The sequence below is a fragment of the Esox lucius genome, chromosome 14 (genome assembly GCF_011004845.1).
Source record: "Esox lucius isolate fEsoLuc1 chromosome 14, fEsoLuc1.pri, whole genome shotgun sequence".
Lineage (NCBI taxonomy): Eukaryota > Metazoa > Chordata > Actinopteri > Esociformes > Esocidae > Esox > Esox lucius.
In genome coordinates this window covers 26,431,112-26,575,290 of record NC_047582.1, presented here as the reverse complement: position 1 = coordinate 26,575,290, position 144,179 = coordinate 26,431,112, and the positions used below count along the sequence as shown (strand labels likewise).

Sequence of the window (144,179 nt, the reverse complement as noted above, 5' to 3'; positions counted from 1 at the left end):
TATGAGCACATTGGAATGCGTATTTGTGTACATGTGTGTTTGTGTGAGTGTGCGTGTGTGTGTGTGCAGAGCAGGGGTCATGTATTCCTATGCATGCGCCTGTGTATTTATGTGTGAGCGTTTGTGTCACATCATTCTCTCTCTCAGGCCTTGAACACTGACCCAGTGTCCTGGCTGTGAATCGGCCGTTTCTCCAGGCCGTGACAGCTGGAGGGGGGCAGGGTGAAGCAAGAGGCCCAGGGCGATGTCAGTCTGCTGGGCAGACAGATGGGCTGGACCCTGGTTTTCCTGGGCCTACTCCCTCCAACACTGGAGCCCTGTGAGGTGTCACATTGCCACTGAATCGCTCGACTCACACCAACTCCTAGATTTGCATCAAAGGCTAGCCTTCTCCTCTTTCATCCGCCCTGTCATCCCTTCTGCTCTGGATTCTCCCTCCCTCTCACCCTCTGAGGTGGATCTGTTTATCTTTCACACATTTACACCTCTTGTTGTTTATTTTTTTTCTCTTTCTCTCTTCTCTCTGTTAGAATGTCAGCAGGTTATAAACTCAGCTTCAGCAGAGCGAAGAGCTTGCAGTAAATATCTTGACACATTTTCCAGCATTGCCACACGTCTGAGGCAGCTTGTAATTTATCACCACCCACGCTCAGAAAATAAAAAAGTATCCAACAAGAAATGCATTTCTTATCTTAATAAGAATCAGTGTGAGTTGCTATGCCGACTTAATTTTAAATAGAAATTGATTCAGCAAGAATGGCCTGAATCGAACAATGTCTGTCACAGTCTTTGTAACTAATGTTCACAATCTCTCTGTCAGTTCGCTACACTATGCTTAGTCTGCAGCACAATCACACCAGGCAATCAATCTCATGGCCCTGTTGCTAAAGTACATGTTCAGTGTTACAGTACAAGCTCTGTGACACAGTGCATGTTTAGTGTTACAGTACATGCTCATCGTTACAGTACATGTGCAGTGTTACAGTACATGCTCATCGTTACAGTACATGTGCAGTGTTACAGTGCATATTCAGTGTTACAGTACATACTAGGTGTTAAGAGTACATGCTAATCCTTACAGTACATGCTCATCCTTGCAGTACATGCTCAGTGTTACAGTACATGCACAGTGTTACAGTACAAGCTCTGTGATGCAGTACATGTTTAGTGTTTCAGTACATGTTTGGTGTTACAGTACATGTTCATTGTTACAGTACATGTTCAGTGTTACAGTACATGCTCATCGTTACAGTACATGCTCAGTGTTACAGTATATGCTCAGTGTTACAGTACATGTGCAGTGTTACAGTACATGCTTGGTGTTAGAGTACATGCTCATCCTTGCAGTAAATGCTCAGTGTTACAGTACATGCTTAGTGTTACAGTACAGGTATAATGTTACAGTACTCGCTCAGTGTTACAGTACATGCTTGTTGTTACAGTACATGTGCTGTGTTACAGTACATATTCAGAGTTAGAGTACGTGTTCATTGTTACAGTACATGTTCAGTGTTTCAGTACATGTTGAGTGTTCCAGTTTGGGGCACTAGATAGTTTGGGGCAACTGCCCTGTCACATGGACACATGTACCAGTTACATTCACATTAAAGCATGTGTTTTTACCTGTGATGCAGCACAGGTTAACTTTGGAATGCCCCAACATCTTCAGAAAGTAGTGTTAAAGTTTCTTAATGAGTCAGAGTTCTGTGGAGCTATGGGGTACAGGCAACATCTTAACATTTCCTGTCAGGAATATTAACAGTCTGTGTGTGGGGTTTTTTTTATGGAAGGAAATTAGGTTAAGGGAGGTAAATAAGAATTCTGGACATGGCTGAACATGATGGCAGTCAGTATGAAGTCAAAGAATACATTATGTGAATTCCTTACCTTAGCTAACTGAGTGTAGTGAAAGCTGGAGCTTTCAAATCTGTATATAAGTAGCTCTGGATAAGAATGTTTGCCGAATGACTTGTTCATGTAATTATGTAGGGCTATATTATAATCTAGCAGTGTTTAAAGTAAAGAAGGCCAGAGCTACTGCAATACCTATGGAAATGATCGGGCTAATACTAGCAAGCTGGGAATGCAGTACAAAGAACGCTAGGACTAAAGGCTATAATTTCTCCCGGTACTCTAGTTGCTACATTAGCTTTCCCATAAAATCAGGACGACTCTTCAAAGAGTTCCTTGTTTAATTTTACGGCACATTCTCCTTCATAAAACACACTAACACCCTTGCCTTCTTTTCACTAACATTAGCTTTTTCTTATTAGCACTGACTTTGCTGATAGCTTGGATAAATGCACCAACTGTTAGTCACTCTGGCTACCAGTATCTGCTACGGAAATGTAAATGCAAATATTGCTATTCACTGTCAATTATAGGGCTGACCCCATATAGATGACAGGCGATTGTTTGGTTGATGGACTGTTGGTCAAATTGAGGTTTTTATATTTGAGCTGTCAAAATCATAAATTTACTTCTGAGACACCTGTCTGATTTAAACAGCAGCGAAGGCCAACGAGTGCTTTCCTCTAAATTGATAGAATGCCGTGGAATGCAGAAATATAATTCCTTCTAAAATCACAACTGGAATAGAATTGCTTGAAAACCTTCACAATTAGCTTAAATAGCTTAAAGGGATAACTGTCTATCGACAAAGTATGACAGGAATCAATTAATTGAAACCAGGAAGTGCTATAAGCATGATTTGCTTATCACGTCTAAAATGTTAAACAAAGTCAAGAAATCCTAACAAAGGCCCTTATATTTGATCAGTAAGGATTAAAAATTTGAATATTGTAACCATGACTTGAAACAGATTTGTTTAATGAACAGCAAACCACATAACAGGTCTCGTTATGCCAGGTGAAGGTCTAATGTTGAATGTTTATGAGGTATGGCCTTTTAACAAATACACCCTGTTTCCAGAAAAGTTGGGACGTTGCGTAAAATACAAATGAAAACAGAATGCAATGATGTGCAAATCATTTAATCCCTATATTTACTTGTATGTAGTACAAAGATAACATATTAAATGTTGAACCAGAGAAATGTCTTTGTTTTAGGAAAAATATATGCCCATTTTGAATTTGATGCCAGAAACGTTCATAAAAGTTGGGACAGGGCCATGTTTATCATTGTGTTGCATTTTCTCTTCTTTTAATTACAAGTTTGGGAACTAAGGAAACTGAGGAGACATGCAGGCCAGTTTAACACCCAGAAACTTTTACTACGGAACCATGCTGTTGTAATACAAGCAGAATGTGGTTTGGCATTGTCTTACTGAAATAAGCAAGGCCTTCACTGAAAAAGACGTTGTATGGATGGCAGCATATGTGGCTCCAAAACCTGTATGTAATTTTCAGCATTACTGGTGCTTTCACACATACAGTGGGGAGAACAAGTATTTCATACACTGCTGATTTTGCAGGTTTTCCTACTTACAAAGCATGTAGAGGTCTGTAATTTTTATCATAGGTACACTTTAACTGTGAGAGACAGAATCTAAATCTTGCAGCGCACAAAAACCCAGAAAATCACATTGTATAATTTTTAAATAATTAATTTGCATTTAATTGCATGACATAAGTATTTGATCACCTACCAACCAGTAAGAATTCCAGCTCTCACAGACCTGTTAGTATTTCTTTAGAAGCCCTCCTGTTCTCCACTCATTACCTGTATTAACTGCACCTGTATAAAAGACACCTGTCCACACACTCAATCAGACTCCAACCTCTCCACAATGGCCAAGACCAGGGGGCTGTGTAAGGACATCAGGGATAAAATTGTAGACCTGCACAAGGCTGGGATGGGCTACAGGACAATAGGCAAGCAGCTTGGTGAGAAGGCAACAACTGTTGGTGCAATTATTAGAAAATGGAAGAAGTTCAAGATGATGGTCAGTCTCCCTCGCTCTGGGGTTCCATGCAAGATCTCACCTCGTGGGGCATCAATGATCATGAGGAAGGTGAGGGATCAGCCCAGAACTACATGGCAGGACCTGGTCAATGACCTGAAAAGAGCTAGGACCACAGTCTCAAAGAAAGCCATTTGTAACACACTACCATCCAGAGGAGGAATGGGAGAAGATCATGTGGTCTGATGAGACAAAAATAGAGCCGTGAAGCATGGAGGTGGAAACATCATTCTTTGGAGATGCTTTTTTGCAAAGGGGACAGGACGACTGCACTGTATTGAGGGGAGGATGGATGGGGCTAACAACATCCTTCCCTCAGTAAGAGCATTGAAGATGGGTTGTGGCTGGGTCTTCCAGCATGACAACGACCCGAAACACACAGCCAGGGCAACTAAGGAGTGGCTCCGTAAGAAGCATCTTAAGGTCCTGGAGTGGCCTAGCTAGTCTCTCCAGACCTGAACCCAATAGAAAATCTTTGGAGGGAGCTGAAAGTCAGTATTGCCCAGCGACACGCTTTGTAAGTGGGAAAACCTGCAAAATTGTAAGTGAATCAAATACTTGTTCTCCCCACTGTATGCACTAATGCAATGTGCACTTATGCACCACCATACCATCACTAATGTTGTCTTTTGAACTGTGCATTGATAACAAGCTAGATGGTCTCTTTTCTTTTTAGCCCGGAGGACGCGGAGTCCATGATTCCCAAAAATTATTTCAAATATTGATTTGTCAGACCACAGGACAGTTTTCCACTCATTTAAGATAGACACAATCTTAAATTGTTGCACTATTTGCCCATGCAATCTTTCACATAGTGGTGACCCCCTCCCGATCTTTACTTCTGAAAGACTCATCCTATCTTGGATGTTCTTTTTATACCTAGTCATTTTACTGACCTGTTGCCAATTAATCTAATTAGTTGTGAGATGTTCCACCAGGTTCTTTTTTTGTATTACCCCACTTTTCCAGTCTTTGGTTTCCCCTTCCCAGCTTTTTTTAAACGTGTTGCTCGCATCAAATTGAAAGTGGGTATATACTTTTCAAGGAAAAATCTAAATTTTCTGTTTATCTGATACGTTGTCTTTTTACTAATTTCTATTGAATGTAGGATTTAAAGGATTTGCCCATCTTTGCACTTAACTTGCACAAATGTATACATTTAATTAACACGCATCAACCCTCACAAACAATGGAATATTGACAATGCTTTCACATAATGTACACTATATAAATATTAATTAATATATGTTTTAAATGTAGCAGATACTCAGTCTTTGCATTTGAGTACCCAATGCTAATCATTCCCAGGTACGATTTTTAAACGTGAGAACATGTTTAAGTGCATTTCGTCTTAAGTGTGTTTGTGTGTGTGTGTTTGTGTATGTGTGTGTGTAAGAAGGAAATAGAGAACAATTGTGAAGTGTTGTGCTTTACTTCCTCATTCCTGGGTGGTCATGTTTTTCATCTGTCTATACGATGGAAATTGTAAGTGATTTCCATACCATTTCCTAATCCTGTTAACAGACGGACTGACTGACAATAAGAGAGACACACAAAGACTCTAGTCTTTTGTTGTCTCTCTTCGTATGTCTCTCTATGTCTGTCTCTCTGCCTCTGTCTCTCTGCCTCTGTCTCTCTGCCTCTGTCTCTCTGCCTCTGTCGTTGTGCCTCTGGCTTTCTGCTTCTGTCTGTATTTCTGTCCCTCAATCATTGTTCTGGGGCCATATGTTTCCTCATTTCAAACATTCCTCAGTATAAGTCAGTATCCTTTGTGAATAAAGTACAAATGTAATTTCAAGGCGATGATGGAATGTTGATGGCCTACTAACGCGAAATGCAACTGGCAAGTCCAGCAACACAGACTGTGGGAATGTTGCACAGGTGAGTTTCTTTCACTATCTGTAGCTTGGAAATTCAAAAACATTTCAGAGGAAACGCCATAAATAGCCTGAGCCTGAGATGCAAGCTGACAAGTTGTTTTGTAAAATATGTCCTAAGAAATTAACAAATGAGCAAAAGTTTGTTAATCACAATCCACATACAGTGGAAATCGAGACAACAATCTTTGGTGTTGCAAGCACAACATTTTTACAGACTGAGCAACATGAGACCATGTTAAAGTTACATGCATAAAACACAATTTGATTTATATTCTTAATTTAATTTTCATCCTATTAGGCTGCGAAGTTCTGTACCTACAATTCATTTCATAATATTTCAACAGCATGAAATTAGCAGGCTAAGTTGTTTATCACATTCAGTCCTCTCACAGCTACTTACTGGTATAAATAACTTCTTCATGCTGTGATTGATACTGTTTTGTCATAATAGAAGAAGACAAAAACCTTTTTATTTTGTGAAATGATTATAAGTGATTTTTTTCCATGTAGCAACTGTAGAGGTCCACCACCATACTGTCCCCCAAATATCCATACTGACCAGACACTAGCTGGGTATCTCCAGTCTGTGACATGAACTAGTCCTTCTTTGACCAAACCAAATTCTTGGATGATCTTTCAACACAAAAAATAAGTAGAAAATGTGATATTTTTTATGGAAGGAATACACCACTGTAAGTAGCTTTCTATTTTAGCACGCAATCTAATATTTAGGGCAGGTTCATAGTGGTAGATGTTTTACAGTGGTTTTACATTGTAGATTTTTTCCTGGTCCCAGGTCACTTCCTAAGTAATTGGAACAAAAACCCTTTTGGAGGGAAAGTGCACCATCTTTTTTGCTAAGTTGAACTTTCTGGTTAGAATGAAGTTGACACTGTCATTACCACTCAGTCTATAAATATCACAGATATAGATAAGCATACTTCCCCTATGTTCATACTTCAAAATATCTTCTGACAAGTTGTTAAAGGTGTTCCTCCAAATCTCCCTGTTTAGAATTGCCTGTAGAAACGTGTGTACAATGCTGTTTCAAACTTGCCTGCTTCTGCATACCTTCAAGAAGCAATGCTAACCATTGCAAAAAAAACTCTCTCATAGCTATTAAGCATTACCTGTACTGTTACAGAAGCAACATCAGCTCTCGAATGGAGATGTATCTGAAATTGTAATTATAAACTATTTAGAAGAACATTGCTACGCCAGTTTTTTCCTCAGGAATCTGACCATCATATTTTTGTTGTTGTCTGTTAGTAACCTACATGAGACTTTTCTCTTTAAACTCCAATTTTCTTAGTGTTTGATACATTTCGGAAAATACACTGTACAGTAACGTAAATAGGCCCTTGGAGTTTCCTTAACACATGATTGGGTAACAATTTATTTGAATAGTCAATCTGTAGATGCAGACTATCTACAGAGTATCAATAACATTTCAATTAACTATCTACTAACACTAACCCTTAATCTTAAACCTTGCCCTATAACAAACATTAACCCTTTTTCTAAACCTTACACTAGCACGTAACCCTAGTCTTAGCAAGCATTTACTTTGTTTTTAATAGTTAGCAGTATGAAAATCTGTGGCGCATCTACAGATTGTAATTTTAGATCTACAGATTGTAATCCTAATAAAGTGTAACCCATGATTATTATTGGGTGAAGAGAATGGGAAATCTGCAATTGATGGCTAGCTAGTGGTTTGTGTGAATGTTTTGGGCTGGTTCTGATATGATATGGTGGTAACACTGTGTTTCTGCTGCCCTGGCACACAGATGAAACTCCTGACTGAAGAAGCAGTGTGGTCCAATGTCACTAAAAACAGCTGCTTCTCCCTTCCTGCTGCTGTCTGTGTCTTTCTGCCTCTCTCTGTTGCACATAGCCTCTAACCTGACAGAATACTGCTGCTGTCTGTCTTTCTGCCTCTCTCTGCTGCACATAGCCTCTAACCAGACAGTATACTGCTGCTGTCTGTCTTTCTGCCTCTCTCTGCTGCACATAGCCTCTAACCAGACAGAATACTGACACTGTCTGTGTCTTTCTGCCTCTCTCTGCAGCACATAGCCTCTAACCAGACAGAATACTGCTGCTGTCTGTCTTTCTGCCTCTCTCTGCTGCACATAGCCTCTAACCAGACAGTATACTGCTGCTGTCTGTCTTTCTGCCTCTCTCTGCTGCACATAGCCTCTAACCAGACAGAATACTGACACTGTCTGTGTCTTTCTGCCTCTCTCTGCAGCACATAGCCTCTAACCAGACAGAATACTGCTGCTGTCTGTGTCTTTCTGCCTCTCTCTGCTGCACATAGCCTCTAACCAGACAGAATACTGCTGCTGTCTGTCTTTCTGCCTCTCTCTGCTGCACATAGTCTCTAACCAGACAGAATAATGCTGCTGTCTGTGTCTTTCTGCCTCTCTCTGCTGCACATAGCCTCTAACCAGACAGAATACTGACACTGTCTGTGTCTTTCTGCCTCTCTCTGCAGCACATAGCCTCTAACCAGACAGAATATTGATACTGTAGGTTAAATCAAGTGTTAATCAATTTTAATATCACTGTGGTAGTCTTGTTGATATTCAAACTAAGTAGCTAGCTACACACTAGGAGGGTGAACAACTTTAAAATGACTTGTAGGAAGATTAGTTTCAGAAGAAAAAGAGGAACTACCCTGGGAAATATAAAAACAATTGTACGACCAGGTCGAAAAGCCACTTGGCTACTAAGAGGGAAATAGCCAGGTGCGTTGAGCACAGACCCCTGCATGTGTCAATCCAACCACCTGTGAACTGGCGATGCAAACTATTGCCCTGAGGGTCATAAAGAAAAGTTTCTGATTTCCATCCAATGCCTAACATGCAAATGTGAAAGCAAAGCTTGGAGGTGGCACACTTTTGCTTAAATGAAAGAGGAATCCTAGACGTGTCCTTGATGTGACGTGGATCCAGATAGAGACATTACCGGTGAGGGTTCGGACACATAATGCAGAGGAAACACAAACACACTTGCACACACATATGCAAACCAAATGCTCTTGATGCCACATATATTATAAAAGCATGTTCACACACAGGTATTATGTCACTTAGAGAACAGCTGACTGCAATCCATTTTACATAATGCCCGTTCACTACACTTGGCAATCGATTAATCATCATCATCATCAGGACTCTTGTTGCTTGATAAGATAGTTGGTCTTTCCTTCTGTTCATAAATCTGTTTGACATTCAGCTTTCCAGACAAGTGATTTAGTATTTCACTTAGCAATTACTGTGAAACAGTCATATGAATGCATTATTACTGTAGCTGCTTGATTTGGCAGAAAATCACATTATGTATTTTCCATTTATAATGTATTATACTGTGTTGTCATGTTGGGCAGTTTAGTAAACAGCCAAGAGGACACATTTCTGTAAAAAATAAAGTAAAATAGCTGTTATGTGAAATGCTGTTTTGGTCCTGTGGCGATCACATTGAAACAGCATGAAACAAACCAGTGGGCAATGTCATTTTCCTGAGATTAAAATCAATTTTTATTGGATTGTCTTCAAGTTTTTTCTCATAAAATTATTGCATTGATTTGTAATCTGTTTTTATTCAGTTCATAACTGGTGCTCACATGCATTTCTAGCACTTTGCCAGTGGGCTGAACATGAATACATTTCAGCATAATTTTCACTTGATTTCCCCCTCAGACTACTGGTCTATTCTACCTGCTGCTTCAGTCTACCAGCCACAGATGCTGTGGGGTAGGTGGTGGTCTAAGGGGTTGTGGTTAGTTAGGTGGTGATCTAAGGGGTTGTGGTTAGTTAGGTGGTGATCTAAGGGGTTGTGGTTAGTTAGGTGGTGGTCTAAGGGGTTGTGGTTAGTTGGGTGGTGATCTAAGGGGTTGTGGTTAGTTAGGTGGTGGTCTAAGGGGTTGTGGTTAGTTAGGTGGTGGTCTAAGGGGTTGTGGTTAGTTAGGTGGTGGTCTAAGGGGTTGTGGTTAGTTGGGTGGTGATCTAAGGGGTTGTGGTTAATTAGGTTTTGTAAGTAGTGTACAGGTTTAGGGTAAAGATGAACAAGGCTATAAAAGATTTAATTCTTGGTCATCAACATAATATTATACAAAAAAATTATAAACTAATTGTTCAAAGAAAACAGTTTATCTTAAGGAATATATGTTTTTCTCACTATTAGCATAACAAGAAGTTAATCTGAATCATTAGGAACTCTTAAGCAGTCATCCATAACTTCTTGTTTTTCTGGGTATAAATATGAGGTGAAACATATGTCAAACTCTGTTAATCATCTATTAACATCAGGAATGTCCATGAACGCGCAAATTAAATAAGACAAAAGTTGTTGACATTCATGAATTAGTAAATGGCTCAGAAAAATAATAGCTCCATCAAAATGTACACGCATGTGTTTCCCCCATGCACAGTGACAAGGGTGATTCGAGAGGAAACTATTTTCCATGGATCACAGTTGAAGATTTGCAGAACTACAGAAGTTGGTTGAATCTTTGGGTCACTAAGTCTACAAAACTGCAATGAGACATAATTTTTTATGTCAACAAGCTATTTAAATGTTTTGCAAGAAGAAAGCGTCTTTTATATAGACAAACGTCAGTGCCTGGAGTTTGAGAAACTTCATTGGAACTTTGATTGGAGCTGGGTTCTTGCTCAGATAAAAATAGAGCTTTCAGTCTACAAACACCAAAGTTTAGTTTGGCTTAAATATAGGGATGATCCACGCTGAATTATTGTGGTGGATATGTGATGTTGTGGAGTTGTTTTGCTTGCAAAGATACTGGGAAGGATACAAGGCATGATGGAGTGATCAAGTAGCAGGGGATTTTAGACCAACATCTTGCTACATATACCAGCTAAAACTAAGTTTGTGTTGGATCTTCCACCAGGACAACGGTCGAAAACATACCTTCAAATCTACACAACGAACATGTGTGAACTGGACAGGACAATTAACATATTCATTCTGCATGGATAAATAGTCTCAGATTCCATCTTGTCTATTGTTCTAGAAGAGTAAGTATTGGCAAGGAGATGAGGTACAAAATATTTGATTCAGGGGTGCCTGTATTGAAGTCCCCTGATTTATGGGGTTAAAAAAAGGTATTTCCTGATTAAGAAAACTTTTTTAACAAGTTGTATTTAGTATTTTAGAGTTTAAGATCAAGCAAATACCTTTGTTGCACATCTTTACCAAGGGTGTAAATAGCTGGAGGGCCCTGTAGCTTCCTGGGGTTCTGTTCGGGGGTAATCACACATCTTAAGCTTCCTCATACTAAACAACCCCCTCATTGTACTTAATGGCATGTTGATTGGTGGGGGCTGGTGGGTTACAGTCCGCAAGGGAAGAGGTTCCCCCAAGTTCAAGTGATTGGGGTTCAAAGGAGCAGATTTATTTATTTAACAGCTGAGCTGCCATGTCCGGTAGAACACACAAGCACACACACACACACAAACAAAGACACTTATTTCATTCATTTCGACTTCTGACAAAGCTCTTCAGACCTTAAGACAGACCACAGCAATTACCCTGTAAAATCCCTGGTAATACCTGGTATGGAGTTTCCCGGAAACACTGACCAATCTGGTGGCTTCTAACGGGTAAGACAGGACCTTCCTATGAAGAGGCTATTGTTTGTGCAAAAGACCCATCTTCCACAGTGTCTTCAACCCTGCATCTATGTTGCATTACCTGTAAATGTGTACATCAACTCTTCATCTCTATTATCACCATTCACATCTCATTATGTAATAGGCTCATTGTATTTATGTTTACCGCCTGAGCTTTAGTTCACAAGAACAAGAGACCTCACACAATTAATTCTATGACTGTCCATTTGTCAGAAAAAAACCTTTACAACTCATTACATTGGTGCAATTTGACATGCATTGCCACCCAAAGACAACCCAGCAAACAGCCATGCTCAAGTCTTTCGTAGCAGCATGAGGTGGAACCAACGTCGTCCGCAAACCAAACTCAGTACAAATGAACCCATCTTAAGGAACGGCTCTGGAGGATCTGCTTCAAAGACTCATTCACCCTCTATAGTAAAGAGGGTGAATGAGGGGAGGATGGCCAGAAGATGGCAAGGGGACTCTGTAGGACAAAGTGTATCATCCAAACATTGCTAAACTCTAAAATGTGTTAGGTGAGACTTCAAAATGTGCAATGACATCAGCAAGATTTGAGACATGCTGTCAACCTCGCTAACTTAACCAATATTACCGCCCCCCCCCATTATAACATTTTACAACACAGTACAAAGCCATATAAAAAACAAAATGTCTTCTTGAAATGTTTGCGTATGTAATGTTTTAGGGTCGCCTAGTGGTCAAGAGCATTGGTCTTGTGAATGAAAATTCTCTGTGCCAGTAAAATTAGATTATTCCCAGTTTATTGCCATAGATTACAATTTTTTATTTACATACCAACCGGGAAATAAGGCAAAAAAATTCAGTATGTAGAATGCATCATTTTCTAACCAGTTTTGCATGTTATTTTATATTTCTTCTTTCCCATTTGCTTCAGCAATGTAAACAAATGCAAAATTCCCATAACAGTGAAACCCTTCCAACTGAAAAGTCCACATTGAAACAGTAGGAAGAAAAAGAGGAGTGGTTGAAGGGGAGAATGGGGGAGGAAAGGGGGTTTGCAGGAGAGGGAGGGGATAATCTGTGGAGGGGGTGACTGTGGAGAGTGTGAGGGCAGAAGGATGGGAGGGAGTGAGAGGTGAAGGAGCAGGGGGGGCTGGGGTGTTCATTACCCCCCTCCTCTGGACAGGTGGCCCTTACAATAAGACCTGCTGAGTGAAGTACTTGTGCCAGATTAATAGTTTTGATAAAGCTGTATCGAGAGAGAGGAGAGAAGGAGAGAGAGAGAGTCAGAGAACACAGTGAGAGGGGAATGAGAAAGGGAATGACGGATGGACAGGAAAATAAAGTGAAAAACAGACGGAGAGAGGTGGACAGTGATAGAGGGATAAATAAAGTGCAGAGGAAGACGAGGAGTTGATGGGGGACCTGACTGGCTCTCAGCCAGTGAGATGTCATCAACCTCTAGATTAGTGCTGATACATCATCCTGCTCCATTAAAATATTACACACATTGATTGGTGCTGACGGGAGGAAGAACTTGACCTGCAACTGGGAGGGGATGATGTGGCCAAAAGGCAGACATGGGTTCAACTATTGTTTGAAGTCTTCGAGGGGTTTATATTAACCTATCCGGAGTGCCTGAAGAGTGCAACGTGCAGCTTCTCTATTGATTCCGCTCTGACAGGCATGCTCAATCAAGCAGAAAAAGCGTTTCACTTGGTTTTAATTAACCCTTATATTGTTAACATACATAGTTCCACAACATTGTCCCTTAGAAAAAACTACTGACAAAAGTAATCATGTAAAAATATCAGTCATTATTCTAATAGGTATCTAATAGATTGCCAAAAACCGATTAATCCATTGATCCCATGAGATAATGACCAGAAGCCTGGCTTTCTTTCATTGCCTCATCCTACAGCCAGCATTAGCATCGCTGCTAGTGAAACTACTGAAGTGGGGGTCCAGTTATTAACCTGGGCAAGAACAGGTGTTCCATCTGTGTCGGGGCTCTGTCTTTCATTTCCACCTTCACACTCTGACCAGATGTATAACTGAATACTTTGTGTCTAGACAAACCTGGATTCATTTGTGTATTCAGAAGAGGAAACCGGCGGTGAAGGACTGATCAGGAAGGTTCATTCGTCTGTACAAAGGATTCCTAAATGTAGTATAACGGAAGCCGGACACGACGGTCCTGGAACTGAATCATATTAAGCCCAAAAAAACCTGGCATATATAAACAAAAGGACACAGAACTGTGCTTCCCCTGTGGACGCTAGAGCAAACACTGAATCAACGCCATAAATCCCTAGTCACACCTACAGGCTAAATACCCCACTAAAATCCAAAATTGCAGCAGGTGTGTAGAGTGCCCAGTCCCTTTGGAACTGGAGTCCTTCTGAAGGAAGGTGGCCCTGGACCGGAGGTGGTTAGTAGGAGGGAGATGCCAAACGCAGGATTCAAGGAGAGGTGGGGGGCGGATCCCGCAGTGACGTGACGAGCTGTGTCATTGCAGTCAGAAGTTAACCCTGGTGGTTAATACCTGGCAGTTACATTGGCTTAGATCCGCAGAGAGTGGATGGGTAGGATGGCAGACAGGGTTGTCTTTTCGAGCTCTCAGTCAGGCACCTGCAGGCCCAGTCAGTGTTGTTGGCCGGAGAATGTGCTCTCCTCAAAGTATTTGTGTCCAGGCAAATACTTCCTGATTAAGTGAACCGTTTGATAAGAGGCAGAATGGTGTGGAGAGATCGGAGGCATCGGAGGCTACATACTCATCTTCAAATCTCCCAAACTGGCAAGGATGTTGCTGCATTGAAGAAGGCCAATCATCAGAAAAATGCCTCTTCAGAAGATCTGCCTTTCAGATTATAATCTTTGAATACCACCTCTAGTGGTATTGATTCAAACAGGTCCTGTTCATCAAATGACTGCAGACACCGGGTGTCACAGTCCTCCATTGGCTGAGAAGACAGTGTTTCACTTCCTGACCTCCTATTACAGTATTCAGATAACTGACTATTTAAATGAGAGTTAGAACAGCACTGTTGCATCCATGTTGGTTCCTGGTGGGAACTTTAATGCCATCTGAATGCAAGGCCTTTGTGGTAACTTTGTGCTCATGGGTGAACGCTTAACCTCTGTGGGCAGAGTTTCTTCACAACAGGAATTGATTCCTCTGATGTACCCAACCTAAGCTGCAGGGTCTTAATCCGAGATGCCACCACTCTGATTGAATACTATGGTTTATTTACATTTACACGGATATCAGATAATATCCGATGTTTTCATACATCTCTCTGGAGTCATATTTCTTATATACTTTTTTTTTATTAATTGGCATTGTCTAACACAGGTCACATATAAGGTCAAGTATCCCAATGAGAATTTCTGTAAATGCTCTACAGATCTACAGATATCTACTGACAATCAGGAACATTTTAACTAAATCTGTCTACTGAACCTAACCCTAACCATAACTTTTTTCAAAACCAAAACCTAACCTTAGCAAGCAGTCACTTATTAACAGATTTTTTTGCTGAAAGTGTGTTGTTAATATTACTATTTAGAGGACATTTACATATGGATATTAGGACTTTCAAAACAAAGTGTTTTTGGCTGAATTCAAAGGACTTAAATTACATATTGATTTAGAAACACTAGACAGTGGTTAGGATTTCATAAGAACAGCTTTTTGAAGTCATGTAAAATATAAATAAACTACATTTAGGTTACGAAACTATGTACCTGGGTCAACATGAGCTTGGTGGGTAGTTTCAGGGTTAAATAGTATTTGATCCATTATTTGCATTCCATGTTAAAGTTGCCCTGGCAGACCTGAGCTCCAATTTCTAGAGGCTGAGTTCTTTGTTCCATATCTGTGGCTTCACCCTAGACTTGTGACTGTAGTTCTGTAAACCTTTCGGAAAACAACAAACACAAAACAAATCCTTTTTGATGACGCGCTTAGTAATGTGCATCATGACTTTCGTGTGTTAGCCCTACATGAATTACAGAGACCTGAAAGAAAATGTTATAACCATAAAACCAAACCTTGATTGTAATTAGTTTGCTTTAAGTACAGATTTTAGTGGCTACTCTCCATGTGGGAACAATGGTCTATGGTTTGTTCAATGTTTCCAAAGACTTTGGGCTTGATCCTTTTCACTGTAAGTATGCAGTATAGGAAATACATTTTAAGGCAATGTATGCAATATACACACTCTCCTTGGCCGAGTTTTTCAAAAGGTGTTATCTAGATTTCAGCTAACGGATAGGATAAAATGCATATGAACTGAATGAATTGAACAGGAGGCCCCATTCAAGTCAATGATAAGTCCATTTTATTCAGTTTATTTCAATGCGTGTAATGTATCCGATGGGCAATAGATACAAGATTACAGCTGAGCCTGGCCCATAATCTACTGTGTGTGAATATACCATTAGGTCTAGCTCCACAGTTACATACAATACTTTGTACAATCCATTATATAACCGAATCTTAAAGAGTTCATCTTCTATTCACAGAAGACAAAGAAATGAAAGGGAGAAGGTAAGTGGCACGGAGTCACGAGCCAGCAAATTCAGATGAGACATTTACGTCCTCCCTACTAATAAATTCAGAGGACGATACCCCCCGCATCACCCCACCTCACCCCGCCTCACCCTTCATCCTTGTTTGATCTTCAAAGCTCTCTCTCCTAGAACAGTGAATAATTACAGGCAGTGAGGCACACGCACGCACATGCACACCCATGAGGCAGTAAGGCAGGCAGCAAGTCAGGCAGCGAGGCAGGCAGCGAGGCAGGCACAGGGGTACTTGAATGTACAGCAACGTGAGATTACGGTGATGGACAGATTCCAATTAAGCAAATCAATTTCATCGTAGCGCTGGAGTCCCTCCCTCCATCCCCGAGAGCATGTCTCGTTCAAATAGAATGTAATCCACATACAGTTTCTCACAAAAGTGAGTACACACCTCACATTTTTGCTAATATTTGATTATATCTTTTCATGTGACAGCACTGAAGAAATGACACTTTGCTTCAATAGTGAGTGTACAGTAACGTAGTGAGTGTACAGCTTGTATAACAGTGTAAATTTGCTGTGCCCTCAAAATAACACAACACACTGCCATTAATGTCTAAACCGCTGGCCACAAAAGTGAGTACACCCCTAAGTGAAAATGTCCAAATTGGGCCCAAAGTGTCAATATTTTTTGTGGCCATCATTATTCTCCAGCACTGCCTTAACCCTCTTGGGCATGGAGTTCACCAGAGTTTCATGGGTTGCCATCACAGAGCTGGTGGATGTTAGAGACCTTGCGCTCCCCCACCTTCTGTTTGAGGATGAAGCAAGGCAGTGGTCGTCTTGGAGGTGTGTTTGGGGTCATTATCATGTTGGAATACTGCCCTGCAGCCCAGTGTCTGAAGGGAGGGGATCATACTCTGCTTCAGTATGTCACAATACATGTTGGCATTCATGGTTCCCTCAATGAACTGTAGCTACCCAGTGCCAGCAGCACTCATGCAGCCCCAGACCATGACACTCCCACAACCATGCTTGACTGTAGGCAAGAAACACTTGTCTTTGTACTCCTCACCTGGTTGCCGCCACACACACTTGACACCATCTGAACCAAATAAGTTTATCTTTGTATCATCAGACCACAGGACATGGTTCCAGTAATCTATGTCCTAAGTCTGGTTGTCTTCAGCAAACTGTTGGCAGGCTTTCATGTGCATCATCTTCAAAAGAGGCTTCCTACTGGGACAATAGCCATGCAGACCAATTTGATGCAGTGTGCGGCGTATGGTCTGAGCACTGAAAGGCTGACCCCCCACCCCTTCAACCTCTGCAGCAATGCTGGCAGCACTCATACATCTATTTCCCAAAGATAACCTCTGGATATGACGCTGAGCACGTGCACTCAACTTCTTTGGTCGACCTGTTCTGAGTGGAACCTGTCCTGTTAAACAGCAATATTTTCTTGGCCACCGTGCTGCAGCTCAGTTTCAGGGTCTTGGCAATCTAATTATAGCCTAGGCCAACTTTATGTAGAGCAACAACACTTTTGTGAGATACTGTAACTCAATCAATCAATCAAAATTTATTTATAAAGCGCTTTTTACAGCAGCAGTTGTCACAAAGTGCTTTACAGAGACACCCGGCCTTAAACCCCAAGGAGCAAACAACAGTAGTGTTGAATTTCAGTGGCTAGGAAAAACTCCCTAAGAAGGTCGAATTTTAGGAAGAAACCTAGAGAGGACCCAGGCTCAGAGGGGTGACCAGTCCTCTTCTGGCTGTGCCGGGTGAGATATTAAGAGTCCAATTGGAATAATAAATACATTTCTCTTGGCTAAATCCAGAGTATATTTGATTTTAGACTAGGTCAGAAGTATGACCAGGTGGACAAGGACAGGAACAGCAACGGTCCCCCCAAACCAGGTAATCCGCAGGTGTGGACCAGGACCTCATCTCCTTCTAAAATTTAAAATTGGAGGAAACTGAGAAAAGTTAGTAGTACATCCCTCATGTCCCCCAGCACAATAATATAGCAGCGTAACACCTTGGAAACTGAGACGGGACTGGGGCATATACTACCAAACACACACATACACACACAAAACCCCATACACACACAGAAACATCACATGACAACACAGACAGACAAACACCACGGGCGACGTTGCCTGAGGAGACAGGTAGCGCAGGGTCACTGAGGATGTCATGTACTGCGGGGCTATTCAACACCACTCCCGGAGGTCTGAATCGGTCCCTTATTGGAGGGAGAAGTTAAAAGCCACACAGGCTTTAGCCCCTCAGGACCGTAGATGAATAGCCTTGCTGCACCGTTTATGTAGATAGTTTGCTTTTTAGAGTCACTTCTTCATGGCCTAGTTAATGCCTGTGTGTTGACCTTTGACTGTCCTCGTTCACATTCCTTACCTCCATTCTGCTGTTTCAGCATCGGACCCACAATGCAAATTCAGTTTGTGTAGTCCGCGTACCAAAGTGTGTGCAAGTGAAAGAGAGAGACAAAGAGGTGGCAAGTGCGAGACAGATAGAGTGTAAATGGATGGATATAACAAAAGATGAAGAGAGTTATAAGAGAGACAGATAGAGTGTAAATGGACGGACACAACAAAAGATGAAGAGAGTTATTAGAGAGACAGCGCAAAGGGAAGATAGATAACGAGAAGGCTAGAAGGGACAGATAGAGCAAACGAGAGCAAAAGAGAGGGGGACGAAGAAAGAGAATGAGAGAGCACAGTAGAGACAAACTAATTACCCTCCATTGAACAAACAGTAAACAAGGCTATATTGTGCACTTAGCATGTTTTTGCTTTATGAGGTGAACAGAGAAGCTAGCAGGCCTGACCCCTTGACCTTGTCGCAGTCACTGTCCCATTCTGGTTGAGTAACTCTGCACGAAGACTATTGGTTGATGGGTAATGGTGAGTGGGCAGGAGAGCAAACCGAACTGTGGCTAACTCCAGCTAATGTATTTTCTCAATCCCTCTCAAAACATGCATTATTTATGATTCCAAATGGAAAGTGACCAAGTGAAACGAAAAGGTGTGACAATGAACAAATATACAGTGGAATTTTCTGATTCTGACTTGTCTGAAGATAATCTTCACTCCAACAAACGCAATTTCTGAAGCATTGAACTACAAATTGCACTCATAAAGTTAGGCTTGACTGGCAGCTGATGGGCGTGTGATGTTTTGTTTTGATAAGACTCTTAAATTCAAGATCAAAGCAAACTCCAAGCAGAGGGTCTCTAGGGTCTGTCTCTCTCTTTCTGTCGCACACACACACACACACACACACACACCCCTAGAATTTGACTTTTAGCAGGTCTATATACTCAGTCACAGATAATGGCAGTGCATGCCTTCAGGACATTATGGTTTATGCAGTAGTGTATGTGAATGAATGGATGCAAATGCCTAGGTGTGTGTTTGTGTGTATGTGTGTGTGTTTGTGTGTGTCAGGCTCCAACCCAGTTCCTCAGGGACTCCATTAGAAATGACAGGCTAAGCTCAGCTACAAACCAAGACACAACGAACCTGTAACAGAGAAACACACACGGTTACACACGGTTACACATGATTACACACGGTTACACAGACAACTATCAGATCACCTCGTCAATGCTCTCCCGGTCTGGTTGTTGATTAGGATCATCAGTTTAGGTTCTTTCAATGTTCTCCAGCCATCTCTCAGTTTTTCTACATATACCTCTCTATTCCTACATGCCAGCATTCGAAAGCCACCAAGGCTTCTGATCAAGGTGAAAACGACCTGTAACCTGATACTGTATGTTGTCTTTATGGCACTCATTCAAAACTGTCACTGAAGTCAATTACCAGCTAAACCCTGGGTGAACACAGCAGATGTTACCTTTCAGAAAGAGAGGAAGCGGGTCCATGTGTGTGTACGTGTGTAAATGGGTGTATGACTTTTTTGTTTGTGCGTGCAATGTTCAAGAGTCTGTTGTGTGTGTGTGTGTGTGTGCGTAAGTCCGCCTAGCAGATGTCTTTGCCACAGACTGAATTACGTATCCTGTGGGAGTCCTTCATGTTTATTTCATCACAGCCAATATGGTGTAATGTCACCTCCCCCGTTTCTAAGGACAGTGTGAGTAGCATTCACCTGGCCGAGTGTGTGTGTGTGTGTGCGTGTCTGTTTGTGGGTGTGTGTTTGATAATTAGTGGCTATACACTAGTTACCTAACGACAGTGGATATAAAAAGTCTACACATACCTGTTAAAATGCCAGGTTCTTGTGATGTAAAAGAATTAGACAAAGAAAAATCATGTCAGAACTTTGTCCACTTTTAATGTGACCTATAATGTGAACATTTCAATTGAAAAACAAACTGAAATCTTTGAGGGGGGAAAATGAAAAATAAAAACCTTACAATAACCTGGTTGCATAAGTGTGCACACCCTCTTATAACTGGGGATGTGGCTATGTGCAGAATTAACCAATCACATTCAAACTCATATTAAATAGAAGTCATTACACAACTGTCATTATTTAAAGTCTCTGATTAATCACAAATAAAGTTCAGCTGTTCTTGTAGGATTTCCTGACATTTTCTTAGTTGCATCTCAGAGCAAAAGCCATGGTCCGCAGAGAGCTTCCAAAGCATCAGAGGGATCTCATTGTTGAAAGATATCAGTCAGGATATCAATCAGTCCAAAGCATTAGATATACCATGGAACACAGTGAAGACAGTCATCATCAAGTGAAGAAAATATGGCACAAAAGAGACATTACCGAGAACTGGACATCCCTCCAAAATTGATGAAATGACGAGATGAAAACTGGTCAGGGAGGCTTCCAAGAGGCCTACAGCAACATTAAAGGAACCACAGGAATTTCTGGCAAGTACTGGCTGTGTGCTACATGTGACAACAATCTCCCGTATTCTTCATATGAATGGGCTATAGGGTAGGGTGGTAAGATGGATGCATTTTCTTGCAAAGAAAAACATCCAAGCCTGGCTGAAGTTTGCAAAAACAAACATCAAGTCCCTCAAAGCACATGGAAAAATGTGTTATGGTCTGATGAAACCAAGGTTGAACTTTTTGGCCATAATTCCAAATGGTATGTTTGGCACAAAAACAACACTGCACTTTACCCAAAGAACACCATAACCACAGTGAAGCATGGTGATGGCAGCATCATGCTTTGGGGCTGTTTTTCTTCAGCTGGAACCGGGGCTTTAGTCATGGTGGAGGGAATTATGAACAGTTCCAAATACCAGGCAATTTTGGCACAAAACCTTCAGGCGTCTGTTAGAAAGCTGAAGATGAAGAGCAAGTTCACCTTTCAGCACGACAATGACCCAAAGCTCACATCCAAATCCACAAAAGCATGGCTTCACCAGAAGAAGATTAATATTTTGGAATGGCTCAGCCAGAGCCAAGTCCTGAATCCAATTCAACATCTGAGGGGTGATCTGAAGAGGGCTGTGCACAGGAGATGTCCTCGCAATCTGACAGATTTTTGCAAAGAAGAGAGGGCAAATATTGTCATGTCAAGATGTGCCATGCTAATAGACTCCTACCCAAAAAGACTGAGTGCTATAATAAAATCAGAAGGTGCTTCAACAAAGTTTTAGTTTAAGGGAGTGTACACTTATGCAACCAGGTTATTGTGAGCTTTTTTTTTTTTAAGATTTCAGTTTGTTTTTCATTTGAATTGATCACATTATAGATCACATTAAAGGTGGAAAAAGTTCTGACACGATTAAACTTTGTCTCATTCTTTTACATCACAAGAACCTGGCATTTTAACAGGGGTGTGTAGACTTTTTATATCCACTCTATATGTACAGGTTTGTCATTGGCTGTTACAGAAATGTCTTGGTGCTTCAGCGTTAATGCTTATTACATGTGCTTATAAACCTGTCAAAATCATTGCAAATGCATTGGGTGTCAAAGTGAACAGTTACATATGTAATGTGTGTGAGATGTTATTATTGGCCCCTGTCACTGTGCGGACCAGTCCTGACCCCAGGTGATTTTCTTAAGCCTTTGATGGATTGTGAAATAAAGGCCTTTTATGATCCAAGCTGTGATGCAGGTGGCCTGGATACACAGCACTCAAAACAAAGCAGAGAAGTGAAAGCGGCGCGCCACACATTAGTCAAGCATGACACCGAGTCATACGAGAATGAATCACCTCAGTGTTTATGTAGAAATGGAACAGAGCCGTTAAACCCCACCAGGCCGTCCTGAGCGTCTCTCATAAAAGATCAGAGTGTGACTGAGTTGCTAATTACTTCCCCCTTCTAGCAGTGCAGGATCAACACACCGTCTGCAGAGACGCCACGGTATCTCACTACCTGAAAACAGAGGATCTGGAAACCCAGGTTTCTGGAAAACAATGGAATTTATTGAAAGTTCCCAGACGTTTGCAACCCTGGTTAGGATGTTGTGTTATGGTCCCACGTAGGTCCCCAGGATGTCTCCTGTTTGCTGGGATTAGAGCATTAGTGCAGATCCTTGGCAAAGAGCCGAGTAGAGTATAGAAGAAGTAACTGAATGGTTGCTGGTTTGAATACCAGATCGAATAATATAAAAAAAACATTGTGCCCTTAAGCAAAGCACTTAACAGTATTGCTCATGTAAGTCACTCTGGATAAAATATTTTTTTAATTACTGAACATGGAAATGCGTATATTGCCCATTCAATCCCATTCTGACAATGACTGACTGAATTAATTTCATTCTATCGTGTTTTTATACGTGCAGCTGGCTACGCCATGTGAACAAAGCAGAGACATAAACATTCTTTAAAATGATCCTCATCTGCCTTGGTCTTCTCAGATGAATGCAGAGTTCAGCATTTTGTCCGGATGAGTCTGACTCTCTTTGCCCCCAAAATCCACATGACACAATCAGGTCAAACGAAGCCTCTACCGCAGAACAGCAGGGCATAGAGCCAACATGACCCACAATGCATCATGAGAAAGAGAAGTGGATTCTGGGTGTAATTAACATGTTTCTGATTAAAGGCTGGACTCTAGCAGATACACAACTGTGTGTGTATATAAACTGAAAATCCCAGTTAAAGCACGTGTAAATGTTCAAACAATAAAAAGGTTACATTTTTTAATGAAAGGGAGAGCGAAAGATAGACAGAGAGAGAGAGAGAGAGAGAGAGAGAGAGAGACTGACCTTAAGTGAATATCTAGAGTCTGTGTCTGTCATTATGTTCACTGAGCAATGCAGGTGGGTGAAAGAACCAGGCCATGGTGAACACACTAGACCGTGCCGGGTTAGAGCTGCAGAGGCGGGTAGATCTACCAGCCGGTGTTCAGTAAGAGTGGAAAAGACCAAGTCATTTAAGGCAAAGAAAAGCCCTGCGTCATCGCCAATTAATACCAGCCTACACACCCAAATCACCTCTTCATTAACTCATTCTGTGTGACAGGGGTTCTAAGTCATGTGATGCCATTACACGCTGTCTCAAGGCGAATGGGCGTCACTGCATGATCTCCCCTTCTAAATGCATATATTGAGTGTTTGCCCGACACCTCTCACACCAGAGAGATGGGATCCTCTCACACCACATTAGACAATTGAATTAAACAGTTCGGCACGTCCCCGCCTCTGAGAAGCCCAAAGTGTCTGACGGATCCAAAACTCAGATAACAAGAGTTTATCTCTCGGAAAATCCTAATCCTTAAACTGCAAGTTTCTTCTGAATCCCATCTGAGGCAAAACAATATCTGAAGTCATTACCAGAGACGTGTCCGTCGTCCACCATCTGATAAATCTAACGTGCCTGCTACAGATTAAGTATTTTTCCCCATTTCACAACATTTTATAAAGACCCCCCCGCCCTCCTCAAGCCATGCCTCCCTCCTTTCCTCAGGAAAAAGCGATTCTCTCAGGTCTGTGAGGTGAGAGTGGGCTGACTCAGTAGATGAGTTATAAAGACATACTGGTTTATAGTTCCTCCTACAGTAGTTCTCCTAAGCTCTGTGCTGACTTTTTGGGCATAGATTTTGTGCCTTGCCGTCCACAGGGAGGGAGATAAGAGCTGAATGCATTACTATGGAGAGGGGAGATGCTCACTGTATTAGGTTCATAAATCACAGTGGCTCCCATGGCAGCTGGGAGGACGCCATGCTAGTGTTTGAGCGCGTACACACACAAAAAGGCATGTAGACACTAAGGCACGTACAATAAAGTTGTGACAATAAGCTGAGGTCCCAGAGCTAATATCCACAGAGTGGGGGGGGGGGGGTGGGCGGTGGACAGAGCTTGACTTGGGCCAGAGCACTCTGGAATGGTGTTCCGGTACTTCTCATTTTAGGCAAAGAGTGTTCCGGTTCCTTTTATAGGCAAAAGAGCCGTCTGGGACAGTCTACTTTAATGGAACAAGCCTTATGAACCCATACATTTTGATAAAAATCTAATATGCAATTTGTCTGTTCCTGCACTTATTATATCCAGAGTCAAGCGCAGGGGTTTAAATGTGCAGCCGATTTATTTGTAATTACCTGTGATTGGGGAAAACACAGCATGAAGTGCTGTTTTCTTTAAACAAATCATTTACCTTTCTGCCACGATTGGATTCGAGTTTCTATCCCTCCCCTCTCATCACCCCAGACAGACGCGCAATAACAGCAGTCAATACCACTCAATCACTGGTCTCAGGGTACAACTGTGGCCTTCGGTCTCTACCCCAAACATTATCTGTCAATCATAACCAGACAATGTTGTTCTGGCTGTCAATCTAGTTACAGTTATATTGATTTTTCTATGGGGTGCATATCTGTTTACTTGTCAATGTCTAGTAGCATACAATAGCCTTGGTATAACCTGAGAATAAAGTTTAGCATTTCTCAAATATCCATTGAATTTAAATCAGCTAGCCTATTCCAGTCTGGCATTATGTTTTCAAGTGTAAATGACAGATCATTGTAACCTAATATTATCTGTACAGTTTATTATGACTGGGCAGATGTTATTGCATAGGCTAGCCTATGAGTTCAGAGAGAAAGGTTTTGCTGGTCCCTGAAGTAAAATTTAGCAATGTAGCGTGAGCCTTGAGCAATTGTTCCAACTAGTTACACTTTCCTTCCTTTCTTAATAGGTGGCTCTGTGTTCCACTAACGAAATTAGGGTACTACAGTTTTCCATTTGGCGTGTCTGCATTGCAAGGACCTCTGATTTTATCACCTAGAATCATGTTTTTGGGTTAATTATTAGCAGTCGTTGCCGGGTGCAGGTGAACATCTGAGCCACGCATCATCAACTTACGCATTCAGGCAAACATGCACACACACGCATGTGTGTGTCCACATACAGGCAGGTAAGAATTTGGACACACAGACACACATGCGTACACACACAAAGTGGCTTGTCCAGGGAGTAGCCTGGGGTGGCTAAAGCTGCTCTTGACATTTTGAATTGTGATACGTCTGTAGTCAAGTTGTTCAACTCTTTCTGAGGTCTGATACGTCTGTAGTCAAGTTGTTCAACTCTTTCTGTGGTCTGATACGTCTGTAGTCAAGTTGTTCAACTCTTTCTGTGGTCGGATACGTCTGTAGTCAAGTTGTTCAACTCTTTCTGTGGTCTGATACGTCTGTAGTCAAGTTGTTCAACTCTTTCTGTGGTCGGATACGTCTGTAGTCAAGTTGTTCAACTCTTTCTGTGGTCTGATACGTCTGTAGTCAAGTTGTTCAACTCTTTGTGTGGTCTGATACGTCTGTAGTCAAGTTGTTCAACTCTTTGTGTGGTCTGATACGTCTTTAGTCAAGTTGTTCAACTGTTATGAGATCTGACATGTTTTTAGTCATGTTGTTCAACTCTGTCTGAGGTCTGATATGTCTTTAGTCATGTTGTTCAACTCTTTTTGATAGATCTGATGGGTTGTTAAACAATTGGACTTTCTCAGCCAGATGGGACAAGTGGTGCATTGTTCAAGTGAGACCTCATCTGATGTCAGTATCACACTTTCACCAATTAGCGGTCAGGACAGAGAAACTGATTCCAGAACCTTTAGACAGATCTGGTCTAGTTCTGGAAAAATAAATTCCAGAACATGAAGACAACACATCTGAGCAGTTTGGTCCTCTAATTTAACTAGTGAGCAAGCCAGCTAGCAAGTTAGCAAGCTAGCTAAAGGTCAAGTTGCGGGCATGGGACCAACATTAACAATTGCAATGACTAATTTAGCTAGACTATCCTGAGATATAGCAAGCAAAACCACCAGTGACATTAATAAAGAAATACCCAACTATACTGAAACATTTTAAACATAATTACTTAAGGAGCCTAGAAAACAGTACAGAAAAGATTGTCAAAACATTAAACTTAATACTTTGCACTGGAACATCTGAACGAGCTGCTTAATCATAAAGATTTTCTCAGTACTTTACACAAATACTGTTTTCAACTTTTCAGCTTTAACACAAAATAATGAGTAAATATAGCAAAAGATGACATTGACGTTTTAGGTTTTCATGGTCAGATGCAGAGCATACACGACACAACTAAACTATATGTTCCTCATTAACTATTATATAAAGTCCAACTATTGATGTTTTCATAAATGGTCAGGCACATACAAGCCCTCAGTTGGTTCTCAAACAGAAACTGAGCATTTAGCACCTCTCTCAGCCAAGTGCTGATTACTAATGATCATGTTCACACACAGCAGCTCTCTGCAGGGACAACACGTGTAGATTAAATATGTCCCCCAGACCAGCAGGGGGCAGATGTTACTCCCAAAGAGGATCTGTGGCAAAACAAACGAGAAGGGATCTGATGAGAACACAAGCACTCACTGTTCACCACCAACACAAGACAATAACATTGTAAAGGATGTCAACTTACAGACGATAAATGTATTTTCAGTTCTAGGCCTTGTGTTGACTCAAGAGAAAAGGAAGAGTCAGACATGAGAGATTCGTAGAAGACACAGAATTTGGGTTATGCCATGGAGAGTGCTGTGACATGCTCCAAGTGCATACCCAAACATCTGCTTTGAGCTGGTATCACATGAAGTGTGAACTCTTTCCTGAGCAGTTCCATGGGTTGAAAGTGTTCACTCCAAAGTGGTCACTCCAAAGTGGTCACTCCAAAGTGGTCACTCCACTCATCCAGAGGATGAGTACAACCATCTGGGATTCCATGTTGGCGGGCGAATCACTCATGATAACCATGCCCTTCCTGGCAACAGGTATGCTAATAGCAACATTTTCAAAAGACAACGCAAACTTGTTTTTATCAGCTATGTGGAATCTGAATATTAACAATTACAATGTGAATGTGCGTTTCATTGGAAGTGGATGTGCCTATATAATGAGAACAACAGAAACCTCTCTGTTTAGATTATCTCTATGTAGGTTGTGCTCTGATAACCCCAGGAATGTTCACATTGACCATTTGGCATGGGGGTTACTGTCTTGGAAACCTGATCTTTGCTAGGTAGACACACCCTTCAGTGTTTATATCAGCTTGTAACCAACATTACAGTGAGAAGAGATTGAGTGAGATGAGATTGAGGTTGTGTAAGGAAGACCAGGTCCATAACCTCATGAACAAGACTTTCTAATTCTGCAATAAATAATTGAATTACTCTCTCCCTTGACAAACGGGTATGCGATAATTATTACAACCACTATACGAAACGGCTGATTTCTAATAGTTATAACAATATGTATTCAATCAATAAATAACATTTATTTATAAAGCCCTTTTTACATTAGCAGTTGTCACACAGTGCTTCTACAAAAACCCCAGCCTGAAACCCCAAGGAGCAAGCAACAATATTCATGGCAGGGAAGCCACATATCCTGTCTTTCCATGTGGAGTTGTCTACAATTCGAGGAAATGTCCCAGACATCTGTAGAGCAATCTACCAAGTTTTCAAAGACAAATAAGGTAATAGCCACGTTTGCATGTGCACATGGTGATCTGAACATATGCCAAGCATAATGAAATTGATATGTGGTCTCTTGACTGTTATGTGATTTGATTTCTCTTTTTGTCAGTGGCCAGACACAGTAGAAGACTGGAAGGAAGTAGCCTGTGGATTCCAAGAGCAATGGGATTTTCTTTTGATAGAAAACATAAATATTCGCCTCCCACCCCATTGGAAATAAACATTCTATAAGTGATGGCTCTGGTGGACATCAATTACAGGTTTCTGTATGTTGATATTGAATGCAATGGTTGCGTTTGGAATGGTGGGGTGTTTGATGGATGTTCTTTACAATATTTACAAATGGTGCAACACATTAAGTAAATGTTTTATAGTTAGAAAGAATAACTAAATCCACAACTCTGTAATAAAAATCTAAAGAATAAAGTATCTAAATAGTAATAAAGTATGTAGAGTGCAAATTGAAAGTGGAAAAGGAGTAAATTAAATTAACTTGCATTAAGAAAAACAACACATTTAAAACTTCTGAACAAAATATAACATAAATGTGCATTAAGGTGGAAATTGTCTGGGCACGATTTTTGGTGATCTCATAGATTACCACGGAGACCAGGGCAGACGCCCTGCAGACGAATCTTCTAGCTGTGTGCCAATCTCTTGATCATCTTCTTCCTCATAGTGTCAGCGATGCGTCTGCTCTGTCTTTTGCACTGAAAGCTGCTTGGCTTTCCTTCATTTGTGGGTGAGTGGCTTCAACACAAGCTGCCCTGGCCGCTGCTGCCGCTGCTAGTTCCTGGCATTGTCTATGGGCAAGGGGGTCAGACACATGCCCTGCTGACTACCGCTGGGACCCTAAAAATGTGAGTGAGGAAGTGCTATGCTCTGCTGATTGGTGCTGAGGAATCTGTTGTCCTAGCAGCTGTCCATATTGTCTTCATGTCCCAGTTCTACCAGTACTACATGAAGGCACCGCCTTCCTGTCCATGGTGTGATGTGTCCTCAGTGTCTTCTACCTGGGCTGAGGGTCACAAAGCAATAGAGGAAATATTGAACCAGTGTTTTGGGAGCAAATATGAGTTAATGTAGTTAGCTAGCTAGATTACTTCAGCTTGTGAACGTTAACATCAATAGTGTAAAGTTTACCTGCCGACATTATACAACATTACCCAGTCAAATGTTAGCTATGTGCAGAAATGGGTATTACAATGTCATGTTAATTTTAGTGTACTTAAACATGTCTGCATAGGAAGTTAAATTAGTAAAAGTTAACTGGTATAAATGAACTAACCTGAAAAGCCTAGACGTCTTACAATCCACTACCAAAAAGCCTCTTTTGTGACACAGTTGGAATATTGGCTATGTGATACATCATAGAGAGCCTGACTCTATTCCAAGTAAGAAACAAAGGTACCCTTTCTCTTACTTTCTTTGACCTTTACTACCAAGGTCTCTTCTTCCATTTTCTGACCACCTCAGAATTGAATGGTTGCTATTGCTTACTGATTCAGCGAGACGAAACGCTATACACAAGGCAATAGATGTGTGTGGTCAACACAGCATGAGACGAGTTAGCGATCGGAGGTAAGATGAACGCAGAGAGATTGCAAGCTCTACAATGGCCACAGTGTGCAATGGCCGAAACAGTTTCAACAGGCCCTTAACTCAGGGGTGGTCTACACCCTGACAGGGTGGCTGCAGTAGTGATGAACATGTATGTATCAAAACATTCATCTGCACAGCAGGGTTGGTCAAGTTCCATCAGTTCTGGGTGTTTGCATCACAAAGATTACCCTGAAGTTTCCATTTCCTCTCACATTTAGGAATGGACCTGAGTTGCTCTTATACAAAGCAAATGCAACACTATCCATCTTTTGTAAGATAATTGTACTTCTTGCTAACCGAGATTAGAAATAGAACCATGTCCAGTGTCCTTCCCCCCTCTGCTCTCCTCCCAATTCCCTCTCTCTCGCCTGACATTAACAAATGCAAAAGGACCATACGTCCAGTAAGATTTATAGAGAAGTTCATTTGTGGCCTCTGGGAGACTGGGAGGAAGATGATGAGGCGGAGAATACTTAACACAGGTCACCACAGGGTCCATCCTTACTGAAAGCAGTGAAAACATGGCTGAGTTAAAGCAATGGGGACAAGTAGTAAATTAACATGCATTTTAAAATAACTGGATTATAGATCCCCGCCAGATGGAGTGAATGCTATAGACCAGGGGTATTCCACTCACCCTACAATGTCTCGAACCTGCTGGTTGTCTGTTCTATCTCATTAATTGCACCCACCTGTTGTTCCAGGTCTAAACCAGTCCCTGATTAGAGGGTTGGAATAAAAAAACAGAGTGGAACTTGTCCAGAGTTTGAGGGATATAGATGATATATTCATGACATATTCTCCAGTAAACCTTACTGCACTAAAAAGGGATTGTAATTTCAAGCTGTGAAAGCTAGCAATGAGACCTGTTTTGTCCTAATGAGTTTTGGCATTCTGATAGCACACCTCGCACACAAAAAAGTAAATATATTAGGAGTATGCAGTAGGTTGATAAAAATATACACTGTTGCATGTTTTTCAGATATTTCAAACAAACTTCCTAGATAATCAAAAAAATGTATTTAATAAAACGAAAAGGTTTTAAATATCTAAACATTTTATTAATCCATTACTGCTCTGGCTTATATAATCTAATTGATTTACACATTTGTGCATGGCAAAACAGATACATTTAATATACATATATATGTAATTAGAGAGAGATGTGATTAAAGTTGACTGAAACGCATGTGGCAGGTATGGGGTCAGGTCAGGTACGCGCTACGGCTGGCCCAGTATTTAGTTACCTTTAGATGGCTCTTCTCAATCTTTTGAATCTCGAAAGCCTTTTAATGAAACTCTTCATGAGAAGATGAAAATAAAGCTTGTGGAGATAAGAAACCTGTGGAGTTTCCAGATGAAATCCAACTTGACCATGTTGTTCCTGGGTCTCCCGTTTCAGAATTGATACATTATTCGTTTCTAGCTTCCAGATCCTGTCATGTCTGGCAATACACAACATTTCAAAAACCCCAGGTTATACACTGTATCAGGCTGATGTACAGTGGGGAGAACAAGTATTTGATAAACTGCAGATTTTGCAGGTTTTCGTACTTACAAAGCATGTAGAGGTCTGTAATTGTTGTCATAGGTACTCTTCAACTGTAACACACTAACCTAGCCAGTCTCCAGACCTGAACCCAAAATAAAATCTTTGGAGGGAGCTGAAAGTCTGTATTGCCCAGCAACAGCCCCGAAACCTGAAGGATCTGGAGAAGGTCTGTATGGAGGAGTGGGCCAAAATCCGTGCTGCAATGTGTGCAAACCTGGTCAAGAGCTACAGGAAACATATGATCTCTGTAATTGCAAATAAAGGTTTCTGTACCAAATATTAAGTTCTCCTTTTCTTATGTATCAAATACTTATGTCATGCAATAAAATGCAAATTAATTACTTAAAAATCATACAATGTGATTTTCTGGATTTTTGTTTTAGATTCCATCACTCACAGTTGAAGAGTACCTATGATAAAAATGACAGACTTCTACATGCTTTGTAAGTGGGAAAACCTGCAAAATCATATACTTGTGTTCCTCCACTGTATGGATCCAAAGAGTCTAACTCTCTGTCTTAGTCTTTACTGAAAACACACAGGGAACTATTCAGTGTATGATGTCACCTATTAATGTGGATGCGCATGAAAAAAAAAAAAAAACGCAAAATTTAAGCTAATTTGAATGTTCACTAACGGCAGATTTGTATGGATTTCTACATCCGTAACCGTGTGGAGTGACATGTCCACGATTATGCGTTGTTTCGTGAGGCACTGTGACTCATGGTAATGCAAAGACAGCAGCCTGCGTGCTGACTGAACAGACAGAGAGTTCATTCGGCTTCAACCATAACTATACATAGACTAAGGAAATTAATTCACTATTATGTTGATTGTTTGTAGTGTCGTTTTATGTGCAATACATTGAATGCCTGAAGTTTTTTTTATGTCTAAATATTCGTTGGGACAAACTGTACCTCACTGAATACTATACATACCTAGCCAACTGTTCAACTCACACAATGATCATGAACTCTGCTGAACATGCTGATTTGGTTTCTTGAGAACAGTAGGGATGCTACAGTAACGGTTCTTCATTCTGTCATTGTTAAATTAATAAATCATATCATCGTAAGTGGTCTGGCAGAAGTGGATTAGGCCATTTGTCTAGAAACAACACAACTGAATTCAGACAGCTTAGTTTTGTAGACCCAACAGTTTGCTCTAGACTACAGACCTCCACTTCCTGTCCCTAAGTCCCTTCCCAGTCATGAGGCAATTGTCAGCAGAAGTTGTGACTCTCCTGTCTCGTGAGGTACGGTGAGTGTTACTTACATAGTGACCTCAGTGCTTCAGTGATGCAGTCAGACATTGTTTTGGCTCTGTCTTCTCTTGCTGCCTGTCTCCCTCCCACCAACCACACTGTTTTGGAGTGGAGTCTTATACGACTCAGTCCTTTGGTGGATGACCTCACCACTTCATCAATGTGGATTAAGTCAAGTGTCTCCACCCTGGCTTTGTTCCAGGAGGAGGGAGGTCCTGCCCAGTCGGCTCTCTCCTTAAGAAAACACTTAACACTGTGTCCCAAATGGCAGCCTTTTGCCTTTGTGTTGCATTACTTTTGACCTGGGTTCTATTGGCGGGATTCCATTTCGTTGTATCTAAATGTGTAGGTTTCCATGTAGCACACATCGATGAACATCTGGGGAGAGTCACAGCTCAAGTCAAGCTGGGGTTTACTAACAAGGGGAGAGACAGTGGGAGAGAGTGTGTACTTGCTTCTCTACCCCTTCAGGACAAAAGAATCCATCAACATTTCCAGACGTGAAAACATGAAACATTAATTAATTAATTAAAAAAACACATAAATAATTAAATGCATTTAGAAAAATGCAACTGAAGGGTTGTGGGTTTGATGTAAGGTTTGGGTTCAAGAAAAGTCACGAAAAGTGTGTGTGTGTGTGTGTGTATGCCTGTCTACAAACATGGCTGTATGTTGTTTTGGCCTGAACCGACACTCCAATAGCATCTGTGTCATTCTGGGGTTGATTCTGTCTGTGATCTCTATCATCTGCTCCACCCCGACGTTAACTGGTGATCTCACCAACCAGACTGCTCATTGTTCACTCAATCCCTGTCTCAGACCCAGCTTTCAACCTCACAGTCTTACCCTGACCTCCCGGTTCCAATCTCTCAGCCTTACACTCTCCTGTGAGCTCCAGGGACCATGACCTTGGACAAAGGAGTTAGGGGGAAGCGGACAAAAGGCAAGATTCAAGAAAAGAGAAGTAAAAGCTGAACAAGAGAGGAAGAGAAACACAGAGAGAACGAGTATCTGAGTAAAACATCTGACCTGATTCTGCTCTGTTTTGTTTTTTTATCAAGTTTCATGTGAAAGAGAGACAGAAAAGACTAATCAAAAATCAAAAAAACAGACCTGGAAATAGAACTGGATTGCAATGCAGATAAACACTAATTCACTGCCTCTGAACTTTCCACTATTCATCTGCTATGATTTAGCTTTTATTTCTGCTGGCAGACATTCCAGAGAGTATATATTTGTCTATCAGGTGGTTGGAAGGAACTATACCTCCATACAGTAAAGCAGCCTCACAACAAAACACGTTATGTTAAGTATCCAGCGTCCTATCTGTTGGCGTAGGGAAGCTGGGTGTTTGCCAGTGTAGCTGTATTTGAACAGTGGATGAGATAGAGTGTCATTCGGTTTGTGTTATCAGCAAACACACACACACACACACACACACACACACACACACACACACAGCTGTGAGGCAGTGTCTGATAAGGTGGAGAGTGTTATGGGAAGTTGTGTGTGACAACCTTCGTAGGCCAGTTTGATAAAGCAGTTTTGAAGAAAGTCGGTTAACACACACACACACACACACATAACAACCATCTCTACCCAGCAGCAGTGAAAAAAACTGCACCACACACACGAACCAATGAAATTGAACGCTTGTACATACACACAAACACACTCACTCACACACCCAAATGCAAACCCAACACATTCCCACTATATCTACAACAGGCTTGCTGGATCCATTTAGTTCTTTATTTAAGTTTTACACACTTGCCATGCGGTCGATTTCTAATGAATTTCTCCCTGTGATGAATGGTGGTTATAAAGGTTTGTGTGAGAGAGTGTGATAGTGTGCTCTGCAAGGCCTAATCAAGCAATATGTGGTGTGTTGTGTGTGTGGTGTGTGTGTGTGTCTGTGCGTGTGTGTGTGTGTCTATGTGCACACTTAATCAAGGCTAGGCTATGTATAATGTATGTTGTACAGGACATGGTCAAAGGCCCTACGCTGCATCATTTTTATGGCATGATCTTTCTTATCCAGGCTCAGGGTGCGGGAGTGGTCCGCCATTGGTTGAATCAACTCCATGACAGACCAGCTTATTGGTTGTAGGGTATATTATACTTTAGTCTCTCCATTTCATTCATTCACCATCACTCCAGTTGTTCATTTCCATTTAATTTCTCCCCCCTTTCTAATGAATGTATTTTTTCTACTAACCCAACCCCTCCTCTTTTATTGTTTTAGTGCTACACAATACAATTTCCCCAGGCCATTTATTCAGATGTTTCATATTCCCACCAGATATAGGAAGAATGGGACTCGTTTTGTCATAACATTAAAAAACAAACAAAAGCTCAACCTTTCTCTCTTTGTCACTCTCTCCAGGTCTTCTCTCTCTTCAGCCATCCTTTTTGTCAATTAAACCCCACCTATTTATATCAAAGACTCTTTGCAGGTTTTTCCTGACATTGTGTTTAGGTTAATTAATTCAGGGTGGGATTAGTTAACATACGTTTTATGTTTAGTTTTTTTTCTCTCTCATGTTATCGCTCTCTTCCCATTCACAATCTTTAGGGTTGCCATGACACCCAGCGATAAGACATAACACTTCCAGTAGCAGTATGCCATTAGCCGAGAGGCTGATTTTAGCAGCTCTAGGCAAGTTCCCTCAACAGTCATGTGAAGTCTAAGGTGTTGATTAAATCCTGACTAGGTTTAATGATTAGACCTAAAATGTGCATTTATGTTTATACACCCTTATTTTACTGGGTAGGTGTGATTGGGAACACATTGTCATTTAGCTGCAACCTGAGAGCCTCCACCTGTGTGATGTATGACATTGAATATTAGCAATAATAGTTAGAATGGCAAGTCAGGGTGAAATACTTTTCATTCTTGACACCTGCCAGTGTCCTGAGCGGTGAATAAAAGGAGGTGCAACACAAGCCGGTGGTGCCTTCAGTTTTTCCTGGACCTTGTGCATTTCTGGAGATGGCACAGCCCTGTTGTTGTACTAACTGTCCCAAGAAGGGCTAAACCCCGTGCTGTCTCTCTGTGATGTGAACCCGGGCAATCTCTCCATGTCAATTGTGTTGTGGAAAACGAATGAATCGGTTGGCCACGTTGTACTGAGGAAGCATTGTCAGTATGCAGGTATTGTAGTACTGTAGTTGGTGTTCTCTAGAGGTACAGGGATACAACAAGCAACCCTAAGATTCTTGGAAACTTCAATAACTTCCTAGGTTTGCTTAAAATCCTGCTGAGAGAATTTCCAGAATACTGGGAATCTGCAAGAAATCCTTAATCCTCCAACTGGGACTTCTGGAAATTCAGGAAATGTATTTAAAGTCTCAGAATTTTTCTCCCATGGCCCTAAGACATTTCCCCAACGTAAATACAAACTGAATCTGTGACCATATTGACGTGAATATGAAACACAGACATTTGTTTTGCCAGATACAGGGAAATATTTTAAACAAACTAACTTAATAGATGACAACATGGAAATGGATTTTCAGCACTGGAAGCTATGGTTTTCTGAAATGGCCCCATACCCAAACTGAATCAACTACTATGGCTCAAGGAGTATTTGACTCTCTCTGGAATATTATTATGTGGATTAGATTGAGTCTATAAGGCAATGTTCAACACTCAATTCAAAAGCGTGGACTTAGTCTGGTGCTGTGGCTGCTTTTATGGACATACTGAGAGAGGAAAAGAAAGAGATACTGAGTGGAGTCTGACTAACCAGGGGCTGAGACGGACACGGCTGATCCAATTATGTCAACCCACACTGCCACGTCTCTGCGGTGTCACTATTAAACCAGCGGCCAATCACATTGAGCGATATTGCACTGTTGCTAAGGGAAGATTCATGAGACCGTAGGTACTGATCAGGGCCTGGCCATCAGAGTGTGAGTACCATAGTAATAGCATTGAAAAGCTATCATGCATATCAAAATGTGATTCAGTTCACTTGGGAGAAGACTTGTCATATAATTATGGGAATTTATGTGTTTTAATAATTAGATTTTTGCTGTTTGTGTTTCGGTAATGAGTCTTCTGGTGTATGTTTTTTTGGTAAAGAGTCTTTTAGTCCAGGGTCTCATGTTTGTATATGATGGGTGTGTGTGTGTGTCTGTGTCTGTGTGCTCGTGCGATGGGTGTGTGTGCATGTGTAATAAAGTGCAGTGGCATTTTTCTATTTAATGGTCTACTCTCTCTCTCTGCCTCTAAGGGCTTTATAATCTTCATTTTCTCAAGGCTTCTGTGATATGAACAAACATACACACGCACACATACACACACCATCCAACTGACAACGGAGGACAGAAGAGATGGCACAAACTAAACCTGGAGCTAGGGAGCATGAGCTGTGGGTAGGGCTGTGATAACGCCTCCATTTTTATCCCAGCATCTATCTTGTCTACAAAGACTGTACATTCCAGGCACTCTGTCTCCTAGACACAACATCATTAAAGCATGAAAGACACTATAACTTACTATTTTGGGAATGTGCAGTACCCTCCCAAAAGTCTTTGTTTCAGTACATATACAGTAAAAATGCACTGCAAGTAATTTACTATAAAAACGACAGGACATCTTTCTGAGTGCAGTCTAAGAGTGTAATATTGTATTTCTAGAATCTGGTAGGTATTGTTCTGAATACTGGTGGTGTGCAGTGCTGCTCCCAGGAGACCCTCCTCATGCTACTCTCTGCCTCGGCCTTGACTTCATGCACCAAACCGATATTTATTGTTGCGGGGGAATGTGCGAGGGGGTGGGTTTCTGGGGGTAGATTCTGTTCGCATGCAAACATGGGTTCTTGTCTTATGTCAGTATGTATGGAAAATGTATGTATGTTACACTCCAACCTCACCCGTTTATTCACCCCCCCTGAATAAGGAAATCATTGTTATTTTGTAGAATACATTTGTAGAATAAAAATAAAATAAATGAATCCTTCAAAAAAGCCACTTCGGCTCTTCACCATTTTCAGCTACTAATGTGACATTCTGATTCATGTTGTTTGACATCGAAAGTTTAAAATAGTGTTTTGAATCCTTGTCTACCCTGTTTGTCTTATGTACTTGTTAAAAGACAGTGCTAGTTAGCAACTGAACAAGATGTTGATGACAACTTCCTTCAAATGGCATGCAGGCACAATAATAATAGTATCAACAAGTCCTCTGGTCTCTGAAGAAGTAAAGGGCCTCATTCCAAACTGTACCTGTAGGTATTAACAGTCCCATGGGCTACTTTGTTAGTGTCTTATATTGTGCGAGACACCACAGTCATTATCGCAGGTTTTAGGGATAAACATTGAGGAGGACTAAACCAGAACTAGAAGACAATGGTGAGGAGGATTAAATCAGAAGTAAAAGTCAATGGTGAGGAGGACTAAATCAGAACTAAAAGACAATGGTGAGGAGGACTAAATCAGAACTAAAAGACAACAGTGAGGAGGACTAAATCAGAACTAAAAGATAACAGTTAGGAGGACTAAATCAGAACTAAAAGACAATGGTGAGGAGGACAAAATCAGAACTAAAAGACAATGGTGAGGAGGACTAAATCCCAACTGATAGACTAAATAATAAGGAGGACTAAATAATAACTGAATGATAATGTCGAGAGGGACATGGTGAGGACCATACAGTAACTGAAGAACAATTGCAAGGAGTATTATGTCATGTGAAAAACAGCTGCAGTCTTCTTGGTTCAAATGTTAGGATAACACTTTCCCTAATCAGGTGTCTGACATTTCTGAGAATGTTTTCAGACTGTCTAAGCCATTGCAGACAGGTGGAATTGGCTGCTCTTTCTCCCTCCCGGGTGGTAGTGTGTGTGTGTGCCCGTGTGTGCTTGTGAACAATATAAAGAGCAGAAACTATATATATATATATATATATATATATATATATATATATATATATATATATTTCAGTCAGAAGACCATCAAAGTCTAATAAATGACCTTTAGCATTTCAGTCAGGAGACCATCACAGTCTGTCTATTATTCACCTGTAGTATTTCAACCCTGTCTGAGTCTGCCTCCCAACTTTAGAATTCTATCACAATCTGCCCTCCCTTTTCAACCTGTTCTTTTGTTCTTTTTTCATCTTCCCTTTAGTCTTTGTTTAATGCACTTTTTTCATCACTCTTTCTTTTTCCCGTTTTCTTTTGATATCTGTCTCTGTCTGTTGTGCCTGCTGCTAGCAAGTCATGTCGTTTGGAGAAGAATTTGACCCCATTCTTAAGCTTGCTCTGATATGTTCACTTCTAATAGCAATGAGGCATCAGTAAGCTTTTCTTCCTGAAGCCACTGTCTAACTTTTTGTTGAATTAGGGGGTTTTGGAAAAAAGGACTGATCACTGATCGTAAACTTAAAATCTAAGAGAAATCTAACATTTACAATTGTTCTCGATTGCTAAGATAGCCTTAATGGAACTAGATACCAGCTGATCACCATTATAACATAATAAGAAGTATTCTTTTAGGCAAAACCTTCAATTATTTCTTGTTGTTTTCACACAGAATGTCAGTACTAAGCACAGTGAACACAAATCTGTATTTAAAAATACCCTGCAAAATTCTGCTGAGTAAATCATGTCAAACAAAATTAAAACTTTGGGTCCAACTAATAAAAACTATTCCCTTCTATGTTAATCTTTTCTTCATGTTTACAAAACCATCAGTCCCTATTCATGCATAAAACAGGTCACATATGAGTTGTAATGTGGGGAAAAACATATGAGTTGTAATGTTAGACCATGTTGTCCTTCATGTCCTTTCCATTAACGGCTGGGCAACGGGTTCAATCCAATGTCAGATCAACTGTGGTTTCAAAAGTTAGAATATTCCAGAATGAAAACAGGTCATTTAGAATGCTATACCATACTGTATGGAGTATCATAAGTGTAAAAATGCCTTTTAGAAATTGCTTTGCTTTTGCAGTGATTTGTTAGATTGGTGTATTCGATTTTTATTGTCTGTAAATATAGCATTCGTAAAGGACACAATGGGAAAGGGAAGATACTTTTGTTTCTGGATATTCCTGCTTTTCAGTGACAATCTGGATTGGTCAACTTTATAAAACATTATGACAGGGGAAATAAATTGGTGTCCATAATGTTATAATATGGTTACTTGCTTGTGATTATACATACTGTAATTATAGTATCAACAAATGGCACGTACATTTAAATAGGGTACATAGTTGTGATCGTTTTTTTAAGGCCATTGGGTAATGATGAATTGAATAACATTTTCACCAAATGACGCGTAATGGGTTTTGATGCAAGTACTTGTCTGTCATGGGTTTTATATTTTCAGTGTTTAATTGCAAAGGAAATGTGTTTCAGTTTGGACCTGTTTTGGAAATGTTAATTCTGCACGAATAATAGAGCTCAATTAATTGTGGAAAACTGTAATTGATGTACAATTATTTACATTATATTGCTCAAAACATTAGTTAACTGGGCTGTAAATACATGCCAAATGTTCTTATTCATCTATCACACCAATTTGAATGGGACACAAAAGTTTTTTTACCTACATTAAATTCACCAATTGCTGAAAAAAAAATGCCTACATGTCTGAGAATACCAATCTCCACTATTAAAGCAAAAACTATGAAGTTTGAATCACATGGAGTTATAATGAATCTGCTTGGAAAATATAATTTTTACATCAAAGTAAGGGGTACGGTTTGAGAGGTAAATTTTTTTCCATGGATCACACTTTGAGAATTATTAAAATTCATTGAATCTTGGGGAATGCCAACAAGGTGTTTGGACATCTTTCCAGAAGAAAGCCTATATTGTCAGTCAGACATAAATGCCAGTGCCTAAATTGTGGTAAATATATTGGGACATTGATATGAACCAGGTTTTATGGTCAAATGAGACAAAAATAGACATTTAGGCTACAAACCCCAGGGGTAGATGGGATGTAAAAAGAGGGATGGTGTGAAGTATAGTGGTAGATATGAAATACTTTGTTGCTGTTTTGCTTTCAAAGTTCCTGGGGACATGGCATCATGGACTCTCAAGTATGGAGTCATGTATCAGGAGATTTTAGACCAAGATGCCTGCCATGCTAAAACACTGTTAGATCATTCAGCTTGATCTTTTCCAGAGGCCACAAAAAAATGACCACAGAATTAAGGTTTGTAATGGCACTACCATCCCCCGACCTGAACCAGTTTGAAGTATAATAATTGTGGGGGGGAGCAATAACTGTCATGTTTTTTTGAGAATCTTTTGAGTGTAAGAGTAAGCTGGCAATGATATTCCTTCAAATCCCTTTTGCTCTTCTTTACCAAGGGTGCCAATAATTGGATGGCACTGTATGCTGAAAGTAACAAAGTTCCATTATCTCTTCTGTCCCTGGGAAATCTTACACTTTTATGAGAAATAAAATCTGTATATTTTTTTTTACAACATCTATACATCATACATTTAAAAAAATGTTTTTTATATCGATCCCATACAATTTGCTTTTCAATCACTAGGTGGACATGGTGCTTGTGACAAACCGGGCTTCTCATAAAAACCCAGTGAAAATGGCCCTCTCTGCTCTAACAAACTGTTTCTCAGAGTTTCTAATTTCTGTGAGAAGGAAACCGAAAGCAGACTTGGGCAAGCTGGGGGTTGGGGGCGGGTGAAAGGTTACTGAGTCTGGTCTGGCCCGGCTGAAGCGGATCAGGGGATGAACACCAGTCAGTCATCGATGTGATCCTGATGTCCTCTGCTCGCCCTGACGTACAAAATCTCTAGGGTGCACTCTCGCCCAATTCCCTGCATAGCTCACTGGTTTTTCCACATATGGCTGCGGTGGTGCTGGGATTGGGGTGCCGTTTCAGACCCCGAGATCATCTGATACCCCTGGCTTAGCCGACCTTTAGGTCTGGCTCAGGTCTGGGATCTGAGGATCAACACCCTTGACAGAGTCGGACCCGGGGAAGAGGAGGAGGAGGAGGGAGGAAGAGGAGTAAGGTCAATCTCTCATATGAAAGAATCATGCCTTGATAGGAGCTTAGGCTACTATAACAGCAAGCTGTTAAAGCATGAGAAAGACCACCCCGGTGTACAGACACAACACGTCTAGCCTAGACACACACACACACACACACACGCCCACTTGCAGGAACACACAAACACAACACAACGTATGGCCGTCATTTGCGTTAAACACTGCGTTCTACTAAGGTGCGTGAATAGAGAGGCGCGCTGAGATATTTAGTCGCCCTTCGAGGACAGCGGACATCGATTGGATGTTACAGCAATACACGGTGCTCACCGTGTTGCCACTCCTGAAAGTGGTTTGTCTGACGATGTCATTCGATGTCCTTCCCTGGCCGTCAGTCACATCATGGTTTTCCATCACACAGAAGGCGCTGCGTCTGAGTGTCGCGGCATTACTGACAGCTTATCCTAAATTATTCAACAGATCGTTCCTGTTTTATTTAGGATGGTCTGTGCTGAACTGATCAGATTGGTGAGTTTTCACTTAAGGTCCAGAAGGCACTTCAAACATTTATATATTGAGGCTCAAAGTCTGTACATGACTTTAAGTCTGCAAACACCTCCATCAAACACACTTTTTATGTACTGTCCCAATTTAGCCTGTTTAACATAAAAATGCTAATGAAATGCAAATTCACTTAATATTAAATGCATTGTTAACGTTTCCCAAATATCGTTTTTAATTATATGTATTTGCCTATTGGGAAATTCTGCTGACTCGATTAAATGGTAGGAAGCAGCACATTGGCTTCTATATGTTTCCTGGCTTGTCCTGACATTGACCTAAATCAGTCGTCCACAGACATCAATCCACCAGTCTCTCCTTTTTCCCGTCGCCCCTCGCATTCTCTCTCTCCCCCTCGCATTCACTCTCTCCCCCTCACAATCTCCCTCTCCCCCTCTCTCTCTTCTCTCACATTTTCTCTCCCTCTGTCTTTATATCTCTCCCAACCAACCGTCTCAAACTATCTTTTACCTTTCCTCTCTCTTTCTGGGACCTTTTCGGTCCGTCTCTCTCTCCTTCCCTCGTTCTCATTGGTCGTATTAACGATGCTGACACACAGACGCCAGGGATCATCTATCAGATCCACACCCATAGAATGAGAGAAAGGAAGTGAGAGATGGCTGTTCAAATATTAACGCTCTGCTCACTACAACCTGTGTGCTCAGAGACACAGCCCACACCCGTGTTAATGAATTATTTAACAACTACAGACGTGAACCGGACCACACATCCCTGGGCACCGGAGGATCTCGCTCACCAACCACACACCGGAAGACCAAACAAGTCAGCAAACATGTACAGCCCATTTCCAACATGCTTTATTCAGATTTCATGAGTTTTGTCAAAACTCATCAGAACCGAAAAACGTTCTAATAATCTTCACTGACCACTGTGCTCATCCTGTCCAGTCCTGGATAGTTTCTAAATGTTACCCAATGGCACTCCGTTCCTGCCCCAGGTCTGATTTATTCCCTGTTCAGAAAGAGAGGGTGAAAACCATAAGTGTTCAGGTGCTGCTGGATTTGTCTAGTGCTGCTGGATTTGTCTAGTGCTGCTGGATGTGTCTAGTGCTGCTGGATGTGTCTAGTGTTGCTGGATGTGTCTAGTGCTGCTGGATGTGTCTAGTGCTGCTGGATCAGAGCTGTCTACCACCGGTCTTCAGTGTTCAGGAACCACTAAGCTGTATTGTGTTGTCGAGCCATGAAGTCTGGATGGGACTTCCTATCCTCATCTATCTGAGGTTGGTAACTGGAGGGTTAAGACTGGGGTTCTATTCAGCTTAACTACAGATGGCTGTTTGAGAAGAGCTAGGACTTCTTCCTACAGTAAACTCCAAATGAACCTCTCGGCCCTCCATTTGCCCCAAAAATTAGAGAGCGAAAATGAGCATGTAGCGGCTGTTTAGACCCTCTGGTGAGGGTCTATTTAGACCCCTCCCTTAGAGCAAGTCTGCACCAATACATGCTCCCCTAGCAAGTAGCGAGTGAAGTGGAATCCAATAAGGTACTGTGTTGCTTTTGAGCTTGTGCAACACTCAAAAGAATGGATAGGCATGCCTAATGATGTGACGTGCATTTCTTCACAATTGACTTCGAGACATGACACATTTACAAAACAAAGTGGTTGAACAAAAATATCTTATGAAACGTTAAGGAATTGCAATCATTTTCATACACAGTCCCCTTATTTCAAGAGCTCAAATGTAATTGGACAAATAACACGATTATAAATGTTATATATTTTTTTTGACTTTGTCTGCTTTAAGTCTGGAATGCATGGACATCACCAAGCGCTGGGTTTCTTCCTTAGTGATGCTTTGCCAGGCCTTTACTGCAGCTGTCTTCAACTGTAGTTTGTTTGTGGGTCTTTCTGCCTTAAGTTTTGTCTTCAGCAAGTGAAATGCATACTCAATCAGTTTGAGATCAGGTGACAGACTCGGCCATTTCAGAATATTACACTTCTTTGCAATAACTCCTGGGTTGCTTTTACAGTATGTTTTGGCTCATGGTCTATCTATAAAGTGAATCGCCATCCAATCAACTTTGCTGAATTTGGCTGATTCTCAGCAGACAGTATATCCCTATACACTTCAGAATTAATCTGTCTGCTTTTGTCTTCTGTCACATCATCTATGAAGCCATGCATGCCCATGCCATCACACTGCCTCCACCCTATTTTACAGATGATGTGGTATGCTTCAGATCATGGGCCGTTCCAGCTCCATCTCCAAGTCTTCTCCATACTTTTTTCTTCACATCATTTTGGAACAGGTTGATTTAAGTTTCACGTGTCCAAACAATATTGTTACAGAACTGGGCTGGCTTTTTTAGATGTTTTGGCAAAGTCTAAACTGGCCTTTATATTCTTGAAGCTTTTCAATGGTTTACACCTTGTGGTGAAACCTCTCTATTTGCTGTCCTGAAGTGTTCTCTTTAAGGTAGACTTGGATAATGATATGCCTACCCCTGGGGAGTGTTCTTCACTTGATTGGATGTTGTGAAGGGGTTTTTCTTTACCATGGAAACAATCCCTCAATCATCATCTTCTGTAGACGTCCAGGCCTTTTTGTGTTGCAGAGCTCACCAGTGTGTTCTATTGTACCAAAAGTAGCAAACTGTTGATTTGGCCACTCTTAGTGCTCCTCCTATCTCTGTGGTGGATTTCTTTGCAGCCTAAGGAGGCCTTGTTTCACTTGCATTGAGAGCTCCTTTGACTGCATGTTGTGGGTTCACAGCAACCGCTTCCAAATGTGAAATCCACACCTGGAATCAACTTCAGACCTTTAATCTGCTTAATTGGTGAAGAAATAACAAAGGAATAGCCCACACCTGTCCATGAATGATGAATTGTCCATGAATTAATTCAATTCAATTGTCCATTTACTTTTGGTCCCTTAAAAAAGAGGGGGCTACATATTAACAAGCTGTAATTCCTAAACCGTTCCTCCAATTTGGATGTGAATACCCTCAAATCAAAGCCGAGAGACTGCACTTCAAGCCCATATTCATTATTTCCCTGTAACTTATATTTTGGTAAACAGACAAAATAACAAAACTTGTGTCAGTGTCAATTTCTTTCCGGACCAAACTGTATGTCCCAAAATAAAATGTTAAAATGTCCTATTTTTATTTCGTCTTCAGCGTTATGAGGGATTTGTAAAATTGAATTTAAATTGTCTTCTGTTATATAGCAACGGGCCCCTAGCAACCCAGAGTTTGGTCAGCAACACGTGACCATGGGCTGTGGCGGGGGGGCTAATTAGCAGATGACAGTGTGTCTCAGCGTGGGCCGCACATGAAGAAGACAGGCTCCACTGAAGAACAGCAGCCATGCAGGGGTCAAGGGAAGGCATTTCTGTTTACTCTTTATTAAAGGATACACCTGCTGTAATACTGCAAACAGAAAGCAATGAATAGTAATTGTTGTCATTAATTAACCATTAAAAAAATATTAAATAAACACACCCCGGTTGTGTTATTTGATTTATTTTTCTCCAACCATACACCCATCCCATTTTTAACCCCAAAACACCACAACACACTGTTTTTAGGTTTGCAACCCAGATTTAATGTCCAATCCTCTGATGTCCACAGAGCAGATTGTTTTTCATTTTGTTATTTCCTGCAGCAATACGTCTAGAGTATCTGTCCATTCTACCATGATGTGCCACCAGGGATTGAAACTGTATCATATCTGCCCCCAACAAATATTCCCCAAAACAGCACCACTTTCCCCAGTGATGTTTCATATTCATGGCTCGTGGTCCTTCATGACTCTCAAAAATGCATTTTGTGAGTCCAACCACCAGTGAGATTAGCTGTGATTATGGCAGAGCTCTCATACAGCGTCTCTCTGTTCGGGCTGGTCAATAGGGATTACGGAGCAGACCCGAGCCAGGCCAGGTTTGTTTGGGTTCATGGCTTTAGGAGACAGCCCCATTGAGGCCACAGGCCCTGTTTCCCAAACATGTGGCAGTAGTTATTCCAGAGAGAGGATGTGTGTGAGTGGGGGGAGTGGCTGGGTTACGGAGGAGAGGATGTGGGAGGAGCCATTATAGCATTTCAACCATTTCCTCGCATTTGAATGGAAGAAAAGGGGTCAACAGGAGTCACAGTAGTAGCAGGACAAGGTCTGTCTGCATTCCTGAGATGGCATGTTGTGGTTGGGATGACTCAGTCAGAACTGGATGACTGTTTAGTCTCTCATTCGCTGACAACATATCCTCCTTTCTGAATGTCTGCCCTCTAGCTGACCCAAAACCCTCCCCTTTTTCCTGTTTTATTTTGTTCAGCTTTGGTTGATATCATTAAATCTGGGAATATGTGTTGGTTATTTTGGTTTCTGGGACTAGAGTTAGTTATTTCTAGGGAGAAGGGCAATGCTCTGTGGACTTAACAATCAGCATCAATCTTGCCTCTGTATTACATCCTCCTGGTAAGTTTGGGGATTTGAATAGCGTGAGTCACTGTCGGCTCAGTTCACTGTGTCCAATTATTCCCCCTCTGGAGTTCTGAGTTACACTGTCAATTTTAAGGAGTAAACAATGCTTTACTAATCTTTGAGTGCCAAAGGAGCAGACCTGAGAGAGGGAGGACAGGAGTAATATTTCATCTTTTACTGCACACACACACACACACACACAGAATCACAGACACATAAACAAATCTTAACTGTTATTACAACTTGTCGTTTACCAGATATTTTCCCGGGATATTAAAGCTGTTCCACTTAACTGAGCTGTGGTGGAGAAGAAAAGCAGTCTGAAACTGTGGAAAGCTCATTATAGGAAGAAACACATCCACTCCTCCTAGAACAAACCAAAACTAGTCTCCTGCATCACAATGGGGAGCCATTATCATTTTAGTGTGGAAACAGCACACAGGGGAAGAAACTCCATTAACATCTTAAACTCCATTTCGGGGTTGTTGGTCCACTTGGAACACGACTGCTTTATCAATCAGGATAAAATGATGACCTCTGGTCTTTTCTAACCCCTCTCTGGCTCCACAAGCACTATCCAGAGGGTCATTTGCATTCTAGATGTGACTGGTAGAATATCTATCCCTAGGAGAAGGAAGCAGTAGCCTTGAGGCCTTTCAAACAAGGCAGGTGTTAGTGTGTGCATGTATGTGTGTGTTCCACTCCAGGATCTCCCCTGACAGGCTAATATATAGAATACATACAGTTATGAAATTCCATTAGCAATCCTGCCTACTTTCTCAGGGTTGATGCATGTGTGACCTGCTGCCCCAGGGCATTTTGGAAAAGCCATCCTGACACTGTGATGACCTCTGACCTCTAGCTGAGCATGGCTCCGGAGTTAAACCATAAAGCGAATATTAGAGGAAACCTAATTGTTCAGTTGCCTCAAGTGATTTATGTGCTAAACTAAAAAGTCACTAGACACTGGCTAAAGATTTGCAAATTGAATTAATATTTATAGACCACGTGGTTCGAAGTGTACATTCTGATTGGTTGAAAGGCATGGTAGATGACACCAAAGGTATGACATTCCATAACTTTTTACTGTTATAATTGCACTGGTAACTGGGTTACAATAACAAGAATGGGCCTCAGTGGGTTGTGGTGTATTTCCAGTATACAGTACCATTCCATGATGCATCATGCTTAAGAGCAACTCTAACTGGTCTAAAAAACTGGGTGGTTTGAATTCTGAATGCTGATTGCCATGGTAGGTGAGACCGTATATCACATGTATAACATCACTTCATACTCATGTAACTGCGTTGGTAACCGGTTTATAACAGTAATAAGGCACCTCAGGGGTTGTGATATATGGCCAGTATACCATGGCTAAGCTCTGTGTCCAGGCACTCTGCGATTCCTTGTGCCAAATAAAGCTCTTAGCCATGCTATATTGGCCATATATACCACACTTAATGTAAATTGTAATGATAGTATATAGACCCATTACCGTTCTCCACATTTTTATGTGTTCAAGACATATTAACGGTTAAATAATTAAATAAACAAAATTGCCATCAATCTACACACAATATCACATAATCACAAAGCAAGAATAAATTTTTAGGAAGTTTTGTCAATTTATTGAAAATGAATGATGGAAATATCATACATAACTATTCAGACCCTTTATGTACTTGGTAGAAGCATATTTGGCAGCGATCTCAGCTTAGAGACTTCTTCGGTAGGGCTATACTAGCTTTGCATACCTGAATTTCCTCCTGTCACACTCTATCAGTTTGGATGTGGAGCGTCAGTGAACCGCTATCTTCAGGTCTCCACACATATATTCAATGGTCCAGGATCTGGCTGGGTCACTCAGGGACATTCACAGATTTGTCCTGAAGTCACTCCAATGTTGTCTGGGCTTCATGACGTTGTCGTGCTGAAAGATAAATCTTTGCTACTGTTTGAAGTCCTGTGTGCTCTGGATCATATTTTCTTCAACGACCTCCCTGAATTTTGTTCAGCTCATCCTTCCCTCAATCCTGACCAGTCTTCCAGTCCATCCTGCTGAGAAGCATCCCCACAGCATGAAAGTCCCATCACCATATTTCTCTGCAGAGATGGTATTAGCCAGGTGGTATTAGTCTTTTTTTTTTACCAGATGTTGCACTAGGCATTCAGACGAAATAGTTTGTGTTTGGCCTAATTAGACCATATCATTTTTTCCCACATGCTCTCAGTCCTTTAACTTCAGGCAGCATACAAAATGCCTTTTAATCAGGAGTTGCTTCCTTATAGGCACTCTACCATAAATGCTTGAGGGATGAAGTGCTGCAGAGATCATTGTCCTTTGGCAGGTTCTCCAATCTCTGCAGAGAAACTCGTAAGCTCTGTTAGAGAGGCCCTTGGGTTTCATGCCCAGTTAGTTAGCTGGACAGCCAGCTCTTAGAAGAGTCTACGTGGTTTCAAACTATTTTATAACCTTCCCCAAATCTATGACTTGACACAATTGTACCTCAGTGGTTTACACAGAGTTCCTGGCTTGCTTAGTGCTCTGACAAGCACTGTGAAGTGGGAACTGTTGCGTGTGTGTGTGTGTGTGTGTGTCTTTTTAAATAATGTTCAATCAATTGAATTAGCTAATCAACAAAAAAGATGATCAAAAGATGATCAAGATGATCAAAGGACACATATTGCGTGTGAGCTGAATTTAGAATGTCATTGCAAGGGGTCTGAATATTTATTTACAGTTTCTATTTACAGTAAGTTGAACCAAATTTTTTAGAACAAATTGTCATCATTGGGTATTATGTGTAGATTGATGGAAAACATTTTTAAGCCAATTATTAATGAAGTCACAACAAATGGAGAAAGTGAAAGGGTCTAAATACTTTCTATAATTATTTCTTACAAAAACACACACATAACTACACCCTCGGGAATCCAAACATATTACCTGCCTAAGGCAAGGGGAATATTGTGAATATTGAACGACTGACCTCGGAGATGCAGAGCTCTCTCCAACACGATTGGGTGGATATCAACCCCGAGCCATCCCTGATTGGACAGATGCCAAAACCAGCTAAAGTGGATTCATCGAGACTGGAGTACAGCCAAAATGATGACTCAGTCAGGAGGGCACTGGAGGTGATGTGAGTCACACTAATGAGAGGGGAGTAGAGGAGGGGGGGGGGGGGGGACTATGTAAGGACAAACAAAGTTCTGCTATACTAATCACCGAGAACAAAACTACTTTTCAGTGCTTGGTTCATACAGGTACCGTAAAGGAGTGTGACAGATAGACAGAGCAATTCATCTCCAGTATCCACAATACATTACTAATTACAATAGAACTCAGAAGGGAGATTTATTTCATGCTACACTGAAGATGCTCCTGCTCAGTAGATGAGTGAGTCAGACTGAGCTCGGTGTGGTGGGTAGGAGCGGCCGTGGGTTGTATCTATCCGTGGGAGGGACTGCTGTTTAGATGGGAAAATGTTCTGGAAGATCAGTCATGAGGGATGAAGGGAGAAAGGAGGAGGAAAAGAGAGTTGTACGAATTTTCCTCAGGTCTGATAAATGGAGGATGCTCTGGGGCCCACAGAACAGAAGAGTCAGGGAGAGTTGAAAGTTGAAAACTGGGTCACGGACTCGGAGGATGTTAATGTCAAGAGAACCAAGGTTGGAGATAATGATGTAGGGAGGGAGGAAAGTGAGATCTGTTGATTGTTCAGTTTCTCAAATGTACAGTAATACAAAACTACAGTACAGTGCCCCTTGAAAGATAAGGAATTTAGAAGGTAAAATATTGCCCAGTACAGCAGTGCTGTAGAGTATTCAGTATTCTGTGGATAAGCGGGGCAGTGTCTCAGTGTTTCCGCAGAGTGAGCGAGGAGATGGTTCTTTTCACATTCAACACATCTCACAAGCGTCACTGGACCAACAGGGAAAGGAAATATATATGATTAACTTTGAAGGGTCTTTGAATACAAATTCTCTCCCTCTCCTTGTCATTGCATTTCTCTCAATATTTCTCTCTCATACACACTTTCTAGAGGAATATTCTTTCGTTTTTCCAATCTCCTGGGGGTTGGGAGGTGACAACTTTTAACTGATCTACAGAAAATGGTATCTGATACTCTCAGGCTTCTGGCAGGGTCATTCCATGGTGTCAAGTCATCCCGTGAAAACGAGACACGGAGACACGGTCTGGTCTATATTCTCACCTGATCCCTTATCTAGCGGTAAAACCTGAAAGAGAATAAAGGCCTAGCCAATCGGAGGTGATTCTGAAGGGGTGATTTGGCTCTGGTGTAAATGAGGTACGTCACATGAAGTGGGTCTGTTATAGGGGAATGGACGATGGAAGCACTATAGGAGTTCTGAAGTAATTTAAAGGTTATGGGAGTTTTTGTTTAGTGGTACGGTGCTGACTGTTGCGCCATTTGTGTGTGTTGTGCATTGTAAACCTGGCCTGTCTCCCCCTGAGGTGTGCTGTAGTCGTTCACAGCTACCGTGCTTTGCCAACTGGACTATTTCTCATCTTTAAATATTAAACAAAATCACAAAAAGTAATTGAATTGGGAAACACAACGGAGAGGAAATGAGAAGGAGCTAGAGGGAATTTAAGGCTGTAGAGACAGAGGGAATAAAGGGACATTCTTTGGAGAACATTACACCCATTAAGCTCTAGTTTATCATGATAAACTCTCTATAACCACCCCCCCCCAGACTCCCTCCCTTTTTTACTCTTTTCCTCTCCCTGTCTCTGTGTATCTCTCTCCCTTGCTCCCCCTATCCCTCACTCGCTCCCTTAATCCCTCTCCCTCCCTCCCTCCATTGCTTCCCTCATTATTCTCCCTTACCCTCCTAATTTCTCCCTGTCTCCCTCCTTGTTTCCATCCCTTGTCCATTACTGTCTTTCTCAAAACCTCTCTCTCTAACCCCCACCATCACCACCCCTCCGATTGTTCACATCAGCAATCAACACTGTGAGTCGCACTTGTTGTCCCATTCTGACAAGTTAACATTCACGGCGCGGCCTTTGGCCGGACGCTGTACCCTGCATGAATTACACTGACACCCTTCTTTCACTCCAATTCAAGCCTCAGAGATCTGTCTAAATCCCCCACGTAACCAAACGCCACCCTATTCCCTGGCCGTGGGCCCTGGGTTTGACCGGGGTGTCATGTGGGACACAAGCTGTGAGAAACCCACAGTCATCAGTGAGTGGAGGTGAACCAGCAACACCAGCAGGCCAGGGAACTGGGCTCTGGAGGACGGAGCAACGGCTCGCGATGAGGTGACCGGCCCCAGATTACAGGGAAGACGGCATCACGGTGTGTTTGTGCTGTCATGTGTCCATGCATGAATATGTGAATGCTGATGTTTAGTTGGCTATAGGTTTTCTCTTGTTATTATTGTTATTCCCATTGTTATCCAACGCAGCAGGGAGCCTAACTGTTTAGAGCTCTGGGCCACTAAACGAAGGGTTGTGGGTTCTAGTCCCTTAGCCAATGAGCTACACACTTGCAAAAAGACATGTTGCTGTGCTCATGAGCAAAGGACTGAGAGTTTCTGCTAAATGTAATTTTTTTTTATTGTAATTGTCTTCAAAGATTTGATTTGAAGATACTTTCTATGTGCAATTTGCATTCCTCCGTATCCCTCCAGTAGGTTCACCTTTACCCATTCCTGCTTCTCTCTAAGGCCGATTCCCTCCCATACTACCCCTCTAAGGCCCCTGCCCTCCTGCCTCACACAGACTCAGTCTAAACGCTATGGGGGAGGAAGCAGCACAAAGAAGAGTTCTGTAATAGTCTTTGTGACTTAGTGGAAGGGCAAAGTCATTTTCCACCATCATCTATCACTGGTAGAGTGAGAGAGGTTTGGGGAAGAGATAGCGAGCACTCACACTCAGACCTACAGTACAATCACATCACATCACCCAACCTACTGTACACACACATCACCCAACCTACTGTACACACACATCACCCAACCTACTGTACACACACATCACCCAACCTACTGTACACACACATCACCAGGCCTACTGTACACACACATCACCCAACCTACTGTACAGACACATCACCCAACCTACTGTACACACACATCACCCAACCTACTGTACACACACATCACCAGGCCTACTGTACACACACATCACCAGGCCTACTGTACACACACTCACATCACCAGACCTAATGTACACACACTCACATCACCAGACCTAATGTGTACACACTCACAAAATCAGACCTACTGTACACACACTCACATCACCAGACTTCCTGTACACACACATCACCAGACCTACTGTACACACACATCATTATACCTACTGTACACACACATCACCAGACCTACTGTACACACACATCATTATACCTACTGTACACACACATCACCAGACCTGCTGTACACACACTCACATCACCAGACCTGCTGTACACACTCACATCACCAGATATACTGTACACACACTTACATCACCAGACCTACTATACACACACATTATTAGACCTACTGTACGCACACTCACATCACCAAACCTACTGTACACACACTCACAACACCAGACCTGCTGTACACACACTTAAAACTTCATACAACCGAAACACAGACTGCTGTTAGCACAGCACCCATAGCCTGCTGTCTGTCTCCCTATTGACGTCCAGGATAAATTCCCTTGCTAATCTCCAATTAAAATGGTGATAATAGCTGTTAGCATAACCCTGTGACTGCCTGGGACTACACACCCCCCAGCCTGAATACACCCCTCTATCCCTCTCCACTCAAACTGTCACAGGGGGCTCATGCAAGCACGCTCAAAAGTGTGTGTGCATGAACAGACACATACACACACACACACACTCACACACTCACACACACACTCACAGTCAAACTGTCCGGACTCTTTCCCAGAGGATTGACCTAGATCAAGCCCCACTTCACAAACTAATTAGTGTTTAACACAGAGAGGGATTAGTGCAGATTAGGATGACAGGGTTTGAGGGGTAACAGGCCCGGGCCAATTAGAATCACTGTCTCCCGAACGGCTCCCTATCTATATAGGCCCTGGTGAAAAGTAGGGGACTACAAAGGGAATATAGTAGGGTGGCATTTGGGATGCAGAAAATACAGAGATACGACTGGGGATGATCCAGCCTCCTGCACCACTCTGAAACACTTCCACTGTGTTACAGAACCGTCACAGCGCTGATCATCAGACCCTACTTCTACTCATCTCCATGGTCAACATGTAAACATCAGATAAACCTAACCCTTCTACTCATCTCCATGGTCAACATGTAAACATCAGATAAACCTAACCCTTCTACTCATCTCTGTGGTCAACATGTGAACATCAGATAAACCTAACCCTTCTACTCATCTCCATGGTCAACATGTAAACATCAGATAAACCTAACCCTTCTACTCATCTCCATGGTCAACATGTAAACATCAGATAAACCTAACCCTTCTACTCATCTCCATGGTCAACATGTAAACATCAGATAAACCTAACCCTTCTACTCATCTCCATGGTCAACATGTGAACATCAGATAAACCTAACCCTTCTACTCATCTCTGTGGTCAACATGTGAACATCAGATAAACCTAACCCTTCTACTCATCTCCATGGTCAACATGTGAACATGAGATAAACCTAACCCTTCTACTCATCTCCATGGTCAACATGTGAACATGAGATAAACCTAACCCTTCTACTCATCTCCATAGTCAACATGTGAACATCAGATAAACCTAACCCTTCTACTCATCTCCATGGTCAACATGTGAGCGTCAGATCCCAGGAGGAGTATCCAGATTGCAGCTTTGATGTGCTCCCTGAAACCACCAGAGTGTTTGTGTGACGGATGGGCTTCTTATCGGTTGTTAGTTCCTTTCATCTGAGTAGCTGCTTTGTGAAGGTTTGATGTGTTTGGAGCATGTGTGGGTTTGGGTGTGTGTTTGTGCGTTATGGGGTAAAATATCTGATTGTGATTGAACACATGCCTTTGTGGGTTTCTGGAGAATTACGGTTGTGTGTGTGTGTGTGGGTGGGTGTGTGTATGTGTGTGTGTGTGTGTGGTATCAGTTTGGCGGACAAAAGAACGAGTAGAGCTGTCATGTGCACAGAATATGCCTAAGGAAGAAATAAAACATGAATCTATTCTATCCCTGTTTACAGCACAACATCATACCATCAATGCACAGTATCACAGCATAGTAACACAGCTCTGTGTCACAGCTCTGTGTCACAGCTCTGTGTCACAGCACAGTATCACATATGAGTATCACAGCACAATATCACATTTCAATATCACAGCACAGTATCACAGCTCAGTATTACAGCTCTGTATCACAGCACAGTATCACATTTGAGTATCACAGCCCAATATCACATTTCAATATCACAGCACAATATCACAGCCCAGTATCACAGCTCAGTATCACAGCCCAGTTACTCAGTTGAGTATCACAGCTCAGTATTTCAGCACAGGCTGAATCTCTCCATCCACATATGCCAGATTACATCCCAGCCACTTTCAGGGTGAAGTGTCCTCATATGACAGATCTTATAGGCTTGAAAGAGCATTAGATGGATCTCAAAAGGTTCTAATGTGTGTGTGTGTGTGTGTGTGTCTGCGTTCATGTGTGTAGCAGAAGCTCTCTATGCGTTGTGACGTCTGTCTCTCTTAAACAACAGTTATCAATCTGGGGATAAAAACTGTTAAAACTCTGCCCAGCTGTTGGACAGAAATCCTGCTTAACCGTTCTAATTACAAACGCAACTCACCTCCCAGACTCACCCACACATGCACCCAGACCCGCAACACACACACACACACACACACACAACATGCCCTGTCCCGTGTCAGGTCCGACCCCCACTGTCACTCCATCTGCCAGCGAGATGTTTAATTAGGGACAACGTTTTTAATTGATGAAAGAGAAAGAACTCCAGGAAACTTCAAACCTCCATCAGACTCCAAACCACAGCCTGCCTCTGAAGATAGCCCTCCTCCCTGCTTCGTGAGACACTGGCTAACGGTAGCTGAACAATAGCTACCCTGTCAGAAACCCACTCATTAGTCAAGCTTTTATAGTGAGACAGCCCCGGTAAACAACGTTTGTTTTATGTTCTTTATTTTCTTGACTGTTTTCCTCTGTGATTATTTCAGTGTGCAGATTGAGGTCTTTGCTCTGGGCTGTTGTTTGACAACCTGACAGGCTGGCAGGAGCACTGACCTTCTAACTGACAGGAATCTTAATTGGGGGGGTGTGGAGGTCGCAGTCCCTGCTGCTGAGGGGGGAACTAAAGCGCTGTCTAAGAAGGAAGGGATATTGACAGTTTTGATCTGTCTACATCATGTTTTATGTTGTCTGATCTTGTATTGTTTGTGGGGAGAAAACCTGACATAGTAGGTGGGGAAAAATGTAAACTCTTGAGTGGCACTCCCACATCCTAGGTTAAAGATGCTGTATCACTGAAAAAAAAGATTTGTTTCCTGTTCCTGACAACCCCTCTCAGGGGGGTGGACAGTCAACATTGAAACATTGTCACTCTTCATTCAAATTGTATAACCATCCTGAATGGCTTTTTCTTCTTTACTTGAAAAAGTCTGCTCCCAAACACAAGGCATACGACCTAAATGGTACCCTCTGGGCCAAAGGGCTCTGGTTCAAATGTGTACACTTTGTGGCAAATAGGATACCGTTTGAAAGCCATTCAGCTCTGGTCAACGAAGTGGCAGATTGAAATGGGTAAATATTGACTTCCTCTCTGCTGGTTTCTCATTCTAATCTAATCACCTCCTCAGTGTGTTTGAAAAGGCAAGCTGACAGGGAATCACTGGAGTCGGATAAGTGTTGAGCCAGGCTCATGGTAAAAGTACCAAAACATATCAACTTATTCCTTACACACAACTTTTGAATAGGGCTTTGGTCAAAAGTAGTGCTAAAACAGACTCTGATGTATGAATGTGCACCTACAGTGCCAAAGGAACTGAGACTGTAAAGTCAAAATGTTGCTGTACACTCAAGGCCTAGGAAAACACAAATAATAGATGAAGATGAGGCAAAAGTACTGACTGTCACCTTTTGTTTCTATTATTTTTTAATGCTGCCAAAGTCTTCTGCGAACAGTAGATTGTGATACTTTCACCCCAGCATTCTGGAGGTGGTTGGTGATTTCATTGACTCTAATTCTAGGGTTGCTTTTCCCAACTATGGCCATTCAACTGCTGTGGTTTTCCATGGCCAACCCGGTCGTTGCCGGCTAATGAAGACATCAGTGTTTCCTTTCTTTTTTTGGGACATCCCAAACTGTTGATTTGGCTATGCCCAACTTTTAGTGCTACATTTCTAATTGAGTTTGTCCTTTCTTTTAGCATCCAAATTGCTTGCTTTTATTTTCCTAGACAGCTCCCTAGTCTTCAAGGATTCTGACATGAAACACAGACTTCAAAAGCAAAAGCAAGGTATTGAACGGAGACTACACATTCACGGCCCATTTATGTGTGAGCAATCAATGCAACGGGAAACACTTTAGGAACACCTTTTCAAATAGAATCGCCCCAGCCATGTGCCCCAATACTTCTGCTCGCACTCAGTGGGGGAACGGAACACTGACAGTGTTGTACTTCCAAGTTGGTGAAACATGTATGTGTTGAAATCGACATTCATTTGTCCTATATTCGTCTTTTAATGGCATGTTCATGTGCCTTGAGTGTACAGGAAAAATAGCAATTTTGACTGTTCTGTCCCAATACATATGGTATGCCCCATACACATTATATTATGGACTGGCAATTATGTATCCCGGTTCATGAATATATGTTATGTATGGAGAGTATTTTGCTGTTAGAGACGTTTAACTCCCAAATGTGGGTGGAAAACTTCACAGCTGCAACACCTCAAAAGGGGGGTATCAAAACACTGTAGGGATTGAAGGTAACACGCAAACATTTAGATTTAACATTATTAGTATTAGTATTGAAAATGCTTGGCCACTAATCTCGCCAAAAGTCTTGCTTATGTCAGTGAAACTCTCAGTGTGAACAGGCCCTAATTGAGCAGACCCCTCCTCCTCGCTTCTACACTCTCCTCATAACCACCTCAACCTTAACCACACCCTGGCCAAAAAACCTGTAAGACAGCAGAACATTTTAGGGCAAAACGACACCAAAGCGAGGGGCCTGATTAAAAGACCAAACAGGCCCATTTGAAAGCAGGGAGGGGGGGGGGGTAAACCATGTTATGAGGCTCCCTGCTACGCTGTTAGTCAGACTAGCACCACGCCGTTATTACAACTGGGGCCCAAATGGTAACCTATCCCCTTCAGGCCCTGGTTTATTGCTCTACACTAGGGAATAGGGTGCTAAGGGACGCAGCTTACTTTATGAAGTAGTTCCTCTACAGGGTGTTTCATCTCTATCAATGAGATAAGCCTCTGAGCGCTGAGGTAAGCTAAGTGGCACTAAAGGCAATACTTAAGACATTGATAATTACACTCTAACAACCATAAACACATTCTATCTTACATGAAAGAGCCTGATAAAAAAAAAAAAAAAAACCTTATCGTATATTTAACAGGCCGATAAGGTGCAGCGTTTGGGATTAACCAACACAAAGTAAGAGGTAGGGAAGGCTTTTTAAATCCGCTGCTGTCGGAGGAATGTGAGCAGGCGGTGAGAGCTTTTCAAGGCTAGGCGGCTACACAAGGGTATGGAGCCTCAGTGTCAGAGATTCTCAGAGAGAGGGAGAGGGAGAGAGAAGGGGAGGGAGATGGAGAGGGAGATGGAGAGAGAGGGGGAGAGGGAGATGGAGAGAGAGGGAGATGGAGAGAGAGAGGGAGAGGGAGATGGAGAGAGAGAGGGAGAGGGAGATGGAGAGAGAAAGGGAGAGGGAGATGGAGAGAGAGAGGGAGAGGGAGAGAGAGTTTTCTTATCAGTATGGGTTGGGGAGTTTCATGCCTTCCAAGGGATAAAGCCTTGTAAAACCATTAGCCTCAGGGCATGGAGCTGAAAGATTTGCTTCACAGAGCAGTAGGTAGGTAGGTGTCAAAGTTATTGGACAAAACAGAGCTTATTGAGCTCCTCCATATAATGCCCTCATAAAAAATTTACAACTGCCTGCTTCTGATGACCATGCTATGAACAGCTATTTTCACAGGCAGTTTGAAAGATGAAAAGTATAAACCTTATCTGGACTATTTTTACTCCCGACTATTTAAAAGTGTCATCAGAAATAAAGTTGTTTGTTTGATTTAGCATTTTGTAATATACCACCGACTTAAACTAGAATTGAGACGACTTTATAACTTATTCTACGAAAACCCATATTAGCTGATACTGTAAAAACAAGGGAAAAAAACTAGGCACGCCAAGTTCGACTGGGCCATGAGTAAAAGGGATTGTGGTGAACAAGGGAGGGGGTCTGATAAGCAGCCAATCACAGCTTTGATGTGAGAAGTGGCCAAAACGTTGTTCCTGTGCTTTGGTATCAGGTAAGTATATTCACTTGTTATATTACAACAACTGAACTTAAAAACAGACAGAAGAGTAACAGAAACAAAAAGACTAAAAAGACGAATAGTCTTTTTTGTAATCAACTGTAAGGACATTGTTAGTGGGAAAAATGTATACCAATTGTTCGTTACTCAACATAACACATTTTTGTTGTTCGTTTTTCACTAGTTAATGTATTTCTTGACAGAGTTCTATCAAGCGCATTAGTTGGGAGAGAGCAATATGTTTCATTGCCCTCACTCTAACCTGCTCTTCCTGAGGGAGAGAGCAGCGTTTCAAGACACACAGCCCAACACTTCAAGCGATTTATGATGTTAGACTTGTCGGTTGCAGTTTGTCCATTGCAACATGAACATAAACTGCACTCAGTCCAGCAAAAAAGCTGGCAGTGAACCCACATTGTGTGTAGAGACTGCTGCTCTGACCACTAAGCCACACAGGAGCGTAGAGTTGGGTAACATCTTCATTATCTATATACAACTCTAAGAACTTTGGTGGTGGGAAAAATATCTATAGCCTACTACTCACACATTAGTCAATCAACATTTTTGTTGTTAGTTATTTTCATTGTTGACTTATTTTTTCAATGGGATTTGTTGGGACAGAGAAATATGTTTTGTTGCCCTCACTCGAAACTGCTCTTCCTGAGTGAGAGAGCAGTGTTTCAAGACAAAGAGTCCAACACTTCAAGAAGACTTATGATGTTAGACATCTCAGTTGCAGTTCGTCCATCGCAACATAACCATAAACTGTTATACTATTGGCTTACTATATGTAGCCAGTGAAGCTTGTAACCAGGGTAGTTTTAGTTCATTCTCAACAAATCCTAATTTGTTTTGTCCCTGGCGGGACTCAATACCCAGTCTACTGTGTGGCTATACTGCATCTCTAACCACTGCCCTATTTAACAATACCAACACGTCAGGTACTCAGCTCTTCTTGGCCAGCTCCGCTTACGCGGTCTGGCAAAAAACCATCAAATGAATCAATTGGTTAATCAGGTTTGTCCGTGAAAGTTGGATGGACATTAGCCAATAAATTGAGCTAATGTGTTTGTGTTTGTTTACTTAAAGTTGCCTCACAATGAGTTGAATGTAAACAAATCCAACCTGTGGGTGTCGAGACTTGTTGCTGCCGTCACTGAGATGGCTGGTCAGGGTCAAGTTATAAGATTTCCCATTCAGTCTTCCCTGGCTTGATGATCCTTCTCAACGTAGGTTTCAGTGGGTGGTCAAACATTCCAGTTGCTGGATATTCGCACTCTAGCTGTATTCTAAGCCAGCCCTGAAGTTGACTCAATGTACTATGGGAAGGTAACCAGCTTCAGCAGGATCGTACGTTTGATCAACAAAATGGCAACAAGCTGTGAATTGTTTGCCCAACTAAATTGCAGGAAGGATGACTTGATGTACCCATGTTTAGCAACCAGCTGCAATATGGAGTTTGTTAAACATCCGATCAACAAAGGCTTGGCAAATTCCACAATGGCGGCTGGTTGCTGTGCAATTGCATGCATGTTATTCTGTTTCTTTACGGCCTAGACTAACTACACCCAGGAGAATAGTATGATCCTAGAGTACGTCTCATCCTGTGTATACATCCTCCAGAATCCGTTGCCATCCTGTGTCATAATATGAGCTTGTGTGGAGGCTCCGTCGCCTCGCCCCTCTCCTTTACCGCTCACATCCGAGAGACGTACTGAACATCACACTTGTTTGTCACGTCCAGTCTGCATCTTCAAACCCACTGAAAGCCATCGGGCTGAGCCCGGTGAGACAGACAGGGCCGGATTAGGGAGCATCCAGGGGATTTGTCCCACAGATAAGGTGTGTCAGTTCTGACACTGATAAGCCAAACGGAGCGGAGCCGCCAACTGATACAGCAGGACCGGTTTCCCCTGTCCTTCTCCCCATACCCATTCTGATTCCCAAATGGTACCCTACTCCCGTCAGGGACAATCTGAAAGGTAATGCTCCACATAGAGACATTTGGCACCCCATCTTTTAACACGAATAACAACAACAACAAGAGCTTGTTGAACCAAAGTGTTTGAGGTTCAACCTTTTTTAAATGTCTTCTGGAAGTCTTTGTTGGACGGATTCTGGAAGAGGACAAAAGATAGAGGAGGGCAGAGCAGGCAATGAAGGTCAGTCTTTTGTTTGTTGCTCCCCAGTGAACGATTAATTACAGCGCTTAACTAACTACCGTCCTAGTTCTGAAGGAAAATCACTTCAGATGATGTTCAAGTTCTAAATTGAGCATTGATTGCATTTGGAAGGCGACCTAATCAACCCGCAATCTCTCCCAAGACAGAACATAGAGAGAGAACAGGACAAAGCTTGGATTATCAAATGAGGAAAAAGGGAGATAAAGGAGAGCAAGGGAGAGAGAATAACTATTTCAATGCGATCTGGGTCCCCTCAAAACAAATTAAACCCATTTTAATTTCCCTGTTCACCCAGTCCTGCTGCAGATGGGACAGAAGCTGATGTGTTGGACATGAAAAGAAACACTGAACAGTCTCTGCTCTCTAACTCAATGAAAACATTTGTGATACAAACATAGCACCTATGTTTTTATTCTTCTCGTTTCATGCCCCTTTCTTATGTAGCAACTGACACTCTTTCTCACTGGAATTCCAGGAGGTGGGATAGGTTTAGCACAGTCCATAAATGAATGTAGCTAGCCAGCTTAACCACCATGCCCTTTCATGAATGGATTAAAAATGACAGTCAACCAGTAGGGAAAGGCTCTTAGCGTTGGCTTAATTGTTCTAGCTAGCTACTCATTAACATTCACTGTCTTGCAAATGTGTGTATGTGTGTGTGTCCTGGGCTGTTTGCAGCACAAATGTATGGAAAAACAGATGTTTCAAAAACAGATGTTCAGCTTTGTTGTTGAAAAATGCATTCACTTTCATTAGGATTATTGTGAATGGGACTTTTTCTTCTCTGTGTCGTTTGAATAGTCTTGTGTGGTCCAGACTCAGTGGCATTCCTCTGAAGCCCATCCCCTCTCTGCTGCAGTAGGTCCAGCATCTGTTAATGCCACCAACCAAAGTTCTTTGCTTCCATCATGCGTTATCTCCCGTGTGTGTCTTAGTGCCAGGTGATAGAGATAAGCAGAGTCAGAGGTCATCGAAGGGGCTCGGCAGAGAGAGTCAGAAGTCGCTCGTCACCACACATCCACTTTGGACCTGGTTTGAAATGACACCATATTCCCCATAGATTGTGTCAGTACCCGACAGGCCAGATGTGGAGGGGGGGACATCACGTTGGCAGGATGGCTGGCCATACATCAGCTCCCATTTAACATTGCATACATTAACATCATTATTACTTCAAATACAAACACATATTATTACAATGTTGTTTGAGTTATTGCTAGGACAGTAGCCAAGATCATTTTGGGTTGTCATCTTTAAAACATTAACATAGGTTTTAGCGCAAGGTAGCCAACGGTTTACTCTATAATGCCGTTGATTGGAGATCAGTCAAAACATTAAAGTAACCATAACATTCATATGAGTCAAAATAATTAGCCGGAAGTCCTTTTGAATTAGTTAGTTTCATTTCAACATCTTATTAGCTTGGCACAGGTTATTGGAGTTGGCTTGGTGGAGCTTGCCCATATGGAAATGTAATATATGGCATGTAACTTATAAGTCTTAAATGAGCATATATGTTGTATATATTTGGTTTGATCAACACATGTACATGTATATACATATATGTTAAAATTTACAAGAATTGGCTGTTTTTATATGTCAGATTGAAATGTGTAATTAACATATATGTATATATGTATTTTAAAATGTATTTTAATATTTTAAAAAATGTTAAGTCTTTTAATGTGTATGGCCATATGTTTTATTAATGTATGGATGACAATATTAGTGACTGTTTTCCTTTAACAACATACAACGTGTTCTTGACCTGCCTGACAGATCTGCAAACATGCAGAAAACTTTTCAACATAAACATGGCACAACTATTTGAGGAGAATGGAACGGTTGCCCGTCCAACGCTTTCTACTCTGACATTTACAGATTTCTTTGTGACTCTGTCCCCTGATCTGAAGCTTCCTGGTGTCTATGCAGATCTGTCCCACTGTTGGTGATGTCACAGGGGAGTAAGAGCAGGCACAATTCAAAGGACATCACTCTCTCTCTTTTCTCTTTTTAACTGTAGGTGTAGTTGTGTGTGTGTGTACACGTGTGTGTGTGTGTGTGTTTGTGTTTGTGTTTGTGCATTCGTGGCTGCTAGTGTATGTGTGTGTGTCTGTATGTGAGCTGTGAAAGCTGGATCACAAAGCTGCTAGACGTGTTGCCAGGCAACGGTGAAATGCGGGGACATTGTTTTTATGGTCTGCTGGCAGGTTTTGCATGCTGTTAGAGTGTAGGTGGGTGCTTGGGTAGGCAAGGATCCTGGCCCTGTTATGACTAACATACAGTATTTGTCAATCAGAATACATTTTATTGCTTTCTTTCTGCCTCTCGGTCTCACTCCCCATCCCTCCATTCATCCATCCATCCATTCATCTATCCCTCCTTCCATTCATCCATCCATTCATCCATCCATTCATCCATCTATCCATTCATCCATCCTATCATCCATCCATTCATCTATCTCTCATTCATTCATCCATCCCTCCATCTATCCAACCATCCATTCATCCATTCATCAATCCATCCATTAATCCATCCATTCATCTATTCATCCATCCATTCATCTATCCATCCATTCATCCATCCATCCATCCATCCATTGGAAGCACAATGCGGGGGTATGATATGAATTTGAAGAGTCTTCCTAGTAATCACTGGAGGTCAAGTCATCATTGGTATGCCATGTTTAGGGAACAGGAACCATTTCCAGCCAGACAGGATATTCAACTTCCTGTCTTGATTAATAAGGGACTGTTAACTCACATAGGGGCACTAAAGGGGCCTCAAGGTCCCTTACACACAGACCCATAGTTCACCTCCAGTGCTTGTCAGTGTATCCTAGTTATACAGCAGTGCCACAGGGGGACAATAAACATACAGACTAAGTCCTCTTCGCCCTTGCTCAACAATCGCCTGCCACAGCTTGTGCTCTGTCCTGTGACGAGATGAGTGGAGGAACATTCATTTAATCTTAAAGCCGCAAAATGCCTGGGCATTCGAAAATGTCAAACCGACATTAGGTTTGACATTAACTATCTCTAAATATCTAAATATCTCATAGTTTCTTTGCCAGACTTGTCAAGAAAGGCTTTCGTGTTTTTCTACGATAAGGGTCCGGACAGGGGCCAGTTGGTGTTCTTTAACCTGCCATCACCAGTCCAGCGTTGTTTCAGTCAAGAGATGTCAGAAACAGTGAGCAGAGCAGTGAATATAGATACTGTGAACTGTACAATCTTAGAAGGCTCAGTTCCAAATGGCAACTGTGCCTTAAATAAGGAATAGATTATGAACACCCTCTTAGAGAGCAGCTTTGTGCTCTGTGCTGCACCGTCTCAACACTAATGGCCTGTTAAACTTGTTAGAGAAATGAGGGAACATTAAAAAAGGGAGTCCACAGTTGGCACGCAGTTCTGCGCTGTAGTCGAATGTGAAATAAGTGAGTTCAGGGTGTAGGAAGTGAGAGGAGAGAGAATGAATGGAAGCAGTCGGGGGGGGGGGGCGTTAGGGGGGGTCGCGGAAGAAGGCTCAAACATACCAAGAAAGAGGGCCTTTTTTAAGTTTCATGTTTTTTTTCTCTCTTCCTCAGCCCCCACAGTTTTCAGCAGATAAAGGTCACCGTTGCCAAGGTGACTCTGCAGAAAAAGCTTTGTTCCTTCACGAGCTGCAGGGAGAGAGAGCAGTGCGAGGGAGAGCAGAGCGCGAGAGAGAGCAGAGAGCGAGAGAGAGGAGACGGAAAGCCAGAGGCATAGATAAGATGATTTCAGTCTCTCCAGCAAGAGAACAATTGTCTGTGTGGATGGATAAAACAGTAGGCTCTAATACTGCAGGACAATTAAAGTGAACTACATTCCTTGCAAAGCTGCCTAAATATGTGAAACATGCAGTAATGAGCTGGCAAGGTCTTCAGAATCCAATACTTCGGTGCTGCTGCTTTTTTCTCATTCCAACCACTACTACCCAAGAGCTAGGTCAAAATAATAGCTGGAGGTTTATCGGAGACATTTGCCATTGTAATGATAGATAGCCTGTAACATAACTTTGTATGTGTTTAGTCAGTTAGATGCTGTTTTCAGCAGAAACCGCAGCGTACAAATGCATTTTAAACCCAGTCAGTGCAGCATATCAAAGCCCAACCGCAAATAAAGACAAATGCAAATGATTACAGTCAAGAGGAAAAACTCTCATGTTTATTTTGCCATGAATTTCACATTGTGAAAAAAAAAAAAATAATCAGTCACGTACAACAATGTTATAAAACAAATGTAAATTATATAACACCATGACATGACACAAAAGTGTCCTCGAAAGCACATTGACAGGTGTTTTTCAAAAGATGCATCCGGTCAGAATATTGAATGATTTTGGTGGACGTCTACAGCGAGTCGGCCGTTTAAAGCACACTCCCACGCACTGGATGCAAGTAAGGATGGTAGAAGGGGACAAAAAGAGAAAAGAGAGAGAGGAAAGACTACACTCAACAATTAGTTAACTTATGTTCCATAAAAGATTAACCCTGTGATCTGATTGGTGAGGCCAGAGGTGCAGTGTTCTGCGTGTGGGTTGGTTGGGGGGGGGGGGGGGGGGGGGGTTGGGTCAATGTCAAAGAGTCAATAAGCTGTCAATATAGTGATTTAAGTTATGCGTACTTGATGTGGGTTGCACGAATATTTAAACAGGAACGTCGATTTCTGCTCACTTTGTTTTAAGGCGAGGAGGTGACGATTGATACCTGATGATTGATACACATTCTGAGTAAATCTATGATATTTTTTTCATGTCAACCTTTATAATGATCTCATTGATGCTGAACTGTATGTTAATGCATTGTGACCAGGACAGAAAAGACAGAGATCCATCAACAGCAACAGGACCTAAGTTTTGGATCTATTTCAGACATTCTCCTCTAGTTCTTTGGAACTCTCTGTATTCCTAGATCAGTGGCAATCAGCAAAAGCCCTGATGTTTTTTGCCTGCCCTTCTTAAACACCATGCATACAGGACACCATCCAAACCCTCCCCATCTTCTCTTTCAAACTGCACTAAAAGGGCAGGTCACTGACTTGAGCGTATGCAGGCCTTCGGTTGACATTGATAAATGGCTTAAATACAAACACATGAGAGTCAGAATATTGAATATTCTAGAGTGGAACTTAGTGACCGGAGACTCAAGGGAACCTGGAGAGAGATGCCTGACTGGGATGAGTCCAAAGAACATGTGACCCGGTCAGTCCCCGGCTGTTCCAGTGACAGCTGCCCAGTCACATTCCTCACGGAACTACAAGGCCCAGCTAGCTGCATCGGGGTCACAGAATGGGTTTCACTGGGCTGATGTACCCGACAGTTACTGCAGGCCTCTGCCACCAGCTCACAACACATGCAAATTCTCACAGCCTGTTCCTATTTGTCATTTACAGTGCTGCCTGTTGTTGTCGTTTTTAACTCCCACTGTTTCTCTATTGACACGGCAACACGTTTATTTGGTGTTAGAGCTGTTGACCAGCGTGTGTCAGTTCAATTACATCAAATTAAGCAGAAATGCCTCTCACCCGTCAACATAGAAATGTATGGTGTTACCCCAGCCACTTCTGAAATAAACACATTCTCTAAGCCAGGCAGTGTTGACACCTTGACCTGGTCACTTGCATTCTGGGTAATGTGAGCAGAGTTGATCCTTAACATGTCCTTGCTTACTCTGACCCCTAACCACTCACCTCTGACATGTAAACCTCACTGACCACATGGTTGGAAAGGGTTCATACCCCCCTTTAAAAGGAACAGGTTCCACTTAGGAAGAAAATGCAAAAAAAAAGCCTGAATGAAATAAAAAAACTGCATCTTTAAATTGGACCATGCATTATATACTTTAAACAATGAACATTCATTCACTTACAAATGCATGAATGCAGGCAGAGAAAAAATAAATAGGATTACAATTTTTTACAAACAATATAAAGTAATCTTCTTACAAATGAAGACCTGAAACATGAAACATTGCAGCAAGACCAGAAACAGACATATTATATTTCAGTTTGGCTTTAGCAAGGTGACAAGATGCTCTTGACCAGAGCAGTTAATCATGCCAATGGTATTAGGTCCCCCTGTCTGAAATACATGCTCCGAACAGTTCAGAATCACAGTGGAAAATATATCCACACTCCAGCAGAACAACACTTCTGACTGGGACAACATCGGAACATTGCCTCTGAGACCAGGGGAAAGGGTGTGGTAACCTTCCATGGGACATTTCAGGACATGACCCCACTGCACACAACCCCAACCCCCTCTCAGGCTCAGCTGGTGCTGGCAATTCAAGTCCCCTCCACACAGCTAAAGCCAGGTCTCGCACTAAAGAGGAACCCATTACAAAGTTTGAAACCCCAAATGACTAGGTGATGGGGATTGGAATCAAAGGGGAGTTGCTCTCTCTCTCCTTTCCTTTGGGGAGAGCAGAACAACTAGAACAAGAAGAGTCTTAAATACATGAGGAGGGAGTAGAGAAAACAACAGAACAGAAAACAGGAGGAGGTGGGATCTTTTTGTTCGGGTTCCTCCGTCAGTTTGTGGATCAGCTGGCTATAATCAAGCTGAAAAGTTCTCTGGTTACATGCCGATCCAGGACTCCCAGTTTCCCCATCCCTTGACGACTCCTATGTCCAAACAGGCCTTCCTTCATGCTACAATATTGAAGTCCCTGTGCAGAGAGTGTTTTCTATTTATTTTATTCATCACGGAATTATCAGAATGAGAAGAGCAACAACACAGTCTGTAGTATACATCGTGATAATTGAACGGTGAAAAAAATACAGGTTCTCTGACTTTGAGTGTGTGACTGATATGTTGATGGGTCTTTTATGGAAGGCAGAGAAGCAATAGTACACTGGGACAAGGGACATGTTGGATCATAAAGCACAAGCAGTGGTTGGGTAGGTTCGCACGAACCACGTCCAAACCTCTCCCTCAGAAGCAAGGTCACATCATGACATCATTCTGTACGCGGTCCTCTTCGGGGCACTGACACTTCCTTAAACACACTCACAGTAGCATCAGGACGTTAAGGACGCGTTTTCTGAGCCACACATTCGTTCAGTTTGTTTATTTTTTTTTTTTTATTGCACAGAGAGGAAGTTAAAGAGCTTCTAGCTTCACAGTTGGAATCCAGTGGATGATGCAAAACAGGGAAATCTGAGGATACAGGAAAAAGTATATGTTAGCCAAAGAAGGACTGTGAACGAAAGCATGCAAGCAAACAGTGTTCAAGCCAGAAGTATTCAACTACACGTTCTGGAACCTGCTGGTTTTCTGTTCCATCATCATTAACATCATTAATAGCACCCACCTGGTGTCCCTGATCAAAATAAGTCCCTGATTAGGGGATTGCAATGAAGAAAATGGAGTGGAACTGAATTTGAGGTCCAGAGTTGAATACCCCAGGATTTGAATACCCCGTCCTGGAAAATATCTTTCCCTTTTAAGTCCACAAAAACCATTAAAATAGACAATATAACCGTTGTTGCTAAATATCAGGGATGTAAAAATCCCTCAGATAGAATCCAGACACTTCCTCACTCCTCTTATATTCCTGGTCTTCCTCTCCTCAGTAAAAACTAAACAGATCCAGCCTGGCCTGGGTTTGATCAGGTTTTAGACATGTGTCAGAAATATCAAGTGTTAGGATAATGGAGTGGACTAATTTGGGAATGTTCTCTTACTTCAGTTTTTTCTATCCTGATGGTTTGTAGCCTAGGGAAAACCCATGAGTAACACAAAGTCAAATATCGACTTTCAAGACATATCCTCCTCCCCTATATCTTCTCACTGACTTCCCTTGTGGGCCGAGAGGGGAAGTCGATCTTACAACTGGCTGTGGTTGCTAAAGGACAAACACACACAGACGTAAGAGCATGCATGCACGCACACGCACGCACACACACAATTGTAAAATGTTCAAACTAGAACATCCAAAGTGAGCAGCCAACCCTCTCTTCCTCCCAGAACAGCTCATTCTCATTGACGCTTACAGAAAAGCTCTCATTATATTAGCTTCTCCGTCAGGAAATCTGCCTGCAGGCCAGAGCATAGCAAAGTATGGGTAATAACAAGCAAACATGCATCTTCTTCTATGCTTGAGTGGAATGAGAAAGCAGAATGATAAAGGAATCCTAATTTCAGGATATTCTACACTCTGCAGTATATGCAGTGCTTACCAGCCTTGAGAGTAACTAAATGAAATGATTACACATTGGATTGTATCACTATTGGCAACCGTGAGAGGCTAAAGTAGATCTCTTAATAAAAGAATGGATTCACTTGACACCGAAATCCTAGGAGGGCTTCAACCAGTACCAGCCAGCAGAAAGAAACTGACCTAACAAAGGGAGAGAGAGGGAAACGCAGGAGGGGAGAGCAGGGAAGCAAGAGAGAAGAAAGAGAGAAGGAATGGAAGCGAAGACAGAGGGAGAAAGAAGGTAGGTAGAGGAGAGAGAGAGAGAGAGGGAGAAAGAAAATATTGGAGGTAGGGATAGGAAGAGATGGGTAAGAGTCCAATGAGGAAGTGTTGAGCAACAAGAATAGTGTGAAAGCAGACAAACAGGGGGAGCAAGAAGAGAGGAGACAAACAGGAGGAGCAGGAGAGGAGATCTGTTTTTCATCCTTTTCCTCGCTCTCATTTTGGTGAATGGTGATCAGTATTATCTGTGTCTTTCTCCTTCCTTCCTTCCTTTTTTCCCTTCTTCCCTCTCTCTCTCTCTCTCTCTCTCTCTCTCTCTCTCTCTCTGTCTCTCTTTTCATGTCTGTCATTCTCTCACTCCCTCCTTCCCTTCTCTTAGGCTTATGATCTGAGGGCACACAGCCATTTCACCAAGGTCTGCAAAACAACAAGGTTAGTCAATCGCGCGCGTGTGTGTGTGCCTGCATCTGTTTATATGTGATGGTGTGTGTATGTGTGCGTGTGTGAGAGAGAGTGGGATTATGACACCAGGGTCTTCAGTGTTCACAGTGAGCAGGGTCTGAGCTCCACATTCGACTGTCTGCTTATCATCACTGAGACAGAGACAGTGCTGAGGCTGTACACACACAGACAGACAGACAGACAGACACACAAACACACACACAGACAGACACATAGACAGACACAAAGAGATAAAGCGCATGAGGCAAAAGGAGCGTGATAGAGGCTGCTCAGCCCAGCAGTAAACACTCACTTCCTGGCCAGGCACACGCTTGTCTGCACGGATGTGTTTCCTTAAAAAGCCTTCCTTTCAGCTCCATGCCGCCACCCCTGTCTTCTCCCCATCTTAGTAACCCCAGACTGGACCTGAGGAACGGCCGTCTGCCTCCCTCTGCCACTGGCAGCACCACTGCATTCTCCGTCTAACTCTCTTCACCATACGTCCATTACTCCCTTCTATTTCTTCCTGCCTCCCTCAATCTCTCTCCCCTCCCACCTCCCATCTAGCAATGTACCATAAACCCATCAAAAGGAGGCGATTGAGAGTGGATTAGCATCACCAGGATGCTGTAGCCTGCCTTCGTACTCTGGCAAATAGCTTGTCTAATTGGCCTCCCCCCACGTCACTCCCCTCAGACAAATTTCCCCCACAGGGACAATAAAAGTATTCTATTCTGTTCCAATTATCCCCTGCTTTTATTCTCTCACAGCAACCGTGTGGTCTCAGACCTCACTTAACCTAGACATTTCACCCCGTACCATAGGGATGCATGTTATTCCTCTGTGTATCTTTGTTTCTCTTCTATCGGTATCAAGAGACAGAACCACTCAACACACTCACAGTACTGATTCACCGAGGGCTGTACTGCTTATTCCACCTTAGTCTACCCTTTAATCACATGCTCGTCCTGTCCTCTCCCCTCTCTCTTTTCTGAGAAAGAGAGCACAGAGGACCACGAGGACTACACTGAGATCTTCCCACGTCTCTTTCCGGCTGCTTCCTAGCTGCCAGACATAACGAATCCCGGTCCGCTGTTGAATCAATTGAGCGACGGCCTACAGAGCTAATCAGGAAGAGCTCTGTGTATGTCAGGGAGTAGACTGGAGATATACAGCAGATATTACAGAACAGGCACTGATACTGTACCTGCCATTTACGTCAAGAAAAACGCTCTGCCCGCTCACACAACTCCAGTACAGTATAGCCAGACAATCAGAAAACCACAGAAACTGCCTTTTGAGGCTGACAACCATCATACGCCAAGACAGGGAAACTGACTGAGAAGTCAAATATTGGCCGCCGCTTGGTTAGTATTCGAAGCACGCAGGTCAGCGCTGGCTGAAATCGCACAATGATCTAATTACTCTGTCAATAGTCAATTTGGGCTTGATTCGATCAGGATCTGTGTCCTGGTAAAAAGGACACTGGGGTGACAGACGAAGAATAGGATCTTATCCACTGGCTGAATGAAATTGTCTGTCTTTAAACTATGAGATACGAATTAAGGGAATTTAAGTCATTTTCTCCGAGTATGTGAGAGCTCCAAAACACAGCTTAAATAGATACAGGACTTGGTGTTCATAAGAAAAAAGGACAGGAAGAAATCGTCAGTTTGGCTGTGAATACTTGAAAACTCTAAGGCTCTCTAGAGTGTCAATAATACATTATGCATTCCATCTCTTTCACTCCGTGATTCACAGAAACATAGAGACAACAATAGAGAGGAGAGAGACTCATCACCATACCTCATGGGACTGGTGTCGGGAAGGAGGTGTGGGGCTATCCCAGAATGCTGTGCGGCTCAGGCGGGGAGATGTTTCCAAGTGCTGACGAAGGCTGTGGGGATGAGGGAGTAGGGCACGGTAGTGATGCTGTTCCAAGCGTCCAGGGTCGGGTCGTAACAGTCCAGGGTCTTACAGCGCTGTGTGCCGAAGTAGCCCCCCACCACGTACAGTTTGTTCCCTGACGCCACGGCCTGGCAGCTCATCCGCTTGGCCGTCACGTCGCCCACTTTAGTCCACTGGTACGTGTCACTGCTGAACTTGTAGGCTGAGCACGCCGAAAACTCAGTGTCGCCTCCCATCACAAAGATCTGGTTGCCGAGGACGGCCGCTGCTGTGTATCGCCAGGGCTGGGGGCACGAGGCGGGCACCGTCCAGCGGTTCTCCTGCGGGTCGTAGCACTGCACCTTGGGTAGTTTGTCGTGGGTGACGCTCGTGCCGCCGAAGGCAAAGAGTTTGAGCTTGACGCTAACCACCGCCGCATTGCTCACGCCCTCCCTTAACGGCGCCACCATGGTCCACTTGTTGGCTGCCGGGTCAAACTGCTCCACCTGTTTCAGGGAGACGGAGGGCGAGGCAGGGAGGCAGCCTGTACCCGCGGTGTGCCCTCCGACCACATAGAGGCAGTGCTTCAGCTCAGCCGAGCCGTGGCCGAAGCGGGCGATAAGCATGGGTGCCGCCTTGGACCACTCCTCGTGCACGGTGTCGTAGACCCACACGTCTTTGGACACGCCGTTCTCGGAGCCCCTCCCACCGGTCACATAGACCTTACAGCCAATGGCGCAAGCGCTGAACTCCTTCCTGGGGCTAGGGATGTCTGCTTTGGGGATTATCTCCTTGGCCTTCTGGTCCACCAGGTACAGCTTGTCACACATGAAGGTCTGACCTCCCAGGAGGAACAGGGCGTGGCTGGTCTTCCTGGGCCGGGCGCAGGGGCTGTTCACCACACCGTCGTTCTGAAGTATCTTCAGCTTGCAGCGGATCGCCTCGTCCACCAGCTCCTTGCTCTTCAGCTGGGCGTTGATGAGCTCCTCTGTGGACACGTTCTCCATGAGGAAGATGGCGGGAAGGAGGGCCAGGCGGACGGTCTGCAGCAGCTCCGGCAGGTGGCAGTGCCTCCTCTCCAGGTCGTAGTTGACCCAGTTGAGGGCGGCCTCGTAAACCAGCCTCTCGTCCTCCGTCTCCAGCTCCTCATGGGACAACAGCTGCACCGCCATGTCTTTGGGAAGCTGCAGGAATTCCTCCGTCTTGCAGATAGCAGGGAAGTTGCCAAGGCACATACCCCAGGAGAGCTCAGACAGTTTGGTGCACTGGTGGGCGTCGGACAGGAGCAGCATGCCCAGGCAGTTGGAGGGGTGCAGGTTCCTCTCCAGGAACTCGGCGCAGGCATCGCGGATGTCCTGGAACTCCAGCATGTCCCCGGCCTCCAGGAGGGATTCGGCATTCTCCTCATTGATGACCACACGGGAGGAGTACGCATAGTCTAACAACAGCTCCAGGACCTCTGGGTGGATGGAATCCCTGAAGTCAACCTCATTGGCCAGGCTCTCCCTCAGGCCTCCAGAGAACATTGCCTGTAAGACAACAGAAATAGTTAGCTCGCTAGCTAGTCCTCAATTAGCCCCGCTGGTGTTAGCATGGTATACAAACATGTCATGTCTTGGTACGAAGTGCCCTTACCTCGAAGTAGCGGCTGCACGCAGCTAGCACAGCGCGGTGGCAGGGAAAGGAGCGGCTTCCAGCATGGAGGAGGACGTCGGTAAAAAGACGTTGCTGACGCAGCGTGTTCAGGTGCATGAGGACGCTGTCGGCGTATGACGACTTGTGGAACAGATAGATGTTCATGGAGCCGGTGCTGGCACGCGACTTGCGGTTCTCGTGGACGCAGACGGACATTTTCATTGAATCCTGGAAAAACATGACAAAAGCCAAACTGAATTTAGAATACTGTATAATTCCATGCAATGCACGGCCAGGGACAGTGATTATGAAGTAAAAACTCAAATGCATTAGAGAACTCATACGTATGGAGACAGTATAGAGAAACACGATAAGATATTCAAAGCGAGGGATAAAGCCTACAGTTCAAAGTCTCTATTTTATATATAAATAAATGGAAGCTGTGCCAAGCACTGTTAGTGTATGAGTCATCTCTAAACCTTCCTAAGGACGGGGAGTGAATCACACTATTCAATACAGCATTAGGACAAAAGCAGTGCACTGGGGGATGAGGTGCCATTTGGGACGCAGCGTCCCAGTCTCGTTTGCTGCAGCCAGGCGGCCATTAGGGGTACATCATGTCTCAGACGAGCAGCCCCCTGGACAGCGCTCCATTCCAACTGCTAAGACTTTTAGAAGCTTAGGCGATGGGGCTGCTCCCCACACACCATCCATCCACATTGAGCAATAATGTGACTCAAGGGTCTCTACTTACACACACCTACACTGAAACTGTCACACAACTCTCAAGCACTAACAGCAGCTGCTTTTCTACTGATTATTGATTATTATTATTATTATTAGTAGCAATATTAGTCTATTTCTCCTTATTCCTACCTACTGAGCATGCCCCCTAGCTTATTTTCTTTTGTATTTTTTACATATATGAACACAGTATGGACATTTAAAAATATATATATATTTCAATATTGTGATATTGAATAAGGCTCTGTTAGGAAAGAACTTGCGACTAAGCATTTCACTGGATTTATGCACGTGGCAATAAAACTTAAAAAATAAAAACCCATTTTGATTCCCGAGGCAAGTGTCAAGATATGATCGGCACGGTTGCTGCCTGAGCTGGGAGCAGAAAATTATGCCATGTCCTCCAAAGACGCTGATATGACAGGGTCAGACAACAGGTCGCGAGCTGCTGTGCTGGATGATGTCATGGCACACACGCGGATCTGGGTCTGATGTCTGGGGCTGGCTGGAATGTGTAATCATTGCCAGGTGTTCAAAGCGGACACGGGAAACAGAGAAAGGGTGGGGAACCCTTTCAAAAGTAAACAGCAATGTATAAGCTGTAACTGTCCAATCTCTGCAGGAAAAAAACGTAACCCTATCGTAAGACGTCAACATAACATGTCAGTGTAAATACCCGCCATCTGCTCGTCTGCGAGTGCACATTCAAATTCAATCAATCCTAATTGTAATGTAACCGATACTAGGCGCGCGGTCCTTGACCGGCTGTCAGGGTCTCTGCTTAAACTGTGCCTATGCCAATGGTACACGGGACTAAAATTGTGTTTCTTGCTGAATTAAACCGAATTAGGAACATTAACGACAGATCAGCAACTATGTTACATCTATATCGCACCTGATGCCGACAGTTAATCCAGTTACATATAGAACAGCTGTGAAGCAAACACGGATAGACCATTTAAAATAGTCTGTAATCATTGAGAAGACAACATTATTAACGGCATCCTAAAAATGTAAGTGCTACATTTAAAAAGGAAGAAATTCGCAAGATATGTAATGTTTTCTTCTGTTTACTATTTGCTATTGGGTGTATTGTGTAGATGGGCTTGAAGATTAGCAAACAAATATTGTAAAATATTTAAATGAAAAACTAAAACCTGTTCATGCAGTAAAAATGAAATATTATACGATTACAATATTATCTTGCTTCTCTCATTGATGTTGGGCTGAAAAATAGTCTGCAGACTAGAAAACAACCATGAATGGCAAATGTAAAAAAAAAAAAAAATGCTCCCTCAAAATATTGCCCTCTACATTGTTAAAATGTGACATCTCCTAGACAAATTGCAGGACGCGATGATGCGTAAAAATTACGAAGCTGTACTCAAACTATGTTTATTATTTATGCGTTTCCGAAATATTACGTATTAGTGATGATCCTCTCAGTGCTCTTGAGGTAGCTGAGCTCGATCTAGGCACTGAGTCTGTCAGCAACAAAAATGCAACAACATAAAAAAAAAAATCTTAAATGTGTAAATTTGTGCAATACATACCTCTTTGGGTGGAAGTAGGAGTTCAATTTTGTCCGCTTTATCCCTCGAACATGCCACTGCTGGGAGAGTAGCCACGATGATGGTTCTAGCAAGCCACTTGTGCTTGGGAGTATGCACGTCTTGGTCTCCTCAATAAGGAATAAGGTTATTTGGGGAGGATCTGGATACTAGTTATATCTCTTTAAAATGTAAATGGACTCGAATCGTTCGGCGGTCTTGTTCAGCAACCTCCAGTTTAGAACTCGTCGTTCCGTCCTAGTTGAAGGAATAAATACAACAGCTTGCGCTCGGGGAGTGACTTCAGACTTGCGTCTGATCATACAGCAGTTCTATGTGGATACTGCATACCGGGCGCTTTGGTAAGTCAGGTCTTCCCTCGGTTAAATCAATGGGTGTGTTTGTAGTGAGAAAGGGGTTGGACCGTCCTCGTGTCGAAGAAGCGGAGTGGGAGGGTATGTAATTTAGTGGAGAAAACCGATCAGCAGGGGCGATGGGATGCGAAAAGAAAATACACGTAATAAAACAGTAAACTAGAATGGGAGAAAGAATCCAACCGCCGACTCTCATCAAAGCAAAATAATATTTCATGTGCTGAATAACATGAGCTCTTTATTACAAACAGATGCTCAACAGACATTGGTGCTACAGCTAACAGTAATGTAGACTAATTGTATAGGCTACTAATTGAATGAACTCTAATCCATCAGTAGGTGTAGAGGGCTACACTCCGGAGGCGTATATGAGAATCTTTTTGCCACCCATAACACAGACTAAGATGAAATGCACAAACTATTATTCCTATTAAAATACATTTGGTTTTCAGGTTTAATTTCCTTATGTATAACTTCCCCACTTTTACTGATCAGATTGTTGCTTTATAAAATTGTCTAGAAGAAGTAGTATCACAATGCATGCGCTTTCCTGACGTCGATCTTTGGTAGAGTCTTTAGGTTATAATTAGTCATTTATAATGCGCAAGCTAATGTGACGGTATGAACTTTTGGCCGAAGTTGCTCGGTTTCCCTGATTACTTTTGAATGTCTGGAATGTAAATGGACCAAGGCATTGTAAAAGACAGCTAAATAACTTTAATGAATATAGGCTACATCATTTGGTATGCAACATTTAATAAGTTTTACTATGGAAACATTTCAGATTTAAAATATCGATCGATATCGATAATTAATTAAAATATTATTAATTAATTATGTTAGCTTTCTGGAACTGGTCCTAGCGCTTCCTATAAAACAGACTAAGCCCACAGCTTAGTCTGAAACAAATATTGACCGTTTTATTCTGAGTCACATATTTATACGACAACAGCGCCACTTGCTGGATGGAAAGCTTAAGAAAATGTTGATTCTAGAAAATGTCTATGAGCAAATGAACAAGTCTGGCAACCTGTTCTTATATGAATACGTGAACTGTTTTACGAAAATCTTTGACTGCCAAATTCGTAAGATATATTACATTAGGTGAAGTAACGTGGGAGTATTAATTATTGGAAAACAAACTATTTTATGAAAATCTTTGACAGCCGAATTTGTAAGATATATTACATTAGGTGAAGTAAGGATAGAGTTATAATCCAGCAAAAAATTGCAATTGTCAGGCTGTGTTTCAAACCCTTGTCCTTCAACTTCACATATAGGTGCACTAGCCACTGCTCCAAATAGGGACCTTCTGTTAGCAAGTACTGGTGTTACTAAGGTCACGACAATGTTACAAGTGAAGTTTTTTACCAACCATAACCCACACCTTAACCCTAACCTTAACCCCAGTGCTGTGATACCTAACCTTAACCCAAAACATAACACCAGTACTGTGATACCTAACATTAACTGTTATGTTAAAATGCATTTATAACATAATGTAGCGACCTTGGTAAGGCCATTAATCATCCATCTAAATATATATGTATGGATCAGTGGGTAGGACGCCCCTCTGCAGAGCTGAACATTCGAAACACAGCTTGCATGTTTTGTGTAAATTCGTTATATATAATACAAATGATACGTTATAATAGTGTTCTTAACATATGTTATGTTTTAGCCCCTTTTTAATGTATTCTACTTTTTGGTAGCACATTGTAATGTAACCTAACTTAAAGAAAAGGTTCATTATTTTTTAACCTATTTTTGAAAGCTGGTTTTGGAAAAGATTTCTGGGAGAACATACAGAGACTATCAATATACCCTGGCCTTCCCATTTCGGAAAGATTTATCATATATCTTTTCAAACGCTATATCCGTTGGCCCGTTCACTTCCATTGTAGCCTGGAGAGAGGCTTCCTTTAAAAAAATCTAACAAACTCAAAACTCTAATAGTTAAAAAAATTGTCTTCACAGTCTAGGATTACGTTAGATAATCAGAAAAAAGGCCACAGGTTCAAAAATTGCATCACGTCTCAGACAAGCAGCCCCCTGGACAGCGCTCCATTCCAAATGCTAAGACTTTTAAAAGCTTAGGCAATGGCTGCTCCCCACACACCATCCATCCACATTGAGCAATAAATGTGACTCAGGGGTCTCTACTTACACACACCTACACTGAAACTGTCACACAACTCTCAAGCACTAACAGCAGCTGCTTTTCTACTGATTATTGATTATTATTATTATTAGTAGTAGCAATATTAGTCTATTTCTCATTATTCCTGCATACCCATAGTTGTCCGTTTTCTTTTCCATTCATCCTTCTTCTTCCGCTTATCTGGGGCCGGGTCGCGGGGTCAGCAGTCTAAGCAGAGATGCCCAGACTTCCCTCTCCCCAGACACTTCCTCCAGCTCTTCCGGGGGGACACAGAGGCGTTCCCAGGCCAGCCGGGAGACATAGTCCCTCCAGCGTGTCCTAGGTCTTCCCCGGGGTCTCCTCCCAGTGGGACGGGCCCGGAACACCTTCCCGGGAAGGCGTCCAGGAGGCATCCGGAACAGATGCCCAAGCCACCTCAGCTGACCCCTCTCGATGTGGAGGAGCAGCGGCTCTACTCTGAGCTCCTCCCGGGTGACTGAGCTTCTCACCTTATCTCTAAGGGATCGCCCAGCCACCCTGCGGAGAAAGCTCATTTCGGCCGCCTGTATCCGGGATCTTGTCCTTTTGGTCATGACCCAAAGCTCATGACCATAGGTGAGAGTAGGGACGTAGATTGACCGGTAAATCGAGAGCTTCGCCTTGCGGCTCAGCTCTTTCTTCACCACTACAGACCGATACATTGACTGCATTGCTGCAGAAGCTGCACCGATCCGTCTGTCTCCCGTTCCATCCTTCCCCCACTCGTGAACAAGACCCCTAGATACTTAAACTCCTCCACTTGAAGCAAGCCACCCTTTTCTGACTGATTCTCATCCCCACTGCTTCACACTCGGCTGCAAACCGTCCCAGTGCATGCTGAAGGTCCTTGTTTGAAGGGGCCAACACGACAACATAATCCGCAAAGAGCAGAGACGAAATTGTGTGGTCCCCAAACCTGACACCCTCCGGCCCTGTTTTCTTTTGTATTTCTTACATTTTTAAACACATTATAGTATGCATATTAAAACATTTTTGATATTTCTATATCTTGATATTGAATACGGCCCTGTTAGGAAAGAACTTGAGAGTAAGCATTTCACTGGATTTGTGCATGTGAAAATAAAACCTCATTATTATTTATGAGGCAAGGGTCAAAATACGATCGGCACCTTCACTACCTGAGCTGGGAGCAAGAAAGTGTTGCCATGTCCTCCAAAGACACTGATATAACAGGATCAGACAGCAGGCCGGGAACTATAGCCATGCCCCGTTCACTTCCATTGTAGCCCAGAGCGAGGCTTCCTTGGCTGCTGACGACTTTCCAAAATATATGAATTTCGCTAATTGGATACTGAATTGGATTAAAATGCATATGACTTGTTTAAAATTATTGGAAAGAGAGACTCGATTAAATGAATTGTGCGGTTATTTTGACTCAATAATGTATATGCATTTATTAGGTTTATCATAACCAACAGATTAAATCGAGATCGTTGACACTTGACACTTAACTTGCGACTATCACTTTGCTAACTGACGATTTTCAACTCATGCAAAATTAACAGAAAATGAATATAAGAATGTTACATACAATAACTACTTTTTTTTAAAACAAAAAGGCAACGTCACATGATATAATGGCTCAATAAAAGAGATCTAATGATTTGCTAGATTTTTTACCTATTGATTCAAACCACGCCCTCCATGCTATTTGAACGAAACACCCGATGGTGTTCTTGTCAGCTGACTGGTGGCTGACAACCTTAACACATCATGTACACCGCACGACTGTTTGCTGCATTGCTTCTCGCTGTTGTCTGTCTGGCAACGCAAGAGGAGTATGATAATGATATTCTGGAAGAGGGGATTACTTTGACCGATTCTCAGTATGGATCTCTCTGGCCTTTACCCCAGAAAGTCCAAATGTCCACAGTAGTTTTCAAACTGAGCGGTGCTAGCTTCCAGATTGTGGACGCCAAAGAATCGTCTTCCGGTGCAAGCTGCAGTCTTCTTCAAAATGCATATCGAAGGTAACACGGACGACCTAATTCTGATATGTTATACATTTATCCACTATCAAAAATAGCTGATTTGATTTTGTTGTTTTGAAAAATTCGTCGAAAGTCAAGTATTCCTGACCTGCCTGTATACATTTTATAATTGCAGCAGAGTTGTGTGTGTGTGTGGTTCAGCGATATCCCCTATTACTACATAGATGTGTACTTTGAAGTGTATGTACGGGCTGACTTTCGACAAATGTATCTTGCTGTCTAAGCCGCTTATCCAAAAAGGTGGCGGGTTTTCCGCCCTCCGATTCGATTGTCTCTTTAAATTGACGGTTTGCGTTAAATGCTTTTATTTTATTTGACTTACAGATTTTAGAAATCGAAACGTTTTCCGGAAGTTTCAGAAATGAATGTGTTATGCACCCACTTCCTTTTTCGTTCGCTTCCAGGGTTTTTGAAAAATACTGATTTATATGACACAAAGACGACGAACAGGTTTGTCCCTTCTTGTTTTCAATGCAGGTATTTCGAGTACATATTTCCTAGCGCCAGAAAGCAGGGGCACGTCAAGAAGAAGACACCTGCCTCGGCTGTGTCTGAATTACAGGTCTGGATCACATCAGCTGACACAGAGTGTGATGGCTTCCCCAATGTGACATCTGATGAGTCATGTGAGTGCTTTTCTTCCAGTTTAGTTTTAGATGATTAAACCAATATTGCTCACCTGATATGGTTTCCAGTGGCAGGCTAGTGAAGCAAAAGGAAAGGAGGACAGATCCATGCACAAACAAGGCAGACACTATTGGGCAACATTGAAGTGTTCCAGCGTGATAGGAACAGCAGCTCTACTCTGAGCTCCTCCCGGGTGACTGAGCTTCTCACCCTATCTCTAAGGGATCGCCCAGCCACCCTGCGGAGAAAGCTCATTTTGGCCGCCTGTATCCGGGATCTTGTCCTTTTGGTCATGACCCAAAGCTCATGACCATAGGTGAGAATAGGGACGTAGATTGACAGGTAAATCTACAATTATGAGAAACTTCAGCAATAGGTTTAAAAATTAAGTTAAAGCACACCTCCCTCTGTGACATTCTATCTGTTGGAAGAGAACTGTGTAGAGGTCAGTCATGAAAAAAATAAAATAAATCCTCCAAATAGTGGCGTGGTTCCATCTCACTCCACTGGGTTCTAGTTCCAGGCTACTGAGCCTCCTCTTCCCATGGAACTGATGACCGGAGGATTCCTGGTGGGTGTATAATTTTACATAACAAAATAATCTAGCGTCTCAAGTCTACTTTGATACGTCTCAGGAAACGTAGCATAATGTGAAGCCCTTATTGCATAAATAAACTTTGAACTTTAGTTCTACCCCAGTGCGGTTTACGTCTGACAGTACATCTCACCCGCGTTAGTCAGGAGGATTACCTGGATTGTCTTGGGAGATAAGGGGTTTATTCAACGGGCAGCAGGCATATGATCACGTAAACGGCTGTCTTTGAATGCACACCGTGAGAGTACTACGAAGTGGAATGTTAAAGCAGCAAACCATTAAAGAAACCATTTGGTTAACATCTAAGAAACATTCCGTTACATGGATGAATAACTGTGGCACATTTTTAAGAGTGGTCGTTATCAACAATTGAAGTGTTTTCTAACCCAGGGCTGACTATTCTCTCCTCCCTGTTTTTCCAGACCAACTGTCGGTGGACTCTCCTGTTTCTGTGTTGAAAGCCTCTACGGTGTGGGGCGCTCTGAGGGGTAGGAGACCATGGTGTTTTAAACACACACACGCACACACTAAAGTTTGTTCAAGACTCACCCGTGAGACTTCCTGCAATTTTCTTTTCTTATCTGTTTGCGTTAGTCTTGTGCAACATCTGCGGTTATTTCCTAGTTTCTTGTGTGTAGACTTGGTAGAGCTACAAACTCTAACTGCATTACCAGACTTGATCTTCCAGACTTTTCTAGTACTTTTTTACTGAGAAGAGGGCTTGGAATGTTTACATCCCGTCTGTGTCCTGAACAAGTAACACCTTGATAAAATGTACATTTTAGATGCATGTTTTAGTGTCGTAAAGGATTTGTTTATCATGTTGGGATTTTTGGATGACTGTTATCATTGTCTTATTTGCTTACTGCCAGGTCTGGAGACATTCAGCCAGTTGGTGTATGAGGGTGAATATGGAGCAGTAAGTTGTCATTTGTGTCTTGTGAACCAAGTTTGCTAATTACATAAAGAAGCTCCACCGATTTCCACTGCAGTCACATGCTATAGGAAGTTATCGAGCCCCGCAGATTTTAGTGGTTATTCAGTAACAGTTTCCCATAATGCATCGACACATTTAGAAATTCAGTACCCCAAATATTGCAAGCTGTTTTCAGTTCCCTGTTTTTTGCCTAATTGATTCACTAATCTGTATATGTATTTTTATAGAAAAGCATTAATAGGACAGAGATCAGTGACTTCCCACGGTTTGCACATCGAGGCGTCTTATTGGATACATCTCGTCACTTCCTGCCTATCAAAGTCATTTTAGCCAATCTGGTAAGAGTGCGACACGTGGGATTTTGATTTAATTTCACAATGGAATCAAATCATTTTCGGTTAATGGCGTAACATAGAATTCTGACACGTTCTCCTCTTATCCACACGCAGGAAGCCATGGCATGGAACAAATTCAATGTTTTCCATTGGCACATTGTAGATGACCCATCCTTCCCCTACCTGAGCCGTACCTTCCCCCAGCTGAGCCAGCAGGTGGGTGGGTGGGATCCTTAGCCTGGTCCTGTTTCTGTCTTTAATTCCTTTCTATGCCTGAAAGGACTAGATGGTTTATATGGTAAAAGTCCATTCAGAAATGGAGGTCTGGATGGAGCCAACACTGTATTGCGGAACTTTCTAATGGGAGTTTTAGGGATCTATATCCATCTATTCTTTTTGTAAACATGCAGCATATATATTTTTGTCATTTCGCAGAATCCGGTTAAGGGGTGAAGGGTTAACTGCAAAGGTGCTCTTGTGCTCAACTAATAATTCTCGCCTTGTCACCATGGGGATTCAAACTAGTGACACTAACCTCTAGGCTGTCTGCAGCTTGCGGTTTTCTATGCGGTAAAGTATTTAAATTCAAATTTCTTTGGCTTAGGGAGCCTTCCACCCTTACACACACGTGTACACGCCTTCTGATGTCAAGATGATCATCGAGTTTGCTCGCCTCAGGGGCATTCGGGTCGTCCCTGAATTTGACACCCCTGGACACACTCAGTCATGGGGGAAAGGTGAGTGTGGGGTCTGTCCGAGGTCACTTGGATTAATAGTTTCTGGATTAATCGAGCACGTTCTGTGTCTGTTTTAAGAATTCAACTGATGTAGCGGTCAGATGTGACACTGGGTTATTTGCACCCAATGACAAATGTTCTGTTTAAGATTTGAGACATCGCCCCTCCCTCCTTATCAGGCCAGAAGGACCTGCTAACCCCCTGTTACTCTGGGGCCAGCCCCTCTGGCTCATTTGGACCAGTCAACCCCATCCTCAACACCACCTATGAATTCATGAGCATGTTCTTCAAGGAGGTCAGCACAGTGTTCCCTGATGCCTACATCCATCTGGGAGGAGACGAAGTGGACTTCAATTGCTGGTGAAGAGGGCTTATAGAGCTGGAAGTCTTGTCTCCTAAGAGGCCCACTTATTGCCGTTTATTGATTTTTAAATGTTTTAGTGGAGCAAAATAACCATAGACCGGATTGATGGTCCGTGCTTATTTACTTCCAATGTTACTTTGTGTCAATATGTGGCTCCATCGGTACCTCAGATTTCAGGTTATTTCACCACAATTGTGGCTAACAGGCAGGAGACACTGGCTAGTTGGACAGTCACTAGACATCAAATCGCTATAAACTGTACTGTCTCAACCAATGTCGAATGCGTCAACAACCACTTGACATTCTGCCTCCGTGATCCACAGGAAGTCGAACCCTGACATTCAGAAGTTCATGGAGCAGCAAGGCTTCGGGACCGACTACAGCAAGCTGGAGTCTTTGTACATCCAGAGGTGGGTGGCTTCATTCACTCCAGCCCTTAAAGTGAAACGTATTACGTTAGTTACATCTTAAGTCATTCAGGCAACTGAAAAAACATGTTCATTTACCCATTGTTTGTCACAATAGGATCCTGGATATCGTCTCCTCTACCAACAAACACTATTTGATCTGGCAGGAGGTGTTTGACAACGGGGTTAAGGTAACATGGCCGCAGAGAGCAATTTGCAATCTACTTCTGTATCTTTTAGTTACTCTGTTCACTTATCTGGTATGTACATACTATGACTTCTGTCTCTGTGGCTTGGCTTTGTAATATAACTTTTCCTTTCTGCTTCATCTGCTAACCACCATCTACAATATACAGGGGCAAATTGTTGTAGTTCAGCTAATGTTGCCGATCTGGTAAACCAGCCAGAGATCCAGCCATGCTCCGCACATTTAAACACCTTTTTCAAATGGGCTACTTGACACTAGCACTTCTCAAATGAATAAACAGATGGGTGTTTTCTAAGTCCTAATGAATCAGTGTGACACTTTCAGCTGAAGCAAGACACAGTAGTGAATGTGTGGATTGGGAACAAAGTGGAGGAGGAGCTTCAGAAGGTGACAGAGGCGGGCTTCACCACCATCCTCTCCGCTCCTTGGTATCTAGATTACATTAGCTACGGACAGGACTGGCAGAAGTACTACCTGGCCGAGCCGCTCGGCTTCAAGGGTTAGTTCTCTTCAGTGTTTTTATACTCCCTGTGTATTATAAAATGGGTCTAGATGGAATAGCTTCACCCTGTAGTGGACAAAAATGACCAGATAGTGATTTGAAAACTGTTACTCAACAGGTTTGCGCTTGAATATTGCACAGCTGTAGCTTATCAAATTCTGATGGCTGTTGTGACAAGGTCACTGTTGGAAGATTGGTTTTGCGCTCTGGTATTATCTCTTGGTCTTAGAGTATTTTTAGTTGAAAACTACTTCCTCTGTTTCATTTATTACGACATCAAAACGTTGCTTGTTGCAGTTCATTACTTTCCACATACTATCTCTGACAGTTATTTCTATGCATGGGCTCTTGGCCTGCTTGAACCCATTCCTTCACTGCTTCTCATGGGGTACATCCAAGATATAAATGCAGGCCTCTTTGGTAGCACCAGTCTTAGTGGAGCTTTCGCGGTGCTGCTAGCTGAAGAGTGGCCAGGAAGCTACGTGGGTGTCGTAAATGCTCCAGCATTGCTCCGGGTGGGTGGTCAGCTGGGATTTTCTGGGCTCCTCACGCTCCTTGTAAATCCCTCACACACTCTGGTGCCTGTGACGCTGCCCAAAGCTACCAGGTGAATGAGTGTTTGCTCACGCTGTAGAAAGGCTGTTTAGACCTGGACGCTTCCGAGCGTTTCTTCATCTGTACCACGAAGACAAAACCCAGTGAATTGATGACTTGGATGTACCCTGGGGCAGGCCTGTCCACAGAGGGGAAAAAACAAATCCCACTCTACACTAAATACTACTAACATTAACAGTCAAACTCGAAAGCCATTCCTCAATGGTGCATGTGTATCCGTCTACTTTATGTAGATGAAGGCCGACACGGTGATCCACGTGTGGAAAGGAAACCAGCAGCAGTACCAGGATGAGATGTCCCGGGTCACGGCATCAGGCTACCAGGTCCTGCTCTCCACACCCTGGTACCTCAACCGCATCTCCTACGGCCAAGATTGGCAAGCCACTTACAAGGCAGACCCACAGGACTTCAATGGTGTGTGTCTGTCTGGGAGCTTTAGTTCTGGACAAATACCTTTACTTGCCTTTTGCCGTGTTGTTGTGACTTGCGCATCCCTCAGTGTTTCCTGTAATCGTTGGGACAGTAAGACTCTTTGTGCCTCCTTACGCCCCAGTTTTGGTTTGACATTGGAGCAATTACTATGATGTTCCAGTGTAGATGAGGTGCTTTTGTTGGAGGGTATTGGTGTACATATTGGGTTTGCCGTTTGGCAATAAAACTATGCATAGACTGTCAGGCCTGTACTGCTGACATTTGGTTGTTGTATGTTTTCCCCTTAAGTCTCATAGTCAGCTAATTAAAGGCGAAAGATATAAATCTGGAGATCCACTACTACTATTTGGCAATAAATGGGTGGGGTCACTATTCTCCACTGATAGTGGATTGAGTCTTGAGCTCCAACCTACCAGCTTTGAATCTGAATAGCAGAGCAAGAAAACTACCTTTGTACCTAAAGCCATCCACTTTCATCTTATGATCCAGTGGTCATGCGGTTTTAATTTCTGTGCGACTATAAAGTGCAAGCCTGTTGACCAAAGTAGCAGGGGAATAGACCACAAACCCTTGCATTACATAGCCTTTTTTTCTATGTGAATGTCCTTTCTGAACCCTGAATTACCTTTTGGCGTTGTGAACCCAGGGACTGATGCCCAGAAGAAGCTGGTGGTTGGCGGAGAAGCCTGTCTGTGGGGGGAATACGTGGACGCTACCAACCTCACCCCAAGACTCTGGTATGCTGGGCAAAACATCATGCGCTACCATCCAAATGTACCACAACCAAATCATGTCCTTAACCCGCACATGCTCCGCCACGCCTGTTGTCTCTGTTTGTTACTAAGTCGAGTATGTACATGTACCCCCCCCCTCCAGGCCACGTGCCAGTGCTGTAGCGGAGCGCTTATGGAGCGATAAGGATGTGAGAGACTTAAATGATGCCTACAGCCGCCTGGCCCAACATCGTTGCCGAATGGTCCAGTGAGTGGCTACGGACTGTTACTGTCTTAAGCACCGTGACCACTATCTTATCAGTCCGGCAAAAAGCCAGTGAGCAGCGTTTAACCCCCCCCCCTCTTCTGGTGTTCTCTCTACCTTTCCCAGGCGTGGCATCCCAGCTGAGCCTCTGTTTTCAGGTTACTGTGCATACGAGTACAAAGGTGTATAATACAGTCTGTCTGCGGGACGTCGACCTGAGAAACAACACTACGGACAAAAGGAAACTCACACAGTCCAATCCCCTGCTGGAAAGTCGAACTTGATCTAATTCATGACCGATTTGCACTGATAAGCCACAATCTGTCTTTGTTAAATGTTTCTTAGAGCAATCAGTGGGTGCAAAGTCACAATGTTTTGATTAGTATTTTTTATATGTTTGTATGATTCAAACTGCAGACAATAAACATATGCTAGGTGAATTGACTCTACAATGCTGTGTACACAAAGTAAGCCATTGCCTAGACTGGTGGAAATCACCTTTCAGACAATTTCTACACACTTTAATGACTCACCACCACACAATGTAACATGTTTAGCAGATGTACTTTATGTATGCCCACAAAGTACCATGTTCTTGATTTTTGTTTGCATAGCAAACACCCATCTGAGTATTTCCTGGCTAACATTTACATTCATACAGATGGGATGTTGATATTCCACTAAAATGACTTGCTCAATTTAGTACAAAAGGCCCATCCTAGCATCTTGTGACTACTAGACACAGATTTGTCAAATCCCAATGGTTTGAAAGTGCAACAAGTCCTGCAAATCATAAATAGGAAGTGTTGTCATCAGGCAAGGCCAGCCATCTTGTTCACCAGGGCGTTCTGATGCTGGGGGTTCATGGCCTCATAGCTGTCCAGCTGAAGGAAGAATGTAGCATTTCCAGAAGTCAGAGTTCTTAACACAGTGGAGTAGCCCTAAAACACAAAGAAAGATTAGATCCCAACTAGATATTCTGCAAGTTTCACAGACCAAGATAAAGCATAGTGCTGGACTATCCTGTCCACTGAGCATGAAGGAACCTACCATCATCTCAGCCAATGGCACGGTGGCCAGCAGCACCTTGTTGTCAAGGCGGTTCTGGATATCCTGGATGGCCCCTCGTCTCTGAGCCAGGTCCCCCAACACAGCACTCAGGTGACCCTCCTCTACTGTCACCTCCAGTGACATCACAGGCTCCAGCACCTGCCCGCCTGCCTGCCTTAGAGCCTACAGGAAGGGACAGACACTGATAATACCATAGCATTCCCAAGAGCAACAAAGTTGTCATCGTAGTATTACATAATTTTAAAAGGATTGAGATCTGGGCATTGAATAGCTTCCATTTCGTTTTGAGCCATTTGGTTGTAGCTTTGCTAGCGTGTTGAGGATTTACTTTGCTAGATCCGTGTTTGGTTCAGCTTTTTGACCCATGGTCTCACATTCTCCTCAAGAACTCTCATACAATATTGAATTTGCAGTAGACTCGATGGCAGGTTGGCCAGGCCCTGATGCAGCAAAGCAGCCCCAAACGATAATACCATCGCCTCCACGCTTTACAGTTCAAAGGTAGTGTTTCTGTTTTGCCAAACATGGCATCTGTAAGAAGTTATACACACATCTAAAGGATTATTAGGAACACCATACTAATACTGTGTTTGACCCCCTTTCACCTTCAGAACTGCCTTAATTCTACGTGGCATTGATTCAACAAGGTGCTGAAAGCATTCTTTAGAAATGTTGGCCCATATTGATAGGATAGCATCTTGCAGTTGATGGAGATTTGTGGGATGCACATCCAGGGTACAAAGCTCCCGTTCCACCACATCCCAAAGATGCTCTATTGGGTTGAGATCTGGTGACTGTGGGGGCCATTTCAGTACAGTGAACTCATTGTCATGTTCAAGAAACCAATTTGAAATGATTCGAGCCTTGTGACATGGTGCATTATCCTGCTGGAAGTAGCCATCAGAGGGTGGGTACATGGTCAGAAACAATGCTCAGGTAGGCTGTGGCATTTAAACGATGCCCAATTGGCACTAAGGGGCCTAAAGTGTGCCAAGAAAACATCCCCCACACCATTACACCACCACCACCAGCCTGCACAGTGGTAACAAGGCATGATGGATCCATGTTCTCATTCTGTTTACACCAAATTCTGACTCTACCATCTGAATGTCTCAACAGAAATTGAGACTCATCAGACCAGGCAACATTCTTCCAGTCATCAACTGTCCAATTTTGGTGAGCTTGTGCGTGAAAATCCCAGTAACTGAGCAGATTGTGAAATACTCAGACCAGCCCGTCTGGCACCAACAACCATGCCACGCTCAAAATTGCTTAAATCACCTTTCTTTCCCATTCTGACATTCAGTTTGGAGTTCAGGAGATTGTCTTGACCAGGACCACACCCCTAAATGCATTGAAGCAACTGCCATGTGATTGGTTGATTAGATAATTGCATTAATGAGAAATTGAACAGGTGTTCCTAATAATCCTTTAGGTGAGTGTATATTGGCCACATACCATACCCCATTTTGCAGATTTTGTGGATCTGGAGAAGGCGTATGACCGGGTCCCCCGGGAGATACTGTGGGAGGTGCTGCGGGAGTATGGGGTGAGGAGGTCCCTTTTGAGGGCTATCCAATCCCTGTACGTCCAAAGTGAGAGCTGTGTTCGGGTTCTCGGTTGTAAGTCGGACTCGTTCCAGGTGGGGGTTGGCCTCCGCCAGGGCTGCGTTTTGTCACCAATCCTGTTTGTAACTTTTATGGACAGGATATCGAGGCGTAGTCGGGGTGGGGGGGGGTTGCAGTTCGGTGTCCTGGGGATCTCATCGCTGCTTTTTGCGGATGATGTGGTCCTGATGGCATCAACCGTCTGTGACCTTCAGCACTCACTGGACCGGTTTGCAGCCGAGTGCGAAGCGGTTGGGATGAGGATTAGCACCTTTAAATCTGAGGCCATGGTTCGGAAACCGATGGAGTGCCTTCTCCGGGTAGGGAATGAGGCGTTACCCCAAGTAAAGGAGTTCAAGTATCTCGGGGTCTTGTTCTCGAGTGAGGGGACAATGGAGCGGGAGATTGGCCAGAGAATCGGAGCAGCAGGGGCGGTATTGCATTTGCTTTAACGCACCGTTGTGACGAAAAGAGAGCTGAGCCGGAAGGCAAAGCTCTCGATATACCGGTCAATTTTCCTTCCTACCCTCACCTATGGTCATGAAGGCAGGGTCATGACCGAAAGAACAAGATCGCGAGTACAAGCGGCTGAAATGGGTTTTCTCAGAAGGGTGGCTGGCTTCTCCCTTAGGGATAGGGTGAGAAGCTCAGCCATCCGTGAGGAACTCTGAGTAGAGCCGCAGCTCCTTTGCGTCGAAAGGAGCCAGTTGAGGTGGTTCGGGCATCTGTTAAGGATGCCCCCAGGACGTCTCCCTAGGGAGGTGTTCCAGGCACGTCCAGCTGGGAGGAGACCTCGGGGTAGGCCCAGGACTAGGTGGAGAGATTATATTTCGACACTGGCCTGGGAACGCCTCGGGATCCCCCAGTCAGAACTGGCAAATGTGGCTCGGGAAAGGGAAGTTTGGGGTCCCCTGCTGGAGCTGCTGCCCCCACGACCCGATATGGATAAGCGGATGAAGATGAGATGACCATACCCCATCGTGACTTATATCAAAATGCAGCTCAGACCTTTTTTGGTGGTCATTACAGAATACCCCAGAGGTCAAGAATGGTTGACTGTAACCAGACAAATGGATGTTCGAGCAATTTGTGCATACGGGCTATAGTGTGTTTGTGTGATTGAATCCCTGTGATGTTATTTGAGCCTTATGGTACAGGAGTATTATAGTGTGCATAGTCAGAGATCCTCTCACATTGTGTAACCGACGCTGTGAAGGAGGTTTACTGTGGAGGTGGTAATGTTCAGTACCTTTAACATGCAGCGGGACACACAGGCAGACACCATGGCTGGCGATGTCCCTGGCTCCATGCTGACACTCTGGACGACGGTGGACACACCCTGGACTGGGTGGCCGAGTAACGGACCTGGGTGGAGATGGCTACATCAGATGTGCTTGTCTGGCTTTACAATGTAAGCGTGTACAGTTAGAGGTACTGGAGGACTGGCTTTAATTAGCAAATGGAATAAAATGTAATTGTCGGACCCTGTTACCTTGGAGATAGGAGCTATTTACTCCATTTTCCACGGCCTCCCTAATTTCCTGGGACAACTGCTCCCTCAAATCGTCCTTGTAGGTGACCTCACAGGAAGCGGGCGGGGAGGAGAGGTCCATGATGGGGTAAACGGCCACAGTCACCGTCACAACATGCCTCCTCTCCCCAACCGTTCGGTCAAGTGTCTCTGGAACACAACCAGGAATCAAGAGGAGTTAGAGATGTCACTGTCAGGAGGATACGGCATGCTCCTTGGCACTGATTGGCATAGTGTACCTGTGGTGGCCGCTGATTGGAGAATGGTCTCCCTGTACGCCACCTGTAGAGGTCCCAGGTGAGTCTCAATGCCGTACTCTCTCCGGATGCGGTCATGGAGGATCTCAATGTGTAGCTCGCCCATACCGCACAGAACGGTCTGGCCAAGGACAAGTGACCAACCGCATTCAATCATTCACTGGGTTATTATCGGCAGTACTGGGTCTCTGATATATCGCTAACATGATAACAACAGGACAAGATATTTTTCAAATCCAGAGCTTGTTACCTGTCCAGAATCGGGATCAATCCTGACCTTCAGACTAGGGTCTTCTCTCTGAAGGCAGGTCAGTGCGTTCTCCAGGTCTATTTGAAAACAATTAACATGAATAGGTTGGTTTACCAGTGTTATAACAGACCACCTTTATATAACCAGTTCTCCACTGTAACATACAATGGATATACACCCCTGTTAAAATGCCAGGTTCTTGTGATGTAAAAGAATGAGACAAAGATAAATCATGTCAGAACCTTTTCCACTTTTAATGTGACCTATAATGTGAACAATTCAATTGAAAAAAAAAATGAACTCTTTAAAGGGGAAAAAGAAAATCACAAAAACAGGGGTGTGTAGACTTTTTATATCCACTGTATGTGATAGGCCTAGAAACATACAGGTGGATCAAACAGCCTGTAGAGTGTGAGCATGCTGTGTTATGGGCGGAACCGCTGCGCTACCGGCTGAACCGCTGCGCTACCGGCTGATGTTCAGTCATGTCCGCAGTAACACTGACCTGCTTGCTTAGCCATGGTGGGTGGTTCTATAGAGCAGAAGAAGACAGGCTCAGGGACCTCCACCCCAGCCAGGACCAGGCTGACCTGCTCTCCACTAGCCTTCCTGTCGCCCTCCTCGTGGGCCCGCCGGGAAGCAGCCGCTGCAGAGGCCTTGGAAGACACGATGGTGTCCCCCGTCGCCGTCTGAGGGAGTTTCAGGGAACGTGTTACGAGGAAGAAAGATTGTTGGGGAAGTGGAAGTGTGGTTCAAATGTCACGTTGCTGTCAAAACAACACTGAGAATGGATGTGTATTAACAATGGAGTCTCACCTGCTTCAGACCCACACACAGAGCGATGTTGCCAGCGGTCAGACAAGGGATCTCCACATGCTGGTCAGCAAATGGCAGCAGCAGCCGACTCACCCGCTCTCTACAGTGGAGACCAGAGGAAGTAATAAGGACAGGACAGTAACAGGTGAACCTGGAAGATGCACCATTGGGAAATGTGGGAATAATAAACTTCCTAGTCAGTGATGTATTAAACACAAGGTCATAAATGGTTCCTTTTTTGTAACACACACGATCGGCAATGTTCGGACTGAAACTCTTGTCTGTTAATGATTTAACAACCTGCCAGGTTGTCAAATGTTCAAGTGCAATTTATTCCAAAGAACAACTCTGCTATAAAACTTGTGGCATCAACAGGAGTCAGAAATATGAATTCTAGTGTCAGAAGTAATAAGAACAATCTTGCTGAAAACTTTGGATCAGAGTGCTTCGAAATATAGATGAAGGTTGGGTTTGGATTATAATCATGTATACAATGAATGCCCTCTAATTTGCAAGTTTCACTGACAATGTTGTCAGGATCATCTGATCCAGATAGTATTTATAGTTACATGGGCCTATCTAGGCGTGTTAGACATCTCTCTGGACCTCAATGCTGTAGATTATCTCACTGTTGTAAACCAGATTGCCTTTATCAATGTCTGCTCTTTTTCAGTTCACCTGTAAACACCCTATTACCAGCCCCAATGCCTTAGTCAACACCACCTTAGAGACTGTTTCTAGGATTAAATCTGATCCTGGACTAAAGTCCTACCCCAGTGGAGGATCTCCACCAAACATTTGTCAAGAACTAACCTGTGTTAGAAACCCCACACAGACAAATGACTACCACTCAACATCATTATCATCATGAATCATCCCGAGTGGCCATGCTGCTGTAGAGACTGTGTGGCGTAGTAGAGGGATGAGGACGGCCCTAGGTACCTGTTGTTCCTGCTGATGTTAAAGATAGCCGACTGGGGCTTTATGGTCCCGGAGTAGATCCTCACAAACACTAGAGGACCTCGCTGCTTGTCATGCAGCACCTTGAAGGCCAGGGCACACAGGTCATCCTGGTACCAACGCCTATGGAAAGAGAACAGAACTGAGTTAAGAAGAGTGGTGACTTGAGCCAGCAATGATTGGGGTCATATTGACTTAAACGCAAAATCCTATAGAAGAGATAACTATTGGCTAACAGGGAACGTTCTGGATAACGCCTATTGTTGAATCTAGAAGGGAGAGGTTATGGTTACTCATACTGGATTTCTGAAGTTTTGGAGCCTGTTTCTGCGGGCGGATGGTAAGATGTGATGGAGTTAGAGTTGGTTGTAGAGGTTGGTTGTACTCACACTAGGTCGTGGTGCCTCTCGTTGGGGGCAGGGAGATAGGCTGTGATGGCGTCCAGGAGAGGCTGAACACCCTTGTTTCTTAGAGAGCTCCCACAGAGCACGGGGACTCCTTTACGGGCTAGAGTCACCCTCCGTACTGCCTCCTGGAGCTGCAGAGACAAGGGTGGGTGTTGGGGGGAATAAACAGCAAGCAAACAAACCAACTTTGCAAGTGTTCTTAGTCAGAGTGACGTATAGGTAAGAATTGTGCAAAGATTTTAGGGCAACGGTCTGAGCCACATGAACAAGACACACACACACACACACACAACGCCAGAACACAGACCAGACTGTAGACACAAATACCACGTCCTCCTTTTCTATTTGTGTTGGAGGGTGCTTTCTGTAGGCATTGTTGGCCCTTGATGTGTGGTATGACATTTCATATTGCTTACTTTGGCAGGGGGAACTGCGTCAAAATCTTCCCCGTAATCTGCTAGTAACAGCTCTGCGAACTCATCATCAAGATCGGCAACCTGTGTAGGCAAACAGTTCAAATAGCAACAATATAATCTCTGAATGGTTAATCAAGGTTCTACACAGCTTTGTCTTGCACTGTACAGATGGTTTTTGTTAAGTGATGGAGCCAAACAGTCTTCCCACATCCACACTCTTCACTAGATCGGAGGTTCCCAAACATTTAGCTTTGTGAGCGACAAACTGAGGTGAGTTGGGATTATGATGTCATTTCCTTTACCTTTTCTATCAGTGCTGCCCTGGCCTCCATGGCCTCCTGTAGAAGTTTAGGGTCATCTGACTGGCTAAGGGGTTCGGTCTCAAACACCCGGCCATCCTCTGCTCTGGATTTTACCCGCCACGTCAGTTGCTGTTTAGTAATCAAGTCGACCAATCCTGTGAAGCTTTTCCCACTGCCAATTGGAATCTGTGCAACGTGTTGTTTCGTCACATGTAGGATGTAGGAAGACATTAAAGGAAACAGTAAAATATTACATGGTTTTTAATGGAGAATGTTGTTTACCTGGATGAGCACAGGTTCCACTTTCAGTTTCTTCTTGATGCTCTCAATGGAAAAATGTAAACTAAAAAGGGAAATGTAATCCAAAGTGTTAACAGCGTGCAGAAAGATAAAGGCTACTTCAACAGAAGGGTTTCAACAGAAGGAAGTCACTCTATGTAGTGACGCTGGCTGTCTCACCTGGCTCCAGGCTTGTCCATCTTGTTCAGGAAACAGATACAGGGCACATTATGTTTCTGTGCCTGCCGCCACACAGTCAGCGTCTGAGCCTGGAGGCATCACAGGACACAGGACAGGATTTAAACAGGTCTAGTATGTGCAAGGTTTTGCCAAAACACCACCAGCACATTAACTTCCTACCCGCGGGGATCAGACTCTTGACCGTTGTTAATCACAAACACAAAATAGCTACGAACCCCTCCCCCACTGGGCTTTTGGTAAGGCGGATCGCGCATCGATTTTGCTCCTCCCATCCCATAGACAACGCCTAAAACAGGATAAACCGGTTTATCGGGGGGTTTCCATTACTGCTCTACAGGACTGCTTTGAAATGACTGATTGGCAGATGTTCTGCATCGATGATGTCGTACGGAGGGTCAATGTGAAGACTTTCAAGGGGGAAACAGCCATGATGCCCAGCCTGCCGGCTCCCTCCCCGACAAGCTCAACACCTTCTATGCACGGTTTGAAGCGACCAACATCATCCCTTCTGGATGGCTCACTGAGGACCAGGACGACGGTACTCTGTACCTAACCACGGCCGACGTGAGGAGAGTTTTTAGAAAGGTGAACCCTCGGAAGTCACCAGGGCCAGATGGCATTCCAGGACTTGTCCTAAGGGGTTGCGTCGACCAGCTAGCGGAGGTTTTCAACTCCATATTCAACCTCTCTCTGTCTCTGTCTGCAGTCCCTTCCTGCTTCAAACAGACCACCATCATCCCTGTACCAAATAAACCTGCCTGGACGACTACCACCCAGTAGCACTGACCATCATCATGAACTGCTTAGAGCGGCAGAACTCACATCTGCTCCACCCTTCCTGACACCTTGGAGCACTTTCAATTTGCATACCGCCTCAATAGATCTACAGAAGATGCCATCGCCCTGACGACACACACCGCCCTCTCCCACCTGGAAAAAGGCAACACATACGTGAGGATGCTGTTTGTGGACTACAGCTCTGCATTCAACACTATTGTGCCCACTAAGCTTGTTCCTAAGGTCAGGACCCTGGGACTTAACACCTCCCTTTGCAATTGGATCCTGGACTTCCTTACGAACAGACCCCAGGTGGTGAAAATGAGAAACCTCACATCCTCTGCACTGTCGCTGAGCACCAGAGCCCCCCAGGGCTGCGTACTGAGTCCCCTCTTGTACTCCCTGATCACGCATGACTGCGTGGCCACACACAGCTCCAACACCATCCTGACATATGTGGACAACCCAACTATCCTGGGTCTCATCTCCAATGAGACCGCTTATAGAGAGGAGGAAAAGAACCTGGCTACGTGGTGCCAGGACAACAACCTCTCTATCAATGTCTGCAAGACTAAGGAGATGATCGTGGACTTCAGGAAGCGGCAGAGGGAGGGGTCATGCCCCCATACACATTGATGAAGCTGAAGTGGAGTCTCCAACTTCAAGTTTCTTGGTGTGTTCATCAAAGTTGACCTCACTTGGTCCAGGCAAGCGAACTCGGCAGTGAAAACCCAAAAACGACAACACGTCCTGAGGACCCTCAAGTTTGGCATGTCCGTAAAAACTCTCACCAACTTCTCCACATGCACCATTGAGAGCATCCTCTCAGTCTGCATTACTGCCTGGTACAGCAGCTGCTTTGCTGCAGACCACAAGTCCCTCCAGAGGGTGGTGCAGTCTGGACTGCGTGTCATCGGCTACCATCTCCCCTCTATGCAAGGCATCTGCCATACACAATGCCTTACGAAATCACGGAACATCATCAAAGACTACAGCCACCTAGGCTATGGTCTGTTCACACTGCTGCCATCTGGTAGACACTACCGGAGCATCAGGGCACACTTCCAGGCTCACAGTGATTTCCCTTAAGCCGTAGGTGTCAAAATGGTTCCATGGAGGGCAGAGTGTCTGCAGGTTTTCATTCTCACCTTGTACTTGATTGAATAATTAGGTCACTAATTGGTTAGTTTCTATCCTCACCTGGTTGTTTAGGTCTGAATTGGGAACTAATTTAAAGAAAAAACTCAAACCCGCAGACATCGTTTTGACACCCATAGTTTAAGCCATAAGGCTCCTCAACCAGCAACACTGATCAATGATCATACTGATCACACATGAACATTCCAGACGCTCTGATGTCTTTTCATGTACATTGAATATTCCTTGGTATGCACCATTCATAGGCAAATTACACTCATATTCTATCTAGAATATTTAATACTTCTACCTATTCTGTTCATACTCCCCATCCTACTCTTTTTTAAATTGCTGCTAGTTTAACATTGTTCCATTTGTTATTGCTATATTTTTTATTGCATTTTTGCTTTATATCTTAATATGCAGATGTCGTGTCACAAGAATTTCATTGTGCAGGATGATGCAGTGTTATTCGTTGCATTTGACAAATATACTTAGAACTTTGAGAAGCATGCCCAGGTGAACTGACTAATGAAAAACTGCATTAGGATATATGATCACATCGTATCAGGCCTAAACTAACCTCAACACCAGCAGAGGCATCAAACACAGCCACAGCCCCATCCAACACTCGCAGGGCTCGCTCCACCTCCAGAGTAAAGTCAACGTGCCCTGGAATACAGCGTTGTACTGTTCACTGTCTGTGTTGCCATGGGTGTCAATCTACAGCACTAGCCTTTGTGGGAGTTTATTTTCTCCACATAAGTTGACTAGAATGACACTGACCTGGGGTATCTATGAGGTTGATCCTGTGCTGTTTCCAGTCAAAGGTCACTGCTGCAGACTGGATGGTGATTCCCCGTTCCCTCTCCTGAACCATAAAGTCCGTCACTGTGTCCCCATCATCCACATCTGGGGAACGCCACAAAAAGAGAGAAATCCAGTTGTTAGCTTGGGACACAATGCTACCCTTGTAGACTTTGAGGACGCTGAATTGAAAAGGATTAATTGAACCCAACTTGTGCATCCCTCTATATATCCATCCATCCATCTATCTATCTATCTATCTACATCTACCTATTTCACCATCTACGCACCTCCCAAGGCCCGGGTGTAGCCAGAATAATACAGCATTCTCTCAGTGGTGGTGGTCTTCCCTGCATCAATGTGTGCCATGATGCCAATGTTCCGGATTCTGGGGACAAGAAATTGTAATTGAAGCTCAAGACTTCATGCCTGAAAGTAAAGGACTGCCATGACCTAGCTAAAGACTTCACAAATTACTGTAACCTTGTTGTTTAAATCCTTAGCTATCAGACAGGCATGGTAGAAAGACATCCACAAAAACATCTGTAATAATGTGTATGTCCCCAGTATATTTTTAACATATTCATTAGCTAACATGGACTTTAAAGTAGACAAGACTAGTGGGTTAATCGTACAGCAGAACAGCATGCTTACTTAGATATATCTGGATTGACCACAGATCGTGGTGACTTGACATCATCTATAAAAGGTAATAGAGAATGCATTAGTCGGATATTGGTAAGCATATCATTTGCATTAAAACAGGATAATTTTGTTTGTATAATTTAGTGGTGTCTCTCTGTGTACTTGGTTTTAATGTATCTTTGTTAGTACATGTGTTTTCTGTCTGGGTTTTCTGTCTCTATGTAATACCAATATCCATTCCCTTCAGGAGATCTTCAGCCTCCTAGCAGGCCATTATTGTAGCCAAGAATTTGTTCTTAGTTGACTTGCCTGGAATATAAAGGTAAAATAAATGTAAAGATTGGAATAATAGCTATATAACTTAGACATGTACCTGGTAAAAAGCTGTACCATCTTCTTCCTTGTAATTTCCCCCTGCATGTCTGTGTTCCATTCTTCAGCACACCTCTACCCTGTATATCCCAACACAAAACAATACAGAGTACCCATATATAAATGAAGCAGTAGTCACTAGTGAGAAATGCAAATAATTACTATACCGACTCTTCATCATGTTTGTCACACACATGTATTCCTTACCCCAACTAGGACATTGAACGACCCAAAGCTCGTTCCAAGGACTGCCCTTAATCGCATCTTAAACCTGTTTTGGTCTTAAAAACGTGATACAATGATAGATATTGTACAGTCTTGACTCAGCAATGTCGACGCTTTTGTGTGAATGTCATTCATGAACCATAAACAGTTTTGACCTCGAAATTTCTGTTCAGTAAGTAAACACATTTTTGTATGCAGAGCCTTAATTTCCTTTGCTAATAATAATCGAAACCAGTATATTATATGTTTTATCTAAAATAATGCAAATATCAAAAATCCATCCATATCAATTCAAGCGTTCCTCATCAGGCGCATCTTCTAAATGCACCCTACGTAGCAGTCCTATCTGAGTTTAGGTTCCGGATCAACATAAAAATAAACAGTTTCAATAAACGTTGAATGGTCATGAAACATTTAATGAACCATAAAACTGAACTTATTTAACAATGGGTAGCGTGTCGACAAAATACTTTACTATTAACTCTGCATTGAGAATGCTGCAGGAACTCTTGTTGGTATAATTCCGGAATTGTTTCCGGGGATACTCGCCTGTTACACACTTCCTCTAAAATTGGCTTTGGGAAAACAACATCAACGACCCAAGCCTCAAGTTAAAACAACGGATAAAATCAACATTTGAAGCAAGAAATTTCATCCAAGAAGTACTGTACCTGAATACGTAACATTCAAGACACAAAATGGTAAGATAACCACGTGTTACACGCAGTTTTAACAGAACGTTATAGGGAAACATTTTAGGATACGAACATGTATAACTAGCACTGTAGCTAAACATGTGGCAGACATCTGACGACACGATAATTTTTTTCTTCTGAATGTATAACCACGATATTGTCATAACAAATTATACATACAGTTGATATATCTAACTGTGATCGAAACATGTTTTCAAATGAAATGTTTTGATCTTGGCGTAGCCTATGTAGTTGACTAGTCAACCATCAGCTGTCAGCTATTGCTTACTAGAAGAAGACTCCTGATCTGTTTGTTGTCCTAAGAATTCCTAATGTGGTCATTGTCACGTCAAACATATTTTAAGGTAGATCCATTGCATTTCAAGCATACAATGAAATTGTATGTCCAGAAGTCTTTGTTGATTAATTTGATGTTTGTTGACTTTAGAATACATCCATAACTCTTAATGTTTCCTTCGACCACAGCCTCAGAACGAGCACATTGAATTGCATCGTAAGCGCCATGGCCAGCGCCTGGACCACCATGAGAGAAAGAGGAAGAAGGAGAGCCGTGAGGCCCACGAACGCTCACACAAAGCCAGGAAGATGATTGGTCTGAAGGCCAAACTCTACCACAAACAGAGGCATTCTGAGAAGATCCAGATGAAGAAGACGTGAGTGCAGTCGTACATTACAGTACCGTAGACCAACCAATGAGACAACAATATGGACGTGGAAATACTGGCAGCTATTACTGGGTCTTAGAGATTTGGGCACTGAAACAATATAGATAAAAAAGGCTTAATTCCCTGTTTTAAATGTATTTCCCAAAGAAACTGCTATTGTCCAAATCAACATGTAAACAGCATGTCCCATTGCCACATATCTGAAACATCTGTTGATCTCCCTGTTTAACCACCGGTCTCATCACAGCCTCAAGATGCATGAGCAGAGGAAGACCAAGCAGAAGAACGATGACAAGACCCCAGAGGGAGCAGTACCTGCCTACCTGCTGGATAGAGAGGGACAGTCACGTGCCAAGATCCTCTCCAACATGATCAAACAGAAGAGGAAGGAGAAGGCTGTGAGTACTCTGTGCCTTTCTTTTGTTTGTTTTTGTGTCTGTTGTTGTTCACTGACAACGGGTAGTTGTGTGATGATGGACATGTGGACAGATGAGGACAGGAGGGCTTTGGGAAGACACCCTCATGGTGTGCTGGTGCGTTGCTCTTTTAGCGAATGCAGAACTGTGTGGGATCTCTCAAGCAACGGTGAAACAAACTCATTTGTTTGTTTCTGACCAATCAAATAATGTTCACCCCAAAAAATGAACAACTTGAACATTTATTTTGTATGAAAGAGAACACCAGCTAGCTTGAATCACATTTCTTGTAAGATTGTTTCAAATGTCAATGGAGTACTGTATGGACGTGTTTCCTGCGCTGCCACATTAAGCCTAGTTCTGGATGTGGGGACATGGGGGGATGTTTTGGAAGTGCATCTATGTGTGCAACATCCATGCCATTTTGGTTAAAAAAACCCCACAAAGGTTAAGTGTGGCATTCTGAGACATTTGATTTAATATTTGGTCCTCTCTGCAGGGTAAATGGGAGGTGCCCCTTCCCAAGGTGAGAGCCCAAGGAGAGACGGAGGTGCTCAAAGTCATTCGTACAGGCAAGAGGCAGAAAAAGGCCTGGAAGAGGATGGTCACCAAAGTTTGCTTTGTAGGCGACAACTTCACCCGCAAGCCTCCCAAGTATGAACGCTTCATCAGACCCATGGTAAGGACAGCCGTTCTCCATTCTGGCTGACAGACTGTATTATCGGCCATATTGTTACTAATTTAATTGGACTTGATTTCAGGATATCTCCTTTTAGTATTATTCCTGGATCTTTAATAGTTGGCAAAACAACCTAATCCCCCCTGTTCTTCTGTCCAGGGTCTACGTTTCAAGAAGGCCCATGTTACCCACCCGGAGCTAAAGGCCACATTCTGTCTGCCCATCCTGGGAGTGAAGAAGAACCCCTCATCCCCGCTCTATACCACATTGGGGGTCATCACCAAGGGAACCGTGATAGAGGTCAATGTCAGTGAGCTGGGCCTTGTCACGCAGGGTGGAAAGGTCATCTGGGGTGAGTCTCCAGTCATCATGTCTATTGAAAACTCCTCAGTGTGTTTTACGCAATACATTTTAGTCCCAGTCCCCTAGTCTTTATGGCTACATCCATTTTATAAACTAGAAGAGGAAGTCAAGTATTGCAGTTTACTCACAACAGTAATTCGGGAAATCACTATGTTCAAACATTTCCAAACTTTGTTGCAAGTGTGCATTCCAGGGATAGAGGTTTCATTTGTTGACTCATAGACTATAATCATTGTCATTTTGGATACATTAATTCAGCAGTGAGATCTGCATTTTCAATCTGTAATGCAGTGAAATGTAATGTGTTGTGTACATTGTATGTAACTCTCCTTCTGAAATGTAAAACTGCATTGTGAATTTCTCTCCCCAGGTAAATATGCCCAGGTGACAAATAACCCTGAGAACGACGGATGTATAAATGCTGTACTGCTGGTGTAAATTAACAACTGTCTCCTGACACACATTGTCAATTTGTGGACTAAAAAGCATTTGAGACTCCATTGAGTTGTCATTATAGTCCAGGACTAGGCTTTGTCTGCATCCAGTAACCTGTCCCATCAATACAGACTGTCTGTAACATACCACCAGAGTTACGGTCTGGAATAACAGACTAGAGCCCTGAAACATCTGTGAATAAAGGGTGAATGTTGAAGCATCAGGAAACGGATGGCGTATTTTGCGACATGTTTACCTTGTTACAAATTACTGGAACATTCACACAGAAATTTGCAACAAAATATGTGGTTGTTTTTCTTTTCAAATAAATGTGTCAATCTCAATGTTTCCGTGGCTAATTACATTGCAGCAGCAATATTTATGACTGTTCTGAGTTGTGTTTTTGTTTCTGAGAGGTTGTGGGTGTAAAGTAAGTGTGAAGTTGTGAGAAATGGAGAATGCACCCATCACAAGTCTACACAAAATAAATCCATAATATCAGAGTTAAAAGAGAAATGGTGTGCAGATTAATGTAAAAATTATATAGATCCCTAAAGCACGCCTAAATCCATTTGGAAGTACCGTTTTGCTTATCAGTTGCAAAGGCATGTAACTAAAATAGTCGATGTTGACGTTTACATTTTTATTTCTCTGTCACCCATACAACATCGGTCTCTGAATTTCAAGCGCAGCTCCAACTACAAAGCAGAGAGCTTTTCTGAGAGCCTCAAAAAGCAGCACGTCTAAATGACTACATCCCTACTTCTGAGCTGCAGGAAGTCAGCTGTCCAGGCACGTAGCCTTCAGGCCGTCGGCTATTTTAAAAGTTTGACTTTGGAAACCATAGGTCACGTAATTATCCTTCTGAAATCTCTTTCCAGCTGAAAGGCAGACTAAACCAATTAAAAGCTTTTAGTAAAAAAATTGTCAAAAGACAGCCAATTCAAGCCCATTGACAGAGCAGTGCATCCACCAACCTGCTGCATACTGGGACCTTTTTCATCAGTATTAGGTAGAAACTATTCTAAAATTCAAAAAAAAGAAGGTAATATACAATATCTAAAATAAAATAGATATTGTGGAAAGTTTTTTTTTTCCGTGATTCAAATCAGACACCTTCATATACTAGATTAATTACACAATATGTGAAACATTTCAATCCTTTTCTGTTCAGTCTTGATGATTACAGCTTGGGGCAAATCAAAAATCCAGTATCTCAAAATATTAGAATAATACATTTACAATATAGAAATATTAACCTAAGAGCTCAAACCAGCCAGTTAACTCCATGATCCTTCAGTACACACAACCACAATCATGGGGAAGACTGCTGACTCGACAGTTGTCCAGACGACTCTCAATGACACCCTCCATGAGGAGGGTAAGCCACAGAAGTAATTGCTGAAAGGGCTGGCTGTTCGCAGAGTGCTGTATCAAAGCATATTCATGGAAAGTTGACTGGAAGGGGGAAATGTGGTAGGAAAAGTTGCACAAGCAACTGGGATGACCAGAATCTTGAGAGGATTGTGAAGCAAAGCCAATTCAAGAACTTGGGGGAGCTTCAAAAGCAGTGGACTGAGACTGGAGTCAGTGCATCTAGAGCCACCACGCACAGACGTGTCCAGGAAATGGGCTACAAAAATTGCATTCCTAGTGTCAAGCCACTTCTGAACCAGAGACAATGTCAGAAGAATCTTACCTGGGCGAAGGAGTAAAAGAACTGGACCGTTGCTCAGTGGTCCTTTCTTCAGATGAAAGTAAATATTGCATTTCGTTTGGAAATCAAGGTCCCGGAGGAAGAGAGGAGAGGCACAGAATCTAAGTTGCTTGATGTCTAGTGGGAAGTTTCCAGAGTCTGATGATTTGGGGTGCCATGTCATCTGCTGGTGTTGGTCCATTGTGTTTTATCAAGTCCAGAGTCAACGCAGCCGTCTACCAGGAGATTTTAGAGCACTTCATGCTTCCATCTGCTGACAAGCTTTATGGAGTTGCTGATTTCCTTTTCCAGCAGGACTTGGCACCTGCCCACAGTGCCAAAACGACTGGTAACTGGTTTGCTGCCCATGGTATTACTGTGCTTGACTGGCCAGACAACTGAACCCCATAGATTCTCTATTGGGTATTGTCAAGAGGAAAATGAAAAACACAAGACCCAACCACATAGATGTGCTGAAGGCCGCTATCAAAGCAACCTGTGCTTCCAAAACACCTCAGCAGTGCCACAGGCTGATTGCCTCCATGGCACGCCACACTGAGGCAGTCATTCATACAAAAGGAGCCCCGACCATGTACTGAGTGCATAAATTAACATACTTAGGATACCTTTGCAAGTGTTTTGGGGTAATTAGCTGAATAGAGCTCTTCTCAGTTCAACATGTCTTATTCTAATATTTTTTAGATACTGGATTTTTGATTTCCATGAGCTGTAAGCCGTAATCATCAAGATTGAAACGAAAAAGACATTAAATGTTTCACTTTTTGTAATGAATCTAGAGAATATGAAGGTATGAGTTTTTGATTTGAATTACAGAAATCAAATAGTTTACGATATTCAAATGTTTTGAGATGCACCTGTATGATAAAAAGTATACTTCTTCCAAACAATCCTATAAGCGTCCTATCCACGCTGGTAGATCACCATGCATAGGCTGATCGCCGGTTTGCCTTTAAAAAAAAAACATCATAAATTCAGTCAACGTCATCCCTTTCCAGTACAATGCCATACAATAAAATAACAGTGCTACCAAAAAAGACTAAGAAGATACTGTATGACTGTTCCAGTTCATTGCAAAATGATCATAAATGCATTTATGATTGCATGAATTTACAATTAAATCCCAAAATGATTAACAATTTTAATCATACATGTGCCCCATTAACTAGGCTACATTGGACAGTTAAACCGTTTTCTTAATCCATAACCTGCTATGTTAACGCATGGCCATGATGTCAAACAAATGTCCACATTACGAAGTCTCACACTTCTAATGGAAATGATCCAAGGCATGATTGTAAAAAAAAAAAAGAATAGTTGCTTAAACATTATTAATAAATAAGGTCCCTGAAGCAATGAAACCACTGATGTCTCAGAAACGGTGAGGCTTTTTGAGAACAATGTTTTGGTTTGTCAATATCGATAGGGTGATCATGTGACTGGAAAGCACCAGACCTTGAACATTTCATCTACTCAAACAAAATATCTTATTGACAAATAGTGAACCTTTCTGTAATAGTGTTGAGTATTGTTCAGTCTTGGAATGTTAACTGAACACCAAGTGAGGGAACAGGATTCAAATACATCGATATGTACATACAGTATACATATTAAATTACAATTGGATTTACAAAATTCTAGGGACATTGAATCAAATGGGTTGTTTATCAGCTCCATTCAGTTTTTTAGGAAAATTTTGATCATTCTTGAAATGTTGTGTTACAATTGAGGCCGAAAACACTAAATACTTGTACATCTACCTACCCGAAGATACACCCAAAACACTTTGAATTGTACACAACGCCTCAGGTGAAGGAGTAAGGATGTTTAAGTCTTATGCAAACAGATAAAGGCTGAATTATTTTTACTTTCAGGGTATTGGTAAGTATATAAAAAAATTAGGTATTCGGTGTGCCACAAAATTAACAATATATGAAAAAGGAATTTCAAATTGTATTTTTCAACAAAATTGTTTTCCCCCAAAAAAGTTCATGTGCATCAGAATTTGCCAGGGAAAAGGTGCATAATCTTTCAGATTATCATTAACAGAATAAAAAATCTCTGGATCAAGCACTTCAACTGATATAAAAAGTCTCAGTGACTGTTTTCCTCTTTCAATTCAACCTCAGTTTTCTCAGTAGCCCATTCATTCCTCTTCAGTGAGAAGTACCACCAGAGCCTTGATGCCCTCCACATTGTCATTAAGGTTAAAAGACCTTGGTGGTCTGTTTCACAGTTCAGTCACCAACTTCCTCAGCAGACTCGCACCTTTCATCCTACATTCATATTCACTATGATCAATAGATCAGTCAGTCTGAAGCCACCAACATAAAACGTAGTTGACCTCATGCGTGTTCTCTGTAGAAGTCCAGCTTACTGCTGATGGTCTTGCAGCCCTTGACAGAGAAGATCTTCTCACTCTTGGGAAAGTATGTCATGTCTCTGACCACCTGGTCGACTAAGGTGTGATTGGGCTTCAGTCCCTGTGCAGCCATCTCTGCCATGCCACACTGCACCAGGTGTTTATACTCCAGAGGCAGGAAAGGGACGAAGAAGTCCACCAGGTTCTTGTCAATCAGACTGGTGTGCCAGAATCCACCTACACAGAGAAAGAGACAGAGCTGTAAGATGGCAGGTGCAAATGGATGGATGTAGAAAACCGAAACACAGGGTGTTCTGAAAAGTCCAAACCTTGATCATAGATCTGACACCTCATCTCTCCAGGAGCTTTTCACAGAGACCATCAGGCAGACCAAAAAGATCATAATAAATCCAACACATGCACTAACAACAGATTAATCCAATGCCATCAGAGTGTATTTAAGCAAGCTGTATCAATATAAACATAATATCATCATGTAGCCCTGCCATCCAGTCTGTCTTGCAGGGAGAAAACCTATAGACCTTTTTGGATTGGGGATGTAAGATGGGTGTTATTCTATGTAAGTTGTTTCAACTGGTTCTATGAATTACATTAGAAACAGCAGCATTAAGCTATCTATGGTTCAAGTCAAATTTTTGTGGCTTGAGAAAGTTAGATTGGTAACTCTAAAATATTGTTTTGCTCAGTAATTATGTATGCTAGTTGATCTATCTGTAAATAGATAGATATCCAAAAACAATGTCTAGAACTAGGCAAATGGTGAGCTCTGATCAGCTGAACAGGACCAAACAAACTCAAAGTACATATCCTTTAAAATAATTCATAAACTCACAGAAGGAAACTTACTATTCTTGTTGTTGAACACAGACAGGGAGAGAGCCATTTCCAGGTCTTTCAACTCGATCTCTTCTCGGTCTTTCCCTGCTTTCCAGAAGTCAAGAGCCACCTCCACAATGTTCTCTCCTCCTGAGTTGCTATGAAGATAAGCAACACACAGCAGTAAACATTAGACATAGGTAAAACTATGGTTAGTACTAAAAGTATGTGGTGGGAATTACAGGATGATGGATATCAGAACAAAATGTAATATTTATTTCAAAAATACTTAAAGTATCCAGAAACAACAGCTCGCTTTTTATATGAGCACACTCCCAGTCTGTCTCCTCTTACCTGAGGAAGATGAAGATGGCTTGGCGATAGGAGACACCGTCCAATTTCTCATAGTAGTCCAAGTAGGGCTTTATACTGTCAATCAGACCAGGTTGCATCTTGTCCATCTCGTCAAAGATGAACATGGACTGAGGGCAGTTGGTAATGTTTCCTTTAATCCAGTGCTGCAGCTGAGACTGGGGAATATGAAAAAAAAGTATAAACACTGATTTATTTGGAGTTAAGAATATCTTACAGCAGATATATTCAAATATACAATAGGAATCTCTTTAAAACTATGACAATTTACCTTGTAGTTCTCAATCTGGCTCTGGTGAGGGAAGTGAGCTGTAGCTACAAACTGGTGGAAGAAACCGCTGTCCGTGCCCTTCTTATAGAGGTTTTTAGCTATCAGCTGGCTAACAAAATTCTTCCCTGTCCCGGTCCCACCGTGTAAAGAGAGTACCAGCGGCTTCTTAGGGTTTTTATTTTTCATGAATCCCGTAATTGCTTTCAGGACGACTCTGGAAACAATATGTTGACCAAACAATTTACGATTTAGGTCCACTTCCAAACCTGAGGGGGTAGAACCACAGCTGTCAACTGCTGGCTAAGTACAGTAGGCCGAAAGCCTGTTGTCATCAATAAACAATTTTAATATTAAAACGCAATGGAACCGACTGACTGTGGTACCCGATCAGTGGTGGAGTAAGCCATCAAATACATAAACAATGTAATATAGTTTAGCTGTGCACATACCTGTTGAATTAAAATCTATCCATTTTGAGTCACAACTTTCATAGAAATAATTGTAAATCTTCCGTCCAGCTGCTGCTGCCGCTGCCGCTCCCGCACCAGCCACAATTGTGGTTGTAATTGGTTCGAAAGCCTTTACAAGAACACTTGATATTAAAATATATCCAAATATGATTTTGTATGTTGGTCTCATTTTCAGTTGTAATAAACATGTAGTTAATCACATAGAGCAAAGTCGTTTAAAAGCAAGTCAACTACTTTCTATTTACTGCTAAGGAGAGAGGTACATCTTTTACGTAATCCTTATGCGCCACAAACTATCAAGGGCAGAGATACTTTTGGGGAGACTGGAAACCTCTATTCCACAGTCGCTTACGTACTCAATGCATTCTGGGAAACTATATGACAAAAAGTGCACTCTCGTAATGATTACCATCGCACAAAAACACAACATTATAAAAAATTCGGGGAGAGCGGGGTATGTTATCACACTTTTCACACCATGAAACATTTACAGGGCACCAGCGTCGTTAGGCCTGGGCGTCCAGGGCTACAGCCCCAAATCAATTACTCAGATTAGAGTGATCTTGATCACATGTGAACAGGAAGTTGACCATAGAACTAGTAGTCACACAAAGTATTTATTTGATTTTTGAAAGAGTGAACATCCAGGGATCCATTGACTCTGACCCTCCCAATACACAACACAAACCTACACCCTTGGGTACGTGTGTAGGGTAGCGGCGCAGGACAGACAGCTATACTTGTACAATGTGTGGTTTGGAATTCGCATTTTTATTCTATCCTGTCAATGGTTTAACTATAACCATGCAAACAAAAGCTGTGTTAACTTTCCACAGGCTAGCGTGGCACCGGACAGTGATATATTACAAGTAACTGTATGGAGAGGTACTTATGGAGAGGTTACCTGGAGGCTCGATTTTTTAATTCCCATTGTTATAATTAGCATTCATCTGTATTTGTATAAAATAAATCTTTCAAACGGCACCATTAAAATTACATCACATTAATTGTTTTCCTACAAGGTATTGTCACTAAGACCATGACAGCATTAATGCCTTTTTGATTACCATCTCCTTTCTAAAATATCTCTTGTACACGTCAACATGGTCACATATCAGATGATCAAAACACATGCAGCACCCTTTTCCCTGCGGCTTTATCTCCTTTTACTCCGTTTGAAGATGTTTCTATATACTATTTTTACTTTTGCCATATTGTAAGCTTTTAGAATTGGGATGAGTGAAACATGGGTCAAAAAGTCCAAGAGTAGGGCCTACAGTAATTTCTATTCAAAATGGTCATGCTTATTGACCAAAACACCTATACCAAATTATAATACAAGGCCATCCTAACTTCACCAAAACGTAATTTGCCTAATTAACATTATTTTACCCTCTAACAGTATCTCTCAAACCGTTCAAGCTAGAGACCAGACCAACATTTTCACATGTTCAGACTATCCCAACTTAAAAATTTTAAACATTTATCAATGAGTACTAATTAATGTCATTTGTAAAATTTCCACATCGTAACATTAACCCTAAAATATAATATTTGATTACAAGCTAGAGGGATCAAACCAGAATTGTTTCACATGGTTTGACTATCCCTAATTCAAAGTTCTAAACTTTTTACCATAAAAAAGCTGGCAAGCACAACATATTTACTTCTTTAATGTATTTTCCAGTTATTCTACTCCTCCCATGCCATTTAGGCTTGAAAGTCAGTTCTAAACTACAAAACATGTATACAGTTTTAACACCTTATGCTTCTATACAACTATTTGATACCAAAAACTACTTTTAGACCATTAAACTTTTAGCAGACATTTAAAATAGAATTCACTATCATGGAATTTCCTCCACAGTCTGTAGTTCTCATTGTGTAAAATATTTTCCCAAACAGCTGCCCCCAACAGCTTTCCCCCAAATTCCCAGCAAGTTAGACACTGTTCTCAATTATTAAGATCTGAAACAATCCCAACACTACCTTTTACTAAACATCAACCTATCACTTACACAACAAGGCAGTACAGATTAAAATGGGATTCATCCATTAGGCGCATACTTCAACGTGCCAGTTGCAATCGAAAATGTCCATTAGCCCTCTGTTACAACGCTGAACTAGGGTCAAGTTAAGTTCCTGGTAAAGAGAGCGAATGTGCCGTCTTTGGTCTTGTTGACAGTTTGTGCAGACACCCTTTGATGGTACATGTCCTGAGCCGGCATGGTTACACTTGGTCTGCTGTTTAGACCGATTGGACGTGCTGCCAAATACTATAAACTACGTTGGTGGTGGCTCATGGTAATGGACATTCAATTCTCTGGTAACGGATTTGGAAATGTTTGAAGTCAGCATGCTTACTGTACACAACCTTATAACCTTATAAACCAACTATGGCACTGCATTGTGGGACAAAACTGGCATAGGTTGTGTAATAATTAAACTATTTAATCAGATTATTTATATGGCTGTCAGGTGGATGGAATATCCTGGCAAAAGAGAAATGCTCACCAAGACGGATGGAAAATGTGTCTGTGGGAAATGTCTGGGATCTTTTGTTTCAGCTCATGAAACATTTTACATAGCATCCCAACTTTTTTTGGAAACAGGGTTGTACAAAGACAACACGTCAAATGTTGAAACAGAAATGCCACTGCTTCTTGAAAACATGTATGCCCACTTTGACAGCAATATGTTGCAAAAAATTTGGGACATAGCTTAAATAGATTGGACTCCGTCACTCCTGACTCTATTGTAAACAGTTCAACTCTTCACACAGACTGATATGAACTAGTGTGAAATTTCAAAAGGCCTTGCTTACCTCTATGGTGCACATACAGTGGGGAGAACAATAATTCGATACACTGCCGATTTTGCAGGTTTTCCCACTTACAAAGCATGTAGAAGTCTGTATTTCATCATAGGTACACTTCAACTGTGAGTGATGGAATCTAAAACAAAAATCAATAAAATCATATTGTATGATTTTTAAATAATGAATTAGCATTTTATTGCATGACATAAGTATTTGATACATCAGAAAAGCAGAACTTAATATTTGGTACAGAAACCTTTGTTTGCAATTACAGAGATCATATGTTACATGTAGTTCTTGACCAGGTGTGCACACACTGCGGCAGGGATTTTGGCCCACTCCTCCATACAGACCTTCTCCAGATCCTTCAGGTTTCATACAATTAGATTTTCTGGATTTTTGTTTTAGATTCCATCTCTCACAATTGAAGTGTACCTATGATAAAAATTAGACCTCTACATGCTTTGTAAGTAGGAAAACCTGCAAAATTGGCAGATACTTGTTCTCCCCACTGTAGTTTAGTCAGATAGAGTCAAAAAGCAGACACCGTAGCAATGGAGATATTTAAATCCCATCTGGGGTGCCAAATGTATAAGATGGACAATTTTCACAATTTATCATGTAAAAAAAGTGGAGGCAGAGGGTCTGCATTATTATAGTAACTCTAGCTGGGGTTAGGATGTTGCAGTATTTTCAACACACTATTCACCAGACCTGGAGCTCATAACTGTAAAGGTACAGCCCTCCTACCTTCCGCGGGAATTCAGCTCTGCTATTATCACAGCAGTCAACACAACCCCTGCAGCCAGGTGAAACGCGCAAGCTAGTTTAACCACAAATGTGTGGTTAAACTGCTCCATTCACTTTTTTTTTCAGATGATCATTTACAGAATTAAAAACTCTGGACCAAGCCTTTGAACATCTCAGTGTTTGTTTTCTCTTTCAAATCATCCTAATTTTTCTCAGTAATCCATTCATTCCTTTTTAGTGAGTAACATAGGAGCATTGATGCCCTCCACATTGTCATTAAGGTTAATGAAATCCTGTCTCATAGTTCAGTCACAGACTTCGTCAACTCAGTTTCAGGACATGGACAGGACAATTTCATGAAACGTAGGAATAAGATAAAAAGCTGTTTTTGTTAAATCAACTTAACTGCAGCTGGTGAAAGCAAACTAGCTGTTTTACTGCCAAAAAGATCAGTACCTCTTTTACGTATTCATTATGCAACACAAACCATCAAGGGCAGAAATTGTTTTGGGAAAACTGAAAACCTCACTCAAGTTTGTGAGAGCACACTAGCCTGTTTAGACATACAAATCACAGTTCATCCTACATTCATAGCCACCAACTTATAATGTAGTTTATCTCATACGTTTTTTCTGTAGTAGTACAGATAATTGCGGATGGTCTTGCAGCCTGTGACAGAGAAAATCTTCTCAATCTTGGGAAAGTATGTCATGACTCTGACCACCTGGTCGACCAAGGTGTGATTGGGCACCAGTCCCAGTGCGTCCATCTCTGCCATGCCACACTGCACCAGGTGTTTATACTCCAGAGGCAGGAAAGGGACGAAGAAGTCCACCAGGTTCTTGTCAATCAAACTGTGCCAGAATCCACCTACACAGAGAAAGAGACAGAGAGCTATAAGATGGGCAGTTGCAAATGGAACGGAACTAAAGTGTACTCCTGAACAAAGATTACTGTAGATGGTCATGCATGTGAACTACACTATGTAAAGCGAAATCAAATGCGATTTTTTTGTTTTAGGTGCAGTTCGTCCATCGCAATATAACCATAAACAGTTTTAATTTACTGTTTATAATGTAGGTGCTACAGCTTGTAGCCAGTGAAGGTATGGAGTTACTTGTCTTTCAATAAGAACAAACAAAAGTATTAGTATTGCAAACAAAATAATTAATATTGAAAGCAAAACATTAACTAAATGTGAGCATTCTTTCATTTCGGATGAGAAAAGTTTCAATATTTAGTAGCTAGCCAACCAGCCCAATGGCACTGGCTTGCCGAGCTAGCTACCTTTATAACAAGAAAGACACCAGGAAAAAGCTATGGTAAATTGTTTTGTGCCTTGTAGCAGTTGGATCAGTTAAATAACGAGCTATTTAGGGTTCTATTGTCTGTCTGTTTAGGAGGTCCAGGTGACCTAAACAGGTGGAGTCTAGGAGAGTGGTGACACAGCAGTGAAAGTAATGTTCACATACCACATAAAGTTGAAAAGGAAAGTTTTGAGTGAGGAACAGAAGTATTCAGTTTGCAGTGCTCTCTAAAATTTAACCCTTCTGTTCCTAACTTAAAACCCTCCTTTTACAACTTTTTTGGAAAGGAAAGAAAAAGGTGCTGTGGTCTCTTCTTTTTTCCCCAGAGATGCATATATATATATATATATACACATCCACTTATAATGAGGACACATACGGTATATATAGCAGTTGAAAACAAATGTTTAGACTTTAGTGTCACCACAAATTAAGATGTAATGTATTAAGTCTGAAATGCATCGCATCGCATCGCATCATCTTCCGCTTATCCGGGGCCGGGTCGCGGGGGCAGCAGTCTAAGCAGGGATGCCCAGACTTCCCTCTCCCTAGACACTTCCTCCAGCTCTTCCGGGGGGACACCGAGGCGTTCCCAGGCCAGCCGGGAGACATAGTCCCTCCAGCGTGTCCTAGGTCTTCCCCGGGGTCTCTTCCCGGTGGGACGGGACCGGAACACCTTCCCAGGAAGGCGTTGCGGAGGCATCCGAAACAGATGCCCAAGCCACCTCAGCTGACCCCTCTCGATGTGGAGGAGCAGCGGCTCTACTCTGAGCTCCTCCCGGGTGACCGAGCTTCTCACCCTATCTCTAAGGGATCGCCCAGCCACCCTGCGGAGAAAGCTCATTTCGGCCGCCTGTATCCGGGATCTTGTCCTTTCGGACATGACCCAAAGCTCATGACCATAGGTGAGAGTAGGAACGTAGATTGACCGGTAAATCGAGAGCTTCGCCTTGCGGCTCAGCTCTTTCTTCACCCACGACAGACCGATACATCGACCGCATTACTGCAGAAGCTGCACCGATCTGTCTGTCACTCTCCCGTTCCATCCTTCCCTCACTCGTGAACAGGACCCCTAGATACTTAAACTCCTCCACTTGAGGCAGGCACTCTCCACCAACCTGAAGTGGGCAAGCCACCCTTTTCCGACTGAGGACCATGGCCTCGGATTTGGAGGTACTGATTTTCATCCCCACCGCTTCACACTCGGCTGCAAACCGTCCAAGTGCACGCTGAAGGTCCTGGCTTGAAGGGGCCAACACGACAACATCATCCGCAAAGAGCAGAGACGAAATCGTGTGGTCCCCAAACCTGACACCCTCCGGCCCCTGGCTGCGCCTAGAAATTCTGTCCATAAAAATTACGAACAGAACCGGTGACAAAGGGCAGCCCTGCCGGAGTCCAACATGCACAGGGAACAAGTCTGACTTACTGCCGGCAATGCGGACCAAGCTCCTGCTTCGGTCGTACAGGGACCTGACAGCCCTTAGCAAAGGACCCAGGACCCCATATTCCCGAAGCACTCTCCACAGGATGCCGCGAGGGACACAGTCGAATGCCTTCTCCAAATCCACAAAACACATGTGGACTGGTTGGGCAAACTCCCATGAACCCTCCATCACCCTGTAGAGGGTATAGAGTTGGTCCAGTGTTCCACGGCCTGGACGAAAACCACACTGTTCCTCCTGAATCCGAGGTTCTACTATCGGCCGTATTCTCCTCTCCAGAACCCTGGCATAGACTTTCCCGGGGAGGCTGAGAAGTGTGATCCCCCTATAGTTGGAACACACCCTCCGGTCCCCCTTCTTATAAAGAGGGACCACCACCCCGGTCTGCCATCCCAGAGGCACTGTCCCCGACTGCCACGCGATGTTGCACAGGCGTGTCAACCAAGACAGCCCCACAACATCCAGAGACTTGAGGTACTCAGGGCGGATCTCATCCACCCCCAGTGCCTTGCCACCGAGGAGTTTCTTAACCACCTCGGTGACTTCAGCCCGGGTGATGGACGAGTCCACCTCTGAGCCCTCATCCTCTGCTTCCTCAATGGAAGACGTGACGGCGGGATTGAGGAGATCCTCGAAGTACTCCTTCCACCGCCCGACGACATCCCCAGTTGAGGTCAACAGCTGCCCACCTCTACTGTAAACAGCGTTGGTAGGGCACTGTTTCCTTCTCCTGAGGCGCCGGATGGTTTGCCAGAATCTCTTCGAGGCCAGCCGATAGTCCTTCTCCATGGCCTCACCGAACTCCTCCCAGGCCCGAGTTTTTGCCTCCACAACCACCCGGGCTGCAGTCCGCTTGGCCTGTCGGTACCCGTCAGCTGCCTCTGGAGTCCCACAAGCCAACCAGGCCTGATAGGACTCCTTCTTCAGCTTGACAGCATCCCTTACTTCCGGTGTCCACCACCGGGTTCGGGGATTGCCGCCTCGACAGGCACCGGAGACCTTACGGCCACAGCTCCGAGCGGCCGCTTCGACAATGGCGGTGGAGAACATGGTCCACTCGGACTCAATATCTCCAGCCTCCCTCGGGATCCAGTCAAAGCTCTGCCGGAGGTGGGAGTTAAAGATCTCTCTGACAGGAGACTCGGCCAGACGTTCCCAGCAGACCCTTACAGTACGCTTGGGCCTGCCGAGTCTGTCCAGCTTCCTCCCCCGCCATCGGATCCAACTCACAACCAGGTGGTGATCAGTTGACAGCTCCGCCCCTCTCTTCACCCGAGTGTCCAAGACATGTGGCCGCAAGTCAGATGAAACGACAACAAAGTCGATCATCGACCTGCGGCCTAGGGTGTCCTGGTGCCACGTGCACTGATGGACACCCTTATGCTTGAACATGGTGTTCATTATGGACAAACTGTGACTAGCACAGAAGTCCAATAACTGAACAGCGCTCGGGTTCAGATCAGGGGGGCCGTTCCTCCCAATCACGCCCCTCCAGGTGTCACTGTCGTTGCCCACGTGGGCGTTGAAGTCCCCCAGTAGAACGATAGAGTCCCCAGTCGGAGCACTTTCCAGCACCCCTCCCAGAGACTCCAAGAAGGTCGGGTACTCTGCACTGCCGTTCGGTCCGTAGGCACAAACAACAGTGAGAGACCTATCCCCGACCCGTAGGCGCAGGGAAACGACCCTCTCGTTCACCGGGGTGAACTCCAACACATGGCGGCAGAGCTGGGGAGCTATAAGCAAACCCACACCAGCCCGCCGCCTCTCACCATGGGCAACTCCAGAGTGGTGAAGAGTCCATCCTCTCTCAAGGAGTGTGGTTCCAGAGCCCAAGCCGTGCGTAGAGGTGATCCCGACTACCTCTAGTCGGAACCTCTCAACCTCACGCACCATCTCAGGCTCCTTCCCCGCCAGCGAGGTGACATTCCACGTCCCTAGAGCTAGTTTCCGTGTCCGGGGATCGGGTTGTCTAGGCCCCCGCCTTCGACTGCCACCCGATCCTCTCTGCACCGGCCCCTTATGGTCCCTCCTGTGGGTGGTGAGCCCACGGGAGGGCGGCCCCATGTCGCTCGTTCGGGCTGGGCCCGGCCATGGGGAAAGGCCCGGCCACCAGGCGCTCGCGAACGAGCCCCAACCCCGGGCCTGGCTCCAGGGTGGGGCCCCGGCTGCGCCATGCCGGGCGACGTCACAGGACACAAATGATTTATCATCATTAAGGGGTTTTTAAACCCCTTAAGTCTGAAATGCAACACTGTTAATTATTTATGTTTTGGTTTTGATTAGGTGAGAATATACGTGTGTGTTTGTGTGTTTCTCTTACCTTCTGTGTTGCACTGCTCAAACTCAATAGGATCTAAAAAGACAGAAATCATTATTTTCATTAAATTGGCTGTTAAAAGCGGATATTCAGATTTTGCTCCAAACCCTGTGGATCTTGGCTGAATCACAGCAACATCACATTAAAATCATCTTTACTTTCTCCGTGGGTGAAGTAGATGACAAAAACAGAAATAATATGTTTACTGTGTCGAATTAATGTGTCGAATTGATTCCCAATTCAGTGCTTTTTCTCAACAGAAATGTCACAAACTGGAATTTTAGCCACCAGAAAATGAGTGATTGTGCTTGTGTGGACCTCATAACTGACCTAGCCTTTATCATAGGCAGCATAATATTAAGTAATATTAATGCGTTAGTTGTGTCCCAATTCTTCACCCTTTTTCCAAAACAAACTGTACTTGTACACTTCCTGCATTCATTTTGCAATATAATAGGAAGTCCCTCCTGCTTAACACATATCTTTTTATACATTAGGAGAATACTGGAACACACCTTGGAGAAGAAATGGCCAAAATGGATGTCTGCTCTCTCAACTACCTCATTGTCTAGCCCAGTAGTTAAAGTATAAAGTGGTATACAAGCAGCATGGTAGAGTTAACATCTATTACATTTATATTTATTCATATCCTTTCCCAATGACAAGTTTCTTTAAGGGGGTTGGTGATCTACAGTATGGACTGGAATAACTAGTTATTTTGGGAGGAAAAACACCACTTCTTTATTTGATTATTTGCTCCATACCAGACATTGTGCATATGTTTGGTATTCAAACTCTCAGAAAACTATCAGATGTGAGTGGGACAGCTAAATAACACCGTTGCTATGTGCAGGCAACCCCAGCAAATTCTCCATCAGATACCTTACTGTATTTGAGATGCTGCTGGACAAGCTGCCCTCCAGCAGCCAGGAGAAGATGCTCTCATATGTGAAGAAGCGAGGGATAGGTTTGCAACAAAATGGCAAAACAAATATGTGTTGCCCTGAGCCCCCTTTTCAAATGGTCTGCATTACTACCTTCAGAGAGGGATTGTATGAATACATACTTTGGTTTAGGATTATGAGTTATGTCCTGATTCATCACCCTGTCAAAGTGCAATTATCTAATCAACCAATCACATGGCAGTTGCTTCAATGCATTTAGGGGTGTGGTCCTGGTCAAGACAATCTCCTGAACTCCAAACTGAATGTCAGAATGGGAAAGAAAGGTGATTTAAGCAATTTTGAGCGTGGCATGGTTGTTTGTGAGTATATCACAATCTGCTCAGTTACTGGGATTTTCACACACAAACATTTCTATGGTTTACAAAGAATGGTGTGAAAAGGGAAAAACATCCAGTATGCGGCAGTCCTGTGGGCGAAAATGCCTTGTTGATGCTAGAGGAGAATGGGCAGACTGATTCAAGCTGATAGAAGAGCAACTTTGACTGAAATAACCACTCGTTACAACCGAGGTATGCAGCAAAGCATTTTTGAAGCCACAATACGCACAACCTTGAGGCGGATGGGCTACAACAGCAGAAGACCCCACCGGGTACCACTCATCTCCACTACAAATAGGAAAAAGAGGCTACAATTTGCACGAGCTCACCAAAATTGGACAGTTGAAGACTGGAAGAATGTTGCCTGGTCTGATGAGTCTCGATTTCTGTTGAGACATTCAGATGGTAGAGTCAGAATTTGGCGTAAACAGAATGAGAACATGGAACCATCATGCCTTGTTACCACTGTGCAGGCTGGTGGTGGTGGTGTAATGGTGTGGGGGATGTTTTCTTGGCACACTTTAGGCCCCTTAGTACCAATTGGCCATGGTTTAAATGCCACGGCCTACCTGAGCATTGTTTCTGACCATGTCCATCCCTTTATGACCACCATGTACCCATCCTCTGATGGCTACTTCCAGCAGGATAATGCACAATGTCACAAAGCTTGAATCATTTCAAATTGGTTTCTTGAACATGACAATGAGTTCACTGTACTGAAATGGCCCCCACAGTCACCAGATCTCAACCCAATAGAGCATCTTTGGGATTTGGTGGTACGGGAGCTTCGTGCCCTGGATGTGCATCCCACAAATCTCCATCAACTGCAAGATGCTATCCTATCAATATGGTCCAACATTTCTAAAGAATGCTTTCAGCACCTTGTTGAATCAATGCCACGTACAATTAAGGCAGTTCTGAAGGCGAAAGGGGGTCAAACACAGCATTAGTATGGTGTTCCTAATAATCCTTTAGGTGAGTGTATGTTCCTGTGTTAAGTCAACTACTCAAAATGACTACAAATTGCGGCATACTGTTCATGTGAACAGTAAAACAGTATTAGTTTTACATTGACCCTCTGTTTTTGACTTCCATTGTATCCTTTTATAATTATTTGTGTTCTTTTATCACATGTGGCTTTGGCTCCATGACGGTTATGTTATTATGTATAGTATATTTCAACAACTGTATTGATGAGGTGAGCAGAATTATCTATTATCACTGAACTGTCGAATGGAAAGTCCCTTTTGTTACTTTTTGTTAAAAGTTCAATAAGGTTTGCTACAAATGCAATTACTATACAGATTCTTTCTGCTCTTAAGGTTCTTCCAATGTAATGTTTTTTAATTATACGACCTATGCTTATATTTGTTTTATTTTGTCTATTTGTTATTCTTAAATAATGCTTAAACTTTCTGCTGCCTATCTGTGCAAGGATGCTCCTTAAAAATAGATTTTTAATCTCTATGGGCCTTTCCTGGTAAAGTGTTGGAAACTATTACTGAGGAAGCCTATTTGAACACAATGTAGCCTTTTTCTTGAACACAAGAACTGTGTTGCCTGTAGGAAAGTCTCAATCATGGATCTCCAGGTATACTGTAGGAATAACCTTGTGTGTGTGAATGTAACATTAATAATGAGGTTGAATGTTACATTTGAAGTTAATGTGTTATGGTTAGTTGTGCAGATTGGTTGCCACGACATGACAAATCAATCAAATAATAAAGCACTTATTTCAAGACTCAATATATGCCCATGTTTTGTACGCTGCTTTTTGACGAATATTGTTTGATGTGCCTCTTAAAATTGTGTTTTTAGATTGGGTGTATATTTTGCAAAAACCTTGCAGAAATCCAAATTAAGTTCCATACACAATAGCATGTTAACTTGTAACAGGCTAATGAAATAAGCCTTAAGTGTAAACGAACTGCAGCTGTTGATGTTGCCTAGTCTGGTTGACCAATGGAGACTTATTTCCTCTTTTAAACCTGCCCACCGTGAAATTTGTGTCAGAAACTCACAACCGCAAAAAAGAAATCGAGAGCAAAATCCAGCGTAACGTAACCAAAGATAGAAAAAAATTCTAGCCAAAGACAATCGTTTTAACGCAATCGCGTTATCAAGAAAAAATATTTTCTCTTATATAATTATTTTCATTCATTTTTACTAAATTAGTTTTCGCCTTTCAAATGATTTTATTTGCAAAATATATATATAAAGGTCCTGGTCATATAATTAGAATATCATCAAAAAGTTATTTATTTCAGAACTGACAACTAATGAAAATCCCAAGTTCCGTATCCAAGAAAATTAGAATATTACTTAAGACCAATACAGAAAAAAGGTTTTTAGAAATGTTGGCCAACTGAAAAGTATGAACATGAAAAGTATGAGCATGTACAGCACTCAATACTTAGTTGGGGTTCCTTTTGCCTGAATTACTGCAGCAATGCGGTGTGGCATGGAGTCGATCAGTCTGTGGTACTGCTCAGGTGTTATGAGAGCCCAGGTTGCTCTGATAGTGGCCTTCAGCTCTTCTGCATTGTTGGGTCTGGCGTATAGCATCTTCCTCTTCACAATACCCCATAGATTTTCTATAGGGTTAAGGTCAGGCAAGTTTGATGGCCAATTAAAAACAGGGATACCATGGTCCATAAACCAGGTACTGGTAGCTTTGGCACTGTGTGCAGGTGCCAAGTCCTGTTGGAAAATGAAATCTGCATCTCCATAAAGTTGGTCAGCAGCAGGAAGCTTGAAGTGCTCTAAAACTTCCTGGTAGACGCCTGCATTTACCTTGGACCTCAGAAACACAGTGGACCAACACCAGCAGATGACATGGCACCCCAAACCATCACTGACTGTGGAAACTTTACACTGGATTTCAAGCAACATGGATTACGTGCCTCTCCTCTCTTCCTCCAGACTCTGGGACCTTGATTTCCAAAGGAAATGCAAAATTTACTTTCAGCAGAGAGCATAACTCAGCAGCAGTCCAGTCCATTTTGTCTTTAGCCCAGGCAAGACGCTTCTGACGCTGTGTCCTGTTCAAGAGTGGCTTGACCCAAGGAATGCGACAGCTGAAACCCATGTCTTGCACACGTCTGTGCGTGGTGGTTCTTGAAGCACTGACTCCAGCTGCAGTCCACGCTTTGTGAATCTCCCCCACATTTTTGAATGGGTTTTGTTTCACAATCCTCTCCAGGGTGCGGTTATCCCTATTGCTTGTACACTTTTTTCTACCACATCTTTTCCTGCCCTTCGCCTCTCTATTAATGTGCTTGGACACAGAGCACTGTGAACAGCCAGCCTCTTTAGCTATGACCTTTTGTGTCTTGCCCTCCTTGTGCAAGGTGTCAATGGTCGTCTTTTGGACAGCTGTCAAAAAGACGACCATGATTGTGTAGCCTACAGAACTAAACTGAGAGACCATTTAAAGGCCTTTGCAGGTGTTTTAAGTTAATTAGCTTATTAGAGTGTGGCACCAGGTGTCTTCAATATTGAACCTTTTCACAATATTCTAATTTTCTGAGATATTGAATTTGGGGTTTTCATTAGTTGTCAGTTATAATCATCAAAATTAAAAGAAATAAACACTTGAAATATATCAGTCTGTGTGGAAGGAATGTATACATTTTACAATTTTCACTTTTTGAATGGATTTACTGAAATAAATCAACTTTTTGGTGATATTCTAATTATATGACCAGCATATAATATATTTTGATCTCAATACTTTTTAGTTGATGATTTTCTTTCAATATTAATAATCTTCTTTGCAAAACTAATACTTTTGTTTGTTCTTATTGAAACAAAAGTAACTCCATATTAAGGTTTAGTCTGAACAAATCCTATCAACCAATTTGTTTTGTCTGTGGTGAGGATCAAACCCAGGTTGACTATGTGGCAGTCCGCGTCTCTAACCATTAAGCTATGTAACAATGGGCACTCACTCACTCACTCACTCAATAAGAGACATTCACTCTTCTTGGCTGACTCCACTTACGTTGTCCAGGAAAAAGTACATATCCTTTAAAATAATTCATGAACTCACAGAAACAGAAACTTACTCTTCTTGATGTTAAACCCAGGCAGGGAGAAAGCCGTTTCCAGGTCTTTCAACTCAATCTCTTCTCTGTCTTTCCCTGCTCTCCAGAAGTCAAGGGCCACCTGCATGTAGTTCTCTCCTCCTGAGTTGCTATGAAGTTGAACAACACACAGCAGTAATTATTAGACATAAGTAAAACCATGCTTGGTACAAAAAGTCCCTAAGCTGTGTGAATTACTGGATGATGTACAATATTCAATATTTATTTCAAAAAAACCAACGCTTGTTTCTTATATGAGCACCCAGTCTGTCTCCTCTACCTGAGGAAGATGAAGATGGCTTGGCGGTTGAAGACACCGTCCAGTTTCTCATAGTAGTCCAAGTAGGGCTTTATACTGTCAATCAGACCAGGTTGCATCTTGTCCATCTCGTCAAAGATGAACATGGACTGAGGGCAGTTGGTAATGTTTCCTTTAATCCAGTGCTGCAGCTGAGACTGGGGAATATGAAAAAAAAGTATAAACACTGATTTATTTGGAGTTAAGAATATCTTACAGCAGATATATTCAAATATACAATAGGAATCTCTTTAAAACTATGACAATTCACCTTGTAGTTCTCAATCTGGCTCTGGTGAGGGAAGTGAGCTGTAGGTACAAACTGGTGGAAGAAACCGCTGTCCGTGCCCTTCTTATAGAGGTTTTTAGCTATCAGCTGGCTAACAAAATTCTTCCCTGTTCCGGTCCCACCGTGTAAAGAGAGTACCAGCGGCTTCTTAGGGTTTTTATTTTTCATGAATCCCGTAATTGCTTTCAGGACGACTCTGGAAACAATATGTTGACCAAACAATTTACGATTTAGGTCCACTTCCAAACCTGAGGGGGTAGAACCACAGCTGTCAACTGCCGGCTAAGTACAGTAGGCCGAAAGCCTGTTATCATCAATAAACAATTTTAATATTAAAACGCAATGGAACCGACTGACTGTGGTACCCGATCAGTGGTGGAGTAAGCCATCAAATACATAAACAATGTAATATAGTTTAGCTGTGCACATACCTGTTGAATTAAAATCTATCCATTGTGAGTCACAACTTTCATAGAAATAACTGTAAATGTTCCATCCAGCTGATACTCCCGCACCAGCCCCATCTGCGGTTGTTTTTTGTTTGAAAACCTTTTGAACACTCAATATTAAAACATATCTGAATAAGGTTTTTTATGTTGGTCTCATTTTTTGTTGTAATGAACTTGTAGCTAATCACACAGAGCAGAGTATAAAAGCAGGTCAACTACTTTTTACTGCCAACAAGGGCAGAACCTATTTTCCATAATCATTATGCCAAACCATCAAGGCCAGACATTGTTTTGAGGAGACTGGAAACCTCACTTAAGTTGGTGACAGCACACCAGCCTGTTAAGACATACAAATCACAGTTCATCCTACATTCATAGCCGCCAACTTATAATGTAGTTGATCTCATACGTGTTCTCCGTAGTAGCTCAGCTTATTGCTGATGGTCTTGCAGCCCGTGACAGAGAAGATCTTCTCACTCTTGGGAAAGAATACCATGTCTCTGACCATTTGGTCGACCAAGGTGTGATTGGGCACCAGTCCCTGTGCGTCCATCTCTGCCATGCCACACTGCACCAGGTGTTTATACTCCAGAGGCACGAAAGGGACGAAGAAGTCCACCAGGTTCTTGTCAATCAGACTGATGTGCCAGAACCCACCTACACAGAGAAAGAGGCAGGCAGAGAGCTCTAAGATGGCAGGTGCAAATGGATGGACGTAGTAAACAAGAACACAGGGAGTTCTGAAAAGCCCAAACCTTGATCATAGATCTGACACCTCATCTCTCCAGGAGCTTTTCACAGAGACCATCAAGCAGACCAAAAAGGGTCATAAATCCTACACACGCACTAACAAAAGATTCATCCGATGCCATCAGAGTGTATTTAAGCAAGCTGTATCAATATAAACATAATATCATCATGTAGCCCTGCCATCCAGTCTGTCTTGCAGGGAGAAAACCTATAGACCTTTTTGGATTGGGTGTGTAAGATGGGTGTTATTCTATGTAAGTTGTTTCAACTGGTTCTATGAATTACATTAGAAACAGCAGCATAAGGCTATATATGGTTCAAGTCAAATTTGTGTGGCTTGAGAAAGTTACATTGGTAACTCTAAAATATTGTTTTGCTCGGTAAATATGTATGCTAGTTGATCTATCTGTAAATAGATAGATGTCCAAAAACAATGTCTCGCACTAGGCAAATGGTGAGCTCTGATCAGCTGAACAGGACCAAACAAACTCAAAGTACATATCCTTTAAAATAATTCATAAACTCACAGAAGGAAACTTACTATTCTTGTTGTTGAACACAGACAGGGAGAGAGCCATTTCCAGGTCTTTCAACTCGATCTCTTCTCGGTCTTTCCCTGCTTTCCAGAAGTCAAGAGCCACCTGCACAATGTTCTCTCCTCCTGAGTTGCTATGAAGATAAGCAACACACAGCAGTAAACATTAGACATAGGTAAAACTATGGTTAGTACTAAAAGTATGTGGTGGGAATTACTGGATGATGGATATCAGTACAAAATGTAATATTTATTTCAAAAATACTTAAAGTATCCAGAAACAACAGCTCGCTTTTTATATGAGCACACTCCCAGTCTGTCTCCTCTACCTGAGGAAGATGAAGATGGCTTGGCGATAGGAGACACCGTCCAATTTCTCATAGTAGTCCAAGTAGGGCTTTATACTGTCAATCAGACCAGGTTGCATCTTGTCCATCTCGTCAAAGATGAACATGGACTGAGGGCAGTTGGTAATGTTTCCTTTAATCCAGTGCTGCAGCTGAGACTGGGGAATATGAAAAAAAAGTATAAACACTGATTTATTTGGAGTTAAGAATATCTTACAGCAGATATATTCAAATATACAATAGGAATCTCTTTAAAACTATGACAATTTACCTTGTAGTTCTCAATCTGGCTCTGGTGAGGGAAGTGAGCTGTAGCTACAAACTGGTGGAAGAAACCGCTGTCCGTGCCCTTCTTATAGAGGTTTTTAGCTATCAGCTGGCTAACAAAATTCTTCCCTGTTCCGGTCCCACCGTGTAAAGAGAGTACCAGCGGCTTCTTAGGGTTTTTATTTTTCATGAATCCCGTAATTGCTTTCAGGACGACTCTGGAAACAATATGTTGACCAAACAATTTACGATTTAGGTCCACTTCCAAACCTGAGGGGGTAGAACCACAGCTGTCAACTGCCGGCTAAGTACAGTAGGCCGAAAGCCTGTTGTCATCAATAAACAATTTTAATATTAAAACGCAATGGAACCGACTGACTGTGGTACCCGATCAGTGGTGGAGTAAGCCATCAAATACATAAACAATGTAATATAGTTTAGCTGTGCACATACCTGTTGAATTAAAATCTATCCATTGTGAGTCACAACTTTCATAGAAATAACTGTACATGTTCCATCCAGCTGCTGCTGCCGCTCCCGCACCAGCCACAATTGTGGTTGTAATTGGTTCGAAAGCCTTTACAAGAACACTTGATATTAAAATATATCCGAACAAGGTTTTGTATGTTGGTCTCATTTTCAGTTGTAATAAACATGTAGCTAATCACATAGAGCAAAGTCGTTTAAAAGTAAGTCAACTACTTTCTATTTACTGACAAGGACAGCGGTACACCCCTCCCCCACTGGGCTTTTGGTAAGGCTGATCACACACTGATTTTGCTCCTCCCATCCTATAGACAACGCCTAAAACAGGATAAACCGGTTTCTTGGGCAGTTCAACGCTGGAATGAGGGATCCATTACCATTCTCCAGGACTGCTTTGAAACAACAGACTGGCAGACAGGAACATTGATGAATACATGGACTCTGTCTCAGCATATATCTCCAAGTGCATCAATGATGTTGTTCCGAGAGTAAATGTTCAGACTTCCCCCAATCAAAAGCCCTGGGTTAATGGTAACGTCCATGCTATGCTCAGAGGACGGTCCTCTGCTTATAGTTCCAGGGACCTGGAGAAATAAACACTTGAAATATATCCGTCTGTGGGGAATTAATGTATACATTATATAAGTTGGAATTACTGAAATAAATAAACTTTTGGATGATATTCTAATTTTATGACCAGCACCTGTGTATGTGAGGATGCTGTTTGTGGACTACAGCTCAGCATTCAACACTATTGTGCCCACTAAGCTTGTTCCTAAGCTCAGGACCTTGGGACTTAACACCTCCCTTTGCAATTGGATCCTGGACTTCAGGGGGTCATGCCCCCATACACATCGATGGAGCTGAAGTGGAGTCTCCGACACCCAAATTCCTTGGTGTGTTCGTTGAAGATTACCTCACAAGGACAAGGCAAGTGAACTCGGCAGTGAAAACTACCCAAAAGCAACTATACTTCCTGAGAAGACTCAAGAAGTTTTGGTATGTCTGCAAAAACACTAACTTCTACAGGTGCGCAAGTCAAAAATGAAGGTTTTGAATGAGGAACAGAATAATATTAAAAGACCAATGCAAATTGAATACTTATGTTCCTCACTCAAAACCTTCCTTTTACATTTTTTTGTAATGGAAAGAAAAAGGCGGAGTGGTTCTCTTAAATTTTTTCCAGAGCTGTATACATGTTATGTATATATACAGCTGCTCTCAAAAGTTTGCATACCCTTGGAGAATTTGTAATATATGTACCATTTGTAAAGATAACATGAGTAAGCATATTTTATTTCTTATGGGATTCACATTCAACTGTAGGTCATAACAGAATGGCACAATCATAAAACAAAACATGGAAACAAAGAAAGACATTAACTGACCCAAGTTCAAAAGCCTGCATACTTAGTTCTTATTACTGTGTATTGCCCCCTTTAGCATCAATGACAGCATGCAGTCTTTTATAATAGTTGTCTATGAGGCCCCGAATTCTTGCAGGTGGTATAGCTGTCCATTTGTCTTGGCAAAATGCCTCCAGATCATGCAACATCTTTGGTCGTCTTGCATGAAACGCACGTTTGAGATCTTTCTTGGTCTACCTGACCTTGGATTGGTATCAAGAGATCCCTGAATTTTCCACTTCTGACTGACTGGCATTTGCAAGGCTTTGGATATCCTTTTATATCCTTTCCCATCTTTATAAAGTTCCATTACCTTGTAACACAGGTCTTTTGACAGTTATTTTCTGCTCCCCATGGCTCAGTATCTAGCCTGTTCAGTACATCCACGTGAGAGTCAACTATCTCATTGACTTTTTATACACAGACACTAATTGCTATTTAAAAAGCCACAGATTCACCTTTAATTGCCATTTTCACCTGTGTGTCTGTAACAAGGCCAAACATTCAAGAGTATGTCAACTTTTGATCGGGGCCATTTGGGTTATTTCTGTTATCATTATGATTTAAAAAGGAGCCAAACAACTATGTGATTATAAATGGCTTCATATGATCACTATCCTTAAATATATTTGCTAAATCAAGGGTATGCAAACTAACGCCCTGATCCAGGTCTGGGAGGAGATCCCACAGGACACCATCAGCCGTCTCATCAGGAGCATGCCCAGACATTGTCAGGAGTGCATACAAGCACATGGGGCCATACACACAACTGAGTCACTTCATGAGTTGCCATGATGAAATGCATGCAAATTGGAACAGCCTGTGATTGAAATTGTTTACTTTGATTTTTGGTGTGGGTTTGAATCCAGCCCTTAATCGGTTGGTGATTTAGGTTGACAGTTGTTGCGTCATTTTGTTCTCAACGAATTACACAATTACAGTTAATATATTTCGTTCTACGAGACCCTGTGTGATTTAAGTGTTCCCTCGAACTTCAAACCAACTTTGAGCAGTACTTTCTGGAGCAGTGCATTTTGTGACTAACACCATGACAGCATGAATGCCAGTGATAGACCGGTGATCTTCTTTCTAAATATCTCTGGTACACGTCAACATGGTCACATGTCAGACGATCATAACATGCAGCAACCTTCCTTCCCGCGGCTTTACCTCCTTTTACTCGTTTGAACTTCAAAACAACTTTGAGATGTTCAGACTGGCCCAACGTAGGTTGCTTGTATTCAGATGTTTTTATACTATTTTAACTATTGCCATGTTATTAGCTTTTAGAATTGGGATAAGTTAACATGGGTTAAAAAGTCCATGAGTACAGTAATTTCTATTCAAAATGGTCATGCTTATTGGCCAATAATGCTATACCAATTTATAATACAAGGCCATCCTAACTTCACCAAAACGTAATTTGCATAATTAACATTATTTTACCCTCTAACAGTATCTCTCAAACTGTTCCAGCTAGAGCTCAAACCAACGTTCTCAGATGTTCAGACTATCCCAACTTAAAATCTGTAAACACTTATCAATGAGTATTAATGTAATTTATAACATTTCCACTCATTAACCCTAAAATATATTTTTATTTTAAGCTAGAGGGACCAAAACAGCATTGTTTCACATGGTTTGACAATCCATAATTCAGAGTTCTAAACGTTTTACCATAAGAAAGCTGGCAAGCACAATATATTTACTTCTGTAATGTAATCTATTCTCTACTGCAGTGTTTCTCAACCCTGCTCCTGGACACCCCCCTGCCGTGCATGTGAGCAGGGAGAGATCTAAAACATGCAGGACAGGGGTGTGCCCAGGACCAGGGTTGAGAAACACTGCAGTGGAGAATAGCCTTTTGTCCCAAGCGCAGGTTGTGTAATAATTTAACTGTCTAAACAAATTGTTTATGTGCCACAACTGTGAGGTGGGTGGAATATCCTGGCAAAAGAGAATTGCTTAAGAAGACGGAGGGAAAATTTGTCTGTGGGAAATGTCTGGGATTTTTTGTTTCAGCCCATGAAACAAGGAACCAACACTACATGTTGCATAGATATTTTTGTTCAATGAATGTATTATCTCACAGTTATACTTCAGAAATCCACTGTGACAGAACATTTGTTTGCCATATTATTTGCTTTATTTATAGTTAGTAGGCAGGGTTGTGTAACCTTGACCTAGCAGCGTTTCTCCACCACGTTCTCTGTGAGGGGGAGGCACACACTTTGACAGACAGCAACGCATATAGTGGAGCTGAACCGTTAGTCAAGGAGCTTTAGGCAGATAAAAAAAGTAACGTTGTTCCCCTTTAACGTTCACATGCAGAATTCCCTGAGAATAAAAGGAACGTTTTGCATAGAGAAAACATAAAACTCTGGAAACAGCACTTTGATGGGTTCAAAATGTTCACAGTGTTTCATCTCCTTTGATTCAACATCATTTTTCTGAGTAGTCCATCCATTCCTCTTCAGGAAGTGACATCCGAGCAACAACATTGATGCCCTCAACATTGCTGTCGAAATACCTGACCATCATGGTTCTGAGTTTAGTCACAGACTTCCTCTCCCCGACAAGTACAGTGTCCTCACCAAGAAAGTGCACTGTAGGGTAGTCAATAGATGGACAGCTGTGACACTGTATGGACACTATGGACAGCTGTGACACTGTATGGACACTGTAGGGTAGTCAATAGATGGACAGCTGTGACACTGTATGGACACTGTAGGGTAGTCAATAGATGGACAGCTGTGACACTGTATGGACAATGTATGGACAGCTGTGACACTGTATGGACACTGTAGGGTAGTCAATATATGGGCAGCTGTGACACTGTATGGACACTGTATGGACAGCTGTGACACTGTATGGACACTGTAGGGTAGTCAATATATGGGCAGCTGTGACACTGTACGGACACTGTATGGACAGCTGTGACACTGTATGGACAGCTGTGACACTGTACGGACACTGTATGGACAGTTGTGACTCTATGGACACTGTAGGGTAGTCCATCAGTGGACAGCTGTTCTTTTGTTGAGATCAACTAAATTGCAGTTGGTGACAAGACTGATTAGACATAAAATCATCTTTCATCCTACATTCATTATGATCAGTAAATGTGTCAGTCTGCAGCGTCCAACCGGAACGTCATGACCATGTCATACGTGTTCTCTGTAGAAGTCCAGCTTACTGCTGATGGTCTTGCAGCCCTTGACAGAGAAGATCTTCTCACTCTTGGGAAAGTATGTCATGTCTCTGACCACCTGGTCGACTAAGGTGTGATTGGGCTTCAGTCCCAGTGCGTCCATCTCTGCCATGCCACACTGCACCAGGTGTTTATACTCCAGAGGCAGGAAAGGGACGAAAAAGTCCACCAGGTTCTTGTCAATCAGACTGGTGTGCCAGAATCCACCTACACAGAGAAAGAGACAGGCAGAGAGCTGTCTGATGCACAGGTCTGAATGGATGGACATAGTGAAGAGGAATGCACGGAGTTCTGGAAGACCAGATTTTGGAGAGGAACCAAGACAGCATAGACCTACCACTTCCCTCTTTTTGTTGAGACCATCAGACAGGCCCAAATGGTCATATTGGACACCACACTTACACTGAAGTTCCATCTAATACCACCAGAGAAGGGGTCTTTAAGCAGTCCTGGGGCCTCATGTATCAAACGTGCGTACGCACTAATGTTCGTAAGCCACGAGTAGGCCGGTTTTGACGCAAAGGTTGGCATTTATCAATGTTCAACTTGATGGGAAAATGTGCGTATCTCAAATTTCAACCCATGTCTATGCACAGCCTAGTGGTTGAATTGGAAAAATACCATGGCATTTTGGAAAAGCTGGTGCTGGAATCTCAATTGAAACACATGGGAAAAATTTTATCAATAGAAATATGAAGTCTACAGGAATGCACAAAATGTTTCCTGCAACATCATAGGCCTATAGGTTACGGATGTAGCAAGCTTCAAAACTCTACAGCCTGTAGCTGATCCAAAAACTGTTAGGACTAATACGTTGAGCTTTCAATGGGCATATCCATACAGTTTGAAAACAAGGCGAACAATAGCCCCATGTGCAGTTTGACCGCTGCTAAACTGCAGAGCCCCGCAACCCCACTGCAGATACTTGTTCTGTAGCAAAAATAGCTAAGGTCCACATGACTTGAACTGGGCTTGACCAATTCACATACATTTTATGTGGGTATTGATATGTTTCTTGAATGTGAGGTTGAAATGTTATGATGAGCCTAATGGCAAATGGCTACTTACTGCAGCCCTCCCACAGCGACATGTCAGTGTCTCCATTTAGAAAGTTTCCACTGAGATCTCCCCAATGATGTCAGCGATTTGCTAGTCAATGGGAGAAATATCTGTCACACTTTGCCCACCTCCTGTAGTTTGGACACTGGTTGTGAGTGTCACAAATCGATTTCTCGTGTCCACCTTAATTGATCTCTGATAACTTTATGTACAAAAGCAGCCACCTCTTGCAATGTGGAATATTTGTGACTGCTTGTCGGGCTACTTGATGTGTTTTGATAAAGGACATGTTTTTAGATTCTATGTTAGATTCTTATGTAGTCAATAGGGCTAATTTGGCTACCTTATATGGGTATTTGTAGGAGTTCATTAGGCGAGGACCATAAGCTCATTCATGTACGCAAAAGTATAGTATGGGTCTGATTTATCAACGGAAGCATGCATGTGTGTTGCGTACGCCAAGTTTGATAAATCCCAATAATTCTGTGCACACAACTCGTAGGATTTCCACATACGCCATAATTTAGTTAGAAATGTACGCCAGATTGATACATGAGGCCCCCGGACTCTGGCATTATAATTTAGACACCCCGCTAGTAGTGAACTCAATATATTGGACATGATTCACCACAACTCCTTCCACTTCATCCCCAGTGCACCATTTAACACGGATAATCCTTAGGGCTACCAAAGTCATATTTAAATTATAACAGGAAGAAAAGAGAATGTCCATTGGAATACAAGAAGAAATACTAAAATATTAGGATTTAACTGACATTCTGTGCACCTATTGTAAAATCCCTCCACCTTGTTAACACACTCACTCACAAAAAGGCTTCAGGTGATGGTCATCAATGTCAATTAAACCTTTGAAACAAGATTCACCCGATGCTTCATTTCAACAGAGCAAGGATTGTTGAATTGCACATAGTAAACAGCAGCGGAGCACCATTTACATGTGGAAGTCTGGTGACGTCTCTAAAACAGCAATTATTTGTTTTTAGAGCAGTGGATAGGGTCACAGAAAATAGAGCCACATCACCTTGTAAGCTGTGGATGTTAATGATAATCCAACAGTAACTACGGAGCTCAGTACACTGAAGAGTGAAAAGAGTTTGAGTCTATTGCTGTGGCAGCTGTGGAAGAATACGGTTCTTCAACAGCTGGAGACATTAAATGAAAATAAGCTGCACTTGGCATTGAACAAGTTGATACAGTAGTATTTTTGTCAAACAACAAATACCAAGTTAATTTGGTAAAGTGGTAGGCCAGTCCAAACGGTGTGTGGCAATGACTGAATTACATGCACACAATTTTACTTGGTGAGCTGACCAACAACGAGATGGGTCTCATTAATGGCCAGATTGCAATCAATAAACGCTTTCATCCAACTCTTTACCACAAGATGGAGGGATATGTGCAAAGGCTCCTGACAACGGCACAGTTTTATATTTAACATAGACTTTTATTACTTTCTACTTTTACACCATTGAATAAGGGTTTGAATTAACTGATTAAATGTATAATAACAAGGGGGCACAAAGCAAATGGTGAGCTCTGATCAGCTGAACAGGGCTGACAGAAACGTAAAGTACATATCCTTTAAAATAATTCATAAACTCACAGAAAGAAACTTACTATTCTTGTTGTTGAACACAGACAGGGAGAGAGCCATTTCCAGGTCTTTCAACTCGATCTCTTCTCGGTCTTTCCCTGCTCTCCAGAAGTCAAGAGCCACTTGCATGATGTTCTCACCTCCTGAGTTGCTATGAAGATGAGCAACACACCCCAGTAAATATTAGACACAAAAAATGACTTTCATTTTTCTGATTTACTGAACTGTAAGTCAGTTGTCAAACCATGGTTGGTAAATATAGGCAAGCAGTTGTGTGGAGTACCTGGATGATGGATAACAGTACAATCCTATAACAGTAAATCATCCTTTGAAAATGCTAAAGTATCCAAAAACATTACATAATTGATCATAAATACACACCCCTACCTGAGGAAGATGAAGATGGCTTGGCGGTAGGAGATGTCATCCAGTGTCTCATAGTAGTCCAGATAGGGCTTTATACTGTCAATCAGACCGAGAGGCATTTTATCCATTTCATCAAAGATGAACATGGACTGGGGGCAGTTGGTGACGTTTCCTTTAATCCAGTGCTGCAGCTGAGACTGGGGAATATGAATTGACAAAAAACACAGCATTATTTAAAATAATGAACAGCTTAACAGGCAGGGTTTCAAACATGTATCCTGCATTTTTTTTACACCTCTTCCTTAATGATAATTTCCCCTGCTACTACTTCTTATGTTCTTTTAGAACAATGGAAATGTACCTTGTAGTTCTCAATCTGGCTCTGATGAGGGAAGTGAGCTGTAGCCACAAACTGGTGAATAAAACTGCTGGCCATGCCCTTCTTGTAGATGTTTTCTGCAATGAGATAGCTTACAAAGTTCTTCCCGGTTCCAGTCCAGCCGTGTAAAGAAAGCACCAAGGCCTTCTTTGGGTTTTTATTCTTCATGAAACCCGTTATAGCTTTCAGAACAACTCTGGAAACAATATGTTGACCAAACAATTTCTGATCTAGGTCCACTTCCAAACCTGAGGAGGTAGAAATCAATGAGTCGATTTATGCAGACTGTAATGTGGAACACGGTCTCTTCACGAACTGGGTGATTTAAATCATGAATTCTGATCGGATGATAGGTGTGGTATATGAGACCGTATACCACGGGCAAAGTCGTTGTTTTTTTATACATATTTTCTCGATTTTACAACAATCTTTCAAATAAAAACATAAAGGGCAGTGGTGTTCTCGCTGGTAATCAGATCGTAGTGCAGATGGGCAAGGAATGACCAGAATCCACTAACTACAATCCCCACACCCTCAAACAAGTATTATGACATTGACACCAAACGTTAGACGTACCTGTTTTATTGAAGGAGATCCACTCCGGTCTACAACATTCTTCAAAATAGTAAAAAATGTTCTGGTAGGTAGCGAGGAATCCAGTGAGAGCCGCTGCCATTCCAACCGCTATGCTAGTACTGATGGGCTCAAATGCCGCGGCAGTGTTGATGTTCAACAACAGAACACCAATCAGAAATACTTGTAGCATCGTTAGCTTAATCTTCGGGAGTTTTCCTAAATTAGCTAGCAGCAGTATATATTTGCCTGAAGTAACTTATTGCAGAGTTGTTAAAATAGAGACTTTATTTTAAGAGTATACTCAAAACAACTTGAGAGTGGGCTGTGCTGTGCCAAAGTACGAGTGTCTGTGTGTGCTCACGCGTCATGGTCTAAAGTGCGAGGTTGAAAACGAAATAGCTGCATTCTTCACTCAAACCTCTGCTGATCTCCCTTCATCTAAATACAAGTGTAGCCTACATAAACTGTAAATCCATTAGACACTCACCAGCCAGTTGGCCTATATTTCATTATCTGGCAGACTTTTTGTCTGAACCTAATCCCGAAATGCACTGTAAATCTCGCGTAATTTGATCTGCCAACGGGATATTGGGGAAAAAAGCGATATCAATTTCTATTTGCAAATGTATTTAGGGATTAGATCAGTTAGTCTGATTCGAGACAATAGCAAGTTCTGTTAAACGACTGATATTTTAACTGAAGAGCATATTCAAAGCGGCTGTGCTGGTTGGGCTTGTGTACATGCGCTCATGCGCGATGTACATGACGTAACGCTCTATTGAGCAATGTAGGAAAATAAAACCTCTTATTTTACACACGAGTTAGGCATAAGGTTGGAAGATACTTCTCATTAAAAAAAAACTTTACAGTGAAATAAAATAGGTCAAAGTATTTTGGAGTAGGCTGTGGCTATATCTCAACATACAGCTCCCCTACAACCACTTGTGACTGTATGTGTCTAGCTCATGAAAATGCTTTGGAGTCACTTGTGGGGACATTTTGGAGCACATTGTGGAGTGTTTTTGGTGAGTTTATGTACTACCTCGTGGAACTTTGATAAAACTGACTAGTAGATATTTCATAATTAAAAATGAATAATTAAGTCTAACATGGTAAAAGCAAAACCATCCCTTTGATAGAGAAAAACTTAACATAGCCTAGACATCACTGACAACATTTAGAGACAACACTGGCATACCAAGGACAAAAAAGTAATAGGTTGAAGATGAGTGCAAATTATGCTTAAAATATGGTGGATGCTCAATTTCGACATGGTAGTCTTATCTGTTGCACATGCTACCATACTCCTTCAATTTGACTCAATTGCAAATTCAGAGTGCCATTTAGAATTGCCACTTGTAGCCGCATAACTATTTATCTCACTTGTACATACATTATACTTAATACCTATACATTTTCTGTAAATTTGTAAATGTTCCACTGCACATGTAGACTTGCCATATGTAATGCATTTGCATTAATTGCACACCAATACATTTCACTTATACTACCATACATTTAACACTTTTGACTTTTTCTGCACTCCTCTATTTGCACTTCTGGTTAGACGCAAACTGCATTTCGTTGTTCTGTATTTGTACTTGTTCAATGACAAAGTTGGATCTAATCTAATCTTATACAGTAGGCCTGAATAGGCAGTTTTAAATATAAATGCAGTAGTTAACGTGGTAATCAATGTTATAAGTCACTGATTTGTCTGAATATTTGAATAAAATGCATTTTCAAATCTTTTTTGTAATGAACTATGATTTATTTCTAATGTTAGATTTTTCTAAAGAAAAACAACAAAACTAAAAGAAAAACGTTTTAATCCATGGACCTACCAGAAGAGGGCATGATGGGATTGCAGTAAATAGCATGCCTTGACTTCTCAGTGGAATTATTCTGCCCCAGAACTGCCTATAGTCTTGTGTTTGGGTATTGCTCAAATGTTTAAACGTCAGAGAACACTGAAAGCAGTTGAAAGCTGGAAATCAGACAAACATGAGACAGATTGGTTTTATGTAGATCTGATATTTAAATCCTTTGCATAGTGTTATCTGTGGGTAGAGCAAAAAGTTGTGAGAGTATCTGATCAGTCAAAACTAAATAAATAAGTTGACGCAGCCCTGCTGCTAAATTATGATAAATTTAAAACAAATCGGATTCTTTCAGTTATTACAGTTATGTCCTATATGTCTCTGGGGATATGTCTTATTATATGTCTAATTTTATGTCTCATTTGTCTCTGGGGATATGTCTATTTACATATTATATGTCTCTGGATATGTCTAATTACATGTCTCATATGTCTCTGGGAATATGTCTAATTACATGTCTCATATGTCTCTGGGGATATGTCTCATTTTATGTCTCATATGTCTCTGGGGATATGTCTAATTACATGTCTCATGTCTCTGAGGATATATCTTATTATGTGTCTCATATGTCTCTGGGGATATGTCTAATTACATGTCTCATGTCTCTGAGGATATATCTTATTATATGTCTCATATGTCTCTGGGGATATGTCTAATTACAGGTCTCATGTCTCTGAGGATATGGACAAAATCTCCTTTTTACGGCGTCATCAGGATGTTATCAGGATGAACTACCCTGCTCAGGAACAGAACAACAGATTTTGCTCAGGCTTTCAATCCTGAAACATTTTTGTTTTTCAGATCAGATGTTGTATCTGCTTCATACGGTATTTTCAGTTCTATTTTAACCATCCCAAAATGCACCATCAAGTAGAAAGATTGGTAGAAAGTGCTTTTCTGATAAAAAAATAATCGTGCTTACACTTGAAGGTAATATCATGGTGACATTATAGCTCTGCTATAGGAACAGAGACTATGCCAATGCAAAGATGTACATAATTTAATCTCACAGTTATGTTGTTCCAAACTGTACATATGTGTCAAATGCACTCTTTAGATATAAATATGTTCTTGACAATAATTACGATGGGTCAGTTTGACACAAGTGTGGTAATTATAGTTTTAGCTATCTAAGTCATTCATTTGTCCTAGTTTTTATTTCACCTGGCCCCCACTCTAAAAATGACTTTGTCAACCATTTTGAACAGATGGTTGATGACATCCGCCATTTCATTCACTCAACCTATGGGGACCACTGGTCCATCACACACCAGACTTGTCCTTGCATTAATCACTTTTCCCCGGTCTGTCCAGAAGAAATCCTGTAACAAATGATGTCCGGTCGCTTGAAATCTGCTCCGTTGACCCGATCCTCCCTTTTCTAAATCCTCTCTGGAGGCCACCGATTCCTCACCTCCCCAATGAACTCATCCTTGTCTGGTGGATACATCCCCTCTGACATCAAGAGGGCCATAGTTGCCATTCAAAGAAACAACATTCAAACTCTGTGATGTCAAAAATTACATATGTTGCACATACACAGCTTGCAGTTAGCAAAATGCAATTGAATGTGCATGATATAAAATGTTCATGAAATTAATTATCTTATTATTGAATTATATTATTTAATTATTATTAAGTACCTTCAGGCTATGGGTTCCATATTTTAACATGCAGCATTTCTTTGATATTCAGCCAACACTCTTATCCGGCATTATTTTACATTTGTTTTATCTTTGCTTATTTATTGCATGAATATGACTGGTTTAAATAATGTTTGAATGAATATTAAATAAACAATTATAAATCATTGTCTGGCAAAGAGGCCAAAATAAATTGGCTGCAGGCCATTGCCTCCCTGTAGAGAAATGTGACTGCTCTGGTTTGTGAGAAGACATCTTTCATATAACTATATTTATATGTTAAAAACATTATTTTCATTTTGGAAAATAAAAGCTGTTGTATGACTAAACTGCAGTTGGAATTGTGTTGAGTAATGATCCAGATGAAGGCAGCAACTGTTTATTCAGTCTGTTTCATTAACCTTAGTCAGCATTCCTTTGTCCACGGGAATAAGCCCCTGGACAGGAGTTGTAACTATCATGACCACATGCCATCAATATGGTGGCTTTTTTCACCGTTATTCTTCCTTTAGGTATTGCCTTTAATTTATCTGGACACCAGAGGAATTTTTAAAACAACCTCTGAGGAATTGAGGAATGCCTAAGTTTGTATATATCAAAGTTTATATGTCAGCATGTGTGTGTTTTCAACACCCATCTCATCTCTGCCTCTGTTGTGTACAGCTAGGGTGGCCTGTCAGTCAATGCTGAGACAAGGTTTTAAGCATGCAGGTAGCCTGTATGTAGAGCCACAGGGTTCGTAACACAAGACTAGAATCTGATGCCCGAGCATCCCTCCTTACTCAGGGCTATGGCACCAACACACTACAACCACAACAGGGACAGTCCCTTCACCACACCACCCTAGTCCTTCCTGGCGTTCAAACAACAACACCACCCTAGTCCTTCCTGGCGTTCACACAACAACACCACCCTAGTCCCTCCTGGCCTGTGTGTGTGTGTGTGTGTGCATGCACTGTGCACTGTCCACATACGTTGATGTGGGGAAAAGAAAAGGAGCAGAATCAAGTGAAAAAAACCTTTCTAATCAATTGGTAGGAAGAGTAGCAACGCACGCGTTGCTTTATGGAGGCAAGATGGCTGCTGATAATAACACGGAACTGATATTCCACTAAATCCTTTTCAGCTGAACTAGACCCTCAGGCTCCCTAACTATGAAACTGGCTGAGATGGAAGATGACATGGCTATTTGTAATGTAATCTGTCAATCCTGACATCACTGGGCTCTTTAATCAGCTGCCGTATGGCAGGTGAACAACAGAGAGCGATGAGTCAGCATCAGTCAGGTGACGTGGACCCCCCTTGGCGGCCCTGGGACTTCCTGACACCCACTTTCCTCTGTCCGGCCTCCCGCCTTGTCTCCCTGGCACTCAGTTCTCTGGCCCAGGGCGTAAATCTGACAACACAGCCTGTGTGTGTCTCATAATGGAAGCTGAACACGGGCCCTTTATGCTGTTTCTGGTGTTTTCCCCTGCTCCCGCCTGTGTGTACATGTCTCTGGGGGTGGGAGCAAGGAAGGAGAAGTGTAAGTGGGTTCTGAAGGGCTGTGGCCCCTGACCAAGCAAAGGTCCAGTTGCAGGCAGAGATAAGATAGGGATGTGGGTCTCCTTTGATAAGAGTGGTGAGCTGTGAGAAAACAAGGACAGCCTGAAAGCACATCCCAGCACGCGCTGCTCTGCTGTTCATTCCGCTTCCCAGACACATTGACTCTTAGCAACAGCTCCTTCTGTTATCCAAAGGGATCTGCACAAACACTTCGGACAGATTTGGAAAATAAACTCCCAGACTCATTGAGCGGCAGATACTTTTTTTGCCATGTGTCTTATTTTTTTGTGGCAGACATGCCTTTGGCAGAGAAAAAAAATACGACCCATCTTCCTATATATTTAAATCCTAGTTAAAAGGTATTCCATTCTCCTTCACATCTCCTTTAACACTGGATTTACTTAAGGAAAGGCACATGTTAATAGGTGGCCTAGGTAAGTCATGTCATGGATATTTTTCCTCCCTATCTTTCGGTTGTTCATCAAGACAGGCCGGTGACATCACATAAAGTGTGCTGTATTCTTACTTGAATCATTGTTATTCTGCAGAAATAAAAGTAAATGTGCTTCAATCATCACTCTCGTTAAATAGAGAAGTCAGGAAAAAGAGCCAAAGCATCAAGTAAGATGTGTATATTATCTGTGTATATCATCATCACGTCTCGGAGTCATTACGTGACAGCACAAATTTACAAACTAAACAGGAACATGATAATGAATGTCTGCACCTTTGTCTGACCCAGTCATATTACCCTGCTCTCCCCAGAGGCTTCTTATCTCCTTTCTTCTCCTCTTTCTGTTAGTGCTTGTGTTGCCACTTGTCAAGACTCCTGGGACCTCATGAATCTCATTCCACTCTCCCCTTGGTCCTTGCTTGCGTGTACAGTATGTGTGTGTATGTATGTCTGTGCATGAGTGTGTGTGCGTGAAGGGGAGGATCCTGCTGTATAAGACAGGAGTCATGTTAGTAATGCCCTCCGCTTGATCATATTCCTTTATGTAATCTGACACTTCACAGGGATTACACAGTGTCAGATGTTAAAGTGGATTAGGATTAGGTAAAAACCCCATAAGATCCCAGGAAGGATCCCAGAAAATAAACAAACTGCTTTTCAGATTGTCACCCAAAACACACTAATCAGATGAGAATGCATCTTGTTTGGAGTGACTGATATAATGCTCCAATACTCCAATACGTTGTATTTACAATATCTGCAAAAGGTAAAGTTAAAAAAACACAACTTTTATTATAAAGATGAATATACTTCTATAAACTGGTTACCAACGCAATTGGAACATGGCTTTCAGCCAATCAACACACAGGATTACAACCACCTGGTTTACAATTCAGTATATGCACTCACTCAGCATCAGATATACAGACACCGCTCCACAGCAAGCCTGCAATCTGTGAATGATGTCAGTAGAGGCTTCTCTCTGGCTCGTCTACAGAGTAGAGAAGTAAAAAAGAAAACCCAGTCTGACAGGTCTGGGCATTCTCTCAATGGTCTTCGAAATAGGAAACACAATCTCAGCGAGCAAAGTAAATAACAATGGCTACCCATTGTGGACCTTGGAGTAGACACTGACATATTTGGCAGATTTGAAATAGTAGGTCTGTATTACAGTGTTGAAAATCTAAAGTTACTAGACACATTTGTATGCTGAATTCATACGGGTACTATTGTCATAGTTTTGATAATGAATCCTAACACGAAGAACAGGCTGTGTATCTTGTATGAACAGGCATTAACACATACTGAACAGTGGGTGGGGCTGTGGGCGGAGCTAAAGAGTGGAATTTGAGTAGTAGCGGCATTGCCAAGTGGTAGCTGAATCTGTCTTTTTTTTATTTTGAGTCTCCAAGCCTTTGACAATTCACTCTCATAAACACACACTTAAAATGTATGTGACCTGAAGGAATCAGTACACCAACTCAGGGCACCAAAAGTGTCAGACAAATTGTCTTTTCTCAAATCATTAAGTAGTAGTAAGGCCAATCTTGACGGTTATCTTTAAAGTAAAAGACGCCAAAAAAAACATTGTCTCCACAAGAACATTGTCCAGAACTAGACTCTACTGGTGTCAGGAGCTGGCAGCTAACTGGTAACTTAGCTAGCTATGATCACATGTTGGCTACAGCAACCTGCGACTTGTTTATTTTTCAGACACATGGCTTTTCAATTACAATACCGTATCCACTGACTACTGCATTTTGAAGTAGTTGACAGAAATGCAGCCGAGAACACACGGTCAAACAAAGCGGTAGTACCCTGACTGAGTTGTGAATACAACACAGACCTGAGAAGTGCTTATCACCCACATACTGTAAAGATGCTGCAAAAATGTTTTCACACAATATTGAGTTGCAAACTTGTGTTGTGGCTAACATTCATATATATTTTTAGTTGTTTTTAAACACTGTAGCAAAGTCAAAGAGAATTTTGGGACGCCACAAAAATAACGATTCCCGAAACACCCTTTGGTTCTCTGATTGTTTGTTTTGTTTGACAATGTGATTTATTCTGTGTGTTGTAAATTTCCCGGAATGTGTTTAAACGGTTAGTTTTTTTTTGTCTTGTTCACTGTCTTTTGTCTTGTGTGTTAAGGGTAAGGAAGAGAAAGAAAAAAAAGTACTGTAGGTATAAAGGGAAGGGAAATGTGTATTGTGATGATTTTATTAATTATTTTCCCTATTGTAAAGAGGATATTGTTAAGTTAAGGTTAATACTTGGATTGGAAAACCAGGTTGACCTGGTTGTTTGTTGCCCTGCTTCTCCGTTTTTGTTTGTACTCACATAATAAAAACAATTCTAAAAAAAATTGTTCTCTGATTGTTTGGTTCTGTCATTTTGAAGTGCCATCTCAGAAGCTACACTGAATCTGAAAGTCAACTGGATTTGATAAGATATGCAAAGTCTTATCAAAATGTCCTCCACTTACATGTTGTCTGTTTTCTTTAGTAAATCCTGCTTATTATATTTATTATTTGTATCTATTATTTGTATTTTTATTATTTCTTCTTTCCAGCATTGACTTTTGCTGACTTTTCATTAATTCGGGTGCACTCACTACAAAGCTGTATGGTTGTTTCACACACTTTTTCTCACAGAGTTTGCTTAGCATGTATGCACTTACTGTAAGTCACACTGGATTGGAATGTTTGCTAAGTGACTAAAATGTAAAAACATAATACCAGGTCTGCGATAAGTTACGAGCACACTGTCTTTGATGCCTGTTTGATGAATATGAAGAGTTTATAAAGTCCCTCCTGTCTATTTCAGATTGTTCTCATATGGGTCAGCCTTTTATATTTTCTGTTTAGAACTGCATCTATACTGTCCATTGACAGACTGCTGATCGCCATGATGACAGTGATTGACTTTTACAACATGCTCTTTCTTTGAGTACTTGATATAAAGACTCTAGCCCCTCGTGGATAGACTATGTTAACACATGGCACCATGGATCTGTCATGATGGAAGAGGGCATCTCTGAATGCTTCATCTTCTTGCACTGGAGGACAGGTCATCAATTCCTAATCTCAGTTTAAACAGACATCTCTGCCACAACAAAGGCCAACCCTCCCTCCCTACCAGCTGACCTCTGGTCCCTCTCTCCTCTCCTGGGTAAAACCTGGCCTCCCACCCCTTACCCCCACTCCTCCAAGGAGTCCAGCTCCTTTTAGAGTAAAGGCGGGGGCCAGGGAACATTCCTATCAAGTCAAGAATGAGGGAATCTGCTAAAAGAAGGAGATGAAGGGCAAGTGAAGAGGAGTATATCAACTAAGTATAAATGGCTGTTTCACTCCTTCAATTACGTTAACACTTGCTGTACTTCTTATGTTCCATGTACATTAGAGCTTCCCCTCTGGGTTAAATATTAAACATGGCTTGGTGTATGGCTGTGGACCTGCCATATGACATATGTTCCATGTACATTAGAGCCTCCCCTCTGGGTTAAATATTAAACATGGCTTGGTGTATGGCTGTGGACCTGCCATATGACATATGTTCCATGTACATTAGAGCCTCCCCTCTGGGTTAAATATAAAACATGGCTTGGTGTATGGCTGTGGACCTGTCATATGACATATGTTCCATGTACATTAGAGCCTCCCCTCTGGGTTAAATAAAAAACATGGCTTGGTGTATGGCTGTGGACCTGTCATATGACATATGTTCCATGTACATTAGAGCCTCCCCTCTGGGTTAAATATAAAACATGGCTTGGTGTATGGCTGTGGACCTGCCATATGACATATGTTCCATGTACATTAGAGCCTTCCCTCTGGGTTAAATATAAAACAGGGTTTGTATGTTGGGTTGGTGGATGGATCTGCCATATGACACTGGTTCCCTTTAACGGTGATTACTGCTCCCATATTGGGATCACTTTAATAGTTGGTGGGAGTACTGAAGTACTGGACTTCTGGAGAACTGGTGTACTAGAGGACTGGATTACTGGTAAACTAGAGTACTGGTGACCTTTTGAACTGGTGAACTGAAGTACTAGTGTACAGGAATACTGGAGTACCGATGTACTAGTGTATTGGAATACTGGTGAACTGGAGTGCTGGTGACCGGAAGTACTGGCGTATTGAAATACTGGGGTACTGGTATGTTAAATTACTGGTGTATTTAGAATATTGGATTCCTGGTGCACTGAAATACTGGGGTACTGGTATGCGGGTATGTTAGAGTACTGGTGTACTAGAGTATTGAAATACTGGGGTACTGGTATGCGGGTATGTTAGAGTACTGGTGTACT

The 144,179-nt window shown here is 42.4% G+C and overlaps 7 protein-coding genes across 11 annotated transcripts; 2 read left to right on the top strand and 5 right to left on the bottom strand.

The window, feature by feature from the left end:
* Positions 1 to 68,049: 68,049 nt before the first annotated feature.
* enc1 (ectodermal-neural cortex 1) lies at positions 68,050 to 76,294 on the bottom strand. Of its 3 annotated transcripts, none has more exons than XM_010878297.3 (4): positions 75,647 to 76,294; positions 73,350 to 73,577; positions 71,634 to 73,243; positions 68,050 to 68,122 (listed from the first exon to the last, which is right to left on the bottom strand). In XM_010878297.3, the coding sequence occupies exons 2-3, from the start codon at positions 73,569 to 73,571 to the stop codon at positions 71,690 to 71,692; spliced, it is 1,776 nt and encodes a 591-aa protein (XP_010876599.1). In that variant the 5' UTR covers positions 73,572 to 73,577; positions 75,647 to 76,294; the 3' UTR covers positions 68,050 to 68,122; positions 71,634 to 71,689. The 3 variants fall into 3 exon arrangements, with proteins under 3 accessions (XP_010876599.1, XP_010876601.1, XP_010876602.1); XM_010878299.3 differs by lacking the exon at positions 75,647 to 76,294 and adding an exon at positions 74,989 to 75,009; XM_010878300.3 differs by lacking the exon at positions 75,647 to 76,294 and adding an exon at positions 74,413 to 74,475.
* Positions 76,295 to 79,880: 3,586 nt separating this feature from the next.
* Positions 79,881 to 87,385, top strand: hexb (hexosaminidase B (beta polypeptide)). Of its 3 annotated transcripts, none has more exons than XM_013137198.4 (14): positions 79,882 to 80,187; positions 80,686 to 80,834; positions 81,853 to 81,918; positions 82,303 to 82,349; positions 82,595 to 82,705; positions 82,817 to 82,918; positions 83,307 to 83,439; positions 83,619 to 83,799; positions 84,127 to 84,213; positions 84,329 to 84,401; positions 85,769 to 85,949; positions 86,614 to 86,704; positions 86,844 to 86,948; positions 87,072 to 87,385. In XM_013137198.4, exons 1-14 carry the CDS (start codon positions 79,931 to 79,933, stop codon positions 87,133 to 87,135), a joined length of 1,647 nt encoding a protein of 548 aa, XP_012992652.1. In that variant the 5' UTR covers positions 79,882 to 79,930; the 3' UTR covers positions 87,136 to 87,385. The 3 variants fall into 3 exon arrangements, with proteins under 3 accessions (XP_019909128.1, XP_012992652.1, XP_010876598.1); XM_010878296.5 differs by lacking the exon at positions 85,769 to 85,949 and adding an exon at positions 84,743 to 84,917; XM_020053569.3 differs by lacking the exons at positions 86,614 to 86,704; positions 86,844 to 86,948; positions 87,072 to 87,385 and adding an exon at positions 84,743 to 84,917 and having other exon boundaries at positions 79,881 to 80,187; positions 85,769 to 85,917.
* A 105-nt stretch (positions 87,386 to 87,490) lies between these two features.
* On the bottom strand, positions 87,491 to 99,339 carry gfm2 (GTP dependent ribosome recycling factor mitochondrial 2). The gene is made up of 20 exons (XM_010878295.4): positions 98,988 to 99,339; positions 98,782 to 98,860; positions 98,418 to 98,463; positions 98,054 to 98,151; positions 97,743 to 97,868; positions 97,540 to 97,628; positions 95,022 to 95,110; positions 94,845 to 94,905; positions 94,563 to 94,748; positions 94,261 to 94,341; positions 93,827 to 93,975; positions 93,420 to 93,560; positions 92,478 to 92,577; positions 92,167 to 92,350; positions 91,662 to 91,738; positions 91,394 to 91,532; positions 91,116 to 91,304; positions 90,873 to 90,988; positions 87,996 to 88,178; positions 87,491 to 87,886 (listed from the first exon to the last, which is right to left on the bottom strand). The coding sequence occupies exons 1-20, from the start codon at positions 99,042 to 99,044 to the stop codon at positions 87,758 to 87,760; spliced, it is 2,319 nt and encodes a 772-aa protein (XP_010876597.2). The 5' UTR covers positions 99,045 to 99,339; the 3' UTR covers positions 87,491 to 87,757.
* Positions 99,340 to 99,568: 229 nt separating this feature from the next.
* On the top strand, positions 99,569 to 102,619 carry nsa2 (NSA2 ribosome biogenesis homolog (S. cerevisiae)). Its single transcript, NM_001304178.1, is given in 6 exon segments — positions 99,569 to 99,706; positions 100,187 to 100,374; positions 100,634 to 100,784; positions 101,302 to 101,481; positions 101,641 to 101,833; positions 102,215 to 102,619. Coding segments are annotated over 6 exon segments (783 nt in total). The 5' UTR covers positions 99,569 to 99,703; the 3' UTR covers positions 102,283 to 102,619.
* Positions 102,620 to 105,119: 2,500 nt separating this feature from the next.
* Positions 105,120 to 108,671, bottom strand: LOC106024642 (torsin-1A-like). The gene is made up of 5 exons (XM_029125000.2): positions 108,285 to 108,671; positions 107,836 to 108,101; positions 107,547 to 107,722; positions 107,223 to 107,350; positions 105,120 to 106,592 (listed from the first exon to the last, which is right to left on the bottom strand). Exons 1-5 carry the CDS (start codon positions 108,472 to 108,474, stop codon positions 106,339 to 106,341), a joined length of 1,014 nt encoding a protein of 337 aa, XP_028980833.2. The 5' UTR covers positions 108,475 to 108,671; the 3' UTR covers positions 105,120 to 106,338.
* Positions 108,672 to 111,569: 2,898 nt separating this feature from the next.
* Positions 111,570 to 126,310, bottom strand: LOC105015280. The gene is made up of 12 exons (XM_029124999.2): positions 125,698 to 126,310; positions 125,249 to 125,514; positions 124,960 to 125,135; positions 124,637 to 124,764; positions 123,755 to 124,002; positions 123,328 to 123,445; positions 122,879 to 123,144; positions 122,590 to 122,765; positions 122,292 to 122,419; positions 118,554 to 118,610; positions 116,946 to 116,978; positions 111,570 to 112,743 (listed from the first exon to the last, which is right to left on the bottom strand). The coding sequence occupies exons 1-12, from the start codon at positions 125,879 to 125,881 to the stop codon at positions 112,493 to 112,495; spliced, it is 2,031 nt and encodes a 676-aa protein (XP_028980832.2). The 5' UTR covers positions 125,882 to 126,310; the 3' UTR covers positions 111,570 to 112,492.
* Positions 126,311 to 130,080: 3,770 nt separating this feature from the next.
* Positions 130,081 to 135,554, bottom strand: LOC105015264 (torsin-1A). Its single transcript, XM_010878293.5, has 5 exons — positions 134,343 to 135,554; positions 133,749 to 134,014; positions 133,409 to 133,584; positions 133,045 to 133,172; positions 130,081 to 130,554 (listed from the first exon to the last, which is right to left on the bottom strand). Exons 1-5 carry the CDS (start codon positions 134,530 to 134,532, stop codon positions 130,301 to 130,303), a joined length of 1,014 nt encoding a protein of 337 aa, XP_010876595.4. The 5' UTR covers positions 134,533 to 135,554; the 3' UTR covers positions 130,081 to 130,300.
* Positions 135,555 to 144,179: the final 8,625 nt, after the last annotated feature.

Coding starts and splice junctions, on each gene's coding strand:
- enc1 (XM_010878297.3), bottom strand. CDS start 73,571: ATGAAAATGTCCGTCTGCGTCCACGAGAACCGCAAGTCGCGTGCCAGC. Junction 73,244..73,349: donor CGTGCAGCCGCTACTTCGAG/GTAAGGGCACTT, acceptor GTTGTCTTACAG/GCAATGTTCTCTGGAGGCCT.
- hexb (XM_013137198.4), top strand. CDS start 79,931: ATGTACACCGCACGACTGTTTGCTGCATTGCTTCTCGCTGTTGTCTGT. Junction 80,188..80,685: donor CTTCAAAATGCATATCGAAG/GTAACACGGACG, acceptor TTTTCAATGCAG/GTATTTCGAGTACATATTTC. Junction 82,919..83,306: donor TCCCCCAGCTGAGCCAGCAG/GTGGGTGGGTGG, acceptor TCTTTGGCTTAG/GGAGCCTTCCACCCTTACAC.
- gfm2 (XM_010878295.4), bottom strand. CDS start 99,044: ATGCGATTAAGGGCAGTCCTTGGAACGAGCTTTGGGTCGTTCAATGTC. Junction 95,111..97,539: donor ATGCCTCTGCTGGTGTTGAG/GTTAGTTTAGGC, acceptor TGATGCCTCCAG/GCTCAGACGCTGACTGTGTG. Junction 88,179..90,872: donor TGTCCCGCTGCATGTTAAAG/GTACTGAACATT, acceptor CCCTTCCTGTAG/GCTCTAAGGCAGGCAGGCGG.
- LOC106024642 (XM_029125000.2), bottom strand. CDS start 108,474: ATGAGACCAACATACAAAATCATATTTGGATATATTTTAATATCAAGT. Junction 107,723..107,835: donor GCCAGATTGAGAACTACAAG/GTAAATTGTCAT, acceptor CATATTCCCCAG/TCTCAGCTGCAGCACTGGAT. Junction 106,593..107,222: donor TGTGTTCAACAACAAGAATA/GTAAGTTTCCTT, acceptor TTCTCTGTGTAG/GTGGATTCTGGCACACCAGT.
- LOC105015280 (XM_029124999.2), bottom strand. CDS start 125,881: ATGAGACCAACATACAAAACCTTGTTCGGATATATTTTAATATCAAGT. Junction 124,765..124,959: donor GCCATCTTCATCTTCCTCAG/GTAGAGGAGACA, acceptor TTATCTTCATAG/CAACTCAGGAGGAGAGAACA. Junction 122,420..122,589: donor GCCATCTTCATCTTCCTCAG/GTAGAGGAGACA, acceptor TCAACTTCATAG/CAACTCAGGAGGAGAGAACT.
- LOC105015264 (XM_010878293.5), bottom strand. CDS start 134,532: ATGCTACAAGTATTTCTGATTGGTGTTCTGTTGTTGAACATCAACACT. Junction 133,585..133,748: donor GCCAGATTGAGAACTACAAG/GTACATTTCCAT, acceptor CATATTCCCCAG/TCTCAGCTGCAGCACTGGAT. Junction 130,555..133,044: donor TGTGTTCAACAACAAGAATA/GTAAGTTTCTTT, acceptor TTCTCTGTGTAG/GTGGATTCTGGCACACCAGT.